Source organism: Dipteris shenzhenensis, chromosome 7, assembly GCF_047967505.1.
Source record: "Dipteris shenzhenensis isolate YYH24624 ecotype China chromosome 7, Dip_SZ_1.0, whole genome shotgun sequence".
Lineage (NCBI taxonomy): Eukaryota > Viridiplantae > Streptophyta > Polypodiopsida > Gleicheniales > Dipteridaceae > Dipteris > Dipteris shenzhenensis.
In genome coordinates, this window is record NC_141602.1 from 44,832,736 (window position 1) to 44,976,914 (window position 144,179).

The 144,179-nt window shown below is 43.7% G+C and overlaps 3 protein-coding genes across 5 annotated transcripts; 1 reads left to right on the forward strand and 2 right to left on the reverse strand.

Annotated features, from left to right (window-relative positions):
* Positions 1-13,483: 13,483 nt before the first annotated feature.
* Positions 13,484-58,629, reverse strand: LOC147900405 (uncharacterized). Of its 2 annotated transcripts, none has more exons than XM_087376913.1 (4): positions 57,350-58,629; positions 45,919-46,446; positions 45,511-45,694; positions 13,484-13,871 (listed from the first exon to the last, which is right to left on the reverse strand). In XM_087376913.1, the coding sequence occupies exons 1-4, from the start codon at positions 57,621-57,623 to the stop codon at positions 13,868-13,870; spliced, it is 990 nt and encodes a 329-aa protein (XP_087233039.1). In that variant the 5' UTR covers positions 57,624-58,629; the 3' UTR covers positions 13,484-13,867. The 2 variants fall into 2 exon arrangements, with proteins under 2 accessions (XP_087233039.1, XP_087233038.1); XM_087376912.1 differs by lacking the exon at positions 13,484-13,871 and adding an exon at positions 16,527-16,595.
* Positions 58,630-82,082: 23,453 nt separating this feature from the next.
* Positions 82,083-89,268, reverse strand: LOC147900406 (uncharacterized). Its single transcript, XM_087377052.1, has 8 exons — positions 89,000-89,268; positions 88,245-88,752; positions 88,095-88,154; positions 87,860-87,989; positions 87,617-87,772; positions 87,265-87,327; positions 86,936-87,170; positions 82,083-82,757 (listed from the first exon to the last, which is right to left on the reverse strand). The coding sequence occupies exons 1-8, from the start codon at positions 89,199-89,201 to the stop codon at positions 82,636-82,638; spliced, it is 1,476 nt and encodes a 491-aa protein (XP_087233178.1). The 5' UTR covers positions 89,202-89,268; the 3' UTR covers positions 82,083-82,635.
* A 6,564-nt stretch (positions 89,269-95,832) lies between these two features.
* On the forward strand, positions 95,833-99,126 carry LOC147900407 (stromal 70 kDa heat shock-related protein, chloroplastic-like). 2 transcript variants are annotated; one of them, XM_087376925.1, is made up of 9 exons: positions 95,833-96,448; positions 96,543-96,795; positions 96,897-96,976; positions 97,076-97,218; positions 97,429-97,527; positions 97,612-97,801; positions 97,964-98,362; positions 98,527-98,923; positions 98,955-99,126. In XM_087376925.1, exons 1-8 carry the CDS (start codon positions 95,888-95,890, stop codon positions 98,914-98,916), a joined length of 2,115 nt encoding a protein of 704 aa, XP_087233051.1. In that variant the 5' UTR covers positions 95,833-95,887; the 3' UTR covers positions 98,917-98,923; positions 98,955-99,126. The 2 variants fall into 2 exon arrangements, with proteins under 2 accessions (XP_087233051.1, XP_087233050.1); XM_087376924.1 differs by having other exon boundaries at positions 98,527-99,126.
* Positions 99,127-144,179: the final 45,053 nt, after the last annotated feature.

Here is a 144,179-nt window from a genome sequence, read left to right on the forward strand (position 1 = left end):
ATGAGCTGAGCTACTGGCACGAACTCCCAACCAGATCCAAACCAGCCTGGTGTCCCATACCACCAGGTGGCGCTGTGAAGCCTGGGATCTGCTACTGGGCCTTGGGCTATGCTAAGATGCAGGCGCACGTCCGCGACTTAATCAGGATCAAACCTAGCACCTGGGAATGAAACTTGCTCCCTTCGGCTCTCTGAGAACTAAACCCCCTTGGCCCCTTTTATAGACTCGGGCCCCAAGCACCAAAAATAGCGAAGACCTATAACTGGTTCGTACCCTTGCCACTCAACCCGAGAATCAAGCCTGCCTAGCTCTAAGCCTCCCCAGGCTAACTGAGCTAGTCTTGTGTACCCAGTACACGTCAGAGACCAATCCGTGCACATGACATACTTCCCCTCCTCTAAGAATTCACTCTTGAGTTTGCTAAGAAACCTGGAAATGTTCTTTGGAGTTTTTGTAATGTCTTTCATGTTGCATCCTCCTCAACACGATCCTTCCACTTGATCTTGTATTCCGTGATAGTTCTATTTCAAATCTGTCTTTCACGAAATTCAAGAATACACTCAGGTTCGTGTGGAATAAAAGTCAAATCTGTAACTTCTTTTATCTCTTGAGGAGAAACAAGTTGATCATCCGCACCCAAGACTTCTTTCAGTCTACTGACATGAAAGACTGGATGTACTTTAACATCAGGAGACAAGTCTAGTCGATATGCAACTGGTCCAATTCTTTTAATAACCTTGAACGGACCACAGTATCTGGGAGATAATTTCGGAACCAAACTAGTACTTAGGCTCTTGGATTCCTTAGGAATTCGCAAATATACCATCGTTCCTTCAGAGAACTCTCTAGGTGAACGATGTCTATTAGCATAAAATCTGTCCTGATCTTGGGCACTTCTAATAGACTCCTTGGAAAACTGCAACATTTCCTACGTCTTGTAAGAAGTTCTTAGCAGCATCATTTTGAATCCCTTTTAACCCAACCATAACTGGTGACTTAGGTTGAAACCCGTACATAAGCATAAAAGGACTGTACCCAGTACTCGAATGCTTTGCACTGTTGTAAGCAAATTCTATCATAGGTAGATAATCTTTCCATGAAGACTGTCTCTTAGATACATATGCTCAAAGCATGTCTTCAACCAACTGGTTAACCTTCTCTGTACTGCCATCAGATTGTGCATGATTTGAGGAACTCATACTTAGAGTAGTTTCTAACTTCTCAAAAACAAGTGTCCAAAAGTTACTTGTAAACTTTGAGTCCCTGTCACTGACTATGTCAGATGGCAAACCATACAGCTTAAACAAGTGGTCCACAAACTCGTGAGCCAGGTGAATAGCTGAAATAGTTGTTCTACTAGATAAGAATCTAGCCATTTTTGTCAGACGGTCGACTATGACCCAAATGGAGTCATGACCCTTGTGCGTTCAAGGCAAACCAGTAATAAAATCCATGGAAATACTTTCCCATTTAATTACCTAGAATCTGTAATGGTTATAATAAACCCGCACTTCTAAGGCGTTCTGCCTTAGTAACCTGACAAACCCGGCAACCTACTACATAGTTCTCAATAAATGCACGCATCTTAGGCTAATAAAAGGTATGCTTCATAAGAGACAGAGTTTGATGTATACCCGGATGTCCAGCACTAGGAGCATCAGTACACTCCCAGAGAATCTTGGATCTAAGTTCCAGAACATCTGGCACACAAATCTTTCCATTCCGGAATAGCAAGCCGTTCCTAATCATCCACTGACCTCCTACCGCCTGTACCGTAGGTGGCACAATCCCCGAGTCCTGGTCAACCATGGAGCTCCCATCCTGGACTCTCTGCCAATAAGAACTGAAATGACTATCAGTTGCATATAGCCCTCTCAAGGATTGAAATAGGTCTGAGGATATTTTCGTAAATGATAGAGCATTTACAAACTTGACTCGACTTAAGGCATCCGCCACACTATTCAACGAACCCTTTTGATAACGTATTTTAAAATCAAAATCTTGCATTAATTCTGCCCATCTAGCTTTCTGTTCTCTCAATTCAGACCCATCACACACATACTTAATTGATTGATGATCAGTCAATACAAGAAACTTCGAACCATACAAGTAGTATCTCGAAACCTTAAGGGCATACACTACAGCATACAGGTCCTTTTCTAGTGTGGGCCAACGATATTGGGTGTCGTCTAGCTTCTTACTCTCAAAAGCTACAGGTCTGCCCTCTTGGAATAGAGCTGTCCCAATTGCAAAATCACTTGCATCGGCCTCTAAAACATAAGGCCAGGTAGGATCGGGTAATGCAAGAACGGTTGCTTCCTTGATAGAAAACTTCAAGGTTTCAAAAGCCTTGTTCAATGCATCATTCTAAGAGATCGGCTGTGTAGACCTGTGTCCACGACCTTTCAATATGTTTATCAGGGGTGCTGTGATATGCGAATAATCACGCATAGACTTTCGCAGAAATACGGTAAATCCTAGGAAAGAAGGAAGTTGTTTCACAGTCTGAGGGATAGGCCATTCTAAAACCTTCTGGATGCGATCCAGATCAATGCTAATACCTTCAGAAGAAATCTTGTGTCCTAATAAATGATCTCCTTCATAAAGAAGTCACATTTACTCATCTTAGCATAGAGCTTATGCTGTCTTAGAATAACTAAGACAATCCAGAGGTGTCCTATGTGATCCTCAAGCGGCTATATACCAAGATGTCATCTAAGAAAACTACAACAAATTTGCCCAGAAAATCTCGGAACAAATCGTTCATCATTTGCTGGAAGGTAGCAGGAGCATTGGTCAAACCAAAAGGTAATACAAGAAACTCGTAGTGACCATACCTAGTTTGGAATGCGGTTCTATCTATGTGTTTAGCATAGATACGGATTTGGTGATAACCCGTATGCAAATCAATCTTAGTGAAATACTTCGCTTCGGCCAAACGGTCTATTAGATCATCGGAACGAGGTAGAGGGTATCGATTCTTAATTGTCACTTTATTCAATCGTTTGTAATCTATACACATTCTCCATGTAGAATCCTTGAATCCCTTGGAGTTGCTATGTCAACCTCATTTGATTCGCATTAACCTGCTCAAATTTTCCATCTAGAGCAGTGGTGAATTCACTGAAGGCCTTCTTTGTAATCAGATCATCATAAAGACCCTGGTCTTCCTCAGCAGGGTAGTCCAAATCCTGATCTCCCATGGCAAACTCAGGATTTACAGAATCAGCCATGTCTGAAATCTGATCTGAAACAAATAGTAAACTGAGAGAATTAATTGGGGGAATCGAAGCTGGAAGGAGAGTGGAGTAGAGAAAAACCGTCCCAAGAGGATGTGACAAAAGAAGAGGAGCTGGCCGAAAAAGATGCTGGAAGCTGTCGATCAGCTGGCGTAGGTGACCCCATGGTCTCTCCTTGCTGGTTTCGATGCAGGCTGCAGTGTACGGAAGTCTGCTGCAGAGCGTACTGTACAAAAATCCCCCGCAGATTGTACGGAATCTGACGCAGGCTGTACGGAAGCTGACGCAAGCTGTACAAAAGCTGACGTAGATTGTACGGTAGCCTGACGCAGGCTGTACCGAATCTGACGCAGGCTAGGGCCGTTCCTAGATGGCGAAATCTAGTAGGTGTGTAAGGTCTTCTTACGCACTCTAGCTGAGGCTATGGCTGAGCTTGGGACCCTGCCAGACTATAAAGGAGATGGTGTAGCTAATCTAGGAAGCCATGCTTCTAGAATAGCTCACCCTCCCAATCTTGGAGGGAGGTGCTTTTTTCGAAAAAGCAGCTCCTCCAACAGTATGGCCGCCCCCTGCTCCAGCCCCTGGCGCACCTCCCTTGCCTGGCCGAATTTCTTTCCAGCCCATGGCGCACCTCTCAGCCTCTCCTACCTGCGTCACCTACCTCTACGCAGCCTTGACCAGCAAACGGAATCCCCCTCTGAGCCACTCAGCTCTTCTCACGCCTCTCCTACTTGCATCTCCACTCTCTCCTAGCTACGCCTCAACCCTCTCTCACTATTCCCTTCAGCAATTTCGAAATCAAGACTCTCCTTCTTCCTACCTTTTCCCTAGATCCTGACCACATCATCTGATAACCCATGAACCAACAAGATCTTATAGCAACAAATTTCGAAATTAGGGCATACTTGGAGGAAGAAATCGTCCAAAGTTTTCGCATTAGAAGTTCCTACCTCAGGAGTTGGTTCTGATACCAACTGACACATCCCAGCACTCCTGAAACCTCTGATCTGCAAAACAAACACACACAACGTGAGAAACTAAGCAGGCTGCTCACCACCCAACCATGACATCTACGGGATGTGATCCCGAATCAGGAGATGTCCCCTCTGAGCCACGAGCTAAGCTACTGGCACGAACTCCCAACCAGATCCAAACCAGCCTCCTGGTGTCCCATACCACTAGGTGGCGCTATGAAGCCTGGGATCTGCTACTAGGCCTTGGGCTATGCTAAGATGTAGGCGCGCGTCCGCGACTCAATCCAGGATCAAACCTAGCACCTGGGAACGAAACTTGCTCCCTTCGGCTCTCTGAGAACTGAACCCCCTGGGCCCCTTTTATAGACTCGGTCCCCAAGCGCCAAAAATAGCAAAGACCTATAACTGGTTCGTACCCTTGCCACTCAACCCGAGAATCAAGCCTGCCTAGCTCTAAGCCTCCCTAGGCTACCTGAGCTAGTCTTATGTACCTAGTACACGTCAGATACCAATCCGTGCACATGACACCAGGACTCAAGAATGGCTAAGTCAATCTCACCCATCTGTTGCCCTGCCCCTTGCAGATGTGCTAGGACGTCAAGCCTCGCCTATGTCTCCAAATATAGTATGCTCCAACGGCCAAAGGATGCTGCTGGACCACTGTCCCACTGTGCCCAACCAATGTGAGTCCGCTGTCCGAGCATACGTCCCTCCTGATCTCTAATCTCTAGGTGCCACATAAGGGGTTGGCGCTCAAACTCCTCTCTACATATGGGCGGAGCATGGATGAGACCCCCTGCCAATCTCTACCATACCCTATGAAGACTCCTCATCAGGGGGCAGCCCTTCCTCGTAAGGGGGGCCTTTGAGAAGATCCATCTATGTGACGGCTGCCACTATCCCCCAGTGCATGGGGTGTTCCTCAGAAGCCCTCGCTGCAAGAGCAGCTTCCAAGGCTCTGCACCTGGGGTGAGGCCACGAACCACCAACTTGCCCAAAAGGGCTCTGCTCTACATCTCCGCATCAATGACACCCAAGCCTCCCAGTGCCTACGGCATGATGTCTGCCAAGCTACTCGGGCCCTAGTGTTCCTCTGCCGTCTGAACTACCCAAAGGAAGTCTCGTACCAACCGTTGGAGCTGCCCAATGCATCCTCTGTGAAAGCACCAGCAGGAGGCGATATACCAGGCTATGGCAAGGACCTGGTTTGCCACTAAGGCGCGACCTGCTAGGGAGAGTTTGGCTGAGATCCAATAGAGAAGCTTGCGCCAAACACTCTCAAGGACCGGGGCAATCTGCTGCTCTACTATAATGTCAATGCCCACCCGGCATCCGAGGTATCTCGCTGTCTAGCCCTGCAGCAGTATCCATCTGAAGCCAAAGTCACTCCCCCACTCACAGATCTCCTGTGTCTCCTCAAAGCCTGTGAAGAAACCTATAGATTTCATCCAGTTGATCCGTGCTCCTGAGGCCTCACAGTAAATAGCTAGGGCGCCCATGACTCTCTCTAGACTCGTTGTGGTGCCCTCAACATACAAGGCCGTGTCATCTGCAAACTAAGCCGAGAAGCTCCTCCTCTTGTCTGATTGGGAGCCTCAACCCTGTGAGACCCGCCACCTGTGATCTCAAATAGTAGCCCAAAGCCTCTGCCACAAACAAGAAGAGGAAGGGAGCGAGTGGAAAGCCCTGGTGGACCAAGAGAGAGAGAGAGGAAAGGCCTCGCCTGTGTGTCCTCCGATAAGCATCTGACTAGAGCTCCTTGCATATAGCATTGAAACTCCTCTGACCCATCTATCTAAGAATTCCAATCTCCTCATAGTGCCCTCCAAGAAAGACCACTCCACCCTGTCGTAGGCCTTCTCAAAGTCCAAGGACGGCCAGCGGTTGTGACTCCTCCCTCGACCAATCCACTGCCTCCCAAAATGTGAAGATGTTGTCCAGGATGCTGCGCTCCTAGACAAACCCAAACCATGTGTCATGGATGATGTCGATAAGATGGAGCAGTAACCGCAAACTCAAGACCTTGGCGATGATCTTATATGCAATATCAAGCAGAGTGATTGGCCTCCATTGTCAGATGTCTGACCTATCTCCCCCTTTCGGGATCAAACAAATCCACCCCCTTCTCAAGGACTGAGGGAGAAGGCCTGTGTCAAAAATCTCCTGGCAAGCTAGATGGAAAGGAGTGGAGATAATCTCCCAGAAGTTCCAGAAGAAGGCCGGAGTCAAGCCATTCTCACCCGGGCACTTCTGGGTCGGGAGAGCCTTGAGGGCTTCCCATAGCTCCTCATCTGTGAAAGGCTCCTCAAGTTTGCTGCATAAGTCCTACGAGACTACCGTCGGAACGTGATCCGAAACTAGCTGCCGGGCGGTGCTATCTACATGTTGGGGCATACACGTTCAGGATCTCGATCCTAGACTCTCCCGTCCGAACTCCCATCCAAACTTCGCGTCCTGGAATGAGCTCGCCCTAATCGTAGACCTCTGGAGCCAAAGTCTGTGACATTGAGATGCAGACCCCTCCGCTCCGTCCTACCACGGGGGACCACTCCTTCGAACCTCTCCCTGGGAGAAGGTGATGGCGTCATCTGATGTCTACGGCTGAAACATGTGCTCCTGAATCATAAGGATGTCCACTGCCCACCCTACCACTGCCCTCTGCAACTCTTGCCGGAGTATCAGGTACTGCGGTTGGCTACGAACACGATCGTTGAGCCCGTGTACGTTCCAACTCACTATGGTCCAACTCATGAGGATGGGGGAGTCAGGAACAAGGCTCTCCTATGAGTGGGTGCCTGTTCCAGAAAGACTGCCTTATGTGATTTTGCCGGGGGTTTAGAGGGCGAGTAGTTCGTGCTTGTGCGGTGCCGTACTAGGGTGGATATCGGCTCAATACTAATCTTTCGTGCCCACCCCGATCAACTCCGCACACTTCTGAAGGGACTAGAAGTGTGCCTGCTCCACCTTTGCCTCTAGCGGCAATCTGATAACTCCTGTTGCCAAACCACACACCGGCTCCTCGTGCGTGAAGCTCAATTGAAAGTTCACCTCCGCACCATGGGCGTACCAAAGGTCTAGTCCCTATGGCCCCATCCACTCGTCCATCGTGAGTGTAATCTGATTTCCCAAAATAGCATCGAACACCTCCGGGAACCATTTCTCCAAACCTGTGGAGGCAAACAGAAATCTCCAAATGGGGTGTGTCAAAGATCCCACTGCACTAATCAAACCCCCCCTCCGGGGTTGAAGGACCATGAGCATTACCTCCAATGGTAGAGGATATGAGTCCGGAATCTCTAGATAGTTCTTGGGTCCTAACCTCCAGAAGTCCAACGGTAAGGGACGCCCAAGTTGGAGGTTGGGAGCCACTGGCCGAGAAGACGAGCCTCGTCCCTCAGGATCAATCCCTGAACGGACCTGTTGCTGCTATGAGGAAGCAAAAGGGATCGTCATTGTTCCCTTGCCAGTTGGTAGGGGTGTCGAAGCGGAAGAACCTGCTGTTGAAGTGGAGGGGGGCGACGGGAGAGGGATACAGGGGATAGAGGGAGGGAGATGGGTGGTGAGAGTGACCATAGAAGGGGGGGCTAAGGGGAGGGGAGGGGACGGGGGGAACCCTAGAGAGGAGGAGGAAGTGAAGAGGAAGAGGGGGAGGGGTTTGGGGGGGGAGGACGAGGGATAAGGACGACCTTAGGCCCCCCTGTTGACTAGGCTCACCGGGGCTCTGGATCGACTCCTCCGTGGCCCTCGTCAGGCTAGCATCTGCGGCTTTCGCCATCGCCGCATCTGAAGCTCCTGGGGCTCGCTGCTGCTGCAAGGGTGGGTGCGGAGGCTAAAGCTCCGAAGCTGGATGATCGTCTGGATAGACGGTGGCCCTTGCCGCTAGAGGAGGTGGCTCCTGCTGTTCCTTCTTCGAGGCCTCTCAATCAATCCTGTCCCTCTCTCTGCGATTGGCCCTCTGCCTGCGGCGCTTGCAGGCTTGCTTGCTTGGTTTCTTTTTCTTTTTAACCTGGGTCCAATCCCCTTCTGAGGGGGTAACCCATGGGGTCTGAGACTCCTATTGCTCCTGCCTGAGAGAACACTAGACTCAGGCCTATTGACTCTATATACTCTGCGGAGGGGGGGAGGCGCACGAGGGAGGCCACGAGGGCAGTCTCTGGCGAGGTAACCCATCTGTATGCACCGAAGACACTGGCCTGGTAACCCAGAAATCTCCACCCTCTGGCGAAGTGTGCCCCCTTCAAGGGTCTCAAGAAGGATCAACTCTGGGAGGGACTCTGGGCTCTTAACCACCAATCTGATCCTTGGGACTCCATCATGTACTAGAACTCAGGCGGCCGACTTTAGCGGGGACTCAAGCACTATGTCAAATGCTCGACCAATGGAAGGGAGAATGGCTCGATACTCCTTGGGGAGCCCTGGGAGCGGAGTGTAACCGCAAAACGTGGAACATGGTGTGTCATATCCATGTCCTCCACTATGAACCCATGATACCAAGGAAAGAGGTAAACAAGATGTGGGCCAATGAGGATAGGGCTCTGCTCCACAAGTGTTGAGGCAGTGTCCGGGGAGCTTAGCTAGATGAGGAAAACGCCTCGTTCATAGATGGTGACCTCCTAGATGTGGTCTCCCTCTAATGGCAAGCTCGCCTGGATCCACTCTCGCACCTATCTCTGTGTAGGCGTGAGGCCCACAATTATGTCCACAAGCATCTTGTCTTGGAGGGATTGAACTGCCTGCTGTACCTGTTGCTTGTCAGCTGGGGAAAGAAGAACCTTAACGGTCGTGGGATTCGAGGATGCTGCCATAGAGCCCCTCTGGCTAAACCAAGGGTCACCACCAAGGTTTTCTTTTGCCTTAACAAGCACAAATGCTCCCGCTGCAAGGAGGAAGAACAGCGTCAAAGGGGGAGGCGGAGACGAGGCGAGGTAAAGGGGGGAGTAAGGACGGAAGTGGAAGGAGGGTGGAAGGCGGAGGAGGGAGGGGACGAGAAAGCGAGGAGGGAGAGGAGGAGGAAAGGAGAGGGCAAGAGGGCGAAGAGGAGGCGGGAGAGGGGAGCCGGCGGGAGGGGGGGGAGAGGAGGAGGAGGTGGAGAAGGCTGAGGGGGGAGGTGGTAGTGGTGGCAGGAGGTGGCAGAGGGGCGACGGAAGGAGGCGGGCCAGAGGGGCAGCGGGGGAGGCCGGAGGGACAACAGAAAGGGAAGGAGAGGAGGGGGAGTGGAGGAAGCAGAGAGGGGAGGCGGGGAGGCGAAGAGACGAGGCGAGAGGCGAAGAGGGTAGGCAGGAGGAGACGGGGAGGGGGGATGGAGAAGGTAGAGGAGGAGGTCGGGGGAGGAGGTGACGGAAGAGACGGGGGAGAAGGGAAGGCGATGGTGGAGGAGACGGGGGAGGCTGCGGGAAGGAGATGGCAGGGACGGGGCAACGCGAGCAACTAGGTGCAGCCAACAACAAACATTGAGCCTTGCTAAAATTCTGACATAGGTAATGTTACATAGGTAGTGCTAATAAGGATTGCGAAGGTCATTATAAAAGAATCAACATAACTTTTGAATCTAGAGTAGGTGCTCATGCTCATGATCATACTCGGCTTCGCTACTAATAGACGTTCGTTGCCAAGGAAATCTACTATGCAGACAACAAGGATGCACGTCAACCATGAGAAATGTCATGGGAACGAATCTCTGCAAGGTATATGTGCGTAAGGAGAATGGAAAGAGTGGTAAAGTAGCCAATCTGGCAAATAAGCTTAGACTAATAACTAGGTAAAGTACAAGAAAATTCTAATTTGCATGATGGGTGAGATCGCGTTGGAATATTTCGGCATTTGTGAGGAGTGTCAATATCTCCAAAGAACTTGACTATTTATGAATTTGCTCATTGATAATAGAATTTGGAGCTGTCCCCTTGTCTGATCGTTTGAGGGCATGTAGGTCAGACTTGTTATGCAACATCCAATCCCTAGAAAACAATCTCTTGGTCTTAATCACCCTTGCCCTCTTCTGTTGTTACATGATGATCGATTGCCTACCGCCGCAATTGGCCTTGCCTTAGCTCCCTTCAGTGCTTCATTTTGTGCCTTGGAATCAAGGATTTCTATCTCGTTGGCTTGCCTATTGCCACTCATTGATGCACCGAAAGCCCTCGACGATACCTTTTGATTAACTTCCATTTGTTGTGTTAGAGACGTGCTTGGATGATCACGTGTTTGGGACCGCTTCCCCCTACCATTTTGACACTTTGATTCATATAGAAGATTGGAATGCACCTCCAATGGCATCTGCCACCCTATCTTCTGCTTAGATATCTTAAGTTATGTGCCTTCATATTTACCATCATTAGCCCTATTTTGACAGCTGATTGGTATGGGGTTTTTTCAAGCATTAATAGAAGTTTCATTTCTTTGCCCAAAAAAACAAGGTGGCAATACCACTCTGGCCCTGCTTGGAACCTTCGCCTTCATCACTCACCATCTACTACTATTGCTCCTGCTGCTCTTCTATTGCTTGCTATGCAAGGCTAAGGGGGTAGGTACTAAGTACTTCCAATAAAGGAACTTGCTAAAACAAATTTAGTAAGATCTCGGTTAGTTCCTATTTGGGTCAAACATTCCTAACTACATCATTAACCTAAAACCTAACCTTATAACCCGATCAACTTGACCGACTACTCACAAACCCCCACTTTCCCAACCCACCTCCCAAAAATCCACTCATCCCTAAGACCCTTTGCAGGCCATCACCCAACCAAGGAGGAGCCCTCACTCTGTTTTCAACCAGCCACGGATTTCTAGAAAAGGGCAACCTCATATTTTTACTAGGAGTGCTATGTTGTGACAAGACGCCTTTGCTTGTGCTTTGATCGTCAACAACTTTGGGTCTTATGGATCCTATTACCTATACAACGTTGCAATCAAACACAAAGGTCTACTAAAGAAGCATGAGGAAAGGAAGAGAAAAGGTCGTACGTGAAGACAGACGCGTGAAGCCACTCGAAATACGTCCCGGAAAGAGAACAAAGCTTCAAGGCAAGAGAAGGAAAGCAACATGCCACGTGTGGTAGAAATGCCGTGGGATTTTATCACGATCTTGAGATGGATGGATTGAGCCAGAGAAGGTGAAAAGCAAAATCACCATCTTGAGGGGGATGGATTGAGTCAGAAAAGGTGAAAAGCAAGACCGTGGAATTTGGGAAGGGAGGAAGGAATGATTGGAGGAGCAACGTACCTATGCATAACTGGCGTGGGATGCAGCAAAGAAACCGTAAAATTGAGGGGTGAGTGAACAAGAGATGGAGGGAGGAGGCGTGTACCTGGGGAGGTATGGAGCGAAGGAACGAGGAGGCAGCCATGGCGATGGAGGACTCGAGGAGTTCGAGATGCACGAGCAGCTAATAATAAAGCTTAGTCTTGATTAAGGCGTCTTAACTTATTTATAAAGCAGACAGGTGGCTCAAAGTGGGGCCAAATTTTTATTTCATCCCACTATGCTGCTTGCCTAAAGATTGACTTATAAATGTATAATAGCTTCAAAGCTCTCACATATGACAGACCACAAGTCAAAGAACCAAATTACAACCGTTCACTTAAACATCCTCCCCATAGACACTTTAGTAGGAGTTCCATTGTCCCAAGTAAAGGTGGTGGTTGACGGATGAGGCCTCAAATTCTTGAGAGAGAATGCGCATAGCAAAGGTGTTATGGGTCTCACGTTGTAGCCCCGCCACGCACCCAAGCTTTTCTCATGACAAGTCCTTCCGAGATTTCAAAAGCCTTACAGCCATTTCTAAAAAAACCTTACAAAGAACAAAAGACTTATACCCATCTTGTTCTCTATTCAGTTACCCGCTGGTGGGTTCCACATAGGAACCGTGACTAGCCATCGTGGGCCGCTGGAGTGATTACTCAAATTGTACACATGAAGTAGACAAATAGGTAGAGGGTCTTCGGGATTTATGCATGTAGGAAAGGCTTGTAACTTCTTTGCAATTTTCAAAATTGTGTCTTAGGTAGGCACCATTACTTGGCTTGGCTTGTTGGAACAATGGTCAACATGGATGTTTCAAAGATCTCTGTCAAACATTACATGTGTTCTAGGACAATCGCCAGAGTGATTTGAGAATGGCTTAGGAGGAAAGAAGGTGTCTGTTGTAAGGAACTGGAGGCAGTTATCCACTGATGCACAGGACAAGGCCGAGGCACAGATGTGTACATTTTCCACTCCGCCGTTTCAACCCAAGACTATATGATGGCTTGCTGTGAACAGACTGTAGGGCAAGCTATACTTGGTGCTTTGGTCCTACATTTTTTATGCATGCAGCTTAATACAGGTCTTGTTGCAGACATGAGGAGACGGATCATCCTTGCAACAGGAGAGAGTTTCAAGTCACCATTAATGTAAATTCAAGTGAGCATTCATGTGCCCAAGGCACAACATTCTTAGCTTTCTATACACAGTTAGGGGGTCAAAGGAGCCTATGGCATTCATGGAAGCCTCATTGTCTACAGTGGATGGGAGGCAAAACAACAACCATCTAAGATATTTGTACAAATATAGGGACAAATCTCACTCATGCATTACATGCGTACAACTGCCAGGGTGATTTGAGAATGGCTTAGGATGGACAAGAGATGTCTCTAAGGAATTGAAGGAAGTGACCTGATGCACAGAACGAGGCTGAGGAACAAGATGTGCTCATTTTCCACTATGTGATGTCTTCCTGTGAACAACCTGTAGTGCAAGCTGTACTTGGTGGTTCAATCCGAGTTCTTTATGTCTATAGCTTAATACAGGGCTAAGGGCAATGGAGGCTGGAATCCTGGCAACAGGAAAGTCACCATTACTATAATTCAAGATCATTAGGAAATGATTATTGTTTGGACTCTTTATTCCACAGGCTGCTTTGGACATTTCATTTCGTGCAACAACCAAAGGAGACAATTCTGCTTAACTTTAGGTTTATTTAGCCTTGGGGCCACGTTTTCAGTGTAGCTAAGGTGTGTTTCAAATCTTTGTAGAAGAACCTTGTTTCGGAAAATGTGCAAACTGAAGACTACTTACAATTCTGCATTTACAGTATCTTCAGTTAATCATAGCAGCGAATTTAAATTTGTTTTTGCCTCTTGTAGCGTGATACTTGCAGAAAGAAGAGCAAATGACAATTCAGTAAACGTGATCGCTGTACCCGAAATACTAATTATTATGTCCAAAGCAATTAAACAGACTAAAAGAGCACAACTACTACGATTGTAATTTTGTAAATAATCTGGAAAAGGCACAATATCAAAGCGTGACACAAAAAGTATCAGTTGTCAAAACTTCCCTCCTCTTCCCCCCTAATTTGATGCTCCATGCAATTCCTTGGACGTCCACACAGTTGCCTCTAAAAAAAGGAGCCAGCATATACGCTATAACTAACTTGACAGTAAGAGCTGTCATCGTGTATCCTCTTTCCACTCCATATTCCCCACAAAACCAGGGGAGATGTATACATGTGCCTCTGCACCAGTCATCCTCAAAGCTAGATATCTCAAAACGTGTTCTATCAAAGTCGAGTCAGTCCCACAGTGAAGGAAGATACAAGTCCATCTCACCTTTCTACCAATGGGATAAGGGGTATATATGTTTACACAATGCCTGGGTAATATCTGCATCACCCTGCACTACCTGCAGCCCAATGAGCTCGTTAGATAATCAAATCTAAGGTCAAACGTGCACAATCAGTGCTAATCTATACTAGATTTGACTGGACCCGCCTTTCAAATATTAACAAAGGAGAATAACAGAATTTGGTGGAGAATGGAGATGAGAAAGCTGATAAGCATACCATCTGTATGAGAAAATATATAAGTTTTAAAGTCGACTAAATTTCACACTTTTTTGCGGATTTATGATGCCAACTTACCTAGGTTTTTCCATGTTTCTACCTATACTCAACAAAAAGGACATGGGACTTTGTGTCAGTGGTAAGATCGAAAAGATGATGCAGTTTGTTGACTTGTTTACCCATTCCCTGGGATTAAATGTATGCGAAGATGTGTGGCATTATCATTGGCAGCTCGTTATATGAATAATAAATAAATCGACAGGTTCTTCAAACTTTGTATGCGTGAGTTGGAGATACCAACAGCCATGCCAGGGTAGAAATGCTTCAAAAAGACCTAGACAAGACAAAAAAATCCAGTGACAAAGCTGAAGGTGTTACATATACAAAAAGGGCGAGGATACAAAGGCAACCAATGTCATGCAAACAGCTCGGCCTGTCTTCAAACATGCACTTCGTATATCTCAACATAAGGCTGGGGAGATAGTGATCCACTTAGAGAGCATGCATGAATAAAGGAGCTCTTAACCCTTCTTTTCTTAGCTTTTATAATTTCCGAATCTCTTCTTCAATCCTGTATCTATCCACATATGTCATAGAGGAAACACAGATTAACCCAAAAGACAACCCATGCGTTTGAAGCTTTACTACAAGTTTTTCAAGTTTCGTTTTAGGTTTTGAATTCACCAAGTCTCTCTTTCCACCAAAAACCAAGCTTCTCCTAGATGTTGAAAGAGATCCTTTCAAAATAACAAAGAAGTCTTCTTTAAAGGCCATGATATCCATCCACAATCCACCTCTGGCAAGAGGAAATTCAAAACTTCTTTTGTCTTCAAAGCAAGGAAAAGTTCATCAACTACCGAGAAAACCACAACCAAGCAGTTTCTGACAGCTCTCATGGTGAAGCTTGGCTCTGATACCACAGTCCACTATGATGACGCTCGATCTGAGTCAGCGAACCACGATCATCTTCATTGGACCAAAGACTAGGAATGAACTTACAGCATTTACAACTCACCACCCAGCAATAGAGCCCTTCTCCCTCACCCCTAAGCTTCATGGCCTGACCCTGGCCTAGTAGATATCCACAACCCATACTGTAGACACCCGAGATGGGGCTTGACCCTGGCCTAGTAGACATCCACAAACCATACCATAGACACTCGAGCTTGCCAAATCTGCCACCAAGATCCACAATCCTAAGAACTAATCATTGATGTAAATTTTTTAAGAAAAACCATGGACACTGAGCATAACACAATCGCGAACAATAACATGTGAGATTTACGTCAGTCACCACAAGGAAAGAATGAGCTTGGCACTACATGGGATATACAAGATCGGGTGTGATTTTTTTGTGAGCTTTTTGTCATGAGCTTTTTTTCAATTTTCATGAATATTGCGAGCTTTTCATTCACCTGAGAGAGAGAGAGGGGGGGGGGGTCATGGAGTGGGGTTGGTTGAAAGTTTGGGTTGTGGTTGCAGTTAAGAGGAGAGAGGGGGGGGAGGGGAGATAAAGGAAAGGGGGAGGGACGGGCGCATGGGTAAGGTGGCATGGAGAAGGGAGGGGAGGGGAGTTGAAACATATATTCATTATCATAGTGGAGAACGTAGAGGGGGAACTTATAAGGTATGCAAAGAGGAGTGCAAGGAGGAGAGAGAGGATGAGGAATGTGAAAGTTATGTTCATCTACTAAATGTAAAGGGGAAGGGAGAGCATGTGGGAAATTTGTTTATTTTCAAAGTGTATAATTTGACAGATTTGACCTCATATTTGGATTCCTCGTCGAATTCCGGTCATTTTGAGTACCAACATGACCATATTCTGATAAAAATTGGAAAAATGGTGTTTTTGTCATTTTGGCCTGTTTGGGGCCTGTTTTGAGTCTGCGCTATCGGGAAGTCTGAGCGTAATGGGCTGACGGTTGTGTGCAAGTTGTAAAAGGCTATATATGTTTTAAAGCAGGCACCAGAAGCATGGTATGCCAAAATTCATCAATGTTTATTTACAAGGGTTCAAGAAAAAGCTTTACAAATCCCAGTCTTTAGTAGATGCGGAGAAGTGCAAAAGTAAGCTTAGTGTGCTATATGTATATGATACACTATCGCGGAAACAATGATGTATCAGTTGCAGCAGTGAAAGCTGATTAAACCTAACGTAATCTTTTGAAATGAGCCATGGCAGAGCTTTGTTTGATGCATTATTGTTTGGGCACTTAAGAATGGCAGCTAAGCATCATTCTCTCACACGTGCTGAAGGATATTTCAAAGAGGCTCAATATGCAAAATTTGTAAGCTTTGGAGACTCCCATGGATGGTAGTGATGAGCTGACAGCTTATGACAGCCCAGCTTACGTGGATGCCACACTTTAGTAACCTTGTAGGCAGCCTTAATTCATTCAACGTCTATCAGGCCTACAATAGATAAGGTGAGTCAGATTATGCAACAGCCAAGGGAACACCAAGCAGCCAAGACAGTTTTGAAATATCTTACGGGTTACCACGAATCTAGGTGTGATATGCACCAAATGTGAAGACATTGAGCTTCACAGCTCTCCTAATACAAGCTGCAAAAATTAAGCTCAACCATTAGTGGATGAAAGGTGTATCATAGGTCATGTGTTTTTGCTTGAGTTAGTGCAGTAGCATTGTCAGTGGGTACACGTGGGAGTCTGCCTACAGAGATGAGACTAGGGACACAAGGGAGGTACGTGGATCAAGAGGGGTAGTAGTTCTCTACGGATCCACCCTTTTGGAAACTATTTTGATAGAGCAGAGAGATACTCATTCCAGATTTCTTTGGATCCGGATTCGACACGTGGACAGCCGGGATCTGTTTGTTGCAGTATGCTACTTCCCTCCCGAGAGCTCCCACTTTGCGAGAGAGATCCAAGATGAGACTGAGACATCTCCATTTCCTATATCAGTCCATTGTTGATTTCTCGAGCCGTGGAGAAGTCCTCATAGTTGGAGACTTCGACGCGAGGACAGGCGCCCATTAGATACCACTTCTTGACTTCAGGGATGATTCCATTCTCTTGCTAGATGTTGACCTTGAGGATGCAGGTGTGGTACGGGTTTCAGCTGACAGACGAGGGCCAGTCACATCTTATGGGCAGGCTCTACTAGACCTTGGCAGGATGCATGATCTCATTATCTATATGGTCTCGACAGATGGCCCATCTCGGGTGGTTTCACATGCTTCCCACATGGGGGGGGCTCTAGCGTTGTTGATTACATCATGGGATCCCCTGCCTTCCCTTCACGCATCACCGATTTCACTGTAGCACCTCTCCCTCCAGGGGCTGATCACATTGAGTTCTTACTCCTCATATCATGATATACGCTTCGACCATGACCACTCACCTGCCCACTTTGACCATATACATATACTCCTTGCTTACATTGACTTCATACCCCTATTAGAGGACCAAGCTGCCTTGATCACCCGCTCACTACACGAGGCTCCCCTCCATGCTTTCCCTCACACCACTTGCTCCACTCACCCACCACCTCCTGGGACTATACCCTGTAATAATTGGTACGATGAAGAGTGTAAGGCTTTACGCCATCAGCTCAGATTCGAAGCCAAAAAAAGTCTTCTGAGCGAACCAGAGATGCTACGCGAGTATCGTAGACTGGTACGTAGGAAGATACTAGATTTCATTCGTCGGAACGAGGAGGAACTATTGAACATTCTGTTCAGTAACAACTCTAAGGACTTCTGGCGGAGATTCCTAGAGGGACGGTCCCCCTCACCACTCACCGACACTCACGTATGGTATGATTATGCACGCACGTTATAAGGCATCCAAAACCAGCCAGCCCTTGACCTCTCACATATGCCACGTCCCACTTCCTGCATCCTCTTCACTGTGGGGGGTTGAGGGATGCCGTAATTAAACTTCATAATGGCCGAGCGAAGGATCATGAGGGGCTATGCACTAAGTTCATTGCATATGGGATTAACATCCTGGCCCCGATCCTAGTGAAGATTTTTAATGAAGCTATCTGTTTAGAATTTCCACGTAACTCGACTATTAACATCATTTCACCCATCCACAAGGCAGGGGATCCCATGAGCCCGGAGAATTACAATTTACAGGACCATTATGATTGGACATGTGATGTCCAAGATCTATGCATCCGTGCTTGATTCTGAGGTCAGCCGATTTGCGGAGTGTCAAGGACAGCAGGACAAGCTAGTTTTCGACATGATCATGGCACTATTGGATCATATTCTCATGCTCAAGTGTGTCATTGAGGAGGCGAGGGCATGGAAATAGAGGGTCTATTGTTGCTTTGTGGATTTCCGCAAGGCATTTGATACAATCCCGAGAGCCCATCTCATACGTCGCCTACATGATTTGGGGTATAACCAAGAGATCATTTAGGCTTGCATGGCACTTTACGAGAGAGTTGCAGACAGAGTCCGGGTAGGGACTGGGTGGAAAGATGAGACCATGAGCACTATTGGGATCAAACAGGCGTGTCCTTTATCACCCACTCTGTTTGGCCTTTACATATGCAAGCACAGAGGGGGAGCTGGTTGCTCTCTCACTGGCACGTTCATCCGGATATTGCTTTATGCAGACGATGTGGCTCTTCTGTCTTCCCCTGCAGAGGGACTTCAGAGACACCTTGACGCACTCCAGTATTTTTATGACTTCCATGATTTGAAGGTCAACCTGGGAAAAACCAAGGTTATGATCTTCAATACATCTCGAGCCGTCATGCGCCAAGAGCAGTTCACGTTTGATGGGTCACCTGTTGAGATAGTTTCATCATATACATATCTGGGGGTTGTCTTCTCCGGGCCCATCTTCACTATGAGACCCGCGATGCAAGCACGCTTGGGCAAAGGATATGCATCATTGCCAGAATAGAGAGGCAGTGCTTTTGCTCACACTTCAAGGATCCACGGACCAAGGGGCTGCTGTTTGACTCCTTGGTCCGTCCAGCGGACATGTATGGCAGCCCTTGTTGGGGGCTAGATCTATCCGATACAGAGTGGGCACGGGTGGAGCGACGACAAGTGCTCATGCTATCACGGATGATTCAGTAAGCCATCATTTCCTCACCAGATCATATAGGCTGAGTTTGGGTTATCTCCACTACAACTAGATACTGCATTTCAAGTTATCACATATATGTACCGAGTCAGAGAGTATGGGGATTACCCTTTCGGACGTAGGAGGCTGCCATGGTTGGCATTGTCTTCCTCTATGACAGTCTCAATAGGAGGTGACCGGAGATGCTAGCATGCACGCACAGAGAGATGGTTTGAGGGGTTGGGACTCCACATGGACAGCAGACTCCCTTCCTTCCAGTACAGTTTGGATGCTCCTTTCTCCCCCGTCATGTCACACGATGTCAACCAGGTGATCCGTGAGGATCTCTTACAGCTACACACATTTCGGACCTGGTTGGCACCGAGCGAACTCCCAGTGAAGTTTAGCTTCTACAAAGATCACTGCTTACATATCCCAAATGAGGGTTTCATTGATCCACTAGGGTACACGCAGATCCACTTACCCCACTCATTGAGGATCTCTATTGGGAAGTTCCAAGTCTCTTCACATAGACTTTGTATAGAGAGTGGTAGGGCAGAGCAGAGGCGCTTATGCACAGTATGCGATATGCAGGAGGTTGAGATAGAGGAGCACTTCATCTTCAGGTGTCCCATCTATTATAAGATCCGCGGGCGTTTCTACTGCCTCTTCAGAGATAGTTATGGGGCCCTGTCCTGATTCTTCTCCTATCCAGATCAGAGATGCTTGGCAAGCTTCATTCATTAGGTAGTTAGGCACCGCGAGAGGATCCTTCCATCACAAAGACAGAAGCAGACTTCTTTCTTGGCAAACCCCTCATCACGGTGATAGGACAAAACCTGTATTAAGTTTTTGAGCACTATATATAGCTGTGGATAGGCACATAGTTGTACACATCTAGGGTAGGTGTGGGCTTTTGGCATTTGTGGATTTTTCTTTCACAAGCATGATGGACTGATGTATAGTTTTTTGAGACACTAAAGTATGTTTTGCAGGGACTTCATGGGAAATGCTGAAATGCAATGTGGTTGTACCAGACTTCCAGAGGAAGGGTGTCCACTGTGTGGTCAAGTGAAATGTTTTTGGGGTCATGAAAATCAAGTCATGAAGGGTTTTTTTATTTTATTTTCCTGAGTCAATGTACACTTGCATGTTACAAGAATTTGATATGTTCTGGTGTCCATGTCAAGGGGCATTTCATGTGTGTGTACAGGGGTGCATGCAAGTCTTAATGTGCATGCTAATGTGTGTAGGAATTGTGTGACCAAAGGTCCAAAATGTGCATTTAATGTGCCTTGGGGGATATTTGCATTTTTTTAATGGAAGAGTGGTAAATTCTACGTGATGACGTTGCTAGAAAATCTGGAAGGGAATGTATGCATGGAAGGTGGCTACGTGATCAAGGATTGGGGATGCTCTGGCTGACGAGTGGGCTGATATGTGGGATGGCGACTACTGGAGCTGGAGAACATGGATGAGCGGAAGAGATCAGGTTGGGGGGAAGAAAGCGAAGAAGGAGAGAAGAGAAGATCTGCTGGTCGATGAACAGATGGTTCACGGGCTCCAAATTGTTGTACAAGAGCAGTGCATCAGGGTGTAGAGGGTTGTGACGATCTGAGAGAGCGATTGGGCTGTGTACGGGCTGTCAACGGGGTGTGATGATCTGAAAAAAAATAGCACAGGGCTGATGGGCTGTTAGCTGAGCGGAGAGCTGTAGTATGGAAGAGAAGAGACAGGCTCACAATTAGCTGAGCGGAAAGCTATGTTAGAACATGAAGTCAAGTGTGAGGGTATCCTAGAGTCCTAGGGTGCCCTATAGTTGTGTGCGTGTGAATGTGTCTAGTAGGTGAGCAATTAGTGTCACCTCCTAGAGCTAGGTGTGTGAGGTGGAGGTTAGTGATCTCACCTGTGATGTCAGAAGATGAGGCTTCCCAGCCTATAAAATGGGCATTGTACTTCATGTTATCAATGAATTACATCAAGTTGTTATGTGCCGCATATCTGTTTCCATCATGTGATTGCTCCCTGGTTCCTTCATGTGGTATCAGAGCCATGTCTCCTTCTCCTTGGCCTCACTTGGAACCTGTCTACAATTGTTGACTGGTGAGTTGCTCGTTGAGAAGATGCCCGCAACTGCTTAAGAGCCGACAGCACTGCCATGAAGACCTGTTGCAAGCGCAAGATCGTAGGAGTCTCTATGGGCAAAGATCATAGTCATTCTTGAGTGTTGTTGCATCACACTAGCTGAGGCGTTTGTAAGATTTGGGGAGAGAGAGAGAGCAAGAGAGTGAGTTGAGAGCTGAAAGCTTGAAAGCTTAGTTGCAATAGAAGAGTGTAAAAGAGTACAACTGAAAAAGAGTGAGATAAGGCTTTGTCCTAGTGACAAAACCTTAGTAGTCACTAACCATAGTTAGTGGACTAACTGCGGTTAGGAGGAAAAACCTCTTAAAGAGGGAAAAGTGCCCCTAACTAGCTTATTAAATTACATTGGTCACTGCTGAATTATATCTATAATTCTAACACCCCCCTACAGTGCCAATGTCATGTACAAGGATGGTTAATCACCAAACGGATATAAGTTCAGGGCACTGCGAAATGCCTCAAACTTTTCACGTGGAAGTGCTTTGGTGAAAATATCTGCAACATTGTCATGTGTGGACACAAAGATCATGCTGATCTCTCCTGCATGCAACTTCTCTCTGACGTAATGATAGTGAACCTCAATGTGCTTCGTGCGAGCATGAAACACTGGATTCTTTGCCACTGCAATGGCACTCTAACTATCAGTGAGAATTGGAGAAGGACCCTCCAATGACAGATGAAGATCAGCAAATAGACGACGCAGCCAGACACATTCAACTGTTGCTGTGAAAGCTGCCCTGTACTCAGCTTCACATGATGAGGTAGCCACTGTAGATTGTTTCTTGCTCAGCCAGGAAATGCAAGCTTTACCCAAAAAGAAACAATTGCCACTAGTGGACTGCGTAGTGTCATAATCACCAGCCCAATCTGAATCACTGTAGGCATGCATCTGCAAGTCACCCCCCTGAGAAATAACAAGCCAAAAGACTTCGTGCCCTGCAAATAACGGAAGATGCGCTTAACTGCCTGCCAATGCATAGTTTTTGGGCTGTGCATATACCTGCTCACCTGAGATACTGCAAACTGAATATCAGGTCTAGTGTTGCAGAGATAGATGAGGCATCCAACAACCTGACTGTAAAATGTGGCATCAACTGATTCTCCTGCATCATGCATTGTGAGTTTCAGCCCCGGCTCCATGGGAGTGGCTATGGGCTTACAATCATGCATGTTAAATCTGTCCAAGAGTTTCTGCACATACTTGGACTGAGACATAACAGTGCCACGTCTCTCTTGAGAGAACTGGATCCCCAAATAAAAGTGAAGCAACCCCAAATCTGACATGTCAAAGTTGGTCTGCAAATCAGCTTTGAAATCTGCAATATTATCTTCATTGGACCCTGTGAGCAGTAAGTCATCGACATAAAGAATGATGACTAAAATTTCCCCCCCATCCTTCTTGATGTAGAGGGTGCTCTCAGTAGGACTATTATGCAGCCCCTTGCTGGTCAAAAAGGCATGAATCTTGGCATACCATGCACGAGTGGCCTGTTTCAGCCCGTACAAAGCTTTATTTAGCTTGCATACCTGAAGTGCATTTGCTGTAATTTCAAAGTGTGGAGGTTGTTTGACATAAACCTCTTCCAACAAGTCTCCATTTAGAAAGGCTGTTTTAATGTCCAACTGATGAACATTCCACTCAAAATGTGCAGCCATTGCAATAACAGATCGGATGGTGGTCATCCGGGATGTAGGAGCAAAAGTCTCCTCATAATCTATGCCCTTTTTCTGAGCATAGCCTTTGGCAACCAGCCTTGCCTTGTATCTGTCAATGGAGCCATCTGGCTTCCGTTTCACCTTGAAAACCCATCGTGTACCAATGGCATGTTTACCTAGTGGCAAGTCTACGACATCCCAAGTCTGATTTTTCTTAATGGATTGCAACTCATCGTGCATGGCATTCATCCAATGCACATTGTCCTTTGCTTCTTCGAATGTTGCAGGCTCCTCGTCATCGAGAAGAGTACCTGCATATGCTGATTCCACTGAATTAGCACCTTCCATGTGCCTTACTGCACTGCGAGTCCTGCCAGGTAATGGAGCATCAATCTTACTCTCCCTGAGAGTCTGTAACAGCCAGTTTGGGACTGTTTTTGCTGCATGTATGTCTGCAATTTCTTGCTGAACTATCTGTTCCACTGCCTGTGGAGGTGGCAAGACATCCTATGGCTGAACTGGAGCATCGGGAGGTGGCTGTAAATTCTGATTTGCATCAGAAATATCAGCAGGGGAACCCAAGGCAATGGGTAGCAACCCCTCAAAAACATCCTCTGAAGAAGAAGGCATATGAAATTCAGCCTGAGTTTTTCTGCAAATATCACATCTCTACTGACACTGATCTTGCGTGTAGCAAGATTGTAGAGACGGTACCCCTTGCTTTCTGCACTGTACCCAATAAATATGCACTTAATTGCCTTATCTGACAACTTATGCCGAAATTCAACTGGCACATGAGCATATGCAAGGCATCCAAAGACACGGAAATGATCCACTGAAGGCTTTCTCCCATTCCAGACTTCATAGGGAGTTTTTGTTTTCAAAGCCTTAGTGAAAGCCCGATTTAAGATGTAGTTGGCACACATTAGACCTTCAAGCCAGAATTTGTGAGGCATGTGTTTGCTTTTCAGCATACATCTGTCCATCTCCACAAGAGTTCTATTTTTCCTCTCAGCTTTGCCATTTTGTTGAGGGGTCAACCTCACTGTGAGCTGATGCACAATACCCTTGCCTTTCAGAAAAGCATCAAAATCTGCAGACAAGTATTCCCCACCTCTATCTGTGCACAATGTCTGTATCTTGAGTCCGGTTTCATTTTCAACCATGGCTGAAAAGTGTTTAAACACCATGAACACTTCTGATTTGCGCTTCAGCCCAAAGACCCAAGTAAAATTGGAGTAATCATCAATAAAAGTAACAAAGTAGAGATGATTACCCAATGATGGAGTCCTCATGGGACCACATACATCACTGTGTATAAGCTGTAATTTCCGGACAGCTTTAACTGAACCATCCTTTTTGAAGGGGAATCTGTGCATCTTGCCTAAAATGCACCCTTCGCAGGTATGTGGAGGAGGTATTTCAAGAGGTGGCAATGCATCAACCATAGAGTGCTTCTGAAGTGTCATCAAGCTGTTGTAATGCATGTGGCCATATCTCGCATGCCATAACTCTGCATTCTGCATGGCAGCAGTAGGAGTAGAAACTGCAAGAGCATGGGCTGCTCTTTTCTCAAAAAGATCAAGCTGAAAAAGCCCACGCAACAGAGTACCAGATAATCTCAAGGCATAATCATTTTCTCTGTCCCGGACAACACATTTGTCATCCTCAAAGATGACCTGAAATCCAGCCCTGTTAAGAGTGGACACTGAAAGGAGATTCTTGGTGATACCAGGCACATATAAGACATCTGAAAGTCTGAAAACTGAGCCATCAATGGCGGTAAGCTCAACTTCTCCTGTACCACGTACTGAATATGACGAGTTGTTGGCACAAGTGACTTTCTTACCAACGGGAGGTGGATGCAAGGAAGTAAAGAGACACTTCCTAGGAGTGATATGTTTGGAGGCATCGCTGTCAAAATACCAAGTATTCAGTGTTTCATTGACACTAAAAGCTGATGCATCCGTGGAAGGATCATAACTGCAAGTCAAAAAGACATATGTATCATCATTACAAGTGGCTGTACTATCCCGCGCATCTTGAACAGCCAGCCTAGAATCTGAAATGCAAGATAAAAAGGCATAATCCTGTCCAACAAAGTTGGCTACAGCATCCCCACTGTCAGATGCATGAGGAGCTGAATCTGAAACAGCCATACCGGAGCTGTTTTTCTTCTTTTTTGCAAGCCTTTTCCTGCATTCTGCAATGTGACGACCTGGCTTTTTGCAGTAATGACAAAAGCCCTTCTTCTTGGGCTTACTTGCATCATTTTTAGCCTTTTGTGAAGGCTGTCCTGAGCCACTGGAAGGCTGATTTACTTATGTCTTTGCCTGTCCCTTTGTTTTTGACTTGAACTTTGAGAGCATAGCTTGTTCACCTGCACGTGAAGCCAAGTTTTTCGTGGTCTGCTCTTCCTGAAGCAGAAGTCCTATCAATTCATGAAAAGTGAGAGGATTTGCACCCCCCCTCAATGATAAGTTCAGCGAGGTATGAAAGCTGAGATAAGACTCAGGAAGAGAATTCAGAGTGGTGGTAATCATCTCTGAATCAGGAATAATCTCATCAATGTTCAATAATTGCTCTCTGAGATCCTGTAGCTTTATGAGGTGGACTAACATGGAGTCACCCTCTTCCATATGTGTATTACTTAACTCTCTTTTCAAGAAAGATACCCTTGCATCATTCCGGGCTGCATACATGCTTTCTAAGATATCCCACGCTGCCTTCGAGGTCTTACACGACCGGATATGCGGAATGATAAATCTTTTCACTGAAAGAGAGATGCATGACAAAGCTAAGGCATCCCGTGAATCCCATCTCTTTTGCTCTGGAGTAGTGGCTATAGCTGCACCAACAACTTGTCCTGCAGCTGCACCCTGTGCACGACCTCTTCCACCTCCTTGCTGGGGAGGGGTATTAGGTGCCATACCTGCTGGTCGGATCTCATCCCCATTCACATAATCCCATAAATTGCGAGAAATCAGAATATTGTGTACCATAAAACTCCATAGGGAGTAGTCGGTACCATCCAACTTGTCTTCCTGTGAAAGACCACCGAACGGGAAATCATTCTGATTTTGCTGGGCCATATCTGAGAAAGAGTTTTTAGCAGATACAAAACTGAATTCCCTTATTGGGAATGAAATGCACAACTCCCAAAAAACACAGCCAAGCACTGGCTGTAAATGCAACTCAGATTTCTGCACTTGCACTGTCAGCAATCTGCCCAAGCATCAAAAACTCTCCAGAATCTGCCAAAAGTGCTGCAAAACACTTCAAGAAAGGCAGTATGAACTGAAATGTCCAAAATTGCTCTCCCAACACAAAAGCCCCAAAATAGCCCTGAAATTGCAACCAGAAAGGGGCAAATTGATCAAAAGCCCCAAATGTTGCAAGAATTGCGCTTTGTCTGCAAAAGCCCCAAATTTCACTGCGAAATTGCAATGTAATCACAAAATCCCCAAATTTCTGCAAGAAATTGTACTGCAAAACTGAAAGCCCCAAATTTCGACGTTAAAATTGCAACCGGAAAGGGGCAAAAGCACAGAAAGCCCCAAATTTTGCAATTTCAGCAGAAAGCCCCAAATTTTTGGGCTAAACCTCTAAATCTGCCTGCAATGTCTGCTTCACAAGCAACTATGAACCCGAAAATACCCAAATGACTGCAAAAGACTGCAAATGTCTGCACAAATACCACCAGATCTGCTGGTACGGTGATTGTACGACAGAGTACGGATGAGCATGTACAAATTTGCCACACGTGCAGATGAGCAGGTACTGGTGTACGGACAAGCAGATCCGGGATGTACGGCGTAGTACAGGTGTACGGCGCAGATACTTATGGCGAACTGCACGGAAGCAGGACCGTACGGCGAACTGTACGAACTAGCTGCAGGAGCTGTACGTTGTACAGAAGTTCCCTACATGGCAGCTGTACGGTGACGAGACTGCAGGTGTGCTGGTACGGGCGTCAACGCAAGTGCGTACGGGGCAGGCGCTACAGCTGTACGATCGTGCAAAGTAGCTTCGACTGGCTATACGGAACTGACGCAAGATGGTACGGATGGCGACCGCACGTGCAGTACGACCGACGACCTACTATACGCCTTTACTATCACAGATGTACGGCGAACGTACAGACGACGATGTATAGTACGGAAGGTGCTACAGGAGCTGTACGAAAGCAACAGGTACGCACGATCAACGTAGGTACGGACGATCACGATAAGTACGGACAACGCAGGTACGACATATCAGTACGGACAACGAGCGATTGGAGCAGGGAGATGTTGGGCTGGAGCTGGAGGCAGAGAGCAGGAGCTGAAGGGAGCACGGAGCACGGAGCTCTTGAACCCGCTCTAATACCAAATGTAAGATTTGGGGAGAGAGAGAGAGCAAGAGAGTGAGCTGAGAGCTGAAAGCTTGAAAGCTTAGTTGCAATAGAAGAGTGTAAGAGAGTACAACTGAAAAAGAGTGAGATAAGGTTTTGTCCTAGTGACAAGACCTTAGTAGTCACTAACCATAGTTAGTGGACTAACTGCGGGTAGGGGGAAAAACCTCTTGAAGAGGGAAAAGTGCCCCTAACTAGCTTATTAAATTACATTGGTCACTGCTGAATTATATCTATAATTCTAACAGCGTTACCTTCTTGAAGGATATAGCCGGCATACCGAGCGTGGAGTTTCTGTCCTGAAATAGCTCACGTTGATCGATGTGAGACCACAACCTTCTTCTGAAGAATCCTTTGCTTGAAAGCATTGTGAGTGTCTCTGTAGTGGCTCTTGTTGCCTACTGCACGCAACAGCGTCAACAAGTACGCTTTCTTTACAGACATGCGCTGAATACGTCAAAGGTATCCTCAAGCTTTTAAGCGCATGCGGAAATGACCGATGGCAAAAGAACCAGGCAAATCGTTGAGCTTGGATTCGTTGTTTCAAATTCTCCTTCCTATCATGTCTAACCGCTAGTTCTGCCCTGACTCTACCTGCTTCCTTTCAACAATTTCGTGGAGTACAATTTTGGCTATGGAAGTGTGATTGTTGCTTGGTTATTACTAACGAAGGTTGTGCTTTGTTGTTGCTGGACATATCTACTATCTGTGGCCGTCAACCTATTGCCATCTTGTTGAAAGCTGATGCATCGTCTCTCAATCTTCATCGAACTAAACTCAAGACTCTCTTGCTGAGCTGCTATACGCTATTCCAGATTCCAATCCTTGTTGTCCTTCAGTTCGTGATTGCACATGTTTTCCCTCTTCCTTGATCAAAATCAAAGGTTGTAGTATGTAAAATTTGGGGCTTTTGCCAAAATTACGTAAATTCAGCCCTCATTTCGACATCGGTTTGGGGATTCTGCTATATTAAGAAAAATTGATCTCATTTGAGGCTACCAACTCGACATTTGTAACCATCAGTTAGACATTTTGAGAGTCATGCTGTAATTACCTCATGCAGCTACTCCTATGAGCTTCATCGACTCGTTCTTCGAGGGCATTCATGCTGGGATCTTCATCGACACTCGGATTTTGGATGCGCATACACCTTGTATGCAGCAGCTGTGCGGAGGACATCTGTCATTTCGAGAGATCTTTTATTCCTTTATTTCCTTTGGGTATTTGGGTCTTCTACCCGGGTTGTCCCCCAAAATGAATGTAATGAAGGGTTGTTGAGTGTTATTGAGTTAATAAAGGTTCTCAGCCTTGGATTGTCCTCCTAAAATGATGTAACCTTTTCTATTTTTTGTGTTTGACTCCCTGCCATTATGTTCTGGAGTCAGGAGGGGGATGTACTATGGGAGCCATGTATTGGCTTTGATGGGTCCTTTAATCAGTCCTAGCATATGAGTCTCAGGATGTCGGTGCATTAGTTTCCTAGACCTCTGAGTTGGTCATGCATCCATGTTGAGACACGAGCCTCTGACTTATGTTGGGACGTAAAGCCATGAGAGTGCTTAGTCCGACCTCTAAACCATGCTCAAACTTCAGCCTCTGACTTGGCATGGCAGCCATGTCTAGTTCAGACATTGCACAGATTAGCAAACTCCGTCATTGTCATGTTCTGTTCTTGGTTCCATTCCAGTAGTCTCTCACCTTTCCTTCATGGGGGGGTGTTAGAACATGAAGTCAAGTGTGAGGGTATCCTAGAGTCCTAGGGTGTCCTATAGTTGTGTGGGTGTGAATGTGTCTAGTAGGTGAGCAATTAGTGTCACCTCCTAGAGTTAGGTGTGTGACGTGGAGGTTAGTGATCTCACCTGTGATGTCAAAAGATGAGGCTTCCCAGCCTATAAAATGGGCATTGTACTTCATGTTATCAATGAATCACATCAAGTTGTTATGTACCCCATATCTGTTTCCATCATGTGATTGCTCCCTGGTTCCTTCAAGCTAACGGGCTGATCGACATGAAGTACGAGTCGCTTATTTTTTTGGGTTGTGGGTTTGTTACCTTTATTCACGCACAAGTGTGCAGGCTGCGTGGGGGAGCTTAGCTGGAACAGAAGACAGATTGGGAGTTGTCGCTGCTGGAAGCACTCGTGATGTGGCTGCTTACAATTCTGAGTATGACGTACAGCTTGTGTGCATATGCAATAGTGACTGAACGGAAGTCATGATAGGGACTTTGATCGTTGAGGTTTCATGAATCTATAGGTGGAGGGGATGACTCGACGAATTAGCATTCTTGGGGGTTCTTTGTGCATGAGGATTCCGTACGAGAAGCATAAGTACGAGCTGTTTTACTTATACAAGCTGCTGGAAGGAGGTGTTGTAGATACATCATGTGTGGTTGATCTGTCGTACAAGGAACGACTGTGTGTGAGCAACTCTTGGTTGACATAGAGCTACAACAAGTCAAAGCCTTCTTTCCCCTCTTTCAAAGAGTCTGTGTGTTCCTGTGTGTGTGTTCTAGTCAGATTATGGGAGATTGACTTGTTATTTGTGTGCTCTGGATATCTGCTCTGGAACCTAGTTCATAAGCTCATCATGTACGAGCCCACATTGCAGCAAATCCCTACGAAGTCTCAGCTATCTGATGTGGTGAAATACATAATTCCTCGTTGTCTTTCCTTTTTTTTCCTTATCATCTTTTTGGCGATCCTGCTGGGGACAGGAGGAGTTTTGAATTGAGATTGGGTACTCAAGACAGAACGGCTCAGAAGATTGGCTGGAGAATGTTGCTTGAATTTCTGTGTGGTTAGGGATTGAAACTATGAAGACAAAGCCTCGCATGAGAGTGATTCATTGTGAGTTATGTGGGGTGTGTGGACATAGGAGAGATAGATGCCTTGATGTTGACCTTCAGGTGATACGTCTCGGTGCTAAGGTTCAAAAGGCTTTGAAAGTGATTGCTCTTAGGAAGAAGAATGCCAGTCAGATGCAGGGTAAGTTTTCTTCAGTAGAGCGATTATTTTGTTTTCTTCCAAGAAGAGGTTGGGTGGTATTTCTGGTTGGGAGTGTACTTGAGATAAGTTAGTCAAGAGGAGAGATGGCTCATGAATTTCCTCGATTTCACGGGTTGCCCAATGAAGACCCAGAGAGGTTTTTAGAGTGCTTGGAGTTCACAGCTCTTATTAAAGACAGGAATGCTCCAGAAGTCCTTCTTCAGATTCTATCCTTTTGTCTGTTGGGAGAAGCGAGAACTTGGCTGCAGACTTTCTCTGCAAGGATGCATGATGATCAGGGTGCTCACAGAAACCCGACTTATCCAGAGGTGAGGACAGCTTTCCTAGATAGGTTTATGTGTGTTAGAGATCTTGATGGCATTTGGGGAGAGCTATGTTTATTGCAGCAACAGCCGACTCAGCTAGTAGATGAGTATGTCGGTTAGTTCGCTGTGTTGTGGAATAAATGGCAGGTGGTCTTATTACCTGAAGTTCCTCCCAGAGTCATAAAAAAGGATAGGTTTGTTGCTGGTCTGAAGCCGGAGATTAGGATAAAGATTGAATGTAAAGAGCTGGTCACTTATGAGGATGCTCTCAGGGTAGCAAAAAAGAAGGAGAGGAAGCAGATAAGATTGTCACAAATGATGCAAGAGATGCCAATGGTTCAGCATGTGCCTGAAATTATCTCTCATGTGAAGCCAAAAATACAGAAGCCTGAAGTCAGGAAGGAGGAGAATATAAAAGAAGAAATTCATGAAATGTCGGAGCTTATGAAGAGTTTGAGTTTGAATTTGATGAACGGTAGGGGAAGAGGTAGATCATCGGGTGGTTATGGCAGAGGCAGCATGCCTTGTTCAAATAATTCAAGCCCGTGGCAATTGCTTTAATTGTGGAGAGTGGGGACATTACAGTACACACTGTGATAAGCCTCCTCCTGCTGGAGGTGATGTTTATCCATTGCCAACAGGGTTAAATAATAGGGTGAATGATCATAGTGTAGGAGTAAAAGATGCAGGTCAGCCTAGTGCCTCTGGAATCCATAAAGCCACTGCAGAAGAGAAAGGGAAGGGTAAGGTAGTTACATTTGGCTTGTTGGAGTTGGAGGAAGTTAAAGATGTCATGCCATTAGGGAAGAGAGATAGAGAAGAGGAGGTTGGTCCGAGTGCAAAGAAGGGGAAGCAGTCTAAGGAGATGATGACCTACCAAAAGAAGAAGAGCAAGAAGCCCAGAAGGAAGTACAGAACTGCAGATTATCCCATGGGGAAGAGCACAGAGATTATGATTTGGTGGAAGATCTTTCAAGGAGGAAACCGGACATTACATTTGCCCAAATGATTGGTCTATGCCCAAAGCTTAAAAAAGAATGGAGGCGCGCTGTAAATACAGCAAAGAAGAACTCTCATAAAGGTACAGTTAAGCTGATGTCTGTTTCAGAGTTGCTAGATCTTTTACCTGTTGTAGAAGCCTAGCATAAAGGAAAGGGTTTTGGAGAGGCCTATATAGATGGGGGTGCACAGATTTGTGTGATTACTCAAGCTTGTGTAGAGAGATTAGGATTGAAGATATCCCGCTCCTCTAGTTATCGCATCAGAATGGCAAACCACTCCAAGGTGAAGACTTTAGGGATAGTACCTGGCCTGGAGGTTGAGGCATTGAGTGTTTCATGTCGAGTGGATTGTCATGTGATGCCTGCAGGGTTGGGAGCCTATCCTTTGATTCTTGGAAGGCTGTGGTTGAGGAAGGTAGTCAGGTAGATTTTGTGGGGGCAGCAGGGTTCGGTGAGGAAGAGGTGGATAGGTTTGAGGTTATTTAGGATTTAATGCATCAGAATGGCAAACCACTCCAAGGTGAAGACTTTAGGGATATTACCTAGCCTGGAGGTTGAGGCATTCAGTGTTTCATGTCGAGTGGATTGTCATGTGATGCATGCGGGGTTGGGAGCCTATCCTTTGATTCTTGGAAGGCCGTGGTTGAGGAAGGTAGGTGCAATTCAGAATTGGCAGAAAGGAATCTTTTCTGTACATACGAATGGAAAGAAATTGAATTTCGATATGGTAAGCAGGGCTGAAGTTTCAGATTCAGCAAGTGAAGAGGAAGAGAGAAGTGAAACCAACAGTGAGGATGAGAGCTCGGTGACTTTAGAAAGTGATGAAGGAACAATAGCATTGGTGGATTTGGTAGATGAGGATTCACAGGTAGATTTTGTGGGGACAGCAGGGTTCGGTGAGGAAGAGGTGGATAGGTTTGAGGTTATCGAGGGTTTAATGCAGCCCAAATGTTCTCAAGAATCAACCCAGGTGTTGATTGAGCAATCATTGAATCCAGATCTCAATGTTGAGGAGAAAGAAGAATATTTGAAGATGTTGCACAAATACCCCAATTTGTTTATCACCTCTTATGAGAAGATCAAGGGATTTAAAGGGAAGCCTCTGAGGATTGAGTTGAAGGAAGGTGCCAAACCTGTTTTTCAGAAAATAAGGAGATGAAGCCCGGAACAGAGAGATGTGCTGAAGGAAGAGGTAGATAAGCTTCTCACCTCATGAATAATTTATCCTGTAGTTCACTTTGATTGGATAAGTCATGTGGTCATAGTGCCAAAAGGTGTGGACAAATGGAGAGTCTATGTCGATTACAAACCTCTGAATGCAGTGACAAAGAGAAACCACTATCCTCTGCCTTTTCTGGATGATATTCTTGATAAAGTGGCGGGTCATGAAATGTACATCTTGTCTGACGGATATTCAAGGTACTTCCAGATAGCCATAGCCCAGGAAGATCAAATCAAGACTACCTTCATTACCCCCTAGGGCTGTTTTTGTTACAGGAAAATGCCTTTTGGAGTTACCAATGGCCCCTCGCACTATCAGGAGAATTCAGATCTGATTTTATCACCTTTCCTGGATAAATTTTGTAAAGTGTTTATTGATGACATCTGTGTCTACAGTGGAAGAAGGGAGCACTGTGGCAAGCTGGATCAGGTATTTTATTAAATCCTAAGAAGACTCAATTAGCTCAGACCAGCATTAAAATATTGGGGCATATTGTATCTTATTGAAAGAGGTAAGAATGTAAATGCACATGATGCTGCGCAGGAAATTACAGCAGCTTATGTTGATGCAGTAGGAGTGCAAGAGCCCTTATACAAAGGAAGGGAGACATTAGCTTGTGAGGAAAGCTTCCTGTTAACTGGTAAAGTGGCTGAAGAAGTTCCGAAACAAAGAAAATACAGATTTATTAAAAGCTGTACTTCTTATTGTTTGATAGATGATGTTCTTTACATGAAAGGGGCTGATCTAGTGCTTAGAAGAATTCCCTGGCATGAGGAAGTTTTTCATATTCTAAAAGCTAATCATGAGGGAGTATGTGGAGGACATTTTGCTTTCAAAATCATGCTGAGGAAAATACTTACAAAAGGGTATGTGTGGCCATCCCTCCAGAGAGACATAAGACATTGGTGCAGGTCATGCCTATAGTGTCAGCAGATGAGTAAGAGAATCTTACATCCAGAACTCAAAAATATCATGCTTGCTTATAATATTTTTGAGAAATGGGGAGTAGATGCCATCAGTCCTCTACCCATGATAGCCAGGGGAAATTGTTATCTGCTGACAACTGTGGATTATTTGACGAGATGGGTTGAAGCACAAGCAGTACGGGCTGTCAATGCGAAATCTGTATGTAAATTTGTGTATGAGGATATCTGCTGTAAATTTGGTGTGCCACTGGAGTTGCTTTCTGATAGAGGTCCAGGTTTCAGGAGTGAACTGATGGATTTATTATGTGGAAAGCTGAAGATTAAACACAGATATGCAAGTCCCTATTATCCCCAATGTAATGGGATGAATGAAAAATTTAATGATATGTGTACTAGTTGATAGAGTGTGAGGGAGATAGAGTAGGGAGTAGAGAGACTCACTGCACACACAATAGTGGGGATAATCACAATGAGTGAGTGGTACCTCCCCAAGTACACACATATATATATTATGGATAAGGTAGTAACCCTTAAGTACATCGAAATACAAATGTGTACTTAGTGTACTTAAGTGTCCTACACTAAAGTACAACATAAAGTACTATTTACATAGGGTGGCCAGTGCCTTTACCCCAACAACCTCCCACTTAAAGGCAGTGTGCCCTCAAGGAGAGAGAGAATATTGGCTTCAACCAATACCCATAAGAGATCTGCAGTGTGCAAACCTCTCTGCAGCTAACCCTTTGGTTAACAGATCTGCCGGATTGTCATCTGTATGCACCTTAACAAGCTTAATTTGCTTGTTTTCAAGCACCTCCCTGATAAAGTGATATTTCACATCTATGTGCTTCATCTTTGCATGAAAGACAGGATTACGTGCCAACTGTATGGCACTCTGACTGTCACAATGCAACAATGGAATCTCCAATGGATAACCCAAATCTGCCACTAACCGAGATAGCCATATAGCCTCCTTGCATGCCTCAGTGGCTGCAATGTATTCTGCTTCTGTGGTAGACAATGCAACGCATTGCTGCATTCTAGATACCCACGACACTGCACCTCCAGTGAAAGTGAAAACATAGCCGGTAGTAGACTTCCGGGTATCAGGGTGACCGGCATAATCAGAGTCTGTATAACCCTGCACTTTTGCATCTTGACTGCCGAAACATATACACAAGTCCTGTGTACCCTTCAGGTATCTCATGACACCTTTCACTGCATTCCAATGCTTCTTGCCAGGTTTAGCCATGTATCTGCTAACCACTCCCACTGCAAACGCAATATCGGGCCTGGTTGCAACCATAGCATACATGAGACTACCACACGCTGATGCATACGGAATCTTTGACATCTCAGCTCTCTCAGCATCTGTTTGAGGGCTGTCCAAAGCACTGATTTTCACATAAGGAGGTAATGGAGTACCAATACTCTTCCCCCCCTCCATGTGAAATCTCTGCAAGACCTTGCCAATGTATTCCTTCTGAGACAAGTATAGCAACCGCTTTTCCCTATCCCGAAGTATCCGCATACCCAATATATGGTTGGCATCACCAAGATCCTTCATATCAAAGGTCTGGTGCAATCTCTTTTTCAAGGCATTCATCTCCTTATGAGATTTTCCAGCAATTAACATGTCATCCACATACAAAATGAGGATAGGTAAACTGCCATCTGAAGCTTTCTTGGTATACAAGCAGTGATCAATGTCACTTCTCCTGTAACTTTGGGTTCGCATGAATGTATCAAACTTATGATACCATTCCCTGGGTGCCTGCTTTAGACCATAAAGACTTTTCTTCAGTCTGCATACAAGCTTCTCTTTGCCCTTCACTGTAAAACCCTCTGGCTGCTGCATAAAAATTTCTTCATGTAAGTCACCATGAAGAAATGCTGTTTTGACATCCATTTGGACCAAATCCATATCTGCATGTGCAACCAATGCTAATACAGTTCTGAGTGTTGTCATCTTGACAACGGGAGAGAATATCTCCTCAAAGTCAACACCATATTCCTGCTTGAACCCTTTGGCAACCAGTCTGGCTTTATGCCTTGGCTTTTCACCAGGTGTGACTTTAAGTCTATAAACCCATTTGCATGGCAGTACCTTCTTACCAGTAGGCAAGGGTACCAATTCCCAAGTGCCATTCTTGTGAAGACTGTCCATTTCAGACTTCATAGCAAGATCCCATTGAACCTTGTCTGCCCTCTGCCTAGCCTCTCTGTAGCATGAAGGCTCTCCACAATCAGTGAGCATCAAATAATCAATGCCTGGAACAAATCTTTCTGGCTGCCGCGTCTGTCTGGTTAACCTTCTAACCCAAAGACCATCATCTTGAGCTGGCTGTCCAGCCTGTTCATCACCCAGATAAGGTGGCTGTTCCATGATTCCTGGCTGCATTTGCATGTCAGGAAGATCACCTAACTGTGCCTCATCCATTGGGATGTTTTCTGCCATAACTGGCTGTCCATTAGGATCTGCTGCAGCATCATTTAATGGCTGATTATGCTGCTGTTGTGGCTGATTTACAGCCTGTCTGTGTTGCCCATGATGCCTGTCATCATCAATAGTTACTTTTAAAGGTTCCTGCTGTACAACAGGTTCCTTGAACATGATGGTTTCATCAAACACGACATCATTGCTGCGTATAAGTTTTCTGTTCTTGGGATCCCAAATCCTGTAGCCCATCTCACCTTTGTCACCGTAACCTAGGAATATGCATTTAAGAGACTTTGGATCCAGTTTAGTTCTGTCCTCCCTGCGTACATGCACATACGCAACACAACCAAAGACCCGTAGGTGTTTGTAAGACGGAGGCTTGCCCGTCCATGCCTGTTCAGGCACACCACCACATAGTCTCTTGTTTGGTGACCTGTTAATAAGGTGCACAGCTGTCTTTACAGCTTCAGCCCAAAATGTGTGGGGCAATGCAGCATGTGACAACATGGATCTGACTTTCTCTTGAATGGTCCTGAACATTTTTTCAGCTGTACCATTCTGTGGAGGATCATATGGTGCAGACAACACCCTTTGAATACCCTTTGCCTCACAGAATTCTTGAAATTCTTTGGACAAATACTCTCCACCATTGTCAGATCGTAAGGCTTTCAGTTTTTTGCCTGTCTCATTTTCGACCAGTGCAACAAACTTAGTGAAAGCCTTGAAAGTATCACTCTTCTTCTTGAGAGTGTAAACCCACACTTTGCGGGTGGCGTCATCTATGAATGACAGTATGTACTTTGAACCTCCTAAAGAGAGTGTAGGCATCTCACACACATCTGTATGTACTAGCTCCAAGAGCTGTAATTTCTGATCTGACCTTCTCTTATGAGGTATTTGTACTTGACGACCGTAGAGACAAAATTCACATTTCTGTAAATCTGAATATTTTAGACTAGGCAAGTAACCAAAATGAGCCAATTGCTCCATTCCCTTAATACTCATATGGCCAAGCCGGCTATGCCACAATGAGATCTTTGGCAGCTCGGTGGCATTTACATCAGAATGCGGACAATGTCTAGCATGAAGTGAGTACAAAGTATCAACCTTAGGACCCCTGGCAATAGCCATTGCCCCTTTGCTGATTTTCCATTTCTGATTACCAAAAGTGGTAAGATAACCATCATCATCCAACAACCCTGTGGAAATCAAGTTCTTCTTCACCTCAGGAACATGCCTGACCCCTTTAAGCATTAACTGCTGGCCATTTTCAAGAACAAGCCTGACATCACCTATACCAATGATAGAACATGCATGGTTATCACCAAGAAATACAACTCCCTTCTGCCCTCCTGCATATTTGACAAACAGATCTCTGTAGGATGTCACATGAAAGGAAGCACCTGAATCTATAATCCAGGAAAACATATCCGATCCATCACCAGCATGAAGTGTATGAGCCTCCAGTGAAGAGGTGAAACATATCTCACGTCCACTGTCACTGTCACTAACATAAGTAACATTCAGCTCCTCTTTTTCTTTGCCCTTAGACTTGCCTTGAGCCTTGCCTTCTTTGGCTCTCTGGTCATTCTTCTTTTGAAAACACTTTTTCTCAATATGTCCCTTCTTGCCACAATAATTGCAGACAAGATCACTTTTAGAGCGGGACTTGCTCCTCTCTCTTTCTCTGTCTTTTCCACGTGTTTTGGACCTGCTGCGTGCATTCAAAGCATTTGACTTCCCAATAGCATTGTTCTTTCTGTTCATCTCTTCCTGTAGAAGAGCACTCTCCACATCTGCAAATAACAGAATGACATTTGAGTTGCTGGTAGAAGTCCTGAATGTGTCCCATGACTCAGGTAGAGAACATAAGATGAGTGTAGCTTTCAGCTCATCATCGAGCTTCAACCCCTGGTTGATCACCTGGCTGAATATGCTGTTAAACTCAATAATATGAGTGGACATAGCTGTCCCCTCCTTCATTTGAAGACCAACAAGCTTTTTCAGCCAGTAAGCTTTTCCCGTGGCACTTTTCTTGGCATAAGTATCCTCAAGGCGTTGCCACATTTTCCACGCAGTAGGTTCATCCCTGATGCCTACAACCAGTGAATCAACAACTGTAAGCATAATGGTCGACCTGGCCAAGCCGTCCATCTTCTCCCACTGCTCATCAGTAATGTTGGAGGGCTTAACACCCTTCTCCTTTATAGGTTTGTACTGGTCCTTCTGCATCAACACATTGTAGCACTGTGTCCTCCATATGTCGTAGTTTTTAGCTCCTTCGAGCTTCTTTATCTGGAACAAGGACGACACGTCGCTGCTGGAACTCATGGTAAAGAAAATAGAGTTTGACTCCCTGTAGTCGTGCAATTAAGCACTAGTTACTCCAAGAAAATTCCCCCGCAGCGGAAGTACGATCAGAAAATGAACTTGGTACTGTTTCAGTGGCATAAAACCAACTGAAAGTCTTTCTCCCACTTGCTGCAGAAACAGTACAGCAAGCTGTTGTTGTCTGGTCTGCTGGTACAGCTGCTTCAAAGTGCGGTACAGCTGCTTCAAAGTGCTCCAGAAAAATCCCAGAACTGTTTTCTTAAAAGATAGCAGTACTTTTTGACTTTTTTTTTTGTTTTTGACAGTCAAATCTGGTCAAACTTGCTGTGTGACAGTCCCGGACTGTCAAAAAACAGTGAATCTCTGATTGTGGATGAAGATCCCTGATTTTAGGCCTCCATATGCTTTAGAAACTTCCCCCCCAACTGAATTCACAGTTTGGAAGTGAGATTGCTCAAAAGCCCTTTGAATGCATGAAGAAAATCAGAGATGTGACCTCCAATTAAAGATTGACCTTTGACCAAAAAAAAAATTGTAAGTCAAATTTGCACTTTCAAAGCATAGTAGTGCTCCACGAGATAGTCTGATGCATGTAAAGTGCTCCCATTTGACAGATTGCCGGTCAGGCTACAAAAGCCCCAAATTTGACTAAAGTCAAACTTGGTCAAAATCGACCAAATCTGTACCAAAAGTGATTGTACTTTTAGCAACAAGCTAAAGCATTTGTCCCAAGCATAATAGCATCAAAAGCCCCTTGAATTGACAGCACATTCCATGCATTAACACAGTAAATGGCATCAACTGCTACTGCTCACAAGGCGTCTGACTGCAAATCCATTGAGGTGCATCCAACAAGGCATACACTGCAAGTATCAAGTACAGATCTGTCCAATGCATACAATCAGTGCCACCACTGACATACAATCACTGGCTAAGTGATAGACCTGTCTCGACACTGTTTGCGGCATAAGCTAAGCCTCAGTGCGAGTGAAAGCCCTGCCCCAAATAGAACACCTTGCGTACCTTTGCACGGTACCCTGCCTGCTGGCTGTACTTGTACGGTGTACTAGTCACTGACTGTCTTCAAGAACAGCTCCCACTTCAAAAGTCATCACATGAGCAGTCATCCCGGAGGAGAAAACCCACTTCACAGGCCTGCTTGTTTTCGGTGTCCTCTCAATAGACGATGAAGTCCGCCTTGGTCCACACGTTACAAGTGAATCCACCGACCTCTTGTTGGCCAAGGTAGGTGGCAAGCTCCAGCGTATTGCTTCAGTGAACAGAACGATGAGCGTGCAGCAGGTCGTCTATTTAAGAGCAGGGTGAAGGATCCGTTGACGAGATGGATGCACGACTTGAACTCACAAGGCCTGTGAGACGTGAAACCAGCGACGTGTAGCCACGCCCTGCGCCCTGGCAGCCGCACCGATGCAGCCGCGTCGTTCACGCTCTTGCAGCCGCCGCTGCAGCCACGCCTTTGCGTGTCCTGGCCACGCCGATGCAGCCGTGGCCTGCGACCTACAGTCCTGGCCACGCCGATACAGCCGTGGCCTGCGCCTTACAGCTGCGCCTTGCAGACGCGCCTTGCGCGTTGCCTACGCTCTTGCAGTTGCACGCCCGCGCCCTGGCCTTGCAGCCGCGCTACCACACCAGCGTCCTCGCCGTGCAGCCGCGCTACCACGCCCGCGTCCTCGCCGTTGCAGCCTGCGCCCTCGCGACTCGTCCGTACAAACCCGCGCTTGCAGACGACCTTCGCGATCCGTCCGTACGGCTGTACGGACGACGTACGGCCGTACGGACTTGTCCGTACGGTAGAGGTAGGCTAGGGAGAGATGGGAGTGGAGGCGGAGGGAGAGAGCCCGTTGGCTCTGATACCAGTTGATAGAGTGTGAGGGAGATAGAGTAGGGAGTAGAGAGACTCACTGCACACACAATAGTGGGGATAATCACAATGAGTGAGTGGTACCTCCCCAAGTACACACATATATATATTATGGATAAGGTAGTAACCCTTAAGTACATCGAAATACAAATGTGTACTTAGTGTACTTAAGTGTCCTACACTAAAGTACAACATAAAGTACTATTTACATAGGGTGGCCAGTGCCTTTACCCCAACACTAATATCATGGGAAAGATCATGAGAACACATGAGAAGGAGTGGGACCTTGCTTTGCACTGGGCTTTATGGGCTTACAGAGTTGCAGTAGAAGGCACCCAGTTTTCACCATTTAATCTTGTTTACGGGAAAGAAGCTCTATTACCCTTGGAAGTAGAAATTCCTGCATTACAGATGTTAATGAAGATAAACAAGGATTCAAATTCTACTTTCCAGAACCGGTTATTGGATTTGCAGGAAGCACAACTAGACAGACAAAAGGCGGTGGAACATTATGCTTTAATTCAAGAGGAGAATCAGAAGAGAGCAAACAGGAAATTCAGGGATAAGAAAATCGAGGAGGGTGATCTAGTTTTGAGATACAACAGTAGTCTGGATTCTACCTTCAAGAAGAAATTTGTGACCAAATGGGATGGACCTTTTCGTGTGACGAAGAAATTCAAAAATGGCTCATATCGACTTGAGGATTTGGATGGTCAGCAGCATAAGAATAGAGTCAATGGCTTCAGACTAAAGAAATACTTTCATAGGATCATGAGTATGGGCAGCTGTGGACCTATTGTGATGAAACCAGACAAGCCGGAAGACCTCATGGATGAGGATATCTCTGAAGAAATGCAAATCTTATATAACCCTATCTGCAAGACATGAATGTCTGCAGACTTGGGGATGGGCAAAATGATAGGACAAAACCTGTATCAAGTTTTTTAGCACTGTATATAGCTGTGGGTAGGCACATAGTTATACACATCTAGGGTAGGTGTGGGCTTTTGGCATTTGTGAATTTTTCTTTCACAAGCATGATGGACTGATGTATAGTTTTTTGAGACAAGAAAGTATGTTTTGCAAGGACTTCATGGGAAATGATGAAATGCGATGTGGTTGTACCAGAATTCTAGAGGAAGGGTGTCCAGTGTGTGGTGAAGTGAAATGTTTTTGGGGTCATGAAAATCAAGTCATGACGGGTTTTTTTATTTTATTTTCGTAAATCAATGTGCACTTGCCTGTTACAGGAATTTTATATGTTCTGGTGTCCATGTCAAGGGGCTTTTCATGTGTGTGTACGGGGGTGCATGCAAGTCTTAATGTGCATGCTAATGTGTGTGGGAATTGTGTGACCAAAGGTCCAAAATGTGCATTTAATGTGCCTTGGGGGATATTTGCATTTTTTTAATGGAAGAGTGGTAAATTCTACATGATGATGTGGCTGGAAAATCTGGAAGGGAATGTATGCATGCAAGGTGGCTACGTGATCAAGGATTGGGGATGCTCTGGCTGACGAGTGGGCTGATACGTGGGATGGCGACTACTGGAGAGTTCTGGAGAACGTGGATGAGTGGAAGAGATCAGGTTGGGGGGAAGAAAGCGAAGGAGAGAGGAGAGGATCTGCTGGTCGATGAACAGATGGTTCACGGGCTCCAAATTGTTGTACAAGAGCAGTGCGTCAGGGTGTAGAGGGCTGTGACGATCTGAGAGAGCGATTGGGCTGTGTACGGGCTGTCAACGGGGTGTGATGATCTGAAAAAAAATAGCACAGGGCTGATGGGCTGTTAGCTGAGTGGAGAGCTGTAGTATGGAAGAGAAGAGACAGGCTCACGATTAGCTGAGCGGAAAGCTAACGGGCTGATTGACATGAAGTACGAGTCGCTTATTTTTTTGGGCTGTGGGTTTGTTACCTTTAATCATGCACAAGTGTGCAGGCTGCGTGGGGGAGCTTAGCTGGAACAGATGACAAATTTTGAGTTGTCGCTGCTGGAAGCACTTGTGATGTGGCTGCTTACAATTCTGAGTATGATGTACAGCTTGTGTGCAGATGCAATAGTGACTGAACGGAAGTCATGATAGGGACTTCGATCGTTGAGGTTTCATGAATCTATAGGTGGAGGGGATGACTCGACGGATTAGCATTCTTGGGGGTTCTTTGTGCATGAGGATTCCGTACGAGAAGCATAAGTACGCGCTGTTTTACTTATACAAGCTGCTGGAAGGAGGTGTTGTAGATACATCATGTGTGGTTGATCTGTCGTACAAGGAACGACTGTGTGTATGAACAACTCTTGGTTGACATAGAGCTACAACAAGTCAAAGCCTTCTTTCCCCTCTTTCAAAGAGTCTGTGTGTTCTTGTGTGTGTGTTCTAGTCAGATTGTGTGGGAGATTGACTTGTTATTTGTGTGCTTTGGATATCTGCTCTGGAACCTGGTTCATAAGCTCATCTACGAGCCCACATTGCAGCTGATCCCTATGAAGTCTCAGCTATCTGACGTGGTGAAGTACATAATTCCTCGTTGTCTTCCTTATCAACGGAGTTCTTTCAGCCAGATCTCCTGGACCCCCCCAAGATGAGACCTTGACATGATCGGGACTTAGAGCCGGTGACTCGACAACTCAAACAAAGGGTAGACGCACAGATTACACTCGGGGATATCGCCTCCATGTTCACCATCGGACCCCGTCTAACAAGGGTTATTGTAGCCCTTGTTAGGCGTAGAGCTATGACCAAGAGACGTCATAGGACCGCACCCTCGAGTGGCCGACAGCACTCTATCGTCGATTTCCTATCTCCAGTACCTCATCCACCTTTGATGTCCTGATGAGGATGATGATGATGATGTGACAGATTTGAAGTTCGATCACCAGCATGACTATGTTGTACTTAGTACTTAGAACTATCATTCTGCATTATTTTTACATTATACATTGGTGTGGATGCTCGTTTAGTAGCTCCACCCTCACAGCTTGATTGTACCAGGGTTTCACAGTCTCATAGACCCATCGGTCTTCCGAAGACTTTAATAAACTTTTCTTTCCTACTAGCCAGTATAGCACGATGTGTTTTTACTACAGAAAATTAGGCAACCCAACTGGATCTCAAATGCACCACAAATCAGTAGGGTAGTTGATATCTTCATAAAGCCATGGGATGGCAAGAAGTTTGAATGGTGCACAGAAATGCTTGGGCCGCAGGATATAAAAACTGAGCATTTAAAGTACAATGTGTCAGAAGTTAATGTTTAGTTTTACAGGCCTCACCTATTAGTATTATAATTGACAATCTGATCCTTGATCAGCTCACCTATAATTACTATTCTGAAATAATTTCACAACTAACCAGTTTGCATCGGTTGGCAGGTTGTCTGTGTGATGGGCCTCTTAAAAATTTCAGCATGCCACGTGAGATCACCACATCGGTTACGCTAGCGACCTCTCCTTGGACCCCCTCGCAAGAGAGGCATTGGCTTGAGCAGCATGTATTGCACACAGTCATCTTCAGGTTTTGGTTATAGATTCGGACTGCCCATAGACGACTGAAGATCCTTAAACTAATGGCACATAGAGGGCTATCTATATAAAGGAGAGATGGCATGTCACTGTTGCATGATCAGAGCTCAGGTCACGCAACTTATGAAGGCTCCCCTTGGCTCAAGGCATATGGAAGTGTTCGCTCAAGATCATCTCACCGTTTCAAAGCATATCGTGAATGTTCACTTGAGGAATAGTAGCTTTGCTCACAAAGATGTGGCATGCCTTCCAAATCGAGGCCAATATTCTCCATTCACCTGGTGAGGGAGGAGACAATCGCGCACCAATAAAATTAGGATGTCATTAGTTCCCAAGGTGAACCTCCCTCATTTGCCAGAAGACAATGGCTCGAAACAATGCCAGCACCACTACATGGCATATCAGGGTTGCACATTGCAGCCTAGTGAGTGGGGGACAATAGATTCAACCTTGGTGCCACTCTCATCAATATCTGGCTTGATCGCTCAATTTGGGAGCAAGGTGATGAGGGCTCCAGCAAGACCACGGAGCCTAGGCATTGTTTCTGCAAAGCTTGCCTAGCCTGAAAATATTTTCTATATCCTCACAGATCAAAGAATCCGCTGTTTGTATAGTCCAGCACACTGGCCGCTGGCACCTTCCAGCTGCAGAGCACAGTTTCTCTTTCTTGCCAGCGCCATCGCGGGCAGCTGATCTTGTATCACTTTCCAAGCATAGCATCAAAGGTTCTTTTTTTAATCTTTTGCATGACTTCCAAAGATGAATGAATCCCTTCATCCATAGTAAGGCAACAGCAGCTGAATCTTCAGAAGCAGAAAGATTCCAAGGCCAATGGCTCCTACCAGCTCCAAAGAAAAAGACAAGATTGCTTAGGACTCTTGAAGAATGTTCAAGCAAAAGAGCAAGGCGTATTCAGGAATCTCCAACAGACAAGATTGAGTCGATCAAACCCTAGGGCCTAGTCACACCTTCAGCAGAAGGGGATGTCACATGCACCATCAACACATGGGAACAAGGACATAACTAGATGAGGACAAAAGTCAGCGTTCACTTTTTCGTCAAAAGTCAATGTGTTGGCTTTTCTGTCGAGGTTGATCTTTGACTTACGTAATCCACGCCGAACATTGAATGCTGAAGATGCCACTGGCCTGGCTGACTTTATTAAGGATTTCAGCCTATGTATGTGCAGCAATATTGAATGCAAAAGCCACTGGCCTGGTGGACTTATTAAGGATTCCAGCCTATATAAGTGCAGCCCTCACTTCCCCATTCGTCAAATCAAGCAGCCCCTTCATGGAGCCAGTTCTCATGGAGATTGCACTCAGCCTTGGGTGACGAAGAGGGGAGACTTGTGTATAGGACGGAGCATTCATAAGCAGTCCCATGAAACAGGCTTCTTTGGGAGGGTGTACGAAAGCCATTCAAAATTAGGGTAGAAGTAGGAACTCTTGGAATGGAAAAAAACATTGGGTGTCTCGCAATAGAACAATCAGACATTGAATTATTGTAGCCTGAAACTAAACAGTATTCACCACAAACAAGGAGCTAGGTCAGATTAAAGAACATCAACTTATAATATTTGTAAACAGGAAGGTAAATGAACTTACTCTGTGAGATTATAGTTCTCTACATTGTGCAATAGCTTCAGAGACTCTCCTGCTCCTCTGTTCATTAGGGTTTGTCCTTGAGACATTGAGGCTGAGGTTCCCACGTGATCAGACTTGATGTCAAGCATGAGTCCAGGGACATCCCATGATTTGCAATCTACTAGAAGGCCTGCTCCTAAGAGGTCTGTCAAGAAAAATAGATTGATTACACTCGATTGTTCACAACAAAGTCAGGCAGGCATCTGATATTGCAACCATCTTTAGACTGTAATTGAAAGTGCTTACACCTTTTTCCCTTCCAAAGGAATTATTTCCATTCGTTGAAAATATCAGTAAAAGAAGAGCGAGTTGTACCCCCACCCCCTTCAAAGAAAAACACAACCTTAATTATTACAATTATAAACTTACTTCCAGGTGTATATCCATGCCCGTCAAGAACAGGTCTGTTGAAACAAACTGCAGAATTATCCACTGGTAGATGGATCTGAGATGCTTGCAGCCCCTTTTGTGCATCAAATTGTTGATGTTCAGTGCTATCATAATTTTGAAAATTCATTTCAGTTTGACCAGCCCCATAGCTGTCATTAGAGAGATCTCTCTCCATCTTACCCCTCTTCTCTTCTGGAGAGTCAACATCTGTATCCAGCTCAGATTCCCCATTATTCAAACCACCAAGCTGCTGTTTTCTTTTTGTCCTGGCTCTTCGATTTTGAAACCAATTGTAAACATTTGTTTCTGAGATTGGACCATGCTGGCTCAACTCCATTGTGATCTCTTTTATCCTCTGCTTGTTTGGAGTGCCACTACCCTGTTCAAAGAGTTTCTCAAGGATTTGCAGTTGGGTTTGACTTGGCGTCCACCTCTGCCTGGATGTGAATTTTTGCCCACTTGATGGAATAGAAGGGTCATAGGGGATTGGTTGGCCCAACCTGAAACCTGCAAGTGATCCCCACACATGACTTTGATCAATGTCAATTTCTAATCATGACAATTGAATGATCCTGATCCTTGGCATTTCACTTTCTTAGGACTAGAATACGCCCGATCTTTGTGGCAAGAATTACTGGAAAACATGAAAAAAGGGAGAGGTGGCAGAGAGAAGGGGCAAGGAAGGATCAGGGGAGAAGGAGGATGCAAAACAAAAAAGTTCTTGGTAAGCAAAGAAATGCTTACGCTCTCCTCACTGCTGTGCATAAGCTGCTTTTTGGGTCAAAATATCAAGAATCTGGTAAAGCAATGAAGGGTTGTGAAACAACGAACCAAAACAAACTACATCAATACACTGCTTAACGGCTTAATATCATGCAAATCACTGCCCTCATTTGAAAGGTCTGAAAATAAAAAAATTCAGAGTTTGCATTCCAAAAAATAGACTAGCCTTGAAAACACCCCATCCATTTCATGTGTGCGCTCATCTTTGTTTATGTGTACCTACATGCTCGAGCACACACACACAGCCACGTGCGTACCCCGCACGCACACGTGTATGTGTGCACGCATACGCTTGTGTGTAGGTGTGCGTGTGGGTGTGTTCAGGTCCTAGATAATCACTTCCTCTCAACGACTGACAAGGTTTCCTAGTACAGTTGGCTCTTGAAAGCCACAGTCCTGCAATACACAGATCCAAGATTGAACATGCACAAAATAAAACCGCCATTTTATTCCAAAATATCCACACACCAAGAAAGTTGAGGAGGTAATATGTCCCTTAATGCAAGTTCAACATTCAAATTGAAATTGCATTGGAACCACAGTGTTGAAGCATGTAACAGATGACTACTTAAGACAAATTAAATATTAGTTCTGTATGTCATCAGAATAATCAAGGAAAATACTTGTAATCTCTATGCACCTAGCAGAGGTTAGGAAGAAGCCTACATAAAATAAGAAAGACCAATGGTGGGAGTTCAAGAGATGACACTCCCATTGCTTGTAATCTAGCAGTGCTTGCTCTTATTGATCTCACAGGGGAGATGCATCAACTATGTGTTTACAAGGTTAACGATCGCATGGCTCAACATCAAGATGGAATCCTATGCTTACCTGGTGAGCTAGAAGACCCCTCTTTCTAGGCAAATATCCTCAAGTTTTCCAGAGGACAGTGTTTGAAAGATTGTTGACTACACTACTGCCTAAATATTTGTGTAGCACAGTGCAGCCTGGTGATGGATCACGTGGGGGCAATAGCTCCAGTTTGTGACCTGTCATGGTGCAGAACAAGAAGTCCTTTTCTTTGAAGTGATTAATTATTATTTTTATTTAATTTCTTCACCCCCCCCCCCCCTATTGCATCAAACATATGCATTTATGTGGGGTCAGGGGCGCACTCTCCACCCCTTTGGGGTGAGAAGCTTGGAGTTAGTTGACAGAGGCCCAACCCAAAATCACCATGGTTTAAGTGACCCGTTCTGGTAAGGTGGGCCCATACTATTTGGGTTAGGACTTGTGATACAATCGAGATGATTGGTAGATACCACCAGCGCACACCTCTGCCCACATGTCTCTCCGACTGCCTATAACTCAGGGTCGCTAGATAGCCTAACCTAGTGCATTCACATTAGGTCTAGCTTTTGGGGTTTGTGCCACTATCCTGAAATGCATGAATAAATACCAACACAAGCTATAAGGTAGCAAGTCTTGAGGTTATAGGTCCTCTTAGGGACAACCTGCAAAGAGGGATGCCCAAAGAAGGTGCACGGGTCCACCCTTTGAAGAAGAAGTCAAATTGGCCCTGGAATAGTCACTCATTATTCTAGCCAGTGGTTAAATATTTTAGCACAAATAAGTTTAAATTGAAAAAAGGATACAAATGGGAAGCACTTAAGGAGCACTAAGTTCCAGATACTTGACGGGAACCAGTCATTCTATGTTCAGTGGATGAGGTGGGACAATGACCTTGCTTGCAAGACAGCTCCCGTTCAGGGTTAATAGAATACACCCATGGCAAATGGGTGATGACATCCATTCCTAACGGGCGGCTTCAACGAGCAAACATATTAGAATTCATAGCTTGGCAAGGCAAGTTATGCCCTCTTTCCTTGAGCATATTAGTTAAACATCAGTTCTTAAGTAGGGATAGGAGGCCAACTGCCGTTGAATTTGCAAGCCATACCCATTCTAGACGATTTTTCCTACCAAGTTTCAATGCTTGGGACCATTCTGGAGAGTTGATCCCAGACAAGAACACGATCATGACCAATTTCTTCTTATGTATCTCGCTATGGGAGCCTAAATCCAATTTAAGAAGTAGCCAGACCCCAGCAGCACTTTTGGGTTAACACTCAAAACTTCTTTCAACAAACTACCCGATTATCAAGCATATGCAATGTCCTATTTTCCCTGAGGGCAGCCATCTAGACTTACGCATTGGGAGGCTGTCATGGGCATCTGCAAAGACTGCCTACATGGCTTGGAGAAGGTGTTGTAAAACACGGACAGCAAGGTGATTCCTTGGAGAAGGTGTTGCAGAAAGCAAGTATCACAGCAGGCTCTTCTCTCTTCCCACATTCTCTTTCAGCCTCCTTCTCTCTTCCCACATTCTCTTTCAGCCTCTATGATTGGTCTCTGACGATCACCACCTGCACATATATATTGTATCTCCCCCCTCTGCCCCATTTTTTTGTGCCCCCCCCTTCTTTTTTGTATCATCTGGAGTTAGACACATATTTTTTGTATCAGGACTAGAGACACCGTCCTTCATAACCTCTTTTTTGTAGAAACGGTTGGCTGGCCCATTTTGAGACCGCCACCGTTATGCTCATTGTATCAGTTATCTTTAGTCTCATAGACCTTCACGGTCTCCCGAAGACTTTAATAAACTTTCTTTCTTTCTCTTCTTTTCTCAACCTTCTATCTCTTCTTCTTTATCACCCCCCTCCCTATCACCAGAGCTAGTTCTCCACCCCTCTCAGATGATGACTTTGTTTGATATGCTGAGAAACCGGTCAAAATCCCTGTCCTATCCACCTTTCGTGTTGACCATCAGTCGGATGGCAACAACTACGGGGTTTGGAGAATGATGATGCAGTCCATCCTCCAATCTTATGACATGGCCCACCTTATCCTTGCACGAGTTACCAAGCCAGATCTGCTTGAACCTTACAATCCTTGAGTAGAAGGATGCAAGGACAATGGTCTATCAAGCACAGGACACTGGAAAAAGGGATTTGGGAGCATCTTGAATCTCTCTACAATAGACTCTCCCAATGAAGCGAGTCTACCTCAAAGTGTAGATGAGAATGTTGAACCCCACCAAGTCTGCCACCGGGACCATATCAACAAACTACAAGCACTTCAACATGAGGCAAGGAGATCTTTTAAAGGACATGGCCATCACGGTGCTATCCCATTATCATCCCACTAGTCCACGTTCTAATTTTCTTATCACCCATGGGAGGTTGAACACTCTCACGTGGGAAGAGATTGTGCCCATGGTGCTTGATCAAAAGGAACGTTTCTAGAACCCTCTGGCCTCCATAGGGAGGAGGTGCGGAGGCTTTGCCTGCCCCGCAGAACAAAGGACAAAAAAAAGGCATCCGTAAGTGGAACTCACCTTCATCCACATCCTCAAAGAAGAAGATTGATGTAGAGAAAGAGGCCTCGAAGGCAAAACGTACGTGCAACCATTCTGTCACCTCTGCATTTGTTCATGTGCAGGTCATGGATTCATGGATTCTTCATCCTCCTCAAGAGGAGAGGGGGTTCGCCTCAAAGTTGGTGAGACAAGGGACCAGATCCTTGATATTGATGCCTCTAGGCACATGACTCCATCTCGGTAGAGTTCCACGACTGTTTCTTGAAGCCGACATATTCATCGGCCACAGTTCCACAATACCAGTCTGTGAAGAGGGAAGGCTCAAGATTATTCTGAATGGAAGAGGGGAAAGCATTCCTCCAAGGTATTGTTTGTACCATCACTGAGCTTTCATTTGTTCTCAACACATGAGGTGTGTAAGCTTAGCACACGTGTGGAATTCGATGAGATTTTGTGGCTATCAGAGACAAAGCGATCAGTCACGTGTGTGATGGCTCGGTGGAAAATGGCATGTATAAGCTTATTGTTCTATCTTCCATCACAACAACCCCTATCAGTGACTTGTGGCATTACAAGTATGGTCACTTGAACGTGGATGCGCTTCAGCGTTATGTTCGGGAGAACATGGTCGATGGCTTGCCTGATATTGGCAGCAAGCAAGGGACTTGTAGTTCTGCATCTGAGGGAAGCAGCACAGAGAGGCCTTTTAGAAGTAGGCTGACAGGCGGGCTTTGCATCCCCTAGAAATGATTCACACAGATTTCTGTAGTTCCATGAAGATCCCGACTCTAGGTGCGGAGTCACTGTGGTCCTCTGATCTTGCCAAAGCTCTCCTACTATCTTCTTGGCACCTCTAGATCTCTGAGCCCACGTGCTCCCCTTAGCTTATGTACACTCTCTGTCCAGTGATCCTTCCACCTTGCTGCCCGGGTAGTCAGCCTAGGTGGGCAGCACCTTCTGAGCTAAGTATGTAGCTTCTGAGTTCTCTGTGCCTTCTTCACCGCTTGCGTATATGCCCAAGGAAGGTCCACTGCTGCTCCTTTCTGCTCCTTGAATGGCTGCTCCAAGTGATGCCTTATGGAGGCCCAAAGGTGCGGAGTCACTGTGGTCCTCCGATCTTGCCAAAGCTCTCCTACTATCTTCTTGGCACCTCTAGATCTCTGAGCCCACGTGCTCCCCTGAGCTTATGTGCACTCTCTGTCCAGTGATCCTTCCACCTTGCTGCCCGGGTAGTCAGCCTAGGTGGGCAGCACCTTCTGAGCTAAGTATGCAGCTTCTCTGTGCCTCCTTCACTGCTTGAGTATAGGCCCAAGGAAGGTCCACTGCTGCTCCTTTCTGCTCCTTGAATGGCTGCTCCAAGTGATGCCTTATGGAGGCCCAAAGGCCCCCTTATATAGGGGCTGAGCCCCTTCCAAAGTAGCCAACCAGCCAGCCCCTAGTGGGCCGACTGGAATCCCCCCTACCAGCTGACTGGAGGGGGGCTCTATAAATTCCCTAATGGGCCCTCATTTGCAGGCTTTTGTTGGCCCGCATAGCCACGTGGCATCCAGCCACTGGCCCAGGCTGTCCCAGCCCTGTTGTGTGCCCCAAATCCAGCCCGTAGGCCTTCCATATCCTGTGCCTCTTCTTGCCTCTGTTCCACACCATGTCAGGCCCCTTCTGCACCCTAGAGATGCTCCAAGAATGCCATATGGCCTGCTGTACCTGCCCGGAACCTTGCTGACATCAGCACCCTGTCCAGACAGTCCTTTCTTGCTGGAACCCTGCGCAATCTTGCCCTTCCTCAATGTGGACTGCCTCTGGACATTGCCATGTCAGATCTACCCTCCAAGTTGGCTACCCACTGCCAAGTACATCCTCTCTTTGTCTGCTGCCCACATCTCTTTTGTACTGTGTCCTGTTTTGGACGGACGGAAATATTATCATTGTGCTTCTATGTTTGACTTGGATGCATTGTCTACTTACTGGCTTGCACACACATATGATTGTGAAGTACACACAAGTTAAGAAGTTTGATTCTGTAGTGAAACACTTCCGTGTGTAATTCCTAGGCTCATCTATCAGTCTTCCACTGTAGGATACCCTCTGCATGGTGGGATTTCATTAACAGGATATTCATCCTTTCTCAATGTATATCCACAAGTTAGGAGGGAACGAGCCAAGGCTCATATGCGAGGGTTCCCTGCTCGAGTTCAAGCTTCATCAAGGCTGGTTTAGAGGCTGATTTAGAGGCTGGAAGGGCTGCATTTGGCTGCCTCATTAGTTGGGGTTGGGGACCACATTTGGCCACCCAACCAGGTCCAGTAACCCTGACTAGACCGGACGCCTCTGTCAGTCGGTTTGCATAAGCAAGCCAACTAGCTAGGGAGATCCCCCTACACATAGGCCCCCTCCTTGCCCTCTTGTTCGTATCATGTTTGGAGGTTTTTCTCAGCAGTCATCAGCAGAGTTTTTCCCTGACTCTTTGTAAATTTCCATCTTCTCCACTTGAGTTTTCTTGCTGTTCTAGTTCATTCTTCTGCTCACATGTTAGCCTATACGATGGCTAGCATCAGCAAAACAGAATAAAAAGAAACCTGTAGACAAGCGCAGGCATCAGAGGCAAGCGCACATTTTTCTCAGCAGTCATCAGCAGAGTTTTTCCCTGACTCTTTGTGAATTTCCATATTCTCCACTCGAGTTTTCTTGCTGTTCTAGTTCATTCTTCTGCTCACATGTTAGCCTATACGATGGCTAGCATCAGCAAAACAGAATAAAAAGAAACCTGTAGACAAGCGCACGCATCAGAGGCAAGCGCACACTGCCATGTCATCTCACGCTTGACATTGAGTTTCAGGTGTTGGCATCATTGTGTTCTTTCATATCACATGATTGTAGTCTTGAGCCATTTGCTGCTGTTCTTTTGACTCCATTGCGATTGAGGGTCATCTGTGCTTGCTGGGAGCCTAGACAAAGGAGGATAGGTGCGAGGGTAGAGCTCGCCCCTCTTCCATGGACAGCAGGTACATTTGTTCAAACCCTCCTTTTGACTTCATTTGTCATTTTTGAGCTTGTTCTTGCTCTTTTGGTTGTTTGAAGTGTCCCCCCTGGCCACTCAGGCTTGACAGACACCCAGTCACAAAGGGTGTGCCTAGATTGGTGCCAGAGGGGTAGTGTTGAGATTGCTTCCATGCCTTGTGGTCCCTTGAGCATTTCTGGGACTTGTGGAACGCAATGCCACTCACAGTTGGACACAGAGCCTTAGCCTTGCTTGGCAGTTGGGTGCTAGTATGTACGGGAATTGGATGCACGTAGTAGCCAATGACTGGCTTGGACAGTGGAATTGCCAGTGAAGCAAAGTACAAGGGTGAGTTCTCCATGCTTTTCTCTCAACCTGCAAGTTGGTTGCTAGATCTAGGGCTGTGTGTCAGCTTTGGACAGCAAGGTTTTAGTGTATGGAATTCACTATCAGTTTGTACATCGAGGATCTCCTTCTGTATTCCAATCACTATAATAGCCACAGCTGGACAGCAAAGGATTGGCACGGGTAATAGCCTTGGTAGAGCTGTGTGGCTGAGGCTAGTTGTTCGAAACAGCTCCGGGTTGTGTGCAAACTTTATGTGCCAGAGGGATTGATGCTGGACAGTGCCTAGTTTGTTTATGTGGATTCCTAGAGCAGAATATTTGCTGATTTGGATGTCAGCTTGCCAGAGAATTTGTCTTGCTTATGGTTGCCAGTTTGGCCATGGATTATGCACGTGGATATGTGCTGGATTTTTGGATGTCTTGTGCTATGGAATTATGCATTGAGGCTGGATGCCTTTGTAAGCCAGGGATTGGCTTGTGTTGAAGGTTGTTGAATGCCTGCCAGGATAAGATTCAGTTGGTTGATCCTGGATAAGTGCAGGGTAGTGTCCTTGTTGTATTCTTTGCCTTCTGAATAAATTTTAAAAATACCGAAAGGGGCGCCAATGATTTTGGGGGCAATTTGATGTTGCATTCACGGGCAATCTAGCTCTTGAATATTGTTTTAGTATGTGCTTGGCTTTGTTGGATCTATTTATAAGTGGCTGTAATAAGTATTGTAGTGGCTGTAATTGAAATGTATGCAAGATTAGTTATGGTTTACTGGCCTTTAGGAAACTGAAGGCTGGTTTCACCATGGCTATTGAAGGTTCTCTCCAACGATTTAGGGTTTGGTCAAAAGATAAGGTTACGCTTTCTATAACCTACACCGTTGCAGCCGCAATCAAGACCACGTCAACAAATCAACAGTCAATAGGGCAATCGGGTCCCACATGAGCACGTTGGCAGACTGTTTGTCCAGTTGGGTCAGTCTATGGCATGTGACCTGCAGGCCACAGGCTGAGTCGGCCCTGTTCTACCCCTCTCCCTATAAATACGCATCCTAGCATCCCCTCCTTCAGCAATAGCCTTACCTAAAGCAACAGCAGCCCATCCAGTGTTTGCTACACCTCTAGTAGCAGCAAAAGCTTCAGTAACAGTAGATGCAGTCCACCCAGCAACAGCAGAAGATAGCTCTGCAATAGTCTACATAGTTCTTCCAACAGTCGCAGTAGAAGCAACAGCCCAAGAAGCCCTCGTAGCTTCAGTAGCAGCAAAAGCAGCAGCTGAAACCGTAACTAAACCAAAGAACGACCCTCAAACCAATCACAAATTCCTCCTGGGCTCCTGGGCACGGCTTGCAAGCGCTTATGGGCTTCAATCCACGCGTAGAAACCAAAATTGCAGCAAAGGAAACACTCTCGGGCTCAAGAATCTGGCACGCAATCCAAGACAGGCTCTGTAGAAGAAATCGCAATTTGCTCCTGCACTAGAATCTGTAACCGGAACTTGAACAAAGCGTGGGAACTTTGAAGAGCTTGTTGAAACATGATTGCTGACAAGTAGAGTAGCTGGGAGATGAGAGAGAGACGCAAGAACACAGCACTAGGGGCCAGAAAGAAGGGCTGGCCCCCCCTGAAGGTCTTTATTGCAATAGAAAAATAGTCTTTGTATAGCTGACTCTTCACAAGAGCATGAACTGAGTACAAAACTGAATGATCTTGAGCTCTTTGGCTCTTCTTTTATAAACTTGGCCTAGCAAAAAGCTAAACCTACTTTCTGAAAGCTATTTCTAGCTTTAGTGCTTTTTAAAAGCTATTTTATGCTTTTGTTCTTCCTAAAAGCTACTTTTATACAAAAACCAAGCTTTCTAGCTTTTTCTGCTGCTTTTAGGGCTTTTCTTGAGAATTGCACTACTTTTTCTGCTTGTCTGCCTAGCTGGGGCCCTCCTCCATATAAGTGCCCACTTTCTAGATGCTTTTTGCCTTTGGTAGGACCTACTTTTTGCACTTTTCCCCTAATTCTAGGGCTTCTTTGCACTTTCCTTGGTCCTACACATTGCCACAAACAACATTCAACACTTTAACCCGTTAAAGGTTAGTCTAATGCATGCATTCTAGTTCTTGGACTATTTCTAGTCCCTTGTGGGCGTCCCCACAGTTCTCTTTTTACCGATGCAAAGCAAAAGTAAAACAATAAAACTTATTCTTGGTTAATTAACTTAACCATTCTTTGACCAAAGTTAAAGATTATTCTTTATTTTCTTGGGAGAAGCCCCAACTGGTGACAACAGCCTCTTCAACAGCAAATGCCGTACCTCTACAGGATCCTTCCTCCCATGGGGACAGATCAGCCATAGCCTCTTCAGCCTCAGCCTTGGCCATGGATAGCTTCACAGCCTCAACATAGCCCTTCAATGGGAAAGGGCTATGGGACCCAGACAAGTTGTTGACATAAGCATAAGAAGGAAGCTGTCTTTTGTTGCTTTGTAGACTTCAAGAAAGATATCGGCACAGTGCCACGCTCGAAGCTATGGGAAAGACTTTAAATGCTCCAAGTCCCCCAAGAACTCAAATAGGCCATATATCAACTATACGAGAATGTATTGGCACAGCCACTTGTAGACGGATTATGCTCAACACGGAAAGCTGTCATAAGCAGTGGCATAGGGGGTCAAAGAAGGCTGTCTCCTCTCATGAACTCTTTTCGGTCTCTTTATCGATGAAATGGAAGATTGGATGAAAATGCACAACAGAGGAGTAGTTCAGATTGCAGGGTATGCCGTATTACTACTTGTTTACGCAAAACATCTTCGCAAAAAGCAAGAGAGACATGCAAACACACTTGGAAGCACAAGGAAATTTTTGCACACACTCTAGCATGCAGGTCAACATAGCCAAGAGTAATGGTGATTGAAACTCGTAACAAACAGGTTGATTTCAAATTCGAAGGGGAGCCTCTAGACACAGTCACCACTTACACTGGAAATATGATGAAAATAAGCATTACACTTCCAGTTATATATCCAAGAAAATATACATCAGACAAGATTCTCAACATATCTATTGAACATCCAATTCACTCAACCAAAAAAGCAACCAGCATCAAAACTAAAAATTAGAAAGCCAATTGAACTGGCTTAGATCTGGCAACTTCTGTGCTCAGTTTCAAAAGAAAGAGACGGTTCGAACTGCCTCCTGAATAGAAAGCAAGATAAACGTCAAGGATCATACAAAAGCACAGTCGTTGAGTGACAACTTTAGGAGACCAGGCCAACGGGTGTTCCCTTGAATGAAACATGTATGGAATGTAATCAGAAGAACTAAATATGCAATATCCGACTACTCTGGCCAAGTGATACAAATCGGTATGTTCCGAACTTAATGTATATATCTACATGGGCGTAGCCTTCTTTCAATATTCAATGGGCTTTGATAAATGTAGAAGCCATTAATTGTATCATTTTAACAATGGGATAGCAGAAAAATCATGTTGGGACTTGAGTTGATGTTAAGTGCAGTGGATTTGATGGCAGCTAGTGCAATTTCTCCATAGAACGACAGCACCGTTTGGGTCAGCATGGATCACGGGAGCAGGTGAAATCAGGGTGTGTTAAGTGGTGTCATACGAGCAATTTATGGTAATCTTGAAGCGATCCCATACAGCATCAAGTTTGGGCAACATTACCAAATTGGTCATTCGAGCGACTTAGTACTAACACCAGAGTCCTGCGCGGACTTGTCCAGCCAAGAGCGTCCATTAAAAGAGTGCACCTGATTGGCTAGTTGAGTTTAGACTACCTAAGTCATGCTATTTTTACTTATACTTAGCTAGTTCTGCAGCGACTTGAGGCCTCATTTAATGCTATTTCGACTATCTAAGTCGTGACCACATAGTGCACGATGTTAGTGCAAACATTAAACAACCGACCAAAAAATTAGCACGCATTCGACTGACTCGCTAGCCAAAGCTAAAGCTCACCTGGCATAGCGCTCTGCTGCGCCATGATGGCCTTGTGCATCTCTACAAGCTGCTGGCAAATGGTCGCATAAACAGAGATCTGCCGCCGCAGTGTCTCCAGTTGCTCGTCCGTCATCACCTGACCATGTGTCATAGAGTACACGGGCTGAAGCTGGAACAGTGGCTGAGCGACTGCATCTGACTGAGTCATTGGAACAGTAGAGACAGCATCGGCAGACGGCACCTGCATCTCACTATGGGCCATGTCCTTGCCTAAGATTGTGATGGCATCCATTTCCACGAAGCTGGCACAGGCTCACATTGCAGACAAGGAGTGAGCAACCCGATGATGTGTGCAGTGTGCAACCGGTATTGTGTACGAAACCCTTCGTAAAAACCGATTGCTCTCTCTCTCTCTCTCTCTCTCTCTCTCTCTGGCTAGAAGTGTGTTTCGCGGGAGATCATCACCCTCATTTGGCGTGAGATGCCGGCAGAGAGGGCAGGGCAGCACAAGCAATGCAGCTAGGAAAGGGATGGCTTGAAAGAGATGGTAGGGAGCATGCGGGCGAGCTAGAAGAAGGGTAGTTAAGGAAAGGACGGATTTGGGGCTCATACAGAAAGAGAGAGAGATGGGATGGACTTTTTGGAAGTGCCCATCATCCCCTGCAAGCGCTCCACTATCTACAGCACACTGTCGATTACAATACGCTGTGGATTACAACGGCATAGCGTATCTTCATACTCCCTCGTCGCCATAGCCAAAACCTTCTCAAGCTCTCTTTCTCTCTTCGCCATAGCCAAAACCTTCTCAAGCTGTCTCTCTCGCGCGTACCTTACTTTCTCCCAAGTAGCTCGTTCGCTCTCTCTCTTTTTCTCTCTCTCTCTCCCCTTCGCCCACAAGCACTCAAATACCCACAGCACACTAGCTCACATCCGCATAGCCAATCTCCATCTCCGCAACCAAGCTCTCTTTCTCATGTGGATCGCCTCTCTCTCTCTATCTCTCTCTCTCTCTCTCGTCCTCTCTCTTCTCTCTCTGTCTATCGCTCCTCCCCCCCCCCCCTTCAGCCTTCCCTATTATGCACCCCTCAAGCCTCTCCGCCACCGCTGCCGTTCCACCGCTTCGATCACCCCTACGTATCCATAATAAAGCGGCCCTTCACTGCCACCCTCGCGTTGCCGGGATCCTCGCCTCCCAGTTCTCTATTTCTATCTCTATCTCACACCTCTTGAGCTGCCGAGTGTCTATACAAGTGGCCCGAATGACATCGAGACGTCGTTTCCTGTTGTGGGCTGATGGATGATGGATCCTCAAAATAATAATACTAGTCACCTTTGTCTACATACGATGAAGGAAGTAGGAAATCCATATGGTCAGCTTTACTATTATATCCACAAAATTATAACAAACTTTTTCCAGAATTATACGTATTATCACATTCACATTTTTTTACCACATTGCATCCACCCAAACGCTGCTTCCGTTTGTTCAACTACACCTCGGTTAAGGCTCGGTATACCATAAATCCATCATCAAGCTTTCCAACCCACATGCAATCAAGAGTATCAGATCCGAAAAATTATGGCTATCTCCTCTCAGAATTATCCCTCCCATCTCACATGCACATTTTTTACCACATTGTATCCCCCAAATCCTCAGCGGTTATGTCTGCTCAACTAAAATTGGGTTACGATTCGATAGGTGGGCAATGTATGGTTGTGGACAAGTTATCTTGAAACAAAGAAGCTAGCAAGCATACTAGATACATGTTTTATATAGAACTTCAGTGTAGGGTTCAAACTCCCTTGTAACAACATATTATGGATTCGTCGGGGTTGAGGCTAGCCGCCCATGCTCATGGACACCGCATGAGTGTAGGGTTCAAACTCGTGAGTGTAGGGTTCAAACTCCCTTATCACCACATATTATGGATTGTCAAGGTATAGACAGGGGTTGAGGCTACCCATGCTCATGGGCGGCCCCCTTTTTACGACAGATTAAATCAAAATTACACAAGTAACAGCCACGCCCACACTTGGGCTCTTGGTGTGTATGCTCCATAGGAGTAGAGAATTTGTTTTCAAACAAATTGGAATTCATTGAAAAAATTCATCATCCAATTTCTATATTTTGCTACAAACCCTATACTTTTATGTAATTCTCCTCCAAGTATGTGGATTTGTAGATTTTTGAAAAGTCCAACCCAAAGTTTTTCATGTGCACTCTATAGAAAATGGAGCACTTCCACAAGGAAAGTTTATAACATTTGGAGATAAGGCTTTACCCAACCTCAGTCACTCTAACCAAGTCAAGTTTACATTTGAGGCTCACATGGTTTAATATCACTAGATCAGTGTTCCTAGCCCACACCTTCACACATGCACTGCATGTATTAGCCTCATAGAGTGCACATGAAAATGGATAGATAGTGGAAATGGGTCATCATGAGCTAGCAATAATGACATCATTTTAGGTATCCCATCTCACAAAGTAAGGCGAGCCTTCAAGAAGGTTGATCCTTGCAATGACATAAAGAGGTTGAATACACCAATACTTTACCTATTTTAAGGGTTAGGCTAAATTTATGGCATATTGTGGATTATTCAATCACATATTCTACTATAAGGTTAATCAAATACACTCAATGTCCTCATTGATGACATTAATACATTGTACAATACAACACGAAAGTTACATCATATATTTTTTGCTTTTCAATATTTTTGAGGAAAGTGATTGTATAACACCTTCACCTCTTTGAGATAATCAACCACATTTGACTCGCATGACCAAAATATGTCTAGGTAGATGGGAGATAAACTTCAACCTTTGAAAAGTAATGATATGACTAAATACTACCAAAAAGAAAGATAAAGGAAGGCCACGCAAAGGCTTGACTAAGTCCACACTTCGTCCAAGATAACTTCTTGGATTGGAGTGCTCCAATGATTTCTAAGGTGGGGCTTCATTAAAGAGGCATGTATGATAGTAACCTATGATACTATAAACTAGATAGGGCATAACAATAAATACATGAGCTCAAAGTCTTAGTTTTCTTTCGCTTTGATTATTATCAAATTTTCAATGCTTTGAAATATAGAAGATGTTGGTGGCAGTAGTTTCATGATCATGTGGATATTCATTTAGGAAAGAGGCGAAAATTAGTTTAAATCGTGCCCTAATCTCTAAATGTTTGAAATGTAAGACCCACTTAATTAGTAACTAAGTGATGTAGAGGGGAAAAGTCATAAGTCTTCTTGTTTTTTAAATATTGCTTGGAACCAAATCATTATTTTGGAGAAAAGTGTCTTTATAAACCTCGACCATGCAACTCTCTCTCTCTCTTTGCAATCAACATTCTGTTTATTTAAAACTTTCAATAAGAAAAGTAAAATACATACAACCAAATTGTTAAAATATGTGCCATGTGGGAGTTCACAAATTCATACAAATGTAGCCATCTATCTCCAATAACTTTCTATAAAGCCAAGGAGGCGAGGATCCCTAGGTTGACAAGAGTTCTCTATTTCTTGCAAATGGAGGGATTACAAGAACTTTTGTCAACCTAGGGTGCCCCATAAAGCCCATGCAAGCAAGCACACGTTTAAAAATACCCTATATTTGAAATTTTACTTTTATTTAAACATAATTATTTACCCCTCTATTTGTACATATACATCTTGTAATTTTGAATTTAAAAGTCCCCTCTGCACACATACATACATTAATTATGTTAGATATTTTTCCCCTTCCATTAATGAGCCTACTATGATTGCATGTTGTACAACATAATCGCCTCAAGTTTGTCAAGCTAAAGGAGGAAAACTCTATACAAACCTATCCTTTTGTCCCTTAATGGGGGGCTACTAAGTATAGAGATGTGCCCTTAAGAAGGTCCCAAAAAATAGTGTGACAAAGACTCCCTAGGGGGGTTGAAAGTGCAGATGTGAAATCAATGCTAGTGTTGCCATGTATACAGATCCCAAACGGTCCACTTAATGTGTGGCTACATACTACCACATGATGTGATCCACAGTAACAGTAACTATTGCAAGGTCATTTGTGAACTTGTTGCATGAAATCATTTTCCTACCCTATTCAATGGCAATTGTAGTGGGAAATCAACCCATAAAAGGTTGCATATGCTTGCATCACTATTTGGCATTGTCAACTACAAAAATGATCCACAAACTCTATCATCTTGTGATAGTTTTCGGGCACAATATCAATGATTTCCACAAAAGGTTGCATATGCTTGCATCACTTGGCATTGTCGACTAGAAAGATGATCCATGACTCTAACATCTTTTGATAGTTTTTATGTACAAAATCAATAGTTTCCAATGGAACATATGTAACTAAGGGACATAAAGATTCAAATGGCATGCCGAGATGCTTATTTCAAATATGGTTTTGTGAATGGCAATGATACAGAATGTCCCCAAATGTGTAAACTTCTCTCATGTTACATTGGTTAAGGAGCATTAAACTTGTCACGTTTGCTCATGTTGATTGACTAGGAATACTCATTGAGTACTCATTCTCCTCATATATCCCTCCTGTGTATAGTTCTAGGCATCATGTGGTTAGAGGAGAAACCAAGGCCTCGAAATTTTTTTATGCGAACAAATATATATGCTCAAAGGGTTCCCCAAAAGAGCTACCTTAGTGGAGAATGGAAGGAGAGATGGCATGGGACTTGCACCATTTCCTTGCCCCTACCCTCGAGTATTATTTAATTGAAACTATCCCTTATCCCTTAGTTTAATTATGGCCTTGCTCTCTTCCTTTTCACCCCTTTTTCAATCTCCACAACAAATTAATTGATTGTAGATTAAAAGTTGAGTAGGGGCACATATTGATTACATGAAAATGAATTATTGGCTACCTTGAATGGAGTAATGTGTACTTGCAAATGTTGGCTATTGTCGTATGTGAAAAATAGGGGTACTTCCACAACCATGGTCGTTATGCTTGTATTTCCTTAGATTCACAGTGCCAAACACAACCACCAGTGGATGGAGTGACTTTGATAAATCAATCAATTGATTCACACGTGGAATTAATTAATTAATTAACGAAGCCTCTTTGCGAAATGGATATTCAAGGGAACAAGAGTTGTATCTGGAACAATTTTGATGTAATCAATGCCCACTAATTATTTGGTCAATGTGCAAATATTTCTTAGATTATTAAAACTGTAAGGTACCTAGAGACTAATGAATAACTAACGTAAGGTACCCAAACAGTTAAATGAGGTTGAAATTTTGTAAGGTTGGAGAGTAGTGTGGCCCTCAATCAATGGAAGGCCACCTACCATGCAAGAGGTGGCCTCAATCAATGAGTGGGCACCTCCAGTTGAAAGTGCAAACCCTAATTCCTCCTCTTGTATAAAAGGAGTCTGTGCCTTTCACCTAGTTGTTATTTCTTATGTGCTTGCCACTTGCTCCCAAGCTAGTCACCTATTCTGACTGCTGTGATTGTTGCCCCATAGCACTTTTGTAGCCCCTAGAGCACCCTTGTATGTTGTCCTATAAGTTTGAGGTTGCCTCCAAAATTGGCCACCCACTTCAGCCTTGCTTCTCTTACTATCATCCTTCTAGTCCTTCGAGTATTCGTGTATGCTGTACTCCAATCCTGAAGTACCTCATAAGCTGGTTACACCTTTATGTCCTGCAGTTTTCTATTGCTAGGAACCCTTGAGTGTTTCATCAATGCTATCTTGCACTTTTGTACAACACTAAATGCTAGTCACCCAGCTCTATCCTAACTACAATGATTGTTTCCTTTAGTCATAAACTCAGCTACCTGCATCTTGATGCATTGGGAACTTGTCACTTGCCTTGGTATAGCTCGTGTTTATTGTTCAAAACCCCTGAGGTATTGATGCAGTACTCTAAGAAGCCCCCTATGAGACTTCCCTAGCCTAACCCCCAAAAAATAAAGTCCTCCACTTTCTCTTCATCATTGAGTATCTTCCCCCTTGTCCCCCCCAAGAGCTCAAGAGTGAGAGGGTGGACCCCTAATCTACCCCCGATCTCAACAGCCCCAATGTCTAGAAGATGAACCAATCATGATCGACTCTCAAGGGTCCCGATGATAACCTCAACATACTCCACAAGAATGCCTACGATGATCAAATCATCCCCGTATTGAGCAATCAACAACATTGTTATGTATTAAGTGAGAACTATTGCGTGTTACCCACTTTTTAGATTCCCTCAACATAGTGCCAAATTTTAACTAAATTTGAAAACAAGGTGAAATTTGTACCTATCCATTTAAAAATTAAAAAGTTTTATATAGATTTTTGTTTTTGGGATAATTTGGAAATTCTAAATTAAAAAAACATTGATTTTTAAAATAAACTATTAAAAAAAAGGTAACTTTAAAATACTTGACAATTTATTAACCAGAATATTGATAAGATGCACTTTGTGATGCATGTTTGTTTTTCATAGATTAATATCTTTGACTTTAGATAGACAATAAGATTGTTAGCCTGGCATGTTCATTTTTCATAGATTAATTTCTATGACTTTGGATATAAGATAAGATTGTTTTCTTGAGATCTCTTATTTTCATAAAATCTTGATTTATTGTACAACTATGATGAACATTTTAATGAATATGGAAGCATATAATAAGATAATCTTAATGTTCTCTCTCTCCTTCAAAGAGAGATGATTAGATTACTGTATTAAAATCTTTCAATTTTGAAACTTTCTACATTTGGAAACCTTAAAAAATAAACTTAAAAAATTATAGTAAATAAAGATATTTTCAATAATCTAGATTTGTAAAAAATATTATTGTAATTACATATAAACACTATAAATTAAAGAAAAATTATAATTCTCAAAACAATTACCATGATAATTGTATACTCCAAAACAAAGAAAAGAGATCTCATATTCAATGAAGAGAATTGTCATTATATGAGATTCAAATGGATATTACATCAACTCAACATCGTAGAGATCGCAGATAGAAAGGTAAATAACTCAAATGTTAGTATCTGTCTATCAGGTGATTCTTGGGTTGTTTGTTGGGTTATTGTTTCCTCTATAGGATTTGGCCCAACCACTGCTACATCCTCAAACAGCTCTACCAACTCAAATTCTTCATTATTGAAGAGGCAGGTTGGGGCTCTCTAGAGGCTATCTGTGTTGTTGCATTATATGCATAGGATTTAGCGCTAAACTCCTGATCAGCATCAAGAAGATCATTGATGGCACAGACCCTTTGCAAGATCAATATAGGTTGCAAAGGGTCTTTCTCCATAGCAATACAATTCCTCTTCTTTTGAAGAGCATAGACAGTAGTTGTTCCAGTCCCTGCAAAGAAATCACAAACCCAATCATCCTGGACAGTGAACAAATCCAAAAGCTCGTTGATCAAACATTGAGGCTTCTAGTATGGGTTGATGATGGCTTTATTTCGATCACTACACCTAAGTTTTCTAGTTACAGTAGTAGGAAAATTAAATACATTATTAACATTCCTACGTGGACAATGTAAGACTATTTTGGTCTTCTCAAATGAAGAGAAGTAGCCAATGGACATCATCTCAAAAGAGTGGATCATCTTGTTTCCGAGAACATGCTTCAAATTAGTCTTCACCCTATTAATCAAATGAATGAAAGGAAATATTATAATATATTCAAGTGTGTCAAAATAAATCTCTGTATGAATAAAAACTATTGAGCAAAGTTATAAAGAACTTATAACATCATGTTCTCCCATGAATGGTAGTGATCCATGAGTGCTTTTGAAACTATGGATGACTGAGTAGTGGAATGAAAAATAATAAATCTCCAGACTAGAACTGTGTTGTGCGCTTTGAATGCTGAAACCATGGCATCAATTTGCTTATGTCATTTATAGTTCCCTTTGGTTTGAAGCCATAGGGAATGTCTGGAATGGCTAGCTTGTAGCCACATCTGGGAATATTGGCAACAAAATCTTTCATATCACAACAAAATACATTGTAGTGATTGACTCTCAATGGGTTAGAGTGAGGGCAAAAGCTCTTCATACTGTCATCCTTCTCTAGAAGGACCATCCTTTCTTGCCTCTTCTTTTCAAGCCTCATTGATTCGATGTGGGTAAGAAAATCACTTGGACAAGGGAAGCCCAAGCTGTTTGATTTTGCTCTAGTTTTTTGCATCACAAACAAAAGAAAATTAAACCAATGCTAGGATGATATACTTACAATTTTCTTGAATTCAATGAAGAAAGACTTCAAAGACTCAAATACAATAGAAATTGGATAGTTTATGGTAATCTACTTCTAGGTTTGTACATTGAGTCATCTGCTCTTGCATTCTCATATAAGTTCTATGACTGCAATAATAATAATATTAGATTTTACAAAAATAAACTCATTAAAAGAAAGAGTATAGAAGCTTACTCTTCATTAAAGGAGAGCCCTCGTGCCTTGACTTGGGACAATGTAGATAGGATGACTTTTTCATCCTTAATGCCCTGAATGGATCTCCACACTGTGATCTTCATATCATCTAACAGGGCCTTAACTGCAACTTCTGCACTTTTCCTCTTCCCTTTAAGAATCACATTGGAGTGATCCCTGGCTTTCAATTTCTTCTGCCCCTCCACCTCTCCCTTTTCCCACATATCAAAAATTTCCTCTTGGATATCCTAGATAGGGCTGGATCTAAATGCCACTTGGAAGAACTGGTCATACCTCCTCATAGCATCAGAGCATTTGTTTTCATCAAAAACTAAACCCATTTTGTGATGACAACAACAAATCCTGAATTGAAGTGTAATCTTTTCATTAGTTTTCATCAAATCCTGGTATTCATTGTGGAAGAAACGGATCCTCTGTGTTAAAGTCATGCCTTGTTCATATTCATTATCATTATTGTGGTCCCAAGCCAACAAATTTCTTGACTCCTCCTTAATGAGACCTACATAGACCTTACCTTCTATAGATTTGAAGTAGGGTGAGTCAGGATACTCAGCGCACAATTTTCTTCGGGCCGCTGCATTGTGATAACCACCAATTACAAAATCATCATAGAAATTTATTCTATTTCTATCAAAATTGTCCTTGTCAGGACATTGAGATGGATCCACCATAACCAAAAAAGGGCCTATTGTGGCAAAAGGGCTAATCTTCCTCTTTGCTTTAATATTTGCCACATGAAGATGGTGGGGTGGCCTAGCTTCAAGAGGTCTTCTACCTGTCTTTGGATTAATAGAAGGCCTATGAAGTTTTGTAATCTAAATCATCAGTCTCAAGCTATGTTCTAAGCTTCTCGAAGTCAGCTCAAAATATAAGCTTCATCAGCCCTCATGAACCTTCAGTCGCCTCATACGACCCAAAATGCAGTTGTGAAAGTGTGTCTGTCTCCTCATTTGAATATGTTGCTGAGCAAACAATCTTTCAGCATCCTCATATGAGCTAAAGTCTTTGATAAGGATTGAATCAAAAGAAGTATTGCAATAGTTCAAGAGTCACCAATGCCTACCTAAATTTCAGTCAACTACCACGCAAGATATGGATGCACAGTTGTTGCCTATGATAACTCTAGTCTCAGTTATGCCTTCGCCTTCACAAGCTGAACAAAGTGCATCTACCCCTCCAAAGAACCTAAGAAAAAAGTGAAGGGTGCACATTGACAAAAGATTCATGAGTTATGGTAGGAGAAGATTGCAATTCCTGACATCTGAGGCTCAGTTAAAGGATACATCCATTTCTATGTGTTGTGTTCAAAATTGCTTTGGGAAATTAGGTGTGAGAAAGTTAAAAGCTGTTAGGACATAGTACTTTGGTTTAATTGTGAGGAACAAGATTATTACTTGAATGCGGCAATCACCCCCTTGAAGAATGAGCAGGTGGAGTATCATTTAGCGTGTATGCGAAGTTGTAGATCAGCCTATAAAAACATTTGTACCTTGGGGAATGCAAGGCTTGCATGTGTACAAAAGAGAACAAAGTGTTTTAGGAATCCACGTCTGATTGGGTATGTTGGACATATGGCCCTATCATGGATGGAAAACAATTTTTCTTCAAATGCAAAAGTGTAGCCCACAAGAGGGAAATTGCACTTGATGGATAATTACACAAGATTTGAGGTTTCACACTCTACAAGGAAGAGATGTCAAAGAGCAATGAGCAGTTTGCTAGCTATAGTCATTTCAGTAGATTATGGAAGAACTTCTTCGATAATGTGAAGATCCCCAAAAATGTGAGAATGGAGGTATGAAGTGTATGTGCAAACCTTAAGAGTCGACGACAAAGGGCAACGACCTCAAGTGAACGAGGGTATTTAATATGTATAGTTTGATTTTCTAAAACATATAGGGTGTTTGTAAATTAATCATATTTGAGTGTTTTGACATGCAGATCAAATCAATAGTGTTCTTAAGCACCATAGAGAGCAGCATGCCCAAAGTTGGCAAAGCATTGAAGAAAGTGCTTGAACAATCCCGAAAAGTATCTTGGTCTCTTTACGGATGTTATGGCTCAAAAGAAGACCTATTTGCCTCACTTTATGAGAGTTCCAAAAGATGTGAAGGAAGAGACATTTGTGCAAGTGCATCTCATGGGATGTCTCGTGTATCACAAAAGGCTCCAAGCTATGGTGTTTTTCACATATCCAAATATGCATAAGGATACAAATCTATCAATCACAATAACTCAATCGCATTATCACATCATGGGAAGGCCCCCTTCCAAGAATCCTATATATCTAGCTTGACAATACAGCAAAAGAAAACAAAAACCAGGCATTTCTTGCGTACTTGTGAATGCTTGTGGATAAGGGAGTTGTTGATAAGATCAAAGTTGAATTTCTCTTGGTTGTTCATACTGATGATCAAATAGATCAAATGTTTAGTACATTTTCATATGAAAATTTTATTCTATTGACAAAACTTTTCTTTTTTTTAGACAAAAAAATCATTATGTTCACGCTTGTCAACATAGTGGATTCTAGAATCCAAAACCTCATGAATTTTTCAAAAATACAATTGCTAGCATACTCATGCTTCCAAATCTAGCCTTTTAAACTAAAAACTATATTTTTGCAAAGGCTAGAGCTCTCGATCGAAACAATAGACCGAAACACAATAAATGATAAATTATACTAATTAAGACCGTTTGCAATTTGACCATTTGCTTTGTTGGGCTTCTATCTAAATCTAGAAACATGCTTGCTTTGAATAAACCTCTTCTATGGTCATGGACTCCATATATGCCTACCCATCTTAATGTCAAAATATATTAAAATTCAACCATTTGATCAACTGGGTATAAAAAAGAAAAGTTTTTTTGTTAGACAATGCACTAAAAGTGTTTCATCAAATTGTATTAGATCTTAAAGTAACATCATTTTATGAATTATCAATTTGTGGATAGCATGCTATGTACAACAAGTATTCTAGAAATGTATATTTATCCATGAGGGCAATGTTGTTACTTATATAGAAGTCAATTCTTAAAAAATTCTTTCAACCAATGGACTTCAGGGAACATATCATCTAGAAGTGCTTAAACAACGCGATAAAATAAAAAAAAGTGGAATTCATCGATGTGTGGACATGCTTGATTTATAGGATGTAGAAATCCTTGTATATGGATTTGAGTTAAAAATATATGGGCACTTGCACGAAAAACAATTGGTATTTTAAAGCAAAAGCTCTAACGACTCTCTTAGTTGAATGAAGGAGTTTCTTCTTCTTTGTAATTTGTCGTGTTTTTTAAATTAAAGAAGAGAACACTTTTTTCAATTGATAATACTAGAATTTTTTGGGTTCTGGAGTAAAATGTAAGTAATATTTTATGCATTACTTTTTCATAAAAGTACTACTTTTTTAAAATGTTTGAGTATATTTCGTCCCTCTAATTTTTAAAAAATGCACATTTTTTGGGCTTTTTTCCAAAAATGGAGTTGACTTGTCATTTGCATGATTTTGTTGTCATTTTTTATGACTCGGTGTTTACACTGGTGGAATACTTTCTTTGAAGAATAAGCCCTCATCCTTGAATGGTTCAACAATAACACTACTACTTTGTGCAATGATTTCGTATGGCCAACGTCTTGTCCTCCTTCAGAACAAGTTGTACAACCTCAGAGTCTATCACTTGAGGTTGAAGCTTTAACTAACATACATGCATGAGAGATGTATCTTAGTGCACAATGATCTCGTCAAAGATGAGAAGAGCTCATTGAAATGTGGGTAGGTTCCATACAAGATTTGAAGGTTGGATCCATGATTGCAACTCTTGCTCAAGAGGACCCTCTTGGGCATCCATTCTAGATTGCAAAAGTGATATAAATTCAAAAGTCCATGCAAGGGCAGGTAACTTCCATTGTTGTGCAATGGTTTAGCACTACGCATGCTAATCCATTGAAAAGAAAATATGCTCCAAAAATAGCTGCATGCCCAAAAAAGAAAAGGGCAAGAAGGGGTACCAAAAACCAATCACGATTCGATGTTCTTGATCTTGGAGAAGTATAATTGTTTATGATTTTCAACTTACAAATGATGGACGCCTAAGGAAGAAGACAATAGATATCGCCTATGCGACACATCTCGTTGGATCCTCCTCCTCTAGACTCACATAGTTGCAAATGGAAGCGGCATTGGGTCTTCACGAGAAATGTTCTTGTTGATAGTGTGGAGGGGAATGGATCATCCACTTCTAGATCATCATCAAATCTTGACAATGACCTTGATGATGATGAAGCTATAGGTTTTGATACAGATGAGGATGCATTTGTAAAGTGAGATGGTTTTTGGTTATGTGGGAATCTCCTAATATTCATCTTTTTTTTAGTATCATTGTATCAAGAAAAAAACTTTTCAATTCCTTTGATAAGGTTAGCAAACCATAAGGACTATGCATTGTGTTTTTTAAAATTATGTAAATTTTGACACATTTAAAAATTGCTAAGAAAACTACAGTTAAATTTAGGACATTTTTTTGCATTTTTTTTCCATAGTGATACTGTTTGTGATTAAAAAGTATTAAAAATTTGCTTTTGAAAAAGGAATATTCCATTTAGTTGTCGTTTGTGCGCAATGTTACCCATTTTATACGCAATAGTGTTCAACACATTGTTACTCCTCTTTGAATGGAAACCTAAAGGACTCTAGTAGAACCCTATGCCAAAGAAGTCATCATCTAGCCATCTATAAGCAGCTCAAGAGGCCTACTTCAGCTTGTACAAGGTTTCCCTCCAATCCCAAAATTGAACACTCTAGAGGATCTCCTGATATATACTGCCACTTCTAGGCCATCAATCTAGGACCCTACTCTCACTTGTAAATTGCCCTCTACCTCCTTGAGAGCTTGGAAGGGGAACTTGACCCCCTCTTAAGCAGAAGTTAATACGTGTTGATCAAGCATGCAAAGTGCAAAAGACTCCTAGGACCAAGAACATGTAAGGCCGCTCACCTCCATAATGGCAAAGCTAGCTAATACTATGCTTTTCACAAGCAAATTATGTTAACATGTAGAGACCTCTATCAAGCACATCTTGGGCAATCATGCCTCCCAATCCTCTACTCCCTTCCACCATAGACTCTTCTAAAAAATAACCATGTTCTTCTTCTTTGTGATAACACAAATTAAAAACCCTCACAAACCTTAAGAACAAACAAGTATCAGAGAGATACCTCCTCTCATGCCTTTGTGCTTATTGGGACTCTTTATCCAAGATCCACAAAAAGCCATCTTCGATGTGAGCAATTCTTACTATAAGAACTCCTCGAAGCTATATCTTCAAAAGGTCATGTGGTCAAGAGCTCCATTTTCCACACACCGAGAGTCCTTTGAGGCACAGTAATGAAACCTTGTCATCATGAATGACCTCTCATGCTCCTTGACTCCTTCTTGCTGGCACGAATGTCCTTGCTATTGCCTACTATAACACGTTGACACTTGATGACAACACAATTTTCCTTTTTATAATTGCTACAAATTCTAAACTCAATTTTTAAAACTAAATTGCTTAAAAGAGCACACAAAAACGGAGGTTTGATCCACACAACTGAGGATTGAAACACGTGCACCTAGCCCCCAAATAATCAAAAAATGAAACCTCTTGATGAGATCTCCCTCCTCATACCCTGATCATACCCCAATGCCACTCCTCCCCATCCCTTCTTGAGCAGCACTGACAACAAAGGGATGCACCTTGTTTCCCAACAAGCCTAAGGCCCGCATTCATCCAGCTCTTGATGCCACCCATGATGCTCCATTGCCTCTATTTTCTCCAAGTCTGACTTAATTATCCGCTCCAGATTTGCCCATGATGCTTCAAGGGATCCATTTGCTCTAGCTTTGACTTGGTTATCAGCTCCAGATCTTCTCCAGCTTGTGGCCACCTTTTAGGACAACTTGTCATTGCCATATTATAAAGCTCCAACCAAGGGAAAGCCCTAAGTTGGTAGAGATGTACTCTGAATCTATCTGTAAGCCAATGAGTATTTCTCTCCACCTTCTGCTCTTGTTTTGTCCTTTTCTCTGGTGTACTTTCTAGTAGTAAAATTCAAAAAGTACAATAATGCCTTTAAAGGCTCAATGAGATTCCACCTGTATGCCAATGGTGGGGCCCTATAGTGGCAAGTACATTAAACATAAACATGGTGTAGTGTGTTGGGCAACCCAGATGAATAGTAGGTCCATACATAACTAGGTCCTACAAGAGCTGTACTAGCGTTTGATGGGTTTCGTATGTATTCAAACATATGTTGTGAAAGGTGTTAATATTGTATCACACATTATCTCCTCCACTATTGTGAGTATGCTATTTAATAATAAACTAGTGCTTCTACTTTCTCTCTACTTGTTACGGCGGTAGGCAGCCTAGGGAGAAATTTCCCTTTTGTGAGCCCTTATGAAGCCACTTGTCACAATCTTGGATGTTGATCTTTAAAACATCTAATGGTTTGAATTGTGCTTTATTTTTAGGACTAATATTAATGCCTTTTACAATTGTTACGTGCTTTTGCAAGGTTACAAGCCATCATATCTTGCTGGGCGCATGGAGTTAGGTAATATGCTAGTATCTTATCCATTCGCGAAACTTATCTCAGTGCTAATACTCTCGGCGTTACCTCAACACCTAGGGAAGGGCCCATTCCCTCGGATTATAACTCTTTGGGGAAGGAAGCGCACCGCCTCCGCATCCACACTATGTGTGGTTATAATAATTATATATTATATATTATCATATAAATATTTTCAATTGCTTGTCCATTCAAAATTGCTTGTTTTCAATCTGAATTCTTACAACATTCCTCTCTTTTGATGCATGTCATCGATGTGAGGGAGCAAGGAAACTCAAGTTGGATGCAAGATAAAAGGATATCGACACCTTTATTCATATGGTTGTAGCCCATGCGACAATATTGTATAGACTGCAAGGAAAATCAGTTATTGTATCACCATATTCATGTATTTGTTGGACTTTAGATTCCAAAATATGGACATCACAAAATCAATAATGGACCTGGTGTTGCGTCTCATGTCCACCATTTGACTCATATACTTTTTTAATTTAAAAATGTGATAAAATGCTAGGATTCAGCTTTGATTTCGAGTTAGTAGTTAGTTATGTGCTCGATGACAGAAAGGCTACCTGCCGCAAATCTAGTTGCACTCTATTTAAGAAACCAAATGAGGAAATCTTCAACTACTACATTGTCTCTTTAAACCTACTCAATTCTTTTTTTAAAATCATGGAATTTAACTTGTTCTCAATGCCTATTAATAATATCTTATCTTAGAATTTTAAATCATTTTATAAGTGAGGTAGAAGAAAGGGAAAGGGAGGAAGAGAGAAGGGGGCAAGAGACAGGGCTTTCTTAAAGAAAACTACTAATCAACAAAGCAACACTTCTAAAACTAGTAATAAAATCAAAGCATGCATTGTCATCAATATTTTAAAAAAGATCTCAATCATATGACAAGAACAAATAGCTATGACTCTTTAACAAATGCTATTTTGAGCATGGCTACATTATAAACTAAAGGGACTACCAAATCCCCCCCTTCCCCCAAAAAAGGCACTAACTACATAACTTTTTGATCCACAAATTCACAAATTGCTATATGCAATTCAACGAGATTGTTTTCATAAAGACCATACAACCCTAATTACACAAGATGTGATCAATCCAAGACAAACTTTAAAAGATATTTGCTCTTTTTCCGCATGCAAAACGCACAAATAAAAGCGACAAATAAGTAAACCACAACGAACCAATGGGTCACTATGCATATATGTACTTCAACAAACTACTACTACATTCTCATATGGAAAGTCCATCCTTTTAAAACGATAAAATATGCTTTCCAAACTTTTTCAAAAACACAAAAGCGCTCCAAAGGTGGATTAAAATGTGCTCCAAAGTAAAACCTACAATAGGCCAAATCGTGTAAAAGAAAGGAAAACGATAGGCATTCAAGAGATCATGGATTATGGATTAATACTAATAGCAAGTCTCAAAAACCATTGATTTTGCAAGACTGCTATGTTAATGAGCAACAAATAATACATGATTTCAAACCTTCAAGAAGTTCCTTTATCCATGGTCCCTAACTACAAAAGAATATAGAAAGAAAAGCTAAACAAAGAAAGACAAAAATTTAGGATCAAAAGACACACCCTATGCATTTTGGAATAATGATATTAATCATATCCACCAAACACCATGGATTTACAAAGGAGGCCATCGATGCTGGATAATAGATGCTAGAAGTGGAGAAAGAGAGAGAGAGAGAGAGAAAGAAAGAAAGTTTATTAAAGTCTTCGAAAGACCGATGGGTCTATGAGATTGTGAAAATCCTGATACAAGCGAGTTGTGATGATGGAGCTACTAAACGAGCATCCACACCAATGCAAAATGCAAAAAAAAATGTGCAAAATAGTAGCCCTAAGTACTGAGTACAACATAGTCATGCCGGTGGTCGACTACATATCAGTCATATCATCATCATCATCAAGGCATCAGGGGTGGATGAGGCACTCGAAGCATGAAGTCAACAATAGAGTGCTATCGACCACTCAAAGATGCAGTCCTATGACGTCTCCTGGTCATAGCTCTACACCTAACAAGGGCTACAACAACCCCTGTCAGCCATGCTCAAATGCGAAACATGGAGGGAATATCCCCAAGTGTAATATGCACGCCCGTCCTCTATCTGAGTTGTCGAGTCACTGGCTTTGGGTGTCAAGGTCTCATCTCGGGGGAGTCCAGGTGATATGGCTGAAAGAACTCTGTGATAGATCTTTGAGAGGGGTCTGCCAAGGAAGAGGTCTGCTCTTATCTCTGTGATCGAAGTATCCTATCGCGATGTCTAACTACCTTGAATGAAGCTTGCCAAGCATCTTTGATTTGGATAGGAGAGGAATCAGGACAAAACCCCATAGCTATCTCTAAAGAGGCAGTAGAAACACCCTTGGATCTCATAGTAAATGGGACACTTGAAGATGAAGTGCTTCTTCGTCTCAACATCCTGCATGTCACATAATGTGCATAAGCAGCACCTTTCCCTGGGTAGGCGCTCTGCTCTACCGCTCTCGATACAAAGTTTGTGAAGAGACCCGGAACTGCCCAATAGAGATCCTCACTGAGTGGGGTAAGTGGATCTACGTGTATCCTTGTGGATCATTGAAACCCTCCTCCGTGATATGTAAAAAATGATCTCTGTAGAAGCTAAGCTTCGTTGGGAGTTCACTCGGCCCCAACCAGGTCTGGAGTGTGTAGCTATAAGAGATCCTCACGGATTACCTGGTTGACATCGTGCAACATGAGGGGAGAAAATGGAGCATCCATACTGTACTGGAAGGGAGGGAGTCTGTCCATGTGGAGCCCCAGTCCCTCAAACCATCTCTCTGTGCATGCATACCAGCATCTCTGTCACCCCCTGCTACTGCTGAGAGTATCATTGAGGAAGACAATGCTAGCCATGGCAGCCTGCTATGTCCAGAAGAGTAATCCCCATACTCTTTGACTCGGTATAGATATGTGATAACCTGAAATACATCATCTAGCTGGAATGGAGATGACCCAAACTCAGCCTAAATGATCTGGAATGGATGGCTTACTGCGAATCATCCGTGATAGCATGAGAACCTGTAGCCATTCCACCCACGGCCACTCTGTATCCAATAAGTATGGCCCCCAACAAGGCCTGCCATACAATCCTACTGGGCGGACCAAGGAGTCAAAGAGCAACCCCTTGGTCTATGGATCCTGAAAGTGCAAATGGAAGCATTGCCTCTCTAGTCTGGCCAATGAAGTGTATCCTCTGTCCAAGCGTGCCTGCATCGCGGGTCTCATAGTGAAGATGGGTCAAGAGAAGACAACCCCAAGGTATGTGTATGACGACGAGACTATCTCAACAGGTGACCCATCAAACGTGAACTACTCCGCGCATGATGGCTCGAGATGTATTGAAGATCACAACCTTGCTTTTACCTAGGTTGACCTTCAGATCATGAGACTCACAAAAACACTGGTGCATCAAGGTGTCTCTAGAGTCCCTCTGCAGAGGAAGATAGAAAAGCCATGTCATTTGCATAAAGCAATATCTGGATTGGCATGCCAGCAAGAGAGCAACCATCCCCTCCTAGTGTCTGCATCACTGTCTCGAGCTCATCTATGTAAAGGCCAAACAGGGTAGGTGATAAAGGGCGCCCTTGTTTGACCCCAATAATGCTCATGATCTCATCTGTCCACCCAGACCCTACTCAGACCCTACTCAGACACCCTACTCAGACACTGCCTACGACTCTCTCGTAAAGTGCCATGACAACCCAAATGATCTCCTTGTCATAACCCAAATCCTGTAGGCGTCGTATGAGGCAGGCTCTCGGGATTGTGTCAAACCCCTTGCGGAAATACACAAAGCAACAATAAACCCTCTGCTTCATGCCCCCGCCTCCTCGACGATACACTAGAATGTGATCCATGGTGCCATGATCACGTCGGAACCCAGCCTGTCCTACTTGGTTGTTAGCCCTTTTTTGAGAGAGCCCCTAGGCAGTGAGTGCTCTAAGTCCTCGATACCCCGCAAATCTGCTGACCTCGGAGTCAAGCACTGATGCATAGATCTTGGACATAACATGTCCAATCATAATGGTCGTATAATTCTCCGGGCTCATGGGAGCCCCTACCTTGTGGATGGGTGAAATAGTGTTAATAGTCCAGGTGCGTGGAAATCCCAAACAACAGCTTCATTAAAGAGCTTTGCTAAGATCGGGGCTACGAGGTTAATCCCATATGCAATGAACTCAATGCATAGCCCCTCATGATCCTTCGCTCGGCCATTATGAAGTTTCATTACAGCATCCTTCGCTCCCCCCGCAGTGAAGAGGGTGCAGGATGTGGGATGTGGCATATGTGAGAGATCAGGGGCTGGTTGGTTTTGGATGTCATATAATGTGCGTGCATAGTTATACCAGACCTGAGTGTTGGTGAGTGGTGAGGGGGACTATCCCTCTAAAAATCTCCACCAATAGTGTTTACAGTTGTTACTAAACAAAATGTTTAGTACTTCCCCCTTGTTCCGGTGAATGAAATCTAGTTTCTTCTTGCGTACCAATCGACGATACTCGCATAGCGTCTCTGGTTCGCTTGAAAGGTTGTTATTGGTTTCAAATCTAAGCTGACGGCGTAAAGCCCTACACTCTTCATCGTACCAATTATTACAGGGTAGGGTCCCTGAAGGTGGTGGGCGTGTGGAGCAAGTGGTGTGTGGGAAAGCATGAAGGGTAGCCTCGTGTAGTGAGCGGGTGATCAGGGCAGCACGACCCTCTAATAGGGGAATGAAGTCAATGTAAGCAAGGAGTATGTACAGACGGCCAGAGCAAGTAGGTGAGTGGTCACGGTCGAAGCGTATATCATAATAGGTGGAGTAAGAACTCAGTGGGGTGGAAGGTACCATGCAACAGTAGAGTGGAAATGCTAAAGGAAAGGTTAAGTGTGATCAGTCCTTGGAGGAAGAGGTGCTACAATGAAATCAGTGATGCGTGATGTGAAGGCAAGGGATCCCATGATGTAATCAACAACGCTAGAACCTCCCCCATGTGGGAAGCATGTGAAAGTACCCGAGGCAAGCCATCTATCGAGACCATTATAGATAATGAGATCATGCATCCTCCCAAGGTCTAAAAGGGCCTGCCCATAAGATGTGATTGGCCCTTGTCTGTCAGCCGAAACCCATATCATACCTGCATCCTCAAGGTCAACGTCTGGTAGCAGAATGGAATCATCCCTGAAGTCAAGGAGTGGTACGTGACATGTGCCTGTCCTCGCGTTGAAGTCTCCAACTAGGAGGACTTCTCCGCGGCTCGAAAAATCAACAATGAACTGATATAGGGTTGCAAATGGAGATGTCTCAGCCTCATCTCGAATGAGAGTGGGAGGTCTCGAGAGGGAAGTAGCATACTGCAACAAACAGATCCCAGTTGTCCGTGTGTCGAATTCGAATCCAAAGAAACCTGGAATGTGTCTCTCTCTGCTCAACTGAAATGGTCCCCAAAAGGGTGGATCTATAGAGAATTGGTACTCCTGATCTATGTACTCCCCCTGTGTCCCTGGTCTCATCTCTGAAAGCAGAGTCCCATGTGTACGATGACTACTACTGGTAGTGGGTGCTCCAGACTCTGATGTGTCTCAGTGTAAGACACTGTCACGAATTGTATAGGATTCCAAGACATTCTCGGGTTCTGACCATAAGGTACCATTACACTTTCAAATGGTGCAGGATAGGGTCTCGGAGATTTGAGTCTCATAGACCCGACCTCCCTATGCGGGAGGGGGGGGGATGATACCCGACGGGGGTCTGTAAGAAGTCGTCCATCCCAGACTACTGCCCACTTCACCTCCTTACATGACTGATCACGTTGTTGCAATAGAGAGTGCCTCTCCTCAACCTGTAGTGGGGTGAGGTCCTCATCCATGGAGATCATTGGTTGATCTCGAGTCGTTTCTGAGCGTCATGGAACCATATGATCAAGGGCTGCTCTCGATTGGGGTCCCTCCCCACCCTCCATGCCCTCTCAATCCTGTGCTCAGCTACACACAGAGTAGTGGCCACGAAAGTCGTCGCATCTATCAATTGGTGTAGCCTCAGCGCGTGGGATCTCACGAACTATAATGTTGAGAGCCTTACTGGCTCTCTACTGCTGCTCCACGAGGGTAGCTGAAACGGTTGCCCTTGCGGATTTGCGTCTGGCCACGTCGACCCATCTAGACGTCTCCTCAATCATCAATTGCATGCTTGCAATCTGGGCCTCTACTACTAGTGTGCTCCTGTAACTGTGCGAGTAGAGGAGAGCTCCTCCCTGAGTTGAACCATGTCCTGCCTCAACACCTGAATGATTACTACGAGCCTGTTCCTGACCACCCGTGCCAAGTCATGAGTGAACTTGGCCTGCTCATGTGTGTAGCGGGTCAACTCCACTGCCCTGGCTCGTATACTATGTACGTCCACAAGTAAAGTCTCCCATCTGTCCGAGGGATCGAAAAGACCTTGTCTGAGCTGAAATTGAAAGGGCTGAGGTACGAAAGTGGTAGGGTGTGGAAGGATAGTAGGCGATGGTCATGCAAGCTGAGTAAGGAGAGCGGATGCCTGAGGTACAGATACAAGTGTCTCAATGGTCCCAATCGGATAGGAGATGGAAGACTGAGTTAGTGGCAAAGTAATCCTAGTTATATGAGGGAGCGATGGCTAACTGAGAGGGAGAGGGGATGGGAAGGTTGAGAACAATGGCCCTGTGTGCATCACCTCCTGTGGGGGTGACCTGGGTGGTGAAACGGGAGGGGTCTCCAAAGCAATGAAGGAAGAGGACTCCAAAACGCCGCCTGTCATGAGAGGGGTGGCTAAAGCTGTAGACTTGATTAGACTTTAATAAGAGGGCTGAAGCGAGCCCTCTTGACACAAGTGAGGGTGTAGATCTAAGTGAAGCAACTTGTGTGGAAGCATATGTGACTGTGGCTGATGATGATGATGATGATGACCCTTTATGAATCGCTCGGCTATCCACTCCAAGTCCACTCCAATTGAGACGTCTATTGACATCCTCAAGCTTCGATTGCACTTGCTGAGGTTTGTCCTTTTCCTTCTTAGTATCTTTTCCCCTTCCTCCTTTTCCCATCGGATAGAGAACAAATTGTTCTTGGTGTTTTTTTTTAAAAAAAACAAGTGGGGGTCCCTAAGTCACCTAAGACAATTAGCCCATTGACCTAAAGACCTATAAGACAGTTAGTGTAACCTAACCAAACCATGACTTAGCCTAACTCTAGTTAGGCTGACATAACCTAATCCCAACTACCTTACTTGACCCAAGGTAACTAAATCTAACCTAACTGACTTGACCCAAGGTTCTACAGTCAACAGGGGGCCTGAGCGCACAGGCCACGGGGTAGCATGTGACGGACGTGAGGCAGGAGGATTTGACGTAACGCGGGACGTGAGCAGAGCAGGGCGAAGAGGCTAGCGTAGGGATAGGGAGCGGAGAGACTAGCGTAGAGAGGCCTAGAGGGTAGCGTAGGGAGACGGAGAGGCACGCTGGCAGGCGGAGAGGCTAGAATAAGTAGGTAGAGAGGCTAGCGTAGTTGAGATGGGGTTTAGCGAGGCAGAGCGTAGGGCGGGTGACGGGCATGAGCAGAGAAGAGCATAGCGATGGTGACGGGGGTGGAGCAAAACGTGAGCGTGGAGCAGAGCGTGAGCGATGGCGCAGAGCATGAGCGTGGAGCAGAACGTGAACGAGAGCTAACGGGCGAACGGACGAACAGAGCTAGCGGGCTGACGAAGAGCTGAGCGTGAACGACGAACGGAGAGAGCAGTAGGTAGAATAGATGAAGTTCCAAGAGCATGACACAACAGAACGATAGCCATATCTGCCATAACTGAGCGTGAATGAACGACTCTGCAAAATCTGAGAGAGAGAGATGGCAAGTTAGTCTATTCAAACAAGGTGAATGATATTTAATCATCCATAAGTCCTGCCCAAGATAAAAAAAGTGAACAAAAAGGAAATGGTGTGAGGAAGACTAAAGAGATAGAGAGAGAGAAAGGAGAGGGGGCGGTGTGTTTGGGGGGAGGGAGGGAGAAAGGGTGGAGAGAATGTGCGCTGTGTAGGGAAAGAGAGAGAGAGAGAGAGTCAACCACTTTAAAGTCTATATTCAAGTCCAATGAAGAAGAGTCATTGTCCAATAGGAAAAATGCACTTCCAAAAATTCTAAAAATGCCTAATTTCTACTTTGCCAAATTTGAAGCGTTGCTAAGGCTACCTAGAGGGCAAGCCAAAAACCATCCACAAAACTATTGAGAAGCTTAAAGTGTTATCCTTAAAAAATTTAAATCCAAAATTTAAAGAAATACACTCACAAACATCATGTGTGCATTTATGCTTCTAATTCTAACCCTCCATGGTTTGAGGGAAAGGACTTACACCCTTGCCTAACCTTTATGGCAACCAACGGTAGCAAGCATCACAAATGGCAACTTGAAACCTTTACCGATCTCATCAAGCGCACAGGAAACAAGCAAGGCAGGTCAAGTAAATATTATGTGACTGCCAGTGGGCATTACAACCAGTTTTGCAAATTGGGTTGCAAGTTCTAAGAGCGACATCCTGGCCCAATTCTATTGGTTCCAGCAGCAAGCCTGTTTTCAAACCACAAAATTAACAAATACAAACCATCCATGTTAATGTTTAAGTCTTTTAAGTCTTTTGGATAATATGCAGTTCTGATGTAGTGTTTCTTGTATATATTGTAAGAGCGTATTGATGCTTCAGTACGACATTGCTACTATGAACATTGATTGCCTTGAATTTGGTTGGAAATGTGCTGTGATCAATTCAAGCCCTTTCTCAGTCATTGTTGTTTGTGAAGTTAGGCAGAGTTTAGGCTTATTTAGTAGTGAGGTCCCTGTTTTGTCAAATGTTGTTATCATGGAGAATTTTTTTGTATCAACGTATATGGTAGGTTTATTGTTATGATTTCATTAAGGCAAAGTATGTCTGCATCCTTTAGCTACTACATATCCACCCTCACACCACACGCCTGCCACAAAATAAGCAACACTTTCAAGGTCAAAAGCACTATTTTTCCAACATAAACTCAAAAATATAAAGGGCAATGGTACCAATGTATCTTAGAACCTGGTTGAGATTATTTGTTACCTGAGTTACAAACAACCACTTAGCAATTCATCATTGATTGACAATACAATTTTCACAATATACTTCCCCAAATACAACGAACAACCCCACCATAGAGGTCTGCATGTTACCAAATACCACATAACATTATGCCTATCGATAGCATCATTTCATGCAGCACAATGATTTTATTCTTGTCTTGTAGTCAAGATCATGAGGGTCATCAAAAGGTCACTTTCTATGGTTTTGCTGCAAACTACTATGAAAATGAGGATATGCAACTAAATTTGGAACATCCAAACGTCCTCCATGAAGCTCCATTACATGACTATCCCCCTTGCTTTTGCAAAACCCTTATCAATGAATTTAGAAACATGAGACAACAGGATACTTCAAAACTCAAGCCTCGAATTAGTGCGGCCTTTGGACATTTTATGAAGGACAGGCAGGAAGTCTGAAATGACTACTTGGAACACAATTGATCCAAGAACTTCAATTGGTGCCCTCATTTTTGCAAACCCTTATCAATGAATTTAGAAACATGAGACCACACGATAATTGAAAACTCAAGCCTCGAATTAGTGCGGCCTTTGAACATTTTATGAAGGACGGGCAGAAGTTTGAAATGACTACTTGGAACATAATTGATCCAAGAATTTCGATTGGTGAACAAGTGTTTGCCTGCTGCTACACAAAACAGCACCCTCCCTTTCTCACCTCTAGCCCAGTCTTGTCATACCACGCATTCCAGAAACAAAACTCACTTCGATACCAGTCTCCAACCAGCTATACAAGTCTGCACTATCTCCTTGACTAATGATCCAACATGAACTGCGTCAAATTTATGTTGTGATGGTGAGGCACACTGCAGCCAAATGAAAACTATAAAGCAAACAAGATAACTTTCTCAATTCAATAGGATACTGGAGAAAAAACACTTGAAAAAAGGACATGTTCCTGATAAAACAAGAGGTGTCTCGACATGTAGAAAAAAGCCTTCTAATTTGAAGTGGTCTGTTTGATTCCTGCAAAACTGCTTCACCTAAACAGCTAATTTGAAGTGGTCTGTTTGATTCCTGCAAAACTGCTTCTATTTGAAGTGGTCCGTTTGATTCCTGCAAAACTGCTCTGGTTCCCAGCTTCACCTAAACAGCAAATTCAAAATGTCTCCAAGGCGGTTGTGGTGGTATCCACTGTGGCCATACACTATGCACTGGTGCTTCAAACTTCCAACAAACCTCCAATGGGCATGAAAGCACTAAATTCTCTGAGTCAAATATGTGAGTAATTTTCCCACGAAAGTCACAACAAAAAGACTTGATTAATGCAGTATGCAAACTTGCTTTTTAAAAACACTGATCAAATAGTTGCAAACTAGTTAATCAAGTAAAATCCCCCCCACAATGCAACAAAATGTACCAGCTCTAGTTTATTCCTGGTCTCATTCTTAGCCAACCACTCATAAAACAATTAAAAAAACTATCAGAACTATCACGTATATGCTAATATATCTATATGTGTGAAGCCCACCACTTGTCACTTGTTCACCACACAGAATGTACGGGCTGCACTTCGTCGATTACACAATCGGAGAGCGCAGGACCATGAGGGCCTACAGACTGAGCACTTCGCACATGGACAAGAGGTCCTAGCCCCAGTCCTAGCACAGATGTTCAACCGGGCTGTGCGCCACAGCTTCCCAACTGCTTGGAGCTCTACCACTATTGTACCAATACACAAAACGGGGACCCTATGGAGACTGGGAACTAACGTACCCTCATGATTGGCCACACTCTAGCCAAGATTTATGGATCAGTTTTAAAGAGGGGGGCAACGGGCACTAGGGCAAGCAAGATTCCGGAGACAGCATTCTACCCTAGATCACATTTTCAGTCTGAGGACTATCATTAAGGAGGCGAGGTCTAGGCACCAGAAGGTCTACACCAGCTTTGTAGACTTTCGGAAGGCTTTTGACACTATCCCACGGTCCTGCATGATCAGGAGACTACAAGAGCTGCGGATTCCGGAGACACTGATATGGGGGGTGATGAGCCTATATGGGTCTGTTAGAGGCAGAGTTCGTGTCCCAGATGGTCTATCGGATTGGGTCGAGAGTACGATCGGATTGAAGTAAGGCTGCCCCTCTCACCGACCCTCTTCGGGCTTTACATGGATGAGATCACTTCCTTCACAAACCGCCTAGGAGGCGAAGGATCACTACTGGCCGAACTCATGATACAGATATTGCTTTACGTTGATGACATAGTCCTTATCCCATCCTCAATGGAGGGGCTGCAGAGGCAATTGGAGGCCCTAGAGGTGTTCTGCAAAGAGAGAGACCTAACAGTCAACCTTGGGAGACCAAGATTATGCTCTTTAACATCACATGCAGTGCTTCGTCGACTCAGCTTCACTGACCAAGGGGAGCTACAGGAGAGTGTGCAGTCCTACACCTATTTCGGAGCAGTCTTCACAGGACCCCTTTTTACTATGACACATGCAGCCCATGCCCAACTCACACAAGGACAGGGTGCTCTAGCCGGACAAGAGAGACAATGCTTCCAGGCCGCTCTCAGCTAGTTGTATGGATGACTCTAGACCAGCCTCGGTGGTCTCCACTGGGGTAAGTCCCAGACTCTATGAATGAATGTCATTGACTAAGAGATGGCATCAATCAATAGTGGTGTCATGGCGAACTCGGCTTGCATTATCTCATGCGGGACTGAGGGCTTGCTTTGAATCATCCTAATCCCATAGTCACCTGTAGCCACTCAAATCTCGTATCAGATCACATCTCGAGAAGGATGCTGCGTACATGGCAATCGGTTGCATTAGTGTATCGTAGAGCCAACACTTCGTCGGTGGATCCTGAAAGTGTGGGGGGACACATGGTATGCACGTATATCCACATGGTTTGCCATACACGGGATTTAGATGGACACGCTCCCTCCCTTTCAGTATTGTATGGATGCACCCCCTGAGTCCAGTGAGCTAGCTGATATGTGGGCAGTATGGATTGCTGAGAGAGGATTGCAGAAGCCACCTGCAACACGGAGAGCAACCAGAGTTTTTCCCTTTTGGTGTATTTTGCACTTTGTCCCATAGGCCCGCGAGGCCTCCCGCGGACTAGGGTGAAGCAGAACCAAGCAGGTTGAACAAAGTCAAGGAAACCAAGCAAGCAGGGAATTGGCTATCAGAGACTTCAAAATTAAACCTCTTTATCTACAGACACTCAATCTGACACTGATGTATGCACCTTGGGATACAACCACCTCTAGTTTCCCATTGAACAGGTGATATAGGTCCTTTTTGGCCACTCGCAGATGTTAATACCTCTCTCTCTCTCTCTCTCTCTCTCTCTCTCTCTCTCTCAGGAATGGACAAGAGGACTATTAGAAGGGGGGAATAGGATGGCAAGTATCCAGCCAATCATGTAACTGTAGGGAAGTCAATAGGTCAATCAGACTATCTGATCCCCCTGACAAAAGCCTCTCGATGATGAGCCATAAGCAACATGAGAACTTCCAGCCTTGCTTATCCACATAGTGGAAAAGCCACAGCATTACTACGCTTGCATAACACAATGGGCATCTAAGAGTGAATTTTTTACCTGACCTTGGCCACATGACGAAGTCATCGCATCGACTCCTCTCTAAGGATTCCTGCATATCTCCCTGTCTCTATGGCCAATGATACCTAAGCTGGCAGAGAGGAATGTGAACCACATGTGCTAAATGAATCGTCATCATATGATGAGAACACCAAGTAATGCTGGATAAATTGCTCTTTGTAGAGACAAAACTACTCCCCCAACGTAAAAAGATCCACACGCATGCACTGCGTGTGTGCGCGCGCGCATGTGTGTGTGTGTGTGTGAGAGAGAGAGAAAGAGAGCGCAAAATAAGGATGTAAAAACAAAGAAAGGGAAAATTATACAGAAGAAGGCACAATACAACAAGTACACACAGTGCTTATGTACATCCTAACCGCATCGAACTTTGGGAAACATGGATCTTACTCGTATCATGTTACAAAAACCATGTGAAGCTATTTGCAATAAGCTAGGCACAAAATTAGAGAGAAATCAGAATCTTTAATCTTCAGAGAACCGAAACTACTGTTCGTAGACCTAGAGCCTCCAAAAGTTCCTAGACTGATCGGAAAACAAACACAATGTTACGCAAACAAGCTAGTACTGCGAGAGCCTCCAAAAGTTCCTAGACTGAACAGAAAACAAACAATGTTACGCAAACAAGCTAGCACTGCAAGAGCCCCTTATTTTCCCAAGAAGGACTCGAATTTTTGGCCCAGGCTTCTAGCCGCCTCATAAGTCTGAAAAGTGTAAAGTGTCCTAGATATGAGTTCTAGATTTTAACAGATATAGTACTTACTATCCATACTGGCAATCTGTGAACAGCTGCTTGAGTTGTTCTCTAATTGTACTTGGCTTGGTCCCTTTTCAAACTTTTTGGACATCAAGCATTGCATAAAAAGATATCCCTGTTAAAATCGAGCCTTCAATAAAACAGCACCTCAGTGTGGCATAAAATCTCACTAGCAAAGATGGCAAGCTTATCAGACAAATTGACTCGCAGAATAAATAATCCAGTACAGTTGTGAGCACATGCCCCTCTATGTTAAAAGACCTAACTTCTTTTAACCCAAAAGCTATATATACCTTTGTGAGACTAGAAAATTTTCAATCGTACAAATTCAGATTTTGTTGGTCTAAATCCAAAATTCTACAATGGAAAGGAAAGAGAAAACGAAAGAGAAGAAAAATGAACTAACAAAAAACAAAAGGAAGACATATCTAGCAAGCAAAGCAATGCTTATGTCATCATCAATGCCCAAGCATAAGCAGCTATAATGGGTTTCTAAAGACCCACGGAGTCTCTGGGGCAAACCCAGTGCTTACTAAAATACGTTAGTTAAACAAAAGGGAAAGACAAAAGAAATAAAGAAGAAAGGAAGAACTAGTTTAACCCAAAAGCTCCTGAAATGAATTTGTTGGCCAAAAAAACTTGTGACAAACCATATTCTTAAATCGTTACAAAAAGAATCAATGCAATTAATCCCATAAAAATTAACCAAGCTGCCTTGCAATCCTCGAGTCATCTAACAAAAGCATGATATCAAAAGTAATTTGAGCAATAGCAAGGGATAGAACCTTACAGCCCATCAGTAGAAAGAACCTACAGATGAATCTTAGGCAGCTCTCCTCTCAAAAAATTCTAACGCTGGCATTCCACAACCAAAAACCAGCCATGCTATAAATTGCCAATCATCCGCAGTAGGGTTCAACACTCACTCTTTTCCTTTGCATACTTAACCGTATCCTAAACCTGAAACTTCTAAATGGCATTGCATCACTAAATGAACAACCCACACAATTGATCCTCCTGAAAATTTTGCCAAACTACAAAAATGAGTTTTATACTGCACCTTTAATATCAGTTGAAACCACCTGAGATGTTTCTTGTTTAGCACCCAGTGTGGGGAACTGACCAGGGTCCTCAATGCGAGGAGCCAGGGCTTGCTGAGTACTATTATACCTGCCACCAAAACCACCTCTGTATCCTCCACGATCACCACGGCCACGTCTACGTCCACCCCTGCCCACATAACTGAAGTGCCCTTCTCCTTCCACCGGCCTCAGGAATTCATTGATGCTCAGACTCTTCAAACAATGCAACATGTATAAGGGCCTATAAAACACACACTGTGAAAAACTAGACACGCCAAAAATGCCCCAACCACTACAGCACAGGTACCTTTTTTGGCTTGTCGTCCTTCTCAGAAGCATCCTTTTTCTTCCCTCTGTCCTTCTCAGAAGCCTGTCACATAGCAACAATTTCAGTCCATGTTATGCAGTCCATGTTTCTGGCACAACGAGCTGTCGGAATGCAAGCTTCTTTGAATCGACCAAGCATGCCATGAGTATTAATTTTTAATACAGGCTATACCATTACTCCAATTAAAAATTATGGACATGTATACTTTCTGGACTCTAATCATTATTAGCATGCTGTGATAGGATGATTAGACAATATGGGTTGCAATGTAATGCCAACAGAGCAAAGCCTGACAAATTCTGTTGAATACCAAAAAGTAAATCAAACCTACAGGCTTCAAAAGAATTCCCTCATCGTGCTTCTTATCCAGGAGTTGCATTCTTTCAAAATCCTTGTCAGCAATTACTTTCCTTTCTTCATGTTTCACAAGCTGCACTTGTCTTTTCTTCTCGTTCAAAATATTGTAATAATCTTCTAACAGCATCTCCTGGAAATTGTAATGCAGAGTGAGAAAACTATGAGATGCTCGTAAGATGCAAGAGTGAGATGCACTTATAATTGAAAAATCAATCACATTGTCTTCTCCCTCTTCTTTTTTCTCTTCGACTGGTTCAGATTCTGCTTTGATCTCTTTTGCAGGCTGCTGCTTCACGACTTCGGTTGCAGGCTTCTCCCCTTCGACAGTCTTTATCTCCACAGCTCCCCTATCCAGATTCCAAATAAAAGTTCCGATTCAAGCCCTAACCATAAAACGAAGAGGCAAAAACAAATTCCCATCTAGATATAAATAACGTGGAAATGATACTCACTGGGGTACCTCCTGTTCGGCTTCAGTACCCACTCCAGCGCTATCTTTCTTGATAGTATTTCTGGAAAGCAGAAAGCTATCATCAGTTCTACAATATATGGATTCGAAAGGATAAGATCTACCCTCTCCATAAGAACAGCTGTTGAATTACCCTCGGCCTGTGCCGCTTCTTCTGTCATAATCGCGTCGTGGTTGTAGCCCTTCTTCCTCATTCCAGTCTCCGTAACCAGGACGACCACCCTCGGCACCTTCAACAAAACCACGACCTCGGCCTGGACCTTGACCTCTGCCTCTGCCTCTGCCTCTCCCTCTCCCTCTCCCTCTTCCATCCCCCAAATTCTGTCCACCTTCTATATCTTCCCACGAAGATGGAGCGGTTCCATACCCTGAATAAAAAGCGGGTCCACCACGACCGTAGTGACGTCCCCTACCGAGTTGAAAATCATTCCTAGCTCCTTGGAAATCATTCCCGTCACGATTGTAGCCGTAGCGATTCCTGTTATTGAGGTCCTCGCAGCTGCCAAAATCCCCCCGGAAACCTCCATCACGAATTGGGTAAGTAGAAGCACCCTCGCGCTCTCTGCCATAGCTGCCATGGCCTCTCCCGCGACCCCCTCTACCCCTGCTGCTGTCGAACTGATCAAATTTAGACTCGCTCACTGCAGCAAGATCAGAAGAAACGCAAAGCTATGGGTTTACTGCCGAATTCTCAAAATCAAGGCAACAGCAGAAAAGAGAAGCACACGAGGAATCGTTGATCAATTCAGCCCTGAAGGAAAAGCGATGAGGCAAAGCTGTCTGGCATGTATACTAGCTACATTGAGCAATTTCAGCGTATGTAAAGAACGCCAGCAAAGGACACCACACTGATTATGAAGCGGAACGATCAAAGTATCCACGACGGACCAGCTTGGGGGGGGCGGGAGGGGAGTTTGGCGGGAGCCTGCTGCGGCGGCGGCTCTTGCTGCTCCTGCTGCTGCTGCTGTGACTTGGGCTGATTCGTCTTCTTGGGCGCTGGCTTCTGGGCTGCAGCGACAGCACGGTCGACGACGGCGGAGGCATCGCTCTCCTCATCGCCGAGCAATTCGAAGAGGTTGAAAGTGGCCATAAGGGCGTTAAGGCATGGATGGAAGGCGAGAGGGAAAGGGCGCCATAGCCATGGCGCACTCTAGGTAGTCTCTACACAAAGAAGAAACACGATGATAATCAACCGTGAGAAATTTGAACATATAAACCTCATCATTATCCATTCATTCATTCATTCATTCATTATTATTTTGCTTACTTTGCCACCATTTTTGGCCTGCCGTCGGAAACCTTCGTAAAACTTCGCTTCATGACGTCAAAAATATTTTCGAGGCAATTTCTTGGACCCGTTTCCGCCTGTAATTCTGTGGTTGGCACGGGCTTCATATGTGTCCGGTTGCGTTGTGCATGGATATCGATGGCTTTCCACGTGTTGTTCTTTGGTTGTGCATGGGTATCCTTCTTTGGTCGATTTCCTTCATCGGTTCTTCGAATGGCAGCGGATTCCTGTGTATGGCCTCTGTGGTGGTGGAGACAATCGTGGAGCACTCAGGGCAAGGGCATGGGCGAAGATGCGTTGGCTAATTCCATGTGTCGTTCTTGCTTATCAAGGAACTCCAAGGATCTTGCATGCACTGTTTTGGTGGTCTATCGTAATTGTTGGTATTGTTGAAGCTATGGCTGAGCGTCAATTGAGCGCGGAAGACAGTGTTGGACACCATGTTGGCACGAATTCATCTCATGGAGGACACAGTTCCCCACAGTCGATGGACACTGGAGATAATACCTTCCACAAGGGTTGATTTTGCCTCCTATGTTTTCATTTTCGATTCGTTTGTTTTCATTTTTCTCTTCGTGATTCAGTTTTTACGAACTATTTGTTGTCTTATACAGAAATGGTGAAACATGTGCTTGGAAAAGCTACTGTGGAAACAGACGAAGATGCGATGTTGGTGATTTCGTTTGAGACTAGTGATGGATGAGTTTCTAAGCATGATTCACTCCACTCTGCTTGTTGCTTTTCTGAGATCAGCAAATGGTATCGCACACTCCACACTGATCGTAGTATCATCTGCTTCTCTACCTTAGACGCAGTCATCCATTGCTATTTAGTTGTAGTATTTTGCTTTCCTCTTGCCCTCGGGACACTACTGCTCTTTAAAGTTGTGTAGAGGTCTCTCGGCCATGCATCCCACTGAATTTCTTCCTCTTCTCATCACTTGTTGAAATTGCATTTGAAGTCTGAAGCTGATGCCTCTTCTCCTACCAAATTTGGGCCGATCCAGTAAGTCTTGGCCTCATTTTTGTTTCCTCTTGCTTCAACCTCCTGCTTCTTCGTCTTTGCAGCTTAGCCTCTCTAGTTGCGTAATTTTGGCATGAGAAGCGTTGTTGTTGCTTCTGATAGTGTTTAAAGGTAATGGCATGCTTTTAAGTCTAGGTATTTGAGTTTCATGGTATTTCAAACTTAGCAAAGTTTTGGGAAGCTAACGGCATCCTTTAACTCTAGCTATTTCAGTTTCATGGTATTTCAAACTTAGTAAAGTTTTGGGAATTTTCACTTATTGTGTTTTAATTTTGTGATGTGGAGTGTGTTTTATCTACGTGTTTAAATCTAACATATGCTAATAAGTAAAGACAACGTGTGCTAACAAGTAAGCCAACAACATGCAATTGAAATAAATCTTGATTGAAATACATTAAGAAGTCTTTATGAATGTCTCCTTTGGTGCACCACAATTTTGTTCTTTTAAATTCACACACTAGACCCTAATGAAGCTATCTCAGTCGAGCACAAGGACATGCCCATAGAGCACAAAGCTATAGTACCTTCATATAATAACTTCGTAGGGGGTGGGAATGGTTTTCCCTTGCTATCCATTAGTGAAATCACAGATGACATCACACATAGGTTTGCTTTTGAGGGCAAACTTTTGGTGAAGTACGGCACTTTCAAATCAAAGAACGCCAAGTACGACACACGCTTGTGCACTGATTTCACTAATCACCACAACTGTGAGACTATCACCTTAGTTGTGCCTCATTCCTATGTCCAGCAATACAAGGACATTCTATTGCCATATTCCTTTTACAGGATTGAGGGTGCTATTCCAACAAACAAAAGTTCAAGGGAGGGAGGCAGCTCGTACTACTCTTTGTATGTCAGTGCAACCACACTATCAGTGTGGCCATCATAAAGGTAGATAGTGAGGGAGGCACAATCGACCAAGTCATTGTGGCTGACGGTCCACATGACCAAGATCGTGCTGCTGTAAGTTTTCAACAAAAGCACTGAGCTTGCTTTGCAACACAAGTTCTTGAAACTATTCATTTGTTGCAGCTCACGTTCGTCAAAGAGCAGAAGACCATCTTGTCACATCTCATCCAAGAGTAAAATGAGCATGGGATTGTCATGTACACCCTCAGAAATGTTTCATGCATGACAACTTAAAAACACTTTGGGCTTCTACAACTTCTCTAGATTGGCTGAGATCCCCAACGACAACAAGAAAGCGGAACTTCAGCAAGTGTTCATGGCTCAAGTGTCAAAGCTTGGCTATGGCCAAAGAGTAATCTCAAAGTGCCCTTCTCTTCCAAACTTTGTTCGATCGGGTTTCTGACCATTGAAATTGCCTTTGAATAGGTCTCAGGGATTCTATACTTCACGAATCTGAATGCCCAACTAGTGGAGTTCCAATGCAGCAACTGCGATGGTATGCATGTTAGCCGTGATCCGAAACACCCTTACTGCTACACTTGCAAGTCAATTCACTTCATTTCGAAGGTCGCTCTCTTGAAGGGGCAAATCTACGGTCGTGATGGGAACGATGTGACTGTAAACCATCCAGGGAGCGCAAGTGGATGCTCTGCTCCAGTTCTAGACACCTTTCTTAGACTTGTATGCAGAGAGTGTTTCGTCTGTCCAATCCATGCTCTCAACCATAAAACCAACTGGAGAGCAAAGTTTCGAAATACGCTTCCAGCAATATGCCTTTGCCCCAGCACCAAGAATTCACTAACAAACTCAACATGCTCGAAGCATGATTAATCTCCACCAGAATTCCATTTGCACAAATACGCGAGCTCACATACGAAGGGCAATTCGGTCTTCACGAGGCAATAACAAGTTCCAAGCAATGAAATGGTTTCTGAAACAAGATTCCTCAACACTAGGGCAAGTGCTTGACTTTTTCTGCGTGACTAAATCCTCAGATGTGGATGTTGTGTCATTTGTGGATCAATACATTTGCACTAACATTGCAAAATTTTCATTGAAGAACAAAGACTTCCAAAAACAGAAGAACAAAAAAACTTGCAAAAGGAAGGGCAACGTATGCTGCTTCCACTTCCCACGCCCACCTATGAAAGCAACAACAATATTGACACCCCTACAACAAAGCGGAAAATCAACTGAACACAAACACAACTACCGCAAAATACATGCTTTCTTAAGTGACAACGACATAGGGCAACTCGACTTCAATGGGCTACTGCATGCCTTGTCGCTAACAAAGGAACATTACATTATGCCCTTAAGAACTAGTGTTGTTCAGCCAACACTTTTCAAGCATCGCCAGCCCAAAGATATTTACACAAACAATTTCAACACAACAGTCTCAGCTGAAGGGGCAAATTGATGTGTGTGTGTGTATGCCTATGGGCTTGGATTCCTATGCAAGGAGTGTGTGAGTGTAGGTGTGCTAGAAGGTTCTAGTGACTCATCAGTTAGGTGTGTCAGGTTGGTGTGATGATTGAGTGATCATATGAAGTGACTGATTGAGATAATCATGGAGATGATTGTGGATATGGGATCTACCTACATGGAGGCAGTTGCCTATATATGTAACCACTCTTGGAATAAAGCTTGATATTGTGTGCCTCATTGCTTTCTCATGAATTCACACATGGTATCAAAGCTTGGTTAGAATCTGAGTGCCTAGAATGAGATTCCTAGTAGATTCCAACTAGATTCTATCTTCTTCCCAAATGCCTCCTAACTCTCCCTCTTCTACCTTGAGCTTGGGAAGCTTTGTTCTCTCCATCCATGTAATGATTTGAGAAACCCCTTCAGCCACACCTTCCTCATTCATGGGCGACCTATCCCGGTGCGATTGGAGAAATTCATCTCGCCATGTCTGCGCACCACCTCTCTGTTTGTTCTGCGCCATTTTTGCAATGCTGCTCACCTCAGTCACTTACCTTGCAATTCCTCTGAGCCAAGCTTTCTCTACAACTAGAGCTACCTTCTGTAGAAATTTGGAGCGATTTGGTCTAGAGATGAGGGAGTAATCAACAAAAAACCAGTTGAACTTTTGATAAGATAGAGTTTTCTCAAGTGATGGAGATGCTGCTGCCCCGTGGGATATAATGCGCCATTTCAGTTGTGGTTTGTTGTTCTGAGCTTTCCTTGCATATATATCTATGATTGTGCAAGAAAAGCCCCTAGCTTGGTGATGCTTGAAGTGAGGTATCAAGCCTCCAAAGTTTCCATGTACTCTGCAAGCATTTCTAGTGTTATTTTTGGAGTTTTTTATTCTACACTAAATGCTTGAGGAGTAAATATTCAGTTCAGAGATTGTTCTTCCAAATTTCAGTTCAAAGTGTGCCCTTTCAGTTCAAAGAATGTTCTTCCAAGTTCAGTTGGTGTTAATCTCCTGACAACATGCCAACTTCAAGTTCTCAAAGCTCTTCAAATGTTAAGAAGACTACAAAGACAAAGTACAAGGTGAAGAAGACTCTAGTTAAGAGGTTGTGGGAGAAGCCAATGGGTTATGAATATGCCAAACAATTAGGATTTTTAGAATTCTTATCTTGCAATTTGCATCTATATGGTGAAGGTGATTTTTTTGTTCAGAAAAATTGATCTTTTGTAAAGGGATTAGACATTGCCATTAATTTGGTAAGACCTTCCCAAAATGGCTTCCAAACTGAAAATAGATAAGTTTGAAGCAAAGGGGTTCCACACTTGGCAAACAAAACTGAAGTTTATTCTCATGAAAAAGGGAATTTGGAAGATAGCAAAGGAAAAGAAACTAAACCTACAACTAGAGAAGGAGAAGCTTCATGGCTTCCAAAAGATGAAAAAGCACTTGCTATAATTGCTCTTGGTCTGAGTGATTCCTTTATTCATCACATTGATGGATGTGAGACTGCTCATGCTGCATGGACTCTCATCTTGAGCATGTTTTTGCTGAAGAAGAAGAACCAAAGAATGTTAAAGCTCTCACTTCTTACAACACCCAAGTCAATATCGACAAGGGTGAGGATCCATATGTTTTCTAAGTTATGTGTGTGTGAGGTCAATATTGGTTCTCTGCCATAGACAGTTCATCCTTAAATGATTGTTAGTCTTTTGAGATTTTTCGTTGTTGGACTCATTGGGCTTTACATACATAGTCATTGTCTATCTCCCAGTTGTAAACCAAGAATCCTAAGAGTGAGTCACAGGTTGGGGCCATGTGTGTTGCCACATGATGGTGGGCAAGCCATGGAGCATCCCATGTACTATTAGTGAGGGATGAGGTCATCAATTTGTGGGGGGGAATGAAGGGGAAAATGGATGTGTGTGTGTGTATGCCTATGGGCTTGGAGTCCTATAAAAGGAGTGACTATGCCGGAGATCATGAGACCAGGAGATCGACACAGAGATATGCATTTTTTCTTAGTCAAGGTGCTATATCATGGTTGTCCAACAAACAGCCAACTGTTTCTTTGTCTTCGACTAAAGCAGAATATAGAGCACTCACTACAGGTGCATGTGAGGCTATATGGCTCACAAGACTTGTCAGAAAGAGATTACTTTGATGAGTCAAAGCCAACAACATTATACTGTGATAATCAATCGGCTCAAGCATTGGCCAAGAATCCAGTATATCACTCCAAGACAAAGCACATTGATGTCAGAGAGCACTTCATCAGAGAAAGAGTGTTACTTGGTGACATCACACTGCAGCATTGTGATAGCAAAGAGAATGTTGCAGACATCTTTACCAAACCACTCGGTAAAGAGCTTTTTGAGAAACACCGACAAGCTCTTGGTTTGATGCAAAGGAAGGACATTCCCATTAAAGGGGTGTGATGGAATGTAATGTTCAGTCCTTCTTTGATTCCACATAATCATCATCTTGAGGGAAAGCCTACTTCATGATGTTGATCTTGAGGGAAGGTGTTGAGAGACCACGCTCAACGTCATGTGATTATATGTGCATAGCACTAACACATATAGAATGTTATAAAGGAAAGGGTTAGATACCCTAACCGTAACCCTGAGTGGATTTGTATATATTCCACATTTTCAACTAAATTTAGTGTACCGTTAGTCATTTGTGGTGTGCTCTCTACCTGTGCCCTCTCTCCTCATCTCCACTCTTCTCCTCTCCCCTCTTCATATTTTGTCAGAGCTCCATTTGGAGATGCTACTACAGGGCCTGGAGGTGTGTCAACTGCTAGTGAGGAGGGGCTGGTCTTTGGCGTTTTTCGTGTACTGCTGCCGATTCATTCCTTGCTGGCTGTCAGTTGATGGCGTGCAGATGACGGAGCAGGTGAGGAAGATCTGGCTGGCATGGGTGTCTTGAGCCGGAGGCGGTGAGCTCATGCGAGGGTGTAGAAAATTGCGAAGGGCCGGAATGTGGCCACGACAAACCCCCTCCTCCCAAAACAAAAAAAACAAGTTTAATAAAAAAAAACAAAGATAAATTTATTGTCGTCTTCTTTAATTCTTTGTTTTTCATTTTGTGTGTTTTCAAGCTTACTGTGTTTTGAGCAGCAGCTATGGCTGCCGCAGCTCAAACCCTACATTCTTCTGCCCTCTCCTCCCCTTCCCCTTCCAGCCATGGCTCTTCCTCTCGCCATCCCCATCGCCATCGCTCTGCCTTCTTTGGCTCCTCCTCCTCCTCCTTCCTCCCCCCTTCCTCCTCTCAGCTTCGCCTCCGCCATCGCCCCCCCCATCCCCCCTCCCGTTGCCCCCTCCGTGTCGTCAGTGAGAAAGTCGTCGGCATCGACCTCGGTACCACCAACTCCGCTGTTGCTGCCATGGAGGGTGGCCAGCCTACCATCGTTACCAACTCCGAGGGTCAGCGCACCACCCCTTCTGTTGTTGCCTACACCAAGAACGGGGACCGATTGGTCGGGCAGATTGCTAAGCGGCAGGCCGTCGTTAACCCCGAGAATACTTTCTTTTCTGTGAAGAGGTTCATCGGTAGGAAGATGGCGGAAGTGAACGAGGAGTCGAAGCAGGTGTCATATAAGGTCCTGAGGGACGATAACGGGAATGTGAAGCTGAACTGCCCTGCCATTGGCAAGCAATTCGCTGCGGAAGAAATATCTGCTCAGGTGAGTGCGCAAATTCCCTTATCGTTGTGTGTGTCTCTTACCGCCAAGCAATTTCGTCTTTTGCTTCGCTACTGCTCATTCGTTCGTCTCACAGGTATTGAGGAAGCTCGTTGACGACGCTTCGAAATTTTTGAACGACAAAGTAAACAAAGCAGTAGTGACAGTGCCAGCATATTTCAACGATTCGCAACGGCAAGCGACCAAAGACGCCGGCAGAATTGCGTCAATCGAAGTACTTCGTATCATAAACGAGCCAACAGCTGCTTCTTTGGCGTACGGGTTCGACAAGAAAAGCAATGAAACTATTCTCGTGTTTGACTTGGGTGGAGGAACTTTCGATGTCTCCGGTATGTCGTGCCTTTGAGCTCCACGTACTTCATGTTTTCGCGACATGTCTCTCATCCAGCAATTTAACGTTTTTTTTCTTTTTGGGGTAATTGTTGCTCAGTCCTGGAAGTTGGTGACGGCGTTTTTGAGGTGTTGTCTACATCTGGAGACACTCATCTCGGAGGAGATGATTTTGATAAGGTAATTTCTCATTGTTTAGAACGTAAAGCCGTTACATATGATATGTAATTGTTGGATGTATTAGGGAATTGAGCTGTCGTATGATTGTCTGCTACGCAGCGTATTGTAGATTGGCTGGCCGCCAATTTCAAGAAAGAAGAAGGTATTGATCTACTGAAGGACAAGCAAGCTTTACAACGTCTGACTGAAACAGCCGAGAAAGCCAAAATGGAGCTTTCGACACTCACACAGACGAGTATAAGGTCAGTTTTTCTTTGTTTGAGGAAGGTGTACCCGGCAAGTCTTCCTGCTTTCCAATCTCTCTTTATTCAGAAGTGGCTGTTTTTCCACTGTGTCTTCACTGAGAAATGGGAAGCGTGTCTTTTTCTTTATTTATACAGAAGTAGGTTGTCTTTGTTCCCGTCCGTCTTCTTCAGTTTTCACACCAACCTTTGGTCATGTTTTTTTTGCAGCTTGCCCTTCATTACTGCCACTGCAGATGGGCCAAAGCATATTGATACCAGTCTCACCCGTGCCAAGTTTGAGGAACTATGTTCTGATCTACTAGATAGGTATGTCTGCAACCGGTTGTATATTAGAGGTTATTAATTGTTGCATCATTCATTGATAAGATTTCCTTTTGCATTCCTGTGCAGATGCCGAACCCCTGTTGAGACAGCCCTGAAAGATGCTAAACTTAGCTTCAGTGATGTGAAAGAGGTTATTCTTGTAGGGGGTTCTACAAGGATTCCAGCAGTTCAACAGCTCGTGAAAAAGATGACTGGCAAGGATCCAAATGTTACTGTCAACCCAGATGAAGTTGTTGCCCTTGGCGCTGCAGTGCAGGTTTGAGTCTCTATTTTGTTGCTGGTTGATTTAATCCTTTCATGTATGTAGGATATAACAAGAGAATGTGGAAGCAGAGAAAGTAGTCGCTTTGATGTTTCAAAGTTTCCTGTCTTGTTGGTTGTAGAACATAAATTTGTTATAGCTTTGTCTATTTTGCAGGCTGGTGTATTAGCAGGTGAGGTTAGCAACGTTGTTCTCCTGGATGTTACACCTTTGTCACTTGGGTTGGAGACTCTTGGAGGTGTAATGACTAAGATCATTCCTAGAAACACCACTTTGCCTACTTCAAAGTCCGAAGTTTTCTCCACTGCCGCCGAGGGGCAAACTAGTGTTGAGGTTAACGTTCTACAAGGTGAACGCGAGTTTGTTAGGGATAATAAGTCGTTAGGAAGTTTTCGGCTGGATGGAATTCCTCCTGCACCAAGAGGAGTCCCTCAGATTGAGGTGAGGTTCGATATAGATGCAAATGGGATACTGTCCGTTGCAGCAGTAGACAAAGGCAGTGGGAAAAAGCAAGACATTACAATCACTGGTGCAAGTACTCTACCTAAAGATGAGGTACAATTCAACAATATCACAGATGTTGCTGGTCATTCTATGCTAAGAAGTTTGCCTTCTATGGGCAGATGTAGGCTAAACTAATATCTTTGTAAGCTGTGCTGCACCCCACAGATTTTTGTTATGTTTCTTTCTGATGGGCAATTTGCTTTTGGGATTTGCAGGTTGAGAGGATGGTCAGTGAGGCAGAGAAATTCAGCAAAGAAGACAAGGAAAAGAGAGAGGCTATTGATACAAAAAACCAGGCAGACTCAGTAATTTATCAAAGTGAGAAGCAACTGAAGGAGTTGGGTGACAAGGTCCCTGCCCCTGTGAAAGAGAAGGTGGAAGCCAAAGTGAAGGAGTTGAAGGATGCAGTTGCTGGAGGATCAACACAAACTATCAAAGATGCTATGGCGGCCCTCAACCAGGAGGTGATGCAAATTGGTCAGTCTTTGTACAATCAGCCAGGAGAAGGGGCTAGTCCTGGGGCAGCTGGGCCTAGTGCTGGTGGTCCATCAAAGGCACCTGGTGGGGATGATGTGATTGATGCAGATTTCACTGATAGCAGTTGAGTGAAAGCTTAGACACTTCGTCTACATGTTTCTAATTCCTCGGTTACTGCATCTTGTTTGCCGCAATGCCTCTTTTTTTGGCAGGGGGCTGGCAAGGATGCTATGTAACCTGTAGAGAGGCGTGACATTTTTTCGTAGCAGATATTATCAAATTAAGCTCATGTACAAAAGAGGTTTATAAATTTGGCGATAACAAGATGACATTCCAAGGACTAATCTTTTAATCTTTGCATACTATGTATTGTCAGAAGTCATCAATGCCTTAATAATAAGGTTTGAAATTATGAGTGACTAAAATGTAGTAAATTCAAATACCTACTTTAGCTGGCTAAAGAATCTCTTATTGGACAAGATATTGTTAGGAGGCAGATAATATAACAAATGTAAACAAACTATAGTGCTAGTTGGTCGGTCAGCTTTGTTACTAGTTGAACAGAAGGGAGTTTGTTACTAGCTCTCTTAAAGGCTGAAGGTGAATTTAATCACTGAAGGGGCACCCAAGGTGACAGTCAGCTATACCCTTCCAGGTTTTATTGTTGTGCCAAGACCTGCTACATGACAAGACCAGATATGGGGAGTTTGCGAGCTTGCTTCCCAGCCGTATACCTGTAAGGGACAACCTCTGAGCCTGAGGTTTGCATGTGCATAACCACATCCCTTATGTCCCATACCATAGGAGTCCACCAATCCCAATGTTCAGCCAGGCTAGGCGTAGGGTCCCGGTATCCCAGTCCATCCCAAAGGGTCCCAGGATCAATGCACAAGCCAATCCACCGCCAAGCTTATGGTGCCAAGCATGACAAAAATAGTTGCATCCTCAACATGTGCAACAATCCACCCCGACCTCAACAATACCAGCCGACACCCATTCCTTGCACAAGCATCACCACCTCCGAGGCTGATTTTCCAATACGGACCCAAGCCCCACAATTACTCGGAAATCCAAATCCACAACGATATCCAAGAGTACCAATTCCAACTTGTCCGGCAATTCCCATACAACAATGTCAAGCCACGGAATTGGATTCACAATTCGATTATGAAGCTGAGTACCCAGTGTACTATGTGGAAGGAGCAGAAGGTTTGATCCCTGTCTATGCGAATCAATTTTGGCCAAACACATATCAAGTGCCAATCAAGTGCGATGGTTGTGAAGGGAATCATCAGATCGCAGAATTCCCTAATCGTGGTAGCTCTGCTACTTTCCAATCACTCTGCAAAGATTGTGGCATTGGCCATGCGTGTATGGTTTGCACTATGAAAACCAAGCTCCCACAACAAAATGGGGGCTAAGCCTAACAGCCTAATCGGCATTATTGGGATAGACCATCAAAGTCTAGCGCTTGTAAGCATATTATCACAACCTGTGCATGTAATTACACGCCAACAAAAAGAGGCAACCAATCGGCCTACTATTCCAGTTCAATCAAGAAGACCTCTCCAAAAGGAAGCACAAGTGTGTATACATCTGCCAAGCACATCAACATCAGATCCATATCCTAAAACAAGAGAATATCCATACCCTAATGCGATTTCAAGCACTTCAACAATGGGTGGAAAAAGAAAAAGCTCAATTCGAGGCTAAGAAGCAAGCACAAGATCCAATACTTGACTTGGTCCCACCAAGTATTGGCACTGTAATCAGACCTTTGTTCCAACAACAAGATCCACAACATAATGTTCCGCCACACCAACTTGAAGGTGCCGCACTCTCTAGCATTCTAAGTTGCCTTGTGTCCATTTTTAGAGGAATCCTCTTACGAAATTGTCCAATCTCTGGGAGAATTTCAAAGGATGGATTGAATTACCAAATCCCCCTCCGCCTATGGAAGAAATAGAAGATATCCCTGTGCGGATGGGTGAAAGAGATGACATATGCAACATCACCGTGCCTTTGATCCATACAACATATGACGAGATCCAAGCCATTGTGGATGGTGGAGCAGGTGTGAATGTCCTATCCAAGGATGTCTATAATGAATGGAATCTCCCACCAATGAAAAAAGGCTCATTTCAACAAACACCTTGCAGATGATTCATGTGCAAAGCTTAGATATAGTAGATGGAGTATCCACAAAAAGTAGTAGGAATCTGCTTTTCTCTTCAATTCACAATCTTGGATCTCCCCAAGATATCTTATCAAATCTTGCTCGGACATCCTTGGTTACATGAAGCATCAGTCCTCCATGATTAGGGAGCTGATAGATTGACAATACAAGATCACGACACAACAGCAGTAAGAGTCAATGTTGGGATGGCGGGAGCAATAAAGCCCATTGTGCCTAGACCATTGGATGAAACCTCTTCAACCACGCTCTCAAGCAAATCAGCCCTCCCACAACAACCTCGGGGCATTCACCTCAAAAAATTTAGTGTACCACATGCATTCAAAAGAAGGGGTATTTTAATTCAACATTTTGAAAAAATTTAACAGGATTACAATAACGGGAGGGGTCTTTTAATTCAATTTTAGGAAAAAATCACTTAGGTAAGGAAAGAGGGGTGTTTTTATTGGGGGGAAATTTAAGTTAAGGGTTTTTTTTAATACCCCTTGAACGCACGTGATACGTAGGGTTTCTGAGTAGTGCACCCCCCGAGACAACAACATGCCTTAGCTAGAGGTACATAAAGCGATATCAACAATTGGATCCAAGCATTGGTGACCATTGACAACTGCTATACACTAGATCTAATCTTCTCACAAACTGATGCTAAGGTCATGCAAGTAAACCCTCCACTCCTACATGAAGAGCCAATAGATTTGGAAGTGCCATTCTTTATGGTGGTTGACCTTGAATGGAATAGTGATCCTGAAGAAGCTATCAATGAGAGTAATGACTTGGATTTTCCTTGGGACCTTGAATTAGAGGCTGAAAATGTTCAATTAAAAGACCATGTCTTTGACAATGATTTAGCCATTCTATAGAAGTGAGATGTTATCCATATACCCCACAAACTTGGAACCATATAAATAATACCTCCATTTCTTCATAGCAAAAAGCTTCTTTTTATTCATAGGATAACTAATATGTGGAGTCGGCTCCAAACTAACAAACGCAAAAGTTTGAGCATCTTGTATTAACAGATTGGTTAACAATACACCACCGCTGGTTAAGTAATGTGATTTGGTGGACAATGGCAAGTCCGTAGAGCCAGGATTGTGTCTTGGAGCTAGATGGGCCCAAGAGGATGGTAAAAGAATGAGAAGGGAGAGTGGTATAAAGACATTAGGGTTGGCCCTCCCTTCAAAAGGTGACTTGTATAAAAGGTCAAATGATTAACTTTGGTCTTCATTGTTGTTTGCACAAGTTTGAATACAAGCTCCCTCTTCTCTTCCAAGAGAGTGTTTTGGGTGTTCTCTTGTTTCCATTATAGTGCCCTTGTGTTTGCCACTCCATCCCCCTTCACTCTCCTCTTCCCTTCTCCTTCTCCCTCCCTTCTCCCCTCTCGTCTCCCCTCTCCCCCTTCCCTCTTTCTCTTGTGGAAACACATTGCAACAATCTAGAGGCTGCTTGAGTGACACTTACGGACGGCTTGTGCCTTGCATTCCTCTCACAAGGAGTAGCTTGTAGTGGAGGCTCCATCGGCATCTCTTCAACATCCCCACGACACATGAGTCATCACTGAGACCCACTACATTTTTGGCGCCGCTATCGAGGAATGAAGGTATGCTTTTGCATTTGCACTTGTCTTCCTTCGATATCTACCCATTGCACAAGTCTTCAAGCCTAACTTGGAGCTTTGTTAGTGGAGTTGTAGGAGAAGAGAGAGAGGAAGTGAGAGGTGTGGACAAAAAAAGGAAAACTATTTTTTTTGGTTGGAAGGAGCATTTAAAGCTTGTTTTTTATGCTTTTTAGTGTTTTGAGTTGATAGGAACTTAGTGTGTGAGATTGCTAAGGAGTGTATGAGGTTTAAACACACAAAAAACAACAAAAAATGATGAATCTTGCTGAAATTTGAAATGGTTTTGTGTGGTAAAACTCACCCCTTACGAAATCTTGCATTTTGGCTTTCAAAAGTTGTTTTTCTTTCAAGTTTTTTTCATTGAGTAGGTAGATTAGGTAGTTTAGCATCCCCCCATCACAAAAAAACATGAACAGAAACTTTCAAATCATCAAGAATCATCAAAAACCACTCGGCAAAACTGTGTGTTCCTATCCCCACGAGTCGGTGCGATAGCGCTATCCCACCGATCGGTGCCATAACCGTATCCCATCGGTCAAACTTACGTTGACCCGATGCCATAACCATATCCCGCTGGTCAAATTTGCGTTGACCCGACGCGTCGCCTTAGCGCTATCCCGTTGACTTGCTATCCCGTCGGTCGTTGCTTTAACTCTATCTCGTCAACTTGACACATGTCAGTACCTAACCCGCCGTTCGAATTAACTATTGTCAGTCAACTATCCCGTTGGTCAAACTTGCATTGACCCGGTGCCATAAGGCTATCCCACCGGCAAAAGTAAACACCAAGGGTACAATGAAATAAGCTCATCATCCAAGATCAGTTGGATGAAGATACACCCTCCCTAGCAACATCATCTTCCTCTAATGATACTCTCTCAAACGGTACCAGCAACAACCACCCGCATGAGGAAAATCAGGCACCGATTACGGCTTCAACCCATGGCCAAGCCACAACACCTAAGGGTCATGGTGAATATCCCAACCCATGGGTGGGGAAACAAGGTCTCACTGAGTCACATAAATTGGTACACAAGTGCCAAGAGGAATGTTAGCAGCAGAGTCTCAAGGCAAGCAAGAGTACTGATACAATCCATCCTAGATATGAGATAAATGCTCGAGCCTCAAAAGCCTTGCAAATACCTAAAAGGGTAGAGGAAGAAGGTGTGTCATGCCCTTCAACAAAGGGATCCACCCTAATGCAATGAATGTTTGAGGAAGACCCCCCCTTACGACACCTAAAGGAGGATGACAACATGTCCTTATATGGCTTAGAAGAGTCTAAATCAATAGGCATGGAATCTATCACTCATCCTCGAGACATCGCAGGATTAGCCTCATTCCTGTCCACTGAGATCAAGATGCCCATCACGACACTATTACGGGGTAATCCTACTATATGGAGAGACCTCTCAGATTGAATGAATGGGCAAAAAGTGACACCCCAACCCAAAATCCTGATAATGTTGAATCTCCCAATCATGCTCAAGACCTTCCAAGGTGCCAGTCAACAAATTGGGCCAATATTTTGAGAATGATGACACGGATGCTGTGATATTTGATACTTTTCTGAAACATATCATCTTTGTATATTATTTATTGATGTTAATGTTATATTATGTTAGGTGGAAAGTGCATGAAATCATGCAAGCCACTCGGAATTTTAAAAAGGTGAATATCCATTTTCAAATAGATGCAGAGAATGCACCATTTTTAAAGAGGAATGAATCCTCAAAATCAAGGAAAAGCACATATGGATTTGTGTGGTTAGAAGCGAAAATATATCCAGTAGATCCACAAACTTGTCAGACTCCTCAATTTCATGGATTGACCAACTTAATAAAGTTCCTATGTAAGGGTGAGAATGGTTTGTTAGGATATTGTCGAAGGTTGATTGGTCATGGAGCAAGTAGCCTTCACAGCCAATATCAATCTTTGCTTAATGAAAGAGACAAAAGGATCGCAATGTTGGAGGCTTGGAATCAACATTTGGTATCATCTATGCAAGCTACAATTGTTCAAATGTCTACATATGATGGCATAGAGAAGAAAAATCAAGAATTACAGGTAAAGGTTCAAACATTAGATGCTCAATTGGGAGAGAGCACTATAAATGCAATTCACTTGTAGATGCAAAACACACCTCTGAAGGTTGAGATCAAGAAGTTAGAAAAAGCATTATCATTTATGAAGGATACTCCAATGGGTCCAAGACTACATAAGAGGAAATTGCGTCCAATGGATGAAATATCCAAGAAAAGTGGTCACTGGAAGCGTCGAGTGAGAGCTTTGTAGTAGTGTTTTAGAACTCATGTCTATCCATGATGAACATTATGGTGCTATGGGTGAAAAGTTTACGGAAAAAATATTGGAGTCTATTATACAACATCCAAAGTTCAAAAGTCTAAAATCAAAGATAACATCTGAATCAATGAACAAGTTGTGGAGCATTTCAATGCAACTAGTGCACAGGGAGTTTGTGATACTGTAGGGATAAGTACAAGGGCATATCGGCTCATATTTAAGAGCTTAAAAACAACATATCTCTCTATGGGAGCAAAAGTTAAAGCCCCGCTTCCTAAACCGACTAATGTTGATAAGCCCAGGCATGCACTCAATTTGGGCGTACTTAATTTAGTCGGAGAGCCCCAGCATGTATGTAGTACACTAACTTTGAAAACAAATGTTGGAGAGACTAAAGAATTGGAATTGACAGTCAATAATAACTTTGTGATGGATGTTCGAAGAGTTTTGCAAGCCATAGTGAAGTTTTATGATATGCCTATGGAGGAATGCAATGGTACTCTGAAGATTGTACTAAAGCTTGATGAAAGTGAGGTGGTCAAAGGTCAAAAATTGGAAAGATTTAGTTTGACAATGATGAATAGAATACTGGACCTTGAAGTTGAGCTTGATGATGCAAGACAGTTCAGTATTATGCAATCAGAACAGGAGATTTGGTGGTTGGTTGCCTTTGAGGCATGATGGAAATTTTTATTTTAATACAATAACGCAAAAAGACTTAGAATATTTTGAAATAACATGTGAGTTTTTTTTTCAAGTGCCAAAAGAGTCACGTTCAATTTTGAAGTGGTTTTCTTACCAAACCGATATCCCAAGTGTGATCAAAGGTCATAACAATGGTGAGCTACTTGAAGTTAAGGGCTATGGATCCCACCATATAGAATGGCATCTAGCTGCTGACCTCAAGACTATTAAATGTATGTTTAATGTGGCACATGGAGCAAATACAAGCCATCCTTGTCCACTATGCATGCAAATGAGAGTACCTGCAAAGGGTGGTAAAAAGAATCAAAAGCAATGGGCCTCTGAACTTGCAGAGATAGATCAAACTAAGGCATCAGATAGGGATGCTCCAAGGAAAGATCCATCATGGAGCCCATTTCTTGAAATTCCTCTTGAGCGAGTACACATTTGTGTGCTTCATGCTATTGTGAGAATAATTGAAAAGTTGGTGCATCTGTACATCATTGATGCATATAACTTGAAGCCCCAGCAAGAGAGTGAGAGGATGATTGCAAGAATTGAAAAGGTTCTTTTAGATATGGGACTACACTCTGGGCAAGTAAAGATTACAAAAGATGAGAAAAGATCTAGAAAAACAGGCAATGTTCCTTGTAAGCCAAGCTTTGGTGGTGTCAAGGCTTTAAAATTCCCTTCTGCAAAGAAGAAGAATGACAAGCTCAAACGTGCTAATGAGTTTGATGTATGGAGAAAGTTACACAATGCCTATTGTGAACAAGGGAGGAAGGAACAAAAAAGACTGGAAAAGGTGCGAGTGTGGTGATGATATGCACTATAGCTTACCTTTACTTTACCAAATAATAATCTCTTTCTTTTGGAGATTAGTGGACAGCTATGTATGGGGGTGGTTTGAATGTTGGTATTGCACCAAGCTCTTCACTCTACTAACCGCATGGTCTTGGATTGATGTGATGTTTACATCATGAACAGGGTCTACTAACTTCCATTAGATTGAACCTAAAAATAAATCGATGGGTTCAAGTCTTGGAAATTTTTTAAATTCCAACCACCGGGTGTGCCAGTGTGAGGGGATAACTAGGCACCTAGAATAAAGTTAGTGAATAGTCACATGGGGGATGTGAAGGGATGTGAATGGACCCTTGAGGTTTCAACTACCCATAACTTCCCTTAGTCTTCTATCTTGAGGTACTCAATCATGGATTGCACATATGCAGAATTACAAGGATTCCTCTACTTGTATTTCGGAGTTTCTGAAGTCTGATTCTATTCCTCTCTTCCTCAAATTCGAATTCCTAATAGGTAGAAATGTAGATTGAATCTCTACCTGTTACATCACTATATGAATCAACTACAAAACACTAACTGTGGCACGTCAAGTCTGAACTGTCGGTGAAGATAGAACTGCAATAGATAAAATCTGATCTGTATTACAAGGCTTGTGGCAAATGATGCCAGGAATTGCCAAGAGGCTTTACAAGGCTGAAATGATGTGCACAATGCCGTGAAATAGCCAAATAGGCTTTACAATGATGGCATGTGTGTGTGAAATCAAATCATGTGCGATGCCCACTGCACAATCGGTAATGCCTCTGAACACTCTAAGGTCTACTCACTGAACTGATGAACATCAGGTTTTAGGTAATGTGATGATGTGAAACCTTATGTGAGCGTATGGACTCACTCCGAGTAGGTACTAGTCAGGAATTTCAAGCATGGCTTAGATTGGCAACTTAGGGAGATTCAAAGCATCCCCTCTATGGCAATCTAGTCTACTCTCATCTAGATCTATACCAACCATCGATTCTATGAAAGAACAGCAAATAATTCCTTTTCATTGTTCTTTTTATGTGCCCAAAATGTGCGTGTGATGTGACGAGCGCGTAGAGCACAAAAAATTGGTCGTTTTTCCTTTTTGGAGCACCCTCGAATTCTTCCTGGATCAAGAGATACGACTTGATCTAGGCGGAGGGGCAAAAGGAGTGCAAATGTTCTCAATGATGATGTGTCACTATGGGTCACATGTAGTGATGATGTGGCACTGTGCCTAGCAAGAGGTGTGCCTGTGAAGCCTTGTGCTGAGGTGGCCCTTGTGTTCACATGAAGTGCCTGTGGAGCACTTTTTGTGCTTGCAGAGGGTCAATGTGCCACATGGCATTGATGATGTGGCAGATCATGATGTCAACTGATGATATGGTCATGTTGATGTGGCAGTTAAGCTGGCAATGATGATGTGGTAGATGGTGATGATGTGGTAGTCGGTGATGATGTGGTTGTCGGTGATGATGTGGATGTGAATAAGCTGATGTGGCAATCGTGCCACGTGTCAAAAATGTGAGGCAGGTTTATCTACCACGTGGAAAATAAGATGATTTGGCACACGAGCCATGTGTCAGTCAATTGACCTTAGTTTGATAAGGTTAGTGGTGACCTTAGGATAAGGTGGCCACCACGTGTCGTGGGGAGGCTCACCAGAATCTTTGAAGATTTCGTCCGAATCTTTCAATGGGTGGCTATTTGCAGAAGGTTTCGTCGAGTCGTGTGTGCTGGCTATGAGGTAAGCTGCCTAGAATAGGAGGTCTTAGAGGTCAGATGAGCCGGGTGAGATGCTGTGAGCCATCAATATTGTTTGCTCAAAAACAAGCCAATCTCCATTATCTTTTCTCATCTTGTTAGAACCATGAAATTCGACATGGAATTGGTGGATCCCAAAAGTAACATATACTACCTATCCTCGTCGTCACAGGGTTGTGCAAAATACTGTCAAAATATGATCTTTTGTGTTTTATTTTAGACCTATTTTGTTCGAAAGATTTCTTTGTGAGAGGCTTTCGAGGTTTTCAACCTCTGTTGCAGCTCTAATCAAGGTAGTAGCCCAACAAGGGAAGTTTCACGGGCACCGGCTCCTTGGATAGCGCCAACACCAGCATGGCTCCTCCTTGGACAGCACCCCTGACCCATAGACCAAAGAGTAGCACTCCGACCTACTAGCCTCTCCCCCATGGGCTCTATAGACTCTAGCAAGCCAACTAGATCTGCATGCTGTGTCATGACTTTGGCTCGTACGACGACTCTGCTTCACGATGAAGGCCAAGGCTCACGGCCGTCGGACTCTCTCACACGACAACAATCTCCATAGACTTCCTCTGCCAACTGACCTTCAATAATGCACTCCAAATGCCTTCCAAGGCTAGGGGCTCCCTAATTCATTACAACAAGGCTAGGGGCTCCCTAATTCATTACAACAAGGCTAGGGGCTCCCTAATTCATTACAACAAGGCTAGGGGCTCCCTGATTATCGGGTGTGCCTTGTTGTAATGAATTGAAAAACAACCCTGGGTATGGGGCTATTCTAGGGAGACCTTTGTTGCGTATGGCAGGATTGGTCCATGATTGGTGCTCCAACAACATTTATCTAAGGAAAGATCAACAAGTCCTGAGGGTTGATTCAAACTCATCAGGGTCCTTTGAGAATTTATCTGTGAACTTCACTTTAAAACTCATCCCAATAGTTACCAAGATTTTGATATCCTCTTTAAATCTGGGAACTAGATCTTGCATCATCACACAAGTCCAACTGTAACATGATGAACTTTTGGATAGTAACCTAGATAAAATGCTCATCTCAATGATTAAGCCAAGCACCCATACTCGGGATGTGTTTCCTCCTTTTCCTAGTAGAGGAGTCTGGAGAATCTGGCATAGAGTGCATTGTAATCTATTGTAGGTGATGTTACTGGTGTTGTAACTAGGGCATCTGGCTCATATAATTGATTTTAGCCATGAGCTATAACAAGTGGCTCAAGTAGAGATGGTTAAGAAGGGGGTGACTCATTACACTGCACACCCTCCATAGGCACTCAAGGGGGATCGAAAGATGAAGCCATGTAGATGGAAGAAATAGAGCTGAGAAAAGTTGAAAAGATAAAGTGGAATGAGAAGAATTGTGTGGCACGGTCTAAAAGAGGAATAATGAGTCAGAAGTAGCACTCAGAAAGTAGTGCTAGCTTGTAAGCAAGGAATGCTAAGGATGGAACTCACGGACTGTAGTCTCTGATCCTCAGGTAGCCTGATAAATGCCTTCCAAGTGCCTACTATGTAGGCGGGGCCAGTTTGAATAATTTCTACTCATGGCATATTGTGAAATTCATCTCATACCAAATATTTTGATGGGTTTTCTTACTAAACGGAGTTGGCACCCCAGGGGTCACTATTGACATCATTACAGGGGAATTCCATGGGTATCAGTGCATTAGTGCTCCAAGCCATTTGAATAGGGATACAATCTTTTGAAAAATCTATCATCCTTTTCAAGTTTTCTCCTTCTCATCAATTTATTGCCTTGATTGTCTGCACCCCGTTGTGCTTCCACCACTTGGATGGGAGGACAAGAGTTCCTCTACAGGTGATCGCTCATCGAGGTCTTGGGGAAGATGCACTAGTCTTTAACGTTGGGGATGGAGGTATACTCTCTAGATCCACGGATGATATTCTTCTAGAGGTTTCCTTTCAGCTTGTCATGATTGCTGGTTTTATGGACCATGGAATAGGCTTGTAGTGGTACTTAGACCCCGACCCTCTACTCTTGGCCCTAGGATCCTGGAGATTGTGGTTATATGGAGGTGCACCTATCAGGTGCTTGCAGTGGGACCCAAGAGAGTGGGAGTGGATAGATCATGGACACCGAGAGAGGGGGATTCCCTTCTTTCGTTTCACAGTTGGTAATGCTTGGAGATTTCAGCTGAACAGTAGGGGTTGGATTCCCTCTAGAGCCCCCCATTGGGACAGCTTCTTCATCACCACAGATTTGCATAGGAATTTCTGGAGGAGGCTCTGGAAATCCCTCAAAAATAGAAAGATCACTCTTTTCTTTTGGCCTTCTAGTTAGTGCGACATTGCCTTTGGGATTGCAGTCAGGCGAGGACGATTTGGAAAGGGGTTTCTCGGATACTCAGCATTTTTCATAGTTCCTTTTGTTCATGGCTTGGGGCTCAGTCGCATGGTTATCCCTTACTAGGCCCTAGGTGTTTTATGAGGGTGAGCCTTCTTCTTGGGCACTCTTGGTCCACCAGTAGGTGATAGAGCCCTGCTCTCTTCAAGATGTACCACTTACTCCCTTCCAAGCTTCTCATGCTTCAATGGACACCTCTTGGGAGATTTTGGCTAGCATTTCCTCTTGGCACATTTGGAGAGCCACATGTACAGAGGCCTTGGATGGCACCCAAATACACCCATCACACGTGTTCATGGGTATTTATACTGACACAGTTCACACTTTGATAGCCATATGGGCTAGCATGTAGGGCCCTTCACAAGCAGCCTCTTCTAGAAGGACTATATTTCTTCGATTTTGGAGGGGTTCTCCCTTTTTCTCGGAGGTTTCTACTAGATTGAGATGGCACTATCAGCCCAATCATTTCTTTGTGGCTCTTGAGCTTTTCATACATTGCATGGTGTATCCCGTATGGAGCTTGCTCTAACGGTTTTCTTTAATTATACTTAATAGAAGTCTCTTTTTGCAAAAAATAAAGAAATTATTCAAACTATCATGGTTGTGTTCTATAGTAAAAGAGCTTCAAATATGTCTTTACACCTTGAAATTTGGGTAACCCATGAAAAAGTTATATTAATTTGAAAGGAAATGGGTTTTCATATTTTAGTGTATTTTTTGCTTGACCCCCCCCATCCAAAAGACCCCGCCCCCATGAAAAATATGTACAAATCTTAAAATCTTGCATATTTTTCAAGGTAGATACCTTATATTTTGAGGGTAGGGGGACATGAAATTTTCATATTTTTCCCTTGCATATTTGAAAAATTTTAAGAAAATCCATGCATATTATATATGGACCTTGTCCCCCCATCCCCTAGATTTTGACAAGGGTAGTAATATATTATATATTGAGTTGGTGCCCCAGGTAGTGACCTTGTAAGCTGGTGACCCACTGAGCCTAGCCTAGCAACTAGTAAAGTTTTGTGGGGTTTTGCATGGCATGTATCTTGGCAGAAAAAAATGGTGATTTAAAAATTCATGACGATTTGATAAAATTGGAGAGGTAAGTAAAACTAGAAGAGCCAACATGAGAGATTTCTGTATTTCACTAAGAAAACTTTGAATACCCAACATGTACCACCTCTCCCCAATTCTACTTCATTGTTTGCAGCATGCAAAAACTCTCCAAATAGATAGGTCTACCCTTACTGCATACCCTTGTTGCAATTTGAGAATGTCCATGGTAGTAGAAGCCATCTGTTTCCCTTGTGTTTGAGGCTCCTCTATGCAGCTCGAAGCTCATAGAGAAGATACACACGGTTTCCCTTTATCAAAGATAGCACATGGTCACTCGCAGCACTCCAGGAAATCGAACATAGTTCTTTCACCAAAGGAGCCATGGTAATGTGGCCCTAGTAAATAGGAAAAACTCAATATAGGAATTAAATAGAGGTCATCATTTTTACTCAGTATTGAAGCCTTGTGTGTATATTTCTCTGTTAGTTTCATGTGAGATCCTGGGTTTCTTTTTCCATTTTTGGTGTATGATATTACGCGTGTATAAATGGTCATCTAAATCAATATTTGGAATGATAAGGACTGCTAACCTATTATAAAAATTGAACTGAAGTTTGTCATCATGGGTGATCATAATCATGTCTCAAAGGTTTCATTGTCCCTTGGGTCTCAAAATCTCAACCAACTGCTACTACAAGGGTTTATGTTTATGGGTTCATTGTGCATGCCCCTTCTCTTCATGTATCAAAAAAGTTATGGAGGAGTGTGTTCCTAAACATGTATATTTTGGGCAACCTTCACTTTGTCTAGATCATAGTACTGGTAGTAAAACAATCTCAAAGTAGGCTATAGGCATGTGAGCAAATCGGAGTTAGTTAGTTGGGCTGTTAGCTGAGCATAGCTTGCATCGCATTCAAAATTGAGTGAGGTGCAAGATATACACCTCGGTAGTAAGGAAGGGTTGCAAAGAGAGATCATAAGGTTGAATTTCTTGGCATGCAAAAATTATGTTAGCAATATTCTCTTTGTTTACCATTTTAGACTCTTCAAAGTTACGAGGGTGTGTACCATAACCATCATCATTTACGTAGTAAAGACATGAGTCACTCAGGAGGAGCATACCTTTGTTTGCAAGCAATTTCATCTTCCAGTCTTTCCATTTTCATGGAATCTTTTCAATATGCCAAGCCTTTGATGAATAGCTTTAGACGTTTCTAGACCTTTTCTAAAAAAATAAAATTAGGGAGCCTGTCTACTTTGCCTCACCATCGCGTGCACAATTAGCACCTTGCCATGTTTTGTACCATCTCCTTGCCTTATTGCCAATCTTCAAAGGCCTTCAAGCCTTTATTCTTTCACATCTTCCAAGCCTTATGATCATGTGACACACATGTACATTATTCTACCACGTGGTAGAGATAAGGTCACCTGCATAGGTTGACACATGGAAGTAGTGCCATGTAGCACTTCCATCTCATTAGCAATTAGCACCATGACAAGTCCATGTCATCACTTCCTAATCATAGAAAAAAATGAAATGGTTTGCAAAACCTACTTCATTGTATTTCTCCACTTATGAGTGGTTATGAAAAAACAATATCTTTGAAAATCTAAAGATTTTTGGTAGAAAGGGAAAGTTTGTAGAAAAATGAAATATTACATCACTTTTATTAAATTCAAATCTTTATTATTTATGCATGTGGAAATATTTGAGTTTGGAAAGCACCCTTTAGTCCATTTCTACTCTCTTTCAATTCAAAGTTTTGAATTACCCATGCTTCCCCTCACAATTTGAGACCATATGTAAATAAAATAATAAGCTATTTTGGCAAGTAGATTTGATCTTTAAGGGAAGCCATACACCACATACATTGGATGCATAGTTTCTTGGATATAGTCTATTCTTCCTTTATTAGTCCTTTAGAGTTTTATAGACCATGTTTTGTGGCCGCACAATTTAAAATTTCACACGAAGTTTTAGCTAGAGATTTGGGATGTTTCAATCTTCAATGAGATGCATATCACACCTCCATTGATCGCATGATTTGGTAGATAAACTCTATTTTGTAGATGCTCAATTTGATAGTTAGACTCTAGCGCACAACCGAGGGAAAAAATCTCATCAAAATTACCAAAAGAAAAGGTAGAGTTGGATCAAAAGTACAAGCATATTGATATTTAAAAATAGATACGAGTTAATGACAGCCAAGAATTGTCATCAAGATTGGACATAAAAAATTAGCTAAGAATTTGTTGAGCACGTATACATTAGATAGACATACATTACATAGCTTGAAATTTATAAAAGTAATGGAATGAAATCATCAACTAAAACAATAATTCATGAACAACAATGAAATCTTCAACTGTATTAGATCGGAGTACTCTCGAGACTAGATTGCTTATGAACTACACATTACATGGCTTAACTCTCATGGGCATTTTACCATGGGAATTGCAAACCATGTCAGTAGAGTAGTGTGCTAGAGAGGCTTGATATCCTAGAGACTATACATTACATGTTGATTCTCTAAGCATTCTTCTAGGGGAATTGCAGACCGTGTTAAGCGACTGGAGTGCTCTTGAGGCTAGATTGCTTAGATACTATGCATTACACGACCTACTTCTTGTGAGCATTCTGCCATGGTAATTGCAAACCATGTCAAGACACCGGAGTGCTCTTGAGGTTTGATTGCTTACATACTATGCATTGCATGACTTTATTCTTGTATTGTTTTGAGCATTGTGCCAAGAGAGCTGCAAGCCGTGTTAAGAGACCAAAGTTCTCCTAAGGCTAGATTTCTTAGATACTATGCATTGTACTTGGTTCTCTAAGCATTCTACCAAGGGAATTGCAAACTGTGTCAAGAGACCAGAGTGCAACTGAGGCTAGATTTCTTAGATATTATGCATTACACAACCTTGATTCTTGTGAGCATTCTACTAGAGGAGCTGTAGACCGTGTCAAGAGACTGTAGTGCTCTTGAGGCCAGATTTCTTAGATATAATTAATTGTATGACTTGATTCTCTAAGCATTCCACGAGGGGAATTGTAGACCGTGTGAAGAGACTAGAGTGCTCTTGAGGCTAGATTGCTTAGATAATATGCATTACACGACTTTCATACTATGCATTACATGAATTTCTTAGATACTATAAATTACATGACTTGATTCTTGTGAGCATTCTGCTAGAGGAAGTGCAGACTAAGTTAAGAGACCGGAGTACTCTTGAGGCCATATTGCTTAGATACTATGCATTGCATGACTTGATTCTTGTGAGCGTTTTGCCAAGGGAATTGCATACTATGTCAAGATATTGGATTGCACTTAAGGCTAGATTTCTTAGATACTATGCATTGCATGACGTGATTGCTTTGAGCATTTTGTGAAGGAACTACAGACCGTGTCGAGATCAAAGTGCTAGGCTAGTTAGATACTATGCATTTGCATGACTTGATTCTCTAAACATTCTACCAGAGGAATTGCAGACTGTGTCAAGAGACTAGAGTGCTCCTAAGGCCAGATTGCTTAGATACTATGCATTACATGACTTTCTTAGATACTATACATTACATGACTTGATTCTTATGTGAGCATTTCGCCAAAGGAACTGCAATCTATGTCCAGAGACCCTGAAGTGCTACTGAGGCTAGAATTCTTAGATACTATGCATTGCATGACTTGATTCTTGTGAGCGTTCTGCCATGGGAACTATAGACCATCAAGAGACCAGAGTCCTCCTATGGCTAGATGTCTTAGATACTATGCATTGCACAACTTGATTGTTTTGAGCATTCTACCAGGGTTATATATGAAAAGAAACTACTTCCCAAAACATTGTCCTCAAGAATCAAGTGCTCATATGCTACCTCAAGTGCAATTGCATATTGTTGTGGGTCTTGGCGATGACTCATGTGTCATGGGGATGTTAAAGATATGCTGATGGAGTCTCCACTCCCAGCTACTCCTTGTGGGAGCAATGCATAGCACGAGTCATCCGCAAGTGTCACTCGAGCAGCCTCCGAATTGTTGCAATGTGTCTCCACGCGAGAAAGGGGGAAGAGGAAGAGGGGAGAGGAGAGGGAAGAAGGGAAGGAGAGGGAGAAGGGATGAGGAAGAAGAAGAGAAGAGGAGAGTGAAGGGGGATGGAGTGGTAGACACAAGGGCACTACAATGGAAACAAGAGAACACCCAAAACACTCTCTTGGAAGAGAAGAGGGAGCTTGTATTCAAACTTTTGCAAACAACAATGAAAACCAAAGTCAACACTTTGGCCTTTTATACAAGTCACCTTTTGAAGGGAGGGCCAACCCTTTTCCTTTTTAGCACTCTCCCTCTCTTTACAACCAAAGGCTCTTGGGCCCGTAGGATGCCAAGGCATATTACTATTTTTTCCATCTCTCTCTACTGGTGGAAATAGCACTTGTGTTAACCATATTAAAGTGCTTGGGACAAGCCTGGCATTAGGAGGTGTTCCTAACCGGCTTCCAAATAGTGCTTGTGTTAGCCTCACGACTCCTAGGCTTAAGTGATTTGGGGCTCAAACTCTCTGAGCACCCTCACACCTTAAACCGTTTGGCACTCGAACCCCATGCCTAAGGCTCAAAACCTGGAGTGGCGAGGCTTATCTTCTGTGACACACTCCACAGCAACCTTGCACATTGCATGAAATCCTTTGCTTCAGAATATTTGGGGATCAAACTCCATGAGTTTGAGCTATACTCCTTTCATGGCTATTTTCATTAGCGTGGCTATTTTCGTGGATGTAGACGTGAAATGTGCATATGTTGCCTGCACTCTTTGGTCTTGGAGTTAGCTGGAACATACAACCTGTGCCTGGAATCCTTGAATCCTTGAATCCTTGGACTTTGGGTATTTGGGGATCAAACTCCTTGAGTTTGAGCTATACTCCTTCCATGTGCACATCACTGGCCTTGGAGTATTTGGGGGTCAAACTCCTTGAGCTTGTCTGTTGAAGTAGATCATGTAGCGTGGTCACCTTTAATCCCTTGATTACCCTGTATTCAGTTATTGTACTCTATGGATGTTAACATGCCCCCTTTCTTGTTGTTGCTGATCCATCCTCGGGTCAGTTGTCATGCTGGAGGAGGTTGGTGGTGAGGACTATTTGTAGGACATCGTAGCGGAGGATTATATGCTGAGGGGGTGGTAGGTTGTGGACTGGTAGGCTGTAAGGTGCCCTTGAGATTGGATGGCTGAGGCTCGGCCGTAGGTCTGCATCCAATTGATGTCTGCATGCAGACTTGCAGGTGTGCAAACCCAGGGCACGAGTTCGTTGGGCTTTGCGAGTTGCATCACTTCATCGTCTGTAGGATAATTAACAGACTTTGTGTGATGATGAGGTACCAGGCTTGAAAATTGAGGAGGATGGGATGGGCGGATAATGTCTAGAGATCGAAGGGGCAAAAAAGAGATAGAGAAGTGGGTTGGAGATCAAGGGAGAAGTATGACATGGCTAAGATGGGGTGGCAATGGCCGGGGTTACAGGGCGAAGGATAGTCTGGAGGGTGTTAGGCAGAAGTGGAGTAGTGAGGTCTAAGTGGAAGATAAGATTTTGTGCATGGAGTGCCTCAAAGTGCATTTGGAGGACTTGGGGGATGTTGCATGGTGCAAGTATGTATATGGCCAATTGTACAGAGACCTCCCTGTACATCTAGAATTCTTGTTGCTCTTGGTCTTCCAATCTTGACTCCTCTAATTGGATGGTGGCGCACTGGCATTCATTTTCTTCTTGGAGGGAGACCGTTAGGTTCCTCTCTTGTGCTAGGAGATCCTGTAAAGATTGGATCTATTGTTTGTGGTACTCTTGTTATCGGGCGTACCACTCCTCTACTTGTGCCTGTTGTTCTAGCGTTGTGCACAGGTTCAACTCTGCCAGCTTGGTCCATGAGCGTCTCGACCAGGGATTCACTTGTGGCGATGTCATCCTTGAGCCTTGTAAGAGCGGAGCTCAAGCTCCTCAACTTTGGCCCGGTACTCGCTTGCTGTTGGCGCTAGGGTGCATTTTCTTGATCTTGAGGGAGGTGTACCTACTGCAATCGGATCCTCTTGAGTGGCCTCCCTGGTGGATGTTTGTTCACCTTGCAAGTCTTCCAAGGGGATCTCGGAAGGCATGCAGGTCGTGGCAAATCGAGTGCTTTGGGAGTCTGATGGGCCAGTGGCCTCTGGGATAGTAGGGCGAGGGTGGATTCCTAGGTCTTTTTTGAACTCGAAGAACTCTTGTTTGGGATCCATCAAAAACAAGGATGGCAGTTGAGTGATGAGGGAGTCAGTGGATGAGGAAGAGTAGGAGGACATAAATAGGCTATTCAAATTGTAGTGGAAGGGGGTAGGAAACTGTCAGATTTTTGGGCAAATTTTGTAAGATTTTGGAGGCAATTGGGGGGGAAAAGGGTGAGTGAGTAGAGTGCACTTGTGTGGTGCGGGCATGATTGTGAGGTCAACGTGCAAGATTATGAACAAATGCAAAAATGGATCCTAATCACTTGGTGCTGATCGTGTGTGTGCATGTGGTGTGTTCGGTAGGGACTAATGGGTTGCGGGTGTGTAGGGTGAGATGCCTACTATACTAACTAACCTAGACCTGGACTCAATGACTATGATGAATGCAGTGTAGACGGGCGTCGTACTGTGGCATAGCATGTAAGGAGCCATGTAGAATAAGTGTCCAGCTTGTCTAAAACCTTGGATGCCAGAGGCACATTTGTGTTGGACTTCGTTGTTGCGGCCTAAGTAGTAAATTCGAATATTCGAAAAAATCGGGAAAATCGCTCCAATGATTCGAATGGAAGAAAAAATCGGTTTAAAAAGCGGTGTCATGTCACGTTTTTTAGATAAATCAACATGTCATCCCTGCATATTCGTACAAATAAAGTATTTGTACGAATAAACCTATATTAGGATGAATATGTTCCTCAGCCGAGCATAAGAGATCAAATAAGGAAAAGAAGAAGAAAGGTCCTCAAGGTTGTGAAAGCAATCTAGAAGGTCCGAAATAAGATGGATTTTTTGTTAGGGAGCTTTAGGATCTCATTTTAACTTCCTGAGATCTCTTGTGAGGTTTTTGGTTTTGGTCTTTGTTCTTTTGTTTGTGGGAGTTCCAGGTTCTCTTTATTGAGTTCCTTCGGTCTCTTGTGATAAAAATATTTTAGATATTTATGTGTCTGCAATTTTTTTGTGGGAGTTCCAGGATCTCCTTGTTGAGTTCCTTAGATCTCTTGTGAGATAAATTTATTTGTGAGAAATGTGCTTGTTTTTGTGTCTATGAAATTTGTTTGTGGGAGTTCTAGGATCTCCTTCTTGAGTTTCTTAGATCTCATGTGGATAGATTTTTGTACGTGGGAGTTCTAGGATCTCCTTGGTGAGTTCCTTAGATCTCTTGTGAGAAATGGGCATGTTTTTGTGTCTATGAAATTATGAAATTTGTACGTGGGAGTTCTAGGATCTTCTTGTTGAGTTCCTTAGATCTCTTGCGATGATTTTTGTACGTGGGAGTTCTAGGATCTCCTTGTTGAGTTTCTTAGATCTCTTGTGAGAAATGGGCTTGTTTTTGTGTCTATGAAACTATGAAATTTGTTTGTGGAAGTTCTAGAATCTCCTTGTTAAGTTTCTTAAATCTCTTGTGAGGGTTTCTGTACGTGGGAGTTCTAGGATCTCCTTGTTGAGTTCCTTGGATCTCTTGTGAGAAATAGGCTTGTTTTCGTGTCTATGAAATTATGAAATTTGTTTGTGGGAGTTCTAGGATCTCCTTGTTGAGTTGCTTAGATCTCTTGTGAGAATTTTTGTATGTGGGAGTTCTAGGATCTCCTCGTTTTGTTCCCTAAATCTCTTGTGAGAAATATGATTTTATTTTGTGTTTGTATTCTCACACTTTCTTTGAATGAATATTTAATATTCTTTCAATAGAATGTGAAAGAATACAAAGAGTTTTAAAGTGTATGAATTGAAAGTTTAAAAAGTTATTAGAAGAGTTGTCTCATTCTTACACTTTCTTTTGAATGAATATTTAATATTCTTTCAATAAAATGTGAATGAATGATTTTCAATTTGAGTGTATTCTTTTTTAAAAAATAAATCCATATCTCTTTTTATTACTCAATTCTTTCACTTTCTTTTCAATGAATATGTAATAGAATTTGAATGAACAATTTTCAATTTGAGTATATTCTTTCAATAGAAATGATTCAATGTCTTAATTTGTATTACTTATTATTACAGTTTCTTTTAAATGAATATTTTATATTCTCATAATAGAGCATGATTGAATGACAATTAATGTATTGCATGCTTGAACATGTTTTTTAAAGGATATGTGTTGTTTTTATAAAATGTGTATTGCAGTATTTTCTATTCTATACTTGTGACATGAAGCTAGGGATAATAAACTTCACACACCCCTTCACTTCCTATTGCTTTTAAACTGAGTGACAAAGATATTTATCATTGAGAAAGAGACATTAAAAAGAAGCTTTTATGCTAAGATACCACACCATACTTTCCTCCCTCAAATGAGAATGAAGATGGTAACATCCCAAGTGATGGTGTACTCAAGCATAGGGAGAAGGAAACGATCAAAAGAGGCCATAAACTCAGCAAGCCAGTCTGCACCAAAGAGAAGAGCAATACGTTGTTGAAAGAAGATCTTGTGGCTCAACATGACATGAACTTATATATATCAAGGAGTTTGAAGGGGCTGATTGAGTCGAATGGGCAGGTTTCCAGGAAACATTGCACCTCCTTCATAGATACCTTTACAATTAGCTCAAAACACTCTACAAACTATTATTAGAGATAGAGGCCTATAACTTTTGGTAGAGACATGATACCAAAGATTCAAACACAAATAGAGATGCGCCTTGAGATGCTTCGCGTTGATATATGTTTCATAAGAAACAAAGAAGCGGCCAGAAAGTTATGGGCGGTTTACTAGACAGGGATAAAAACTAGCATGAAAACAGTCTATAAGACACAAAGACTCATAACTTTTTTACAATAGTATCTAATTCAAGGTCTAATCACATAAATACATATGCTTTGAAGAGAGCTTCATGCTGATATAAGTTTTATCAAAATCGGACTATTGAGCAGAAAGTTATGAGCAAAACACTAACAGGGGGTCAAACTGTCATAAAACTATCCTCCACCCATGCTAATTTCGCCTGAGCAAGATGCTCCCTCAAGACTCCACCTTCATCAACGATCCACCATTCATAGATTTTGCCTAAAAAAGGGTAAGTAACTCCCTTGGTGGCTCGAGAAATGGATGAACCATGTGTGTCCAATGAGTGGCCGAATAGAAAGAACTTTTAAGGCTTTGAAAGAAAGAAAAGGGAAGAGAGATTCAAGAGAGGGAATACGAAGTGATCTTCAATGTCAATAGAGTGAGACTCCACTCCAATGCAACTCAAAATACTACAAACACAAGGGAGAAGAGGTTTCATATGTACAAGAGGGAGTAGAAGCTCCAAGACTACTCATAGAGAGAGAATGCACTAGAGAGAGATGGACTCAAGAGTCTACATAAGAGAATATCTACAAGAGGGAGAGAAGGCTCATGGAAGAGGCTTGAGGAGACTAGAGCTACAGCAACATGAGGCCTAATGGTGGAAGATATGATGAACAAGGGAGAGGAGGGCTCCTTTTATAGAGATTTTGTCACCCTCCTTAACCCATTTACAATTGCTGCCTGTAGATTCTTTTCCCCATCAATCACATAAGCCCGTATGTCACCATCCATGTCCTTTTTGGCTACTCTTTCCATGTGTCCCATCAATAGATACTCAAGACTCTTAAAATATTGAGAAAGTCAAGAGTCTCCCCACATGGAGCCCATAGGGACCCTCTCTTTTCCATATGTCCACATCCTCCTTATTCCACATAAGAATTCTAGAAGGATTCTTCTTGACTCCACACTCCTCCACATGCCTTCCACACGCTTGGCATGTGATCTTTCTTATATTATTGGAACACATGGACATGAGCCCACCTCTTTATATGACCCACTCTTCCTATTTTCTAAAAACCCCATAATATCCCATACACAAATAACTCTCACCCCATACCAAGGTATTTATAATTCATACACATGGTATTTACAATGATCCATTCCACTCATCCTCTTAATCCCATACAATATCTTAGAAAATAGAAATAAGTGAGAGCCACTAGGCTATCACTTGATACTCAAACTCTTATCAAACATAGAGAGAAACAATACCAATGCCAAATAAAAAATATCAATTTTTGGTGTCACATTTTTCCCTCCCCAGTAGATCCTCTCTAGTGATAGGGAGTATCTGCTGGCTCTCAAGGTGGTCGAGCATAGAATAATTTAAGGCGATACTCATTGGTACGTCCAGGTATCACCATGCCTTGGCCTTTACCCACCAAGTCGCATAATCTATGGCCACCAATAAATAATGTTGCCTTGATATGAGTGAGGGAGCGGTCCCACAAAGTCCAACCCCCACCTCTCAAATGGTCCATATGCTGGAATAGGCTTCAAGGGCCTAGGAATCAACTGTCACCTTCCAAACTTTTGGCATACTTTACAACTTCAACACCATGAATATATACATCCTTATGGAGGCGTGGCCGAAAGTAACCTGCATTAAGAATTCTCCTAGCTGTGCTTGCTGAACCAAAATGACAAGAGCATTCATGACACATTTCTAGGATTCTCCTAGTCTCCATGGGATGGACTGCCCGATGGAGCACCTTATCTTTTTCCAATTTATAGATAATGTCATCAACAATAGTATAGGGACAAGCCTTCCTTACCAATCTCTGCTTCTGTTATAGAGTTAACCCTCAATGAAACATGCCTTCTTCCACATATTGCTGAACATCTTGCAATTCTCGCCATCCAGTGTCTACCAAAGAAACCACCCCCTGGTCTTGTACTACAATGGCTTGAGTAGCCAACTCATCTGCCCTTCGATTTTCTTTTCTTTTTATATGAACAAACTTGCAAAAATCAAACTGACTACATAGTGCCATAGCCTTTTGATTAAGCTCCTTCAAATGAGGACTTCTTGTCTTGTAATGCCCTTGCATTTGCTTTATAATAAGCTGAGAATCTCCTCTTACTTGTGTGTGCAAAGTATTGTGCCCATCGGATATGATTTGCATTGTCGATCAAGCATAAAACACCGTTTTTGCGTTAATGTCATGCGTTTACAGGCAATAGAGGGAGAAGAAATGGATGAAGTCAATATAGAGGCACTCCCTGGTCCACAGCCCCCGCTACCTCATTTAGCCCTAGTCAATCAAGTGTTGGTGGAAGAATTTCCCAACGACTGGGAGGAGACAGAACCTGATCAGGGATCTCATGATTACTACCCCTAAGAGGAGAGAAGTGACCCTGATCCACTACCTTCTGCCAGAGGATCAACAAGTCCCCATATTCTATATTGCCCCCGTAAAAACAAGGGTGAGAGATCTAAATGCAATTTCCTGGAGACCCTCGCTCCAATGTTACACCTGCCAAGGTCCCCATAGAGCAAGTGAATGCCCCTACTGAGGTACTTCAAAAACCCTCCGGTGTCCTGTTTCAAATGCCAAGGCCCACACTTCTTGAAGGACTATCCATACAGGGATCGTACCCCCACCACCCCAACCACGAGACACCCCACCTCCTTGTGTGTGGGATGTGGAACGGAGCATCTATTCTAGGGTTGTCCCATGAGGAGACCAACCACCCCCATCATCCTGCCAAAGAGATCTTCACTGGCTGTCCTACGTAGGTGCCATGACTGCTCACCACAAGTTCTCCTCCAACTAGGGAAATAGGGTAAGTAGGGTAATCACCCCCATCAGCTCTATAAGTGCAATGGAAGAGCCCCCTTTAGGTCCCAAATTCCCGGTATCCAAAAGCAAGGCTAAGGCCAAAAAGACCATTGCTCTGACAAAAAAAGAGGAGGAAATTGAGGATAAAGAGGACCTACGGCAGGTACCAACCCACTACAAGGCCTATACTATTCAGGATTGTAAGATCTTATACCCACAGGCCAAAAGGTCTCGGGAGGTCGGTTGTTCTTAAGGGTATGATGGGCTGGCCCAAGTCAAAGAGGTAAATCTAGCCTCGGAAGGGCAGAACCCACAACTCGTATTCATCGTTCGATGACCTCACCCCAAATGAGGAGAATGCCTTAATAGCTCTCCTACAAGAGTACAAGGACTGCATGGCCTGGAAGTACACTAACATGAAAGGGGTGTCCTATTGTGCAGTAGTGCAGCACACAATCCCCATGCTGGATGACGCTAGGCCAGTACATCAACGCCCCTACCCTATGAATCCTAAATATGCACTCATAGTGAGGGAAGAAATCTAGAAACTCATAGATGCATGATTCATCTATGATATTGAGCATACGGGCTAGGTATCACCCATCGTAATAGTCCTAAAGAAAAATGGAAAAATTAGAGTATGAGTGGATTTGAAAAAGGTTAATGCTGCCACGAGACGTGACCAGTACCCCTTGCCCTTCATAGAACATGTTCTAGAAAGGGTAGCCACAGAAAGGAAGCATATAGCTTCCTGGATGGATTTTCAGGTTATAATCAAGTGTCGATCGCTCCACAAGATCAACATAAGACCACCTTCACAACCGAATGGGGTGTATATGCAGCCAGGGTGATGATATTTAGATTAACCAATGCCCTTGCTACCTTCCAATGGATGATGATTACGGTATTAAAGGAATATCTAAGGGACTTTGTGGGAGTCTTCTTGGATGACATCTGTGTAAACTCAAAGTGGGATGACTACCTGAAGTACCTCAGGCTCATCCTCAAGAAATGCCGCTTATGTGGGGGTTAAAGGTCACTGTGCCTTTACCCCGATTGTGTACAATACTCAAACACATATATAAATGAATGAAAAAGAAGATTAGGGTGGTTCTGCACCCACCAAAACTCTCAGGGGGGTCACTCATTATATGTAACCCTATCACGTGAGTTCAATAGAAGGATGTTTTTAATATCTAAATTTAACAAAAGTTAATTTACATAAGGGAGTATTTAAAACAATTTTCAAAAAAATTTATAGATTTGTATAGAAAAAGGGTACATTTTATTAATGAAAAATTTACAGATAAGGGATTTTAGAAATATGCCTTGAATGCACGTGATATAGAGGGTTTATACATAGTGACCCCCCTGAGCCAAAACTTGTGTGGCTCTCTGTCTCTCTCTCTCTCCTTCTTCCGTTCTTGCTTCCGTTGAGAGCACTCTCAACTGGTATCAGAGCCCGGGTGATCTAGCTGAGCATGCGTGAATGCTTGAAGCTCAGCAGCTCTATGGGAGGAAGGAGAAGCTCTGTGGGAAGCTTTGTGGGCGACTTTACTTGCATCCGAGTGTGCAGAGACCTTGGAGGAACCTTTGGAAAAGTCACTTTGGTTTTGCGAAGTGGTTTTGAGATCCTGTTAAGAGTTTTCAAAGAAAAAGTCGTTTTTTGAGCTTTTCCTTGTTCCGTTCGATGACAGAGACTCTGTATTGACTTGTAGAGGTAACTATTGCTTGCTTTTGGTGTCCACTTCACTTCAAGAGCTTGGAAACACCTTCATTCTTGAATCTGGGATCATTTCATTGGATTTCTGACTCACTGTGTCAGTTTCTGCGTTTTTTGCTCGGGTGTTGGAACTCAAGCTTGGAGCAACCATTTGCAGATCTATCAGTTCTAGTAGACTCAGGAGTCCTAAAACTTCTATGTTGCTTATCATTCATACTCCGGTGGAGTTTACAAATAGCTTTGTTTCCAAAAACGTTTTTCAGTCTGTGTGTTGGACCCAGTGATTGAGACCACGGTTTCCAAAACCGTCTGTCCCATTGCGTTTCGGACGCCCAAAAACCCCTACCTGTCAGTTCTTGCGCGATTCGGTGGAGGATTTTCAGAGTTATAGATCTCTCTGTATTCGATTTCGTCTCTCTGTTATGCATTTTTTATTTTAAGGTTTTGAAACCTTAGATTTATGCCACATGGCAGTGGATAAGTGTTGACTCCCATTTCTCACTCATCGGTTGGGATTTTGGAGTTCTGGCAGAAGAGAGATATTTGTAGATTTTCTTGCTGAGTCCAATTATGCAATGGTGCCCATGTTTTGAGGCATCTCAAGTTCTATTTTCAGTAGCGGTCATTACTATGGGACTATGATTTCTTGAGCATACCTTATGCAGATCACTCTGGTTGCAGTTTGAGCAGTGTGCGCTCATTTGTGGTATGCATTGGGTTGTAGTGGATGATTTATAGGCCATTTGGATGCATTGCGGTCTTTATTGGATGCGCTGATAGGCCCAAATTGCCTTGTGGGATGCTATTTTTATGGACGCTTTGCACATGGATGCTATTTTATGCTGAGGGATAGCTTTGACACATTGTAGGTGATGCACTGATAGTGCTATGCCCTCTTGGATGATATATTATTAATGCATATGCTAGTGGATGGTGTTTATGCTTGAGTCATTTGGCACTTATTGGCATTTTGGATTGCCATTGCAGTTGGCATTTTCTTTTGGGCCAGATTTGCTCATATGGATGCATAGTATATGCACATGAGTCAGATGCATCTTTTTGATGCTTTGAGCTTTGAGTTTTGGTGATATTTCACTCTATTGTGGCATACACATTTGGGTGCACTTGGTATTTGGTGTGATTCTGTCTTGCAGGCACTAGCATTTGGGATTTTGTTTCATTTGCATCATGGCATCCTCTTCCATGTCTGAAAAGGAGTTTTTCAACATTAAAAAGTTTGATGGGACAAACTTTTCTTTGTGGAAAGAACAAATAAGGGATGTGCTTATTCAAAAGAAGCAGATTAAACCCTTGGCAGGGATTGAAGCTAAGCTTGCAAATATATCTGAGGATGATTGGAATGAGTTGGATGCATTAGCAAAGTCTACTATTAGACTTCATCTTGTAGAGTCAGTTTATTTCACAGTAGTAAATGAGCAAACTACGGAAGATTTTTGGAAGAAACTGTGTGCCACTTATGAGAAGGAAACTGCCTCTAATAAAGTTTACCTCATGAAGAGGTTGTTTGAGCTGCAGATGAAGGAAGGGGTCTCCATTGCTTCTCACTTAAAAGAATTCAATATTATTTTCAGCCAGCTTCAGGCTCAGAAAATGAATTTTGATGCGGAGACTAAGGCAATATTTCTCTTATGTTCATTGCCATCCTCATGGGATACCTTCCGTACAGCTGTCAGTAACTCTGCACCTGGTGGAGTACTGAAATTTGATGATGTTATGGGTAGCTTGTTGGCCGAGGAGATTAGACGGAAGTCTATGGATGGCAACAAGTAGGATGCAGCCTTAAATGTGCAAAGGGGCAGATCACAGTTCAGGGGGAAGTCCCAAGAAAGAGGGAAGTCTCGTAGCAAATCTAGGGCATGGAACATTGAGTGTTACCACTGTGGCAAGAAGGGCCATATGAAAAAGGATTGCTACAAGCTGAAAAGAGAGTAAAAGGATAAGAAAAAGAATGCAAATTGGGGTGCAAATCAAAAGGAAGAGAGTCCAAGGGAGGACAAAGGAAAAGTGAAGATCGAGGAGATCAATGCAGTCACACATGATAGTGACAATGACGTTCTCTTCATGTCTAGTTTATCTGCAGAGTTGCTTACCACTTCAGATGATGCATATTCCCAGGATTGGATTTTGGATTCTGGTGCTTCATTCCATGTTACTCCCCATAGGGAATGGTTCTCCACTTATGACAGTGGAAAGACAGATTGTGTGCATCTTGGAAATGACTATGCATGTGACATAGTGGGAGCAGGTGACATAAAGTTTTCTTTTGCAAATGGGTTTGCATTTGTTTTGAAACATGTGAGACATGTGCCTAAGCTGATCAAGAGTCTTATTTCAGTGGGTCAGCTAGATGATGCTAGTTTTCACACCACTTTTGGCTTTCAGAGTTGGAAAATTCAGAAGGGCTCTATGCTTTTGGCCAGGGGTGCCAAGTGTGGGACTTTGTATCCCTTACATGTATCAGAGGTATTTGATCATGTTGTTGAAATAACCAAGCAGCCAAGCACTTCTTTGTGGCATTGCAGGTTGGGGCACATGAGCTAGAATGGAATGAAACTCTTATGCCATTTACCGCATTTGAGTTTCTCTGATTTTGAATTTTGTGAGCACTGTCTCTATGGGAAGCAGACTAGATCAGCCCATAAAAGAAGGGGAAAGAAAGAGTTTGAAAAGCTTGATTTGGTGCATTCAGACGTATGTGGTCCCATGCCTACACGGTCATTAGGCGGGGCTGAATACTATGTGACATTCATTGATGATGCAACTAGGAAAGTGTGGGCTTATGCTATAGCTCAGAAGAGTGATGTGTTCTAGGTATTTCAGAAATGGCTGGCCTTGGTTGAGAATCAGTCGGGTAGAACGCTTAAATGCCTACGGACTGACAATGGCGGAGAGTATCTCTCTCATGACTTTCAGCATTTCTGTGATACACGTGGGATTAAGAGGGAGCTCACATCCCGTCGTACTCCAGAGAAAAATCCAGTTGCAAAAAAGATAAACCGTACCATTCAAGAAAGGTTGCAATGCATGCTTTCCAATGCAAGTCTTTCTGGTGGTTTTTGGGCTGAGGCAATGAAGACTGCAATGCATGTGATCAATAGATCACCTAGTAAGAGTTTGGATGGTGGTATTCCTGAAGAGGCATGGAGTGGCAAGAAGCCCTCTTACTCTCACTTGTGTATATTTGGGTGTGAGGCATATGCACATGTGCCAAAAGAGCTTCGAAAGAAGCTAGATCCTAAGTCTAGGAAATGCATCTTTCTGGGTTATGGTGAAAGTGGAGAGATGGGCTATCGTCTCTGGGATCCAGAAGCAAAGAAGATCATACGCAGCCATGATGTGGCCTTCAATGAGAAGAAGATGCATAAGGCACCCATGAGGGATGTGGAAATGAGGAGAATCACTTTCCAGGATGTGAATCCACCTGCATATGTTGATAGACAGCAAGCTGTCCATGCACCAAATGTGCAAGAAATGGTACCACCAAGTACTCCCATAGGTATACAATCAAGGGTAGATGATGGATCATCTATTGGTGGAAATGATGAGCCAAATGTGGCTGATATGTAGGTGGGACAGCAAGCTGAAATTCCCTTGAGAAGATCTTCTAGAGTGTCTAGACCGCCTGATAAGTTTATTCCAGGGGTAGACTATGTGATGCTTACTGATTGCGCGGAGCCTTCTTGCTACAAAGAGGCTATGATGCACAAGGATCAACGCAAGTGGGAGTATGCTATGCAATCAGAGATGAGTTCACTTATGAAGAATAAGACTTGGGACTTGGTTTCTTTGCCACATGGAAAGAAAGCATTGCCATGTAAATGGGTCTACAAAATGAAGGTCACAGGTGATGTGCCTAGGTACAAGGCCCGTTTGGTTGCTAAAGGGTTCAACAAGAGAAGGGTGTGGACTTTGTAGATGGATGTCAAGACAGCTTTCTTGCATGGGGATTTGCATGAGGAAATTTACATGGTGTAGCCGGAAGGCTTTGAAGAAAAGGGCAAAGAGTATTTAGTTTGCAAGCTGAAGAAGAGTCTCTATGGTCTTAAGCAAGCGCCTAGAGAATGGTATCAAAATTTTGATGCTTTCATTCGGTCCCAGGGTTTTAGAAGAAGTGAAATTGATCACTGCCTCTACACTAAAAGGGCTAAGGATAATAGCCTGATAATCTTGGCACTATATGTGGATGATATGCTATTGGCTAGCAAGAATACTTATGAGCTAGATGCATTAAAGGCCAAGTTGCATGAGGCCTTTGATATGAAGGATTTGGGATTTGCAGGTCATATTCTTGGTATGCGCATCACGCGTGATCGGAGTAGGAAACTCCTTTGGCTTTCACAAAAAGAGTATGTTACAAAAGTATTGCAGCGTTTCAATATGGATGGGGGGAAGGCAGTGAGTACGCCATTGCCTCCATATGTGAAATTAAGTCACATAGATAGTCCCAAATTAGATGAGGAGAGGGCCATGATGGCCAAGGTTCCTTATGCATCAGCAGTTGGGAGTCTTATGTATGCTATGATAGCTACTAGACCAGACATTGCATTTGCAGTGGGAGTTGTTAGCTGGTATATGGCTAATCCAGGAAAGAGGCATTGGGAGGCAGTTAAGTGCATCATGAGGTACATGAAGGGTACCAAGGAGATGTGCATCTGCTTTGGTAAAGGAGACATGCATGTACTTGGGTACACAGATTCAGACTATGCAGGGCATGTGGATAGTAGGAGATCCACTTGTGGTTATGTGTTCATCTTTGCAGGTGGTGCAGTGTCATGGATGTCTCGTGCACAGAAGTGCGTTGCTTTGTCTACCACAGAGGCTAAGTATGAGGTAGCCACAGAGGATTGCAAGGAGGCTATATGGCTTGATCGGCTAGTGGGAGATTTGGGGATTCATACAGGTGTACCGACATTGCATAGTGATTCCATGAGTGCTATATTCAGCTAGCACGGAATCCGGTCTTTCATGCAAAGACCAAACACATTGAGGTCAGGTACCATTTCATCAGGGAGGTACTTGAGGACAAGTGCATAGAGCTTGTCAAGGTTCATACAGATGATAACCCTGCAGATATGCAAACGAAGAGTCTACCTAGTTAGCGGTTTGAGTATTGTCGTGTATTGATGGGCATTGGATAGTATGCTCACTGGTTGTTCTCCCTTAAAGGACACATTGTCCTTTAAGTGGGAGGTTGTGAGGGTTAAAGGTCACTGTGCCTTTACCCCAGTTATGTACAATACTCAAACACATATATAACTAAATGAAAAAGAAGATTAGGGTGGGTTTGCACCCACCAAAACTTGTGTGGCTCTCTGTCTCTCTCTCTCTCCTTCTTCCGTTCTTGCTTCCATTTCTTGCTTCCATTGAGATCACTCTCAGCTTATACCGCATATCCCTCAACCCCCTTAAGTGCCAGTTTTGGGTCAAACATGGTGTCATCCTGGGCCACATAGTGTCCCGGAATGGAATCTCTATGGACAATAATAAAATCAAACTCATCTTGGAGTTATTGCCCCCCACCAATGCCAAGGGAGTCTAATGGTTTACTCTCACACTGGCTATTACTGAAGATTGATCTTGTTCATGCGAACATAGCCCGCCCATTATACAAACTGCTAGTATCCTTTGAGTGGACCGAGGAATGCCAAACATCCTTTGAAACCATCAAACTAGCTCTAGCCACCGCACCAGTGTTGAGGTCACCTGACTGGAATTTAATATTCCATGTCCATATTGATGCCTCAAACTTTGCCAACATCGGATGTGTGTTACCCAACCTAGGGAGCATAATTTAGATTACCTCGTATACTTTGCGAGCCACCAACTAAAGGAGGCTGAGGTTAACTATACTACCACCGAGAGGGAAGGTCTCGCCATGGTCTATGCACAGTAAAGAAGTTCAGGCACTACTTGTTGGCTAACAAGTTTGTGTTCTTCGTGGACCATCAAGCATTGTTATACTTGGTCAACAAACCCTGCATGATGGGATGCATCACTAGGTGATACTGATCCTACTAGAATTTGACTTCACAGTCGCTGTACATAAAGGCAAAACCCACGTCCTGACCGACCACCTATCGGCGAGGATCTCGAATGGTGAGGCTCCAATAGGAGTAGAAGATGATCTCCCCGACTCTTCTCTCTTCTTCCTTGACCTCATTCCCAAATGGGCCTCCAAAATCAGCCATTACTTGGCCAACGGATTACCCCTAGGCTAGGCCCTTAAGAAGGATAGAGCCTACAAACTCATTAAGGATGCAACACCATATCAGCTGATAGTAGGTCAACTATACCGCATGGACAAGGATGGCATACTGTGAAGATGTGTGTGCGAGCACGAATACATTGATGTGCTTGCACGTAAAGTGTTGCAAGCTGGTCTCTGCTGGCTAACACTCTTCGAAGACACAGTCAAATTCATCAAATGATGCGACCCCTGCTAGCATATCCAAATTCCACACAAGGAGACATGATGCCCCTGACCAGAATCCTAGCTGACCAACCCTTTGAAAAATGGGGCATCGATTTCATTAGTCCCATAAGCCCAGCCAGCTAGGGGGACCAGGGCCAGATACATCATCTTGGCCATCAACTACTTCACCAAGTGGTTAGAAGGAAGAGCCACGGTGAAGCCTGATGCAAGATCCACTGCCAAATTCTTATATGAATAAGTGATTATGCGGTTCGGACGTTCGTTGGAGTTAGTCAGTGATCGGGGAGCTCACTTCCTCTTTGAAGCGATAGCAATCTTGACTAATGAGTTTATATTCATTCATAGAAAGTCAACGCCATACTACCCTAGGGAAAATGGCTTGGCTGAGAGCTCCAACAAAACATCCTGTAAAATCATCACATGTACGGTAGAAGCCAATCGTACCGACTGGGAGCATAAGCTCATAGCAGTGTTATGGGCCTATAGAACCTCCTACAAAGTGGCCACACATTGTACCCCCTTTGGGTTAGCCTTGGGGTGGAGGCAGTAATGCCAATGGAGTATGTAGTGCCTAGCCTCCATCTTGCCATAAAGGAAAGACTCATAGAAAACGTGCTAGCAGAACGGCTAGTCAACCTCAAAAAGTTAGAAGAGACAAGGTTGCGTGCAACCTACTCTCTTTGAGTAGAAAAGGCCCGACATAAAAAGTGGTTCTGTCAACCGCAACCTCAAGAACAAGGACCTGATAGAAGGAGATTTGGTGCTCCTATACAACATCCCATAATACTAAACGCAAGCTTAAGTACTGAGGTATGGGTCCTTACTATGTAGTTGAGATCATTCCCCAGGGGTCATGCCGAATAGCCACCCTTGATGGGATAGAAATGGAAGGCTACCTTAACAGGAGCAAATTAAAAAGATACTATGGACCACTCACTCTCTCCACCCTTCAAGCTGTGCATAGAGAAAAAGAACTCAAGGCTGAGGTGGCCAAGATGAAACGCCAACCCATTAAGGAAGCCAGAATCTGTAAGGCTAAGCTCCAACAGCATAGGCAAATGACACTACTTAAGGCAACGATTAAACAGGTGCAACTAATGGATGAGCTAATGGTAGAGCCAACCAGGTTGCTTGTTCAACTATAGGTCCCGTGCATGTGCATTAAAGCACTTGTGGATCCAAGAGTGAGCCATAACTTCCTCTCCCGAGACGTATGGGAAAAGGTATAGGTACGCCTAACCCTCACTGTCACTTCAATAAGAGCTATGAATGGCCAACTCCTACAAACTTTGGGTTTTGTGAATTTAAGTCTAACGGTTGTCCGCCAAGCAATGGATATACGATTTTATGTTCTCTCCATAGAACCAACCAAAGAACAGATTATACTAGGAAGAACATGGTGCTACGTTGTAAACTGTCAAATCGACTAGCATGCCAGACTACTTTGCTCACCAATGGTGGCCAAATGATGGTAGTTCTACTGTGTGGACCAAGCGCCCCCTCTTCAATTCTGACCTCACCGATCCACGATAATGAAGCTACACAGTAGGGTAGAATGGAAGCCCTAGCCCCCACTAGCACCTCACCCAAGGTCCCAGCTCAAAAGAGGAAGAAAGCTAGCCGCAGTGGTAAACCAATGCCATTGCCCGCTCGATCGACACCACCATCCTCTGCCCAAGAAATCCATGAGTTGCAAGTACAAGATGCTATTCTCTGTGCCCAACATCACTTCAATCAGACCCGACTCCCAGAGAACGTTAAAGTAGCAACACAAGCTCCCATCCATTACAAGAAGAAAGCCGTACAACTTGCATGTGCCCCCACCTCATCCACCACCACAGACCATCAACAGCTCGATCAACACCACCCGCTTGGGCGACCAAGGCAAGAAAGTCGCCTGGGTCCAGAAGTCGACCGTGCAAAACCTAAAGGTGTCGAAGGCAACACACAAGAACTTGTGTCTCCTTGAGATACAACACCATAAGAACCTGTTGACAAACCGAACAAAGCAGGCTAGCCCCAAGTTATCAAATATGCACTAGTGCCATAGATGGCCCGTCTCAACACAAGGATCACCACAACCAATTGAGGAACTTCGCAGGAACCGATTCCCCCCCCCACGAAGAGTTACACAAGAACATTCCTTTGGGGATAAACACTCGAAGGTAATGGTGAACGTATCCCCTCTGATGGTACCATTCCACTCATGAAACCAAGGGTCGGCCCCATGGGTCGACTCACAAAAACTCGCTTCTCTTAAGAAGATGGACCATGCCGCAACCTAAGTTGCATTAATTCGGGCACTTTTTTTAATTTAAAAAAAACACCCAAATAGGCATTTTTTGGATTTAAAACGTTTCAAATGTTTTTTGATATTTTATTCGTACGAATATCCATGTTTTCCCACTGGGAAGGTCTGTCATAGGCGGAGGGTCCTAAATCGGTGAAGGTGGTTTCCATCCCGATCTGTGGCTCAAGAGCTGGGTGCTGCTGGCCTTCCTTCCCTGCAAACATGCTGGCAAAGGGGTTCTCTATGTCTGTCAACTTTGTTCGGCCTAAGCAGCCAAACATGTTGGAGAACGTACCTCTAAGACTGGATGCAACCGAAGGTGTAGGAGAGTTGGGAGAGGCTACACTTGTGAATGGATCTTTCGATGCCCTTAGACCCGAGGGTTCTTGCATTACTTCTTCCAAACTCTCTATTTCATGAGAACTAGATAGATTTTTTGGTCAGGGACCTACTAATGAGTGGAGGCTTGGGATCGAGCTTCTGGATTCCTAGCTAGGACGGAGGGTGGGCTGAGCGTAGCTTGAAGCACTTTCTTCCTACACAGATCCTTTGGCAAAATCCTTCGAGACCTCAAGTGCATGTGGGATGCCTCTAGCTAAGCACACTTAGGCTGAACTGAGGTTGTAGAATTTTTTTTTTTTAATTATTTGGCTACCCCAAAAGTATTACGATAGTCGGCAGGATAGTTCTATAGCGATGGTCGGAGGGATCCGGTATCGCACCGGGCGGTGGGATACAGATGCAGCAGGTGGTGGGGTAATCGTATAGTGACGACGGAGGAGTAAGAGTAACCATGGGCATTGGGATAGATGTATTGTGATGATCGGCAAGATAGATCTTGCCACATGGTCGATGGGAACAGTCGCAAGTGCTATCCCTACGAGCATAGGGATATAGTTAAGAGAGCGAGCGACAGGATAGGGAATCGGTGGGATCTTACCAATGCATGGATCGGTAGCATAGTTATCACGATGGGCGTGGGGATCAAAATGGCGACAATCGATCGATGGAATAAGCATATCGCAACGAGCAGCGTGATAAAAAAGAGCAATAGGTGGCGTGATAAAAAAGAGCGATGAATGGAGGGATATGACTATCACCACGAGCATGGGGGTGAGTTCACCGCACCGGCGATAGAGTAGTAGGATAGCTAAAGCCATGGGTCAACGGCTATCAGGTCAGCAAGATAGTAACTCTGACATGCATTAAATCCGAGCAGCGAGTTAGGCCATGGTTAGAAGTTAGGTCGGTAGGATAGCTCTATGCATTGGGTCAACGAGGTTTGACCAATGGGATATAGCTAATGCACCGATTGGCAGGTTATTTGGTTGGCGGGATAGCTCTATGGCACCGACTCGGTCATGGATAGGAAAACACAGTGTCGCCGAGTGACTTTTTATGATTCCTAAAGATTTGACATTTTCTGTTCATGCTTTTTTGTGTTGGGGGGATGCTAAACTACCTAATCTACCTACTCAATGAAGAAAACTTGAAAACAAAACACTTTTTGAAGCCAAAATGCAAAATTTTATAAAGGGTGAGTTCTAAGACACAAAACAACTTCAAGATTTGGCAAGAATCCTCATTTTTGTTGTTTTTTGAGGTGTTTATGCTAGAATCACACCAATGCATATTTTTTAACACTCACACGATGTGTGGTAGCAAAGAAGAAAACATACAATGGCATGTAGATGATATCCAATCCACAACCAACCTTGTGAGTACATGCTAAGTTTTCCCTTCCATTTTGTGAGGTAATTTGACATGTATTTGATCAATAACGCAAGATTATAGATTCCAAATAGTAAAAAGTTTTTTAAATGCTTTATTGATGCTTTTATCAATGCAAATATTAACTGTGAAATCTTTTCAAGGGACCAAATATCAACAAAATAGAGCAATAGCACAAATTTTAGGATTCATGCTATGCATTTTTGTGATTAAACTAGAATTTTGTGACATAGTGTAACAGGTCCAGTGTTCTTTTTGTAGATGTGTTCAAGCCACATTGGCATCTGAAGAAGACAATAATAAAGGGCATCTTTATCAATGGGTGTTATATGATTGTGTGACTAAGTGTAAAGGTGTTATAAGGAGATACACACCATGTCAATGACACACATTCAAAAATATGGTGACTTCCAGCCTTCACCTCAGGTTGATTTAAATGATGAGGTACAAAATCCATTGTTGCAAATGTTTGTGATTATGATAGCAAAATGTTTTCTTGTACATGGATTTTTCGAGCCAATTCGCTAAAGTCTATTCCCGTAGGGAGATGAACTTGTTCTAGGAAGTTTGAGAGCACATGCATTTATCATCATCCTCATGAGTCAATGTTGTCCCAAGAATATCTAAATGCTCTAAGAATAGAGCAAGAGCTAGAAGAGAAATAGAATAGAAGCATTGAAGAGGAGGATGCGCTAGATGAGGGACAAGATAATGTAGAAAGTGGTAATCTTTATTGTGGTCCTCCTTCACCCCAAGATAAAAGAGATGAAGATGTTAACGGAAGGACCCATCTCCCAACCATAACATAAGTTCTAAGGAGAAGAGCTTACAATGTCAAGACAACACCATGTTATATGAAGGGCAAACAAGTCTTGTCTTGGAAACATTATTTTAATATTAAGTTTGAAAACAACTAATAGATGCCAGACATGTAAGTGTTTTATTCCTCTTTCTGTAAGGGTTTTGAGTTACTCCAATGAATAGTTTCAATGGAGTAGTTTCATTGCATATACTTCCAAATTTTTTATGTTTCAAATGTATTGAATGTATTGATGTCTCAAGTTAGAAGTAAACACTATTTCCAAAAGACAATACAACTATCAAGTCAATACACTATTTTTTATGCCTTTGGGTTCATTAGTCTCCTTCTTGATTGACTCTACACTCGAGGACCTAATGGATGGAGCTATTTTTGAGCGAGCCGGGGCTTTATCCAAATTCACCTTGTCCATCATGTTGTCACATATACAGATGGCCACCTTGCTGCATAGATCAAAGAAGGTAGGGTTCATCACCATGAGGTGGTCGTGCAGCTTTGGGTCTACCAATCCGATAAGGAAGCAAGGCAACAATCGTTCATCGCTCATCCACTCGTATGGTTCACAGCGGGCATTGAGGTGCTTGTTGATCCTGGCAATGTAATCCCTCAGGGATTCCTTATCGTTCTATTTTACATCATACAATTTGTTGATTAGGCTCCATTTATGACCGTTGGGGGCGAACCCCACAATAAAGGCCTTTCTCACTGTCTCCCATTTGATATTTTCTTATGGGCTGAGAGCCCTATACCATTGGCCTGCTTTGCCATCCAGTCTAAGGCCAAATGCATTTGCCATCTCTAGGTCTTCGAGAGAACCAAAGGCTTCACAAATATGTTCAAACCGCCCCATGTGGGAGACTGGGTCTCCTTCTCCTAGGAACTTGGTCATTAGCTTGGAAATGGCTATGGGACAGGTCCTCAGGGATTCACAATCCCTGCAGGAAACACTGGGGTGGGTGGAGGTGGTGTTGCCTACCTTCCTAGAGCATTCACCAAGATAGGTATTGCCTCATCAATCAACACCATTTGACCAGCCAGCGGAGGTGGTGTTGCTATGGGCCTGATAGGATGCAAGGCTGGTGGCCTTAAGCTTGGCCCAAGTGGTGGGCCCCACGTAGTTTCTAGTACTGGCATTCAAACGGAGGTACCAAGGCCTGCATTCATTGGTGCAACCGGTATAGATGGGAAGGGATGGACCCGCGGAGGAGGTGGGTCCTAGGGCATGGGAACATTAGTTCCATGCAGCGGGTGGTAGGATGGAAACTATGTTGCCCCAAAGTTGACGAAGGATGGTGGCACCAGGGCTATTAGAGGTTCATAAGGCACTCCACATTAGAAGTTCCTAGTATCCCCTCGTCAGCTGGGGTCTTGCCTTCATAATTCCCTCATCCATGGATCTTCATCATCCATGTTTTCCCACTGGGAAGGTCTGGCATAGGTAGAGGGTCCTGGATCGGCGAAGGTGGTTTCCATCCCGATCTGTGGCTCGAGAGCTGACTGCTGCTGGCCTTCCCTCCCTGCGGACATGCTGGCAAAGTGGTTCTCCATGTCTACCGACTCTGTTCGGCCTAAGCAGCCAAACATGTTGGAGAACATACGTCTAAGCCTGGATGCAACCGAAGGTGCAAGAGAGTTGGGAGAGGCTACACTTGTGAATGGATCTTTCGATGCCCTTAGACCCGAGGGTTCTTGCATTACTTCTTCCAAACTCTATTTCGTCAGAACTAGATAGAGTTTCTGGTTGGGGAACTACTAATGAGTGGAAGCTCGAGATCGTCGAGCTTCTGGATTCCTAGCTAGGACGGAGGGTGGGCTAAGCATAGCTTGAAGCACTTTCTTCCTACACGGGATCCTTTGGCAAAATCCGTCGAGACCTCAAGTACATGTGGGATGCCTCTAGCTGAGCACACTTAGGCTGAACTGAGGTTCTGGAATTTTATTTATTTGTTTTTTTTAAATTATTTGGCTACCCCAAATTTATTGCGACAGTCAATGGGATAGTTCTATAGTGACGGTCAGAGGGATCCAGTATCACACCGGGCAATGGGATACAGATTAAGCGACGAGTGGTGGGCTAACCGTATAGCGACGACGGACGAGTAAGAGTAACCATGGGCATTGGGATAGATGTATTCCGACGATCGGCAAGATAGATCTTGCCACGTGGTCGGTGGGAAGAGTCGCAAGTGCTATCCCTACGAGCATAGGGATACGGTTAAGACAGCAGTGACAGGATAGGGAATCGGTGGGATCTTACCAATGCACCGGTCGGCAATATAGTTATCACAACGGGCATGGGGATCAAAATGGCGACGATCGATCGACAAAATAAGCGTATCGCAATGAGCGGCATGATAAACAAGAGCAACAGGCAGCGTGATAAAAAAGAGCAACGAATGGAGGGATATGACTATCGCCACAGGCATGGGGGTGAGTTCACCGCACCGGTGGTGGAGTAGTAGGATAGCTAAAGCCATGGGTCAATAGCTATCACGTCAGCGGGATAGTAACTCCGACATGCATTAAATCCGAGCAGCGGGTTAGACCGTGGTCAGAAGTTAGGTCAATAGGATAGCTCTATGCACTGGGTCAATGAGGTTTGACTGGTGGGATACGGCTAATGCACCGGGGTGGTAGCAAGCTAAGGGTGTCCACTTTTTGTTCACTCCCCAATCCTAAGGAGGTGCAAAAACAAGCTTTTTAGCACACAAAAATGCAAATCTCACCTACTTCCCTATGGATCTAGTCTTTGAAGTCTTCTGACACAACATCACACTTGCTATTGTGCACACAATCGTATAGTCTGATCGAAAATTCGATGCACACACAAAAAATTTCTTTGTGTCACACGGCATGGTTCCAGGGTGGTCACACGTTTGTCACGAACAAAGAGTGTCATATTAAATTCTAAATTTCTCACTCATTTTAGATTAAATGTTATTGAAACTTTGTAAGTGGTCTCTTTGCATTATGTAGAGCTTAACTGATTTATTGGTAATTTTTTGAATGATTTATCTAATTATAAATAATTATTTATAATAAATAAAGTCATAAAATACATGCATTTTAGTAGCACACCACATTTTTTTAGTATTTTGAATAATTAAGCAAATCCAATTCGGTGGAAGGTTAGTAGGCACATAGGGTGTGTGGTTGAATCATCAAATCCCAAATCCAACGGTTAGATTTAGGAAGATTGAAGTTTAATTTTTACTTTTACTCCTTAGAGGATCAACAAAGAATATTAAAAATAAATCTAGTAATTCTCAAACATAACCAAGCATTTCAAAAATGTCAATATTTTTAGTTCTCTGCATGATGAATAAGAGGAAAAAATTTTGGTTAAATTTGAGTAAGGGAAACGTACGATATGGCCTCCAACAGTTAAATCTCCCTTTTGTGGGGGAAAAAGGGCCACCCAAGCCTAATACCAAGACAAGGTAGGCTTGGTATTAGGCTTGGTGAGGTAGGCTAGGAGCATCACCGATCCTAGTGGCAAGCCTTTGGAGTCTGCATGCTGCCCATGTGGAAGGCTGAGTCATCAAAACCATGCCACGTTGTTAGACCACGTGGTGCCATCTCATCAAGCAGATGTGACATCACTCCTTGCCATGTCACCTTACATTGCCACACGTGCTGCCACATGTGCCACCTCATCATTCCACATCATCAGTCAGGTGATCACACAATGCCACCTTGGCATACCTCCTCAACCTTGCCACGTCACCAATCCCTCCACCTCAATTTGCCATGTCAATCTACCACCTCATGAATGCCAACTCATCATGCCACATCACCTTTCAATGTCATCGAAGAGGCCTAGTACCACATCATGACCATGCAGGAAGAGACTATATTACCACATCATGACCATGCATGGTGCCACATCAGCCAGATGTATACACATGACGATGTGCGATGCATACAATACCTCGATCGAGGTACATATGTTGGGTGAGGCATACAATACCTCGTTCGAGGTATGTGACCGAGGACACCTAGGGATACCTCAATCGAGGTTCATACATACATGCGCAATGCACTAAATACCTCGATCGAGGTATAAGGTCTGATCGGGGCTCTGGGCATAGCAGACCTCTCCACCAAAACTAAGCCAATTAGTATCAATCTTAGCACCTCTCCACCAATAATAATGAAGAGCAATCTAAGAGCAATCTAGTGGATGAGTTGAGGCTCTCTATAAGACACCATGTTTTGGTTCATTTCACCCATTCTTAGCCATTCTTGCCTCCTCATCACTTTGTCACACCTTCCATCCTACTTTCATTGAGAATGGGTTCTCAAAGCCGTAGAGCTAGTAGACGTGAAAGATGTAGGAACCCCCCCCCAAATCTCATTGACGAGGAGCGCAAGCGGAAGGGTCGTGAGCGCAAGAGAGCCTCTAGAGCTCGAGCTCGCGCTGCCACCACTGATCCACCTCTAGCTCTACCTCTACATCCCACCTCCACCCCCACCCCCACCTCCATTGTCCCCCCATGCTCATCCGCTCCCCTACCTCTAGCCTCCGCCCTTCCCCTAGCCACCTACATTTTGGCCTCCACCTCTACCTCATCCCCCTCCACCCTCCCCCCTCCCCCTCCCCCCACTCTGCTTGGCGCCTCCCTTCCCCCGTCCACCCTACCATCTCCCATTGATCCCCTTGCCCCACCTTGCAGCAGCAGTGTTGCTTCACGACGTGACTTGCCGAAGTCCACTATCCGTCGTCGTACTAGCAAGATTGTGCAGTCTTTTTTTTTGTGACCTCACGCCAGCTTCGTAGTCTTCTCTTCTTACGTCCCTGATTGATCACCCTGATTTGGTAGAGTGTAGGAGGCTTGCTGGTCTTGGTGCACGTAGAGATAGGGTTGTATCTAGCGAGGTCCTTAGCAGTGTTCGACGTTCCTATGCTTCTATTAAGCATAGGAACTCCAGTGATGCCTTGGCAGCACGTCGTGCTATTGTGGCTGCCATTAGTAGACCTCATATGATAGGCCATGTGCGTACCGCTTCACGTCTTCTTCAGATTGCACCGCGCACATTGCGAGCAGGCATCATTAGGAGGCAGAGTCTAGAGGATAGTGAGACTGATGCTCTTTGGGCTTCGAGTGGTCGTGCACCTCGCAGCGATCGATTGTTGGATGATTCCACTAGGTCCTTCATACAACAGTCTTGGGAGGAGCATTGCAGAGCATCCCGGTGTTCAAGAAGGCATTGCGGAAGAGGGTGTCACGTGGTGTGTACATTGAGCATGGTGCATGTTTTTTGGAGTGTACCCAGACTGAGTTGTACACTCAGTTTGTAGAGGCGCACCCGGAGTTCAAGATTGGGCAGAGGTCATCTGAGCGATGCAGGCCATGGTTTGTGCGATGCTCTCAGGAGTGTGACACATGCTGTTGTCGCTACCATGTGGATTTTGGATTGATGTATGACGTATTCCGTTCCCTTGATGGTCATAGGGGAGTGGTTCCTACTAGCCCTCGTGACTTCATTCATTCCATATTGTGTACACGAGATGGTGATGCTTTATTCCACTCCCTTGATTGTGTGGAAGGCACGTGTACTTTGTGTGGTGACTTTGCTAGAGTGCCACGAGTTGCACTAGATACTTGTGATGTGCAGATGGTTCGTTGGCAGCAGTATGAGTACTGTACCTTGACATTAGATGGTGCTGCACAGTCGAGGAGGTTGCAGCTTGTGGGGAAGGAGACACCACGTGTTGTATTCATTGACTGTTTTCAAGGGAAGCTGTACCGCTACATACGCCACTCGCACACTGTGAAATGGGAGGATCGTCAGTTTCGTGCATGTTTGAGGACATTTCCTATAGGGGTGGTTGTCTCAGTGGTGGACTTTGCGGAGAATTACACCTTTGCACCACAGCATGAGATCCAATCGGAGTATTATTTCTCCGAACAGGTGACGTAGGATTGAGTATTGATTTTTTTACCGCCTCATTATATTGAATTATTTCAATAGTCATATTTTTTTTTCAATGCCATATTGCAGGTTGCTATATTTGTGCACATTAGCTATCGTCATGCACAGGCTCATGTGGATGGCATTGATAGCACCATGGACTCACGCATCATTGTGCGAGAGTATCACTTCTACATTAGTGATGATCGATCGCATGATGCCCATTTTGTGCAGCATTGCTTCACTTTGCATGATAGTTTCTTGAGGGATCATGGTGTCCCATGGCAGCGGCACTGGATCTGGTCAGACGATTGCGGTGGTCAGTTCAAATCCGCTAGACAGTTTTATTGGTTCTGCAGATGGCACCGTGAGACAGGCATTCCGATCACATGGAGCTACTTCGAGACAGGGCACGGTAAGGGAGAGCACGATGGTGCAGGTGCTTGCGTGAAGCGTGCTTTGCGTCGATACCAGTTGCGTCACAGTGCCGATCGCTTCAAGGATGCACATGATGTGGTGCGGTGGTGCAGCCAGCACTTATCCACTAGTGCTACGTCCTCGTTTCAGTCGCGTGACGATAGGGTGGTGAGCCGGTATTTTTGGTGCATGGACATTGGGAGTCTTGATCGGTCGAGGCCTTTTGATTGTCGTTCTGTGCCTGGCACTCTTGATTTCCATTCCATCAGGAGCGTAGGTGAGTCTCACCCCACGATCCTTTCTCGACGGTTTGCATGTTTTTGCTCTGCATGCATTGATGATGATTGGGGAGGGTGCTCCATGATACCATGGGCCGATCCATGGGTATGGCGAGTGCTTTCTCCCTTCCAGCCTTGGGAGGAGATACATGATGATCAGGATGCGGGATTCAGTTCCTCTAGAGATTATGACCAGCTTACAGATATTTTGCGTATTGGTGATATCTTCGCGGTTATTGCTTCGGAGGGCAATGAGGAGGGTGTGGATTATTACTTGTTGCAATGCTCTATGGTGAAGAGTGTGCTGAATGAGGATGGGCATGGGATGCACTTCAATGCTCATAGCATGATCGTAGGTGGCCACTATTTTCAGCAGATACAGAGGCATGGTCACTATATTGAGTTCCAGGAGTACATGGCGGATCAGGAGGCATACATGTATTCTCATCTTGTTGTTGGGATCAAGATTACTCTGAGTCATGTTCGCACTCGTAAGGCGACGTCCACTCCACGATGGCACCTTGCAGTGGCGGATCACGAGAGCATACTTGCAACTATTGGCATGAGAGCTAATCCTGAGGAGTAGCACATTACATATCATATTTTTTGGGATCATCAGTTGATCAGATTGATTTTTATTGGGTATCACTAGTTGATTACACTTTTTTGTATTCGATATGTATCGGCTCACTGTATGACCGTACCATTGTAATTTTCATGGACTCATATTTTGTATTTCACTATGATGGCTGTATACACGTTCATACACATCATTGTATTAGATTCTATTTTTAACATGATGTCCGATGTCTTCTCAATGGGATTTGTTGTGTTTGTAATACAAAAAATTGTTTATTAGTAGTAATGTTGTAATTTGTTTTGTGCATTAGGACATTTTAAAAACGTGACTAAGAAAATTCGTGCACGTACTAACAAAATACGCATGTGGACTTGCTTGTTGGGGATGAAACTTCGCACGACTCTTAGGCCACCCTAGACATACATCCACGCGAGATTTGGTCTGAATTGATTTGGTGTGTGCCACGTGGAAGGTACAATGCGTACATTTTTACAATCCCTACTAGCACTCGTGACTACGTATGAGCTATGGTGCATGTACTAACGAA

What these genes read in the sequence shown, in the direction of transcription:
- LOC147900407 (XM_087376924.1), top strand. Translation starts at nt 95,888, where the DNA reads ATGGCTGCCGCAGCTCAAACCCTACATTCTTCTGCCCTCTCCTCCCCT. An exon ending in CGGAAGAAATATCTGCTCAG is followed by an intron (nt 96,449 to 96,542) that starts GTGAGTGCGCAA and finishes TTCGTCTCACAG; the next exon opens with GTATTGAGGAAGCTCGTTGA. An exon ending in GAGGAGATGATTTTGATAAG is followed by an intron (nt 96,977 to 97,075) that starts GTAATTTCTCAT and finishes TCTGCTACGCAG; the next exon opens with CGTATTGTAGATTGGCTGGC.
- LOC147900405 (XM_087376912.1), bottom strand. Translation starts at nt 57,623, where the DNA reads ATGGATGCCATCACAATCTTAGGCAAGGACATGGCCCATAGTGAGATG. An exon ending in GCAGCAGAGCGCTATGCCAG is followed by an intron (nt 46,447 to 57,349) that starts GTGAGCTTTAGC and finishes GATCACTTGCAG; the next exon opens with GTTTCAGGTTGGGCCAACCA. An exon ending in GCATGGATATACACCTGGAA is followed by an intron (nt 45,695 to 45,918) that starts GTAAGTTTATAA and finishes TTTTCTTGACAG; the next exon opens with ACCTCTTAGGAGCAGGCCTT.
- LOC147900406 (XM_087377052.1), bottom strand. Translation starts at nt 89,201, where the DNA reads ATGGCCACTTTCAACCTCTTCGAATTGCTCGGCGATGAGGAGAGCGAT. An exon ending in AGAAGCGGCACAGGCCGAGG is followed by an intron (nt 88,155 to 88,244) that starts GTAATTCAACAG and finishes TCTGCTTTCCAG; the next exon opens with AAATACTATCAAGAAAGATA. An exon ending in GGTTTCAACTGATATTAAAG is followed by an intron (nt 82,758 to 86,935) that starts GTGCAGTATAAA and finishes TATTTGACTCAG; the next exon opens with AGAATTTAGTGCTTTCATGC.